The 144,179-nt window shown below is 42.6% G+C and overlaps 1 long non-coding RNA gene across 1 annotated transcript; it reads right to left on the bottom strand.

Annotated features, from left to right (window-relative positions):
• Positions 1-27,770: 27,770 nt before the first annotated feature.
• Positions 27,771-90,251, bottom strand: LOC137448649 (uncharacterized). The gene is made up of 3 exons (XR_010989173.1): positions 90,208-90,251; positions 35,660-35,744; positions 27,771-27,903 (listed from the first exon to the last, which is right to left on the bottom strand). It is a non-coding gene; the product is annotated as an uncharacterized lncRNA (long non-coding RNA).
• Between the last annotated feature and the right edge of the window lie 53,928 nt (positions 90,252-144,179).

The following is a 144,179-nucleotide window of genomic DNA, read 5'->3' as shown; positions in this document are numbered from 1 at the left end:
TTTTGCCATGCAGTGAAAAACAGACTCTATATCAAACTACATTCATTATAGTTAAGACCACAAAATCTTTATTGGTTTTCCCAACATTCCCTCCTTGTTATATGAATTCATATGGACTGCACATTTCTAACAATTGGCAAGAAGGCATGAAATAAAACTTATTATATTTTCTTACCTTCTTCTCAGTGCACCCTTAAAAACTGCCTGCTCTGGTTGCTTCACCTTCTCCCACCTTGATGCGTTTGAGCTGATAGCACAGGAAATTGAAACCAGATAAATGAAGGGGAACAACTTCATCATAATCTAGATTTGGTTGTTGAATGAATCTGGCTGCTGCATGTGTGCAGGAACTTCAGCTCCAGAAGGATTCTGGTAATGAAACAGTAATTAAGGAGAATTTCCCCTTGTAGCAATGTAGGTCATTTTTCCTCTAAATTCAGAGCAGACACATGTTCACTGATTGCTTGTATTTGCAGCTAAGACCAAGGTGCACCTTCAGGCATCTGCTTAGGCAACTCTTGCAGGCTCATGCATCAGTTTGCTCACACAAGTGATACTCCCCATATGCTTTGCTGGGACCTTTTTCTACTCCTAGCCAAATTTTCCAGCTTATAAAAGAAGATAACAGAGCCTTTGACTGTCTTTGCTTATGCCAGCAATGTCAAATCCTTCTATTTTCTTGTAAAAGGTCTGTGGGAGGGAGGCATTACTATCAAGTAGCTTGGTATAATTCTCAATAATGCTGTGTTGAGAAAAAGCTAATAGAGAACCCAGCTGTGACCTCTGTGGGAGCAAAGCCAAGCACTGCTCATCACTGCTACCTTTGTACCCTTCTCCGGGGGTACTCCTTATCTCCTTGTGCTGGCTGGCACTTGGGCTCTCCTTTGAGGCTTAAATGGTACCATTCAGCTGTGTTTTCTCTCTGTTCTAGTATGCTCAGCTCTGCTTGCTTTTGCACATCCAAGAGACTTTCTTCTGTGCTGCACCAAGTTCTACTCAGCAAGTTCATATATATCTCTAAGAGAACAGTTGTTGGCACTTCCTGCTCAGTTGAGCTAATTTTGGGGTTAAACAGGTTCTAACAAGCTCTAAGCCTATTGCTATTGCTGTGATTAATACACAGCACTGAGCTGCAATGGTCTGCTTGGAGTTTGAGCTCAACTCCGAGTCCAGCCCTGCCTGGCTTTGGGATGCTGCTGTCCTGCGCAGAGTCTAAGCATAAGGAGAGAAATGATTCAAGTTGCCAGTGTCTATTGCTCTCCCCCATTAAAATTGTTGGTGGCTTTTGTTCTTTCAGTTACTATTTTGCATTTGTGGGGTTTTGAGGTGATGGGGAGAGGAGGACTACTGAGCTAATCTCTCACTTAGGCAGTAATTGAATTGCCAGTCTTAGTTTTTTCTTACTGAACTCTAAATCTTTCAATGAAACTGAACAATTCTGGAGGCAATTTTGTTTAATTGAATGTCTTCTCTGTCACCAAAAAATACTCCAACCATTAATAGAAAAACACCAAACCTAAATTCTTGCAGCTAGAAATTAGTCATGTGGGAATATCAGTTTGTTCTAGTAGGATTCAGCAATGGATTCATCATAGCATCCTTTGGTTTTGTTTGCATTAACATAAAGGAAAGGGATAAATATCTCAGGTAAGATGTTTTGCCTGAGGTTTTCTCTGGGATAGTGGACTTTCTTACATGAGTGTCATATTTGTTAGGACCAAGAATCAATCTTAGTTTGGTTTTCAACAGAGGCATGCATAGAAGAGGAAAAACTAACCTAGGTGTTTATGGTACTTGCCTCGGGTAGTTTGCCAGCTTTCACATTTGCTCTATCACACTGGGAACTGACCCCTTCCTACTGATGTGGCTGCAGCCTATGACAATGGGAACGAAGCTCAAAAATGTCACTTGCACCTTTGATTTACAAGGGGGGCATTTTCCTACCAGGTCACCCACCACACAGGATGTGCCTCTTGCTTTCACTCCTGAAATGATCATCTAATTGCACTGATGGGGACCTCTCATCATTATGCCAGAGCGCATCTGGGTTTTCACAGCTGGTTGGCATTTAGAACAAAGAACTTGGAAATCAGAGTTCAATGATAGTGTTGGAACTGGATGATCTTTAAAGTCCCTTCCAACCTAAACCATTCTAAGCATTCACTCTTATGATATGTACAGGTAATATAGCTACTTTGTGCCTGAGACCTAACAACTACATTCAAGAATTTTGGAAAGTAATTTTGTCTTCATTGGGTTTATTTTGTTTTGAATAAGAGCTGTTCCTGTGGCCACTTCACCTGGAAATAGCAGATGAAGAAACTTCATCAACTATCCTTTGTAGCATTTAGCAGTGTCAGTGTTACTAGACAGATGTCCCAGCGAGTGAAATGCAAGCAAAGGAGTTAAAAATGAGTGATCAAAATTGTCTAAACTCTCACAGCTATTTGTTTCTAGTGGTGGAGAGGTTTTGGAAGTGACAGGTGTCAGTGTTAAGTACCAAATTCTTTGTTTCCCCTCTGGTCTTATTATAAACAGGGATATTTGTTTTTAAAAATGGGAATTTATCGTCACTTCTGTTTTTGGGGTCTTGCCTCTGTAAGGCACACAGATTCTGAGATTGGACAGGACGTTTAAGCCATAATATATGAAGCTCCATTAAGAGTATTTTGCATAAATTGAGATTTTTGCCATTGGCTTGACTGGTGCCAAGATTACACCCTTGCTGCTCCTTGAAGTCCTATTTATGTGGAAAGCACCCTGACAAATTCTGCCATACATTGCTCTCCAAGGGGACTCCTGCTGCTTCATCCTTTTGACAAGGCTGTAAATAATCAAAGGGCCTTACTCATCAAGTGTTCCTCTAGTCCCAGCTCAGAGCAGTCAGGAATGGGCAACAGCAAAACATTAATCAAACTCCTGTGACTCTCAAAAGAAATGTTGAGTAGAGACTGCAGAAATATCTCCATGGGAAACTGTCAACATTTCTATTTAACATATTGTATCAACATTTGGCACCTGGGAGTCAACTTGGTGAAGTGTTTGGAAAAAAACAGGAAAATGCAATTGTTTTGGATGTTGGGAAGATACATCTATGTGGATACATGCATATGACATATATACATATCTTTCTGTCTAAAATATGCATAGCCAGCTACGTGTGTGTGTGTTTATGTGGTATTTCTATATGCCAACAGCAAAGTTTTCAGCCAGCACCAGTTTGGGGCCAGTCACTTTGGGGGGCAGATGTCTTTCTTTGTTTAATAAAAGTCTCTTTGAAAAATGCCCTCACCTAGCTAGAAGCTGGATATCCAACAGCTGTTCTGGATTGGCTATGGGATGGTTGTTTCAGATGAGAGCATCAGTAAGTCCTCTGAATTACATTTACCTGAGCTACTTTAATTCACCAGTGCGCCACCCCCCAACTTCAGCAGCTGCTGAGTCCCATGCAAGTGTTTAGGCATAGAGCTTGGCACCATGGCCATCCATGGTCAATTCTGTTGAAGTCCATTGACTTCAATGAACCTGGATTTCACCCCCAGTCCCTGGAAGCTTTTTAAAACTGTGCAAATGCACTGTATATCTCGTAATCAAAACCTCCCCTACTGAGTTTATTTACTTTTACACTGTGTATAATATTAAAACACAAACTCTTTATATTCCTGCTTCTGTCCTGAGCCCAGTGGAAAGATCTCCCTTCTCCTGTTTTCACTGAAATTCATCAAGGTTGGTGGAAGTACCCTGCTGAAAGTTACTCATGTAGATTTTTTCCTACAGTAAGCTCAAAGAGATAAGACATCTCACAACTGGATTTTATAACCTTATGGAATAACAAAGTCTGGCTGAAAAACTGCCGACTTTTTTTCTAGGGGAGGCTGAGTTGCTAGGAGATCTGTAGCACTCCCCTCTGAGAGCCAAACCCTTGCAAATCAAAGCAGGGAAAAGTGTCATAAATCGCTGCAATCAAGAGACACTGCTATCTAGCTGCGTGCTGATGGCCCAGCCATCACCTGTGGAGCCAACAGATCAACAGCAAAGGTGACATAATCGCTACCATGAAGGCAACCTACAATGAATCCAGGTGCCCTGTGTGACCTTGGACAAGGTGCCTACATTCTTTGCCTTTGCTTCCACATCTAGAAGATGAAGCTAGTAACACTGGTTTGCTCATTGTGCTTATTTAAATGATGAACACCTCCAGGCAGAGGCAATCTCTTATGGCATGCCTACACAATGTCTAATAGAAGGCCCTTGTCTCAGCTCTACCTCTGGTACTACATAAAGGCAAACAGCAGAGCTTGGCAGAGTGCAGATTTCAAACGAGAAATCTAGTACCAAATAGTTCCCATTCTCTCCTGCTTTTGGCACTCGGCCCTATTTAAAATGACTTTGGTTTGGTTTTAAAGAAGATACAAGACCAAATACTGAGGGCCCTCTATCTCCAATTCCCATTACAGTTTACATTACACTCACTGGCAGTTTGTCTCAGAAGTGTCCCAGGATTTCCACTTTAAATTTTTAAGTGGCCATGTGGCAGAAAGGAAGAAAGCATGAACTCTATCTGCTCCTGGAGCTGCAGCTGCAATCAGAAGCTTTATGATGAAGTTCAGCTGGAGAGCAAAGAGAGGAGGGAAAAAACCAACACAAAACAAAACAAGGGAATGCCATCAAAGTCTTTCAAAGACACAAATTCATTTTACCTTTGTCAATGACTGTGGTTTTCAAGGATCAAGATCAAAGTGATGACCGTGGGCAGAGCTATGACAAATGCCGAGATGAGTCTGTTAAACCCTAGCATTAGTGCTACAGTTAGACTGGTGTCTAGACTAGCAGTGGGTACTCATGCCAGGTTTGGTAAACACGGCAGCACAGTGCTTGCATCAGAGCTGTAGCAAGGAGAGTGAGGCATCCAAATTGCAGAGGGGAGGGAACAATCGTAATTCAGCAGAGTGGAACGGGAAAAAGGAAGTTTAGGGAAAAATAAAACAACTAATTAAAAAACCCACACCCCAAAAGAAAACCTAAAAACAAACAAACAAAACCACGAAAAACCCCAAACAAACAAAACAAAACAAACACACAAACAACCAGGAAAAAAACCCAAACCAGCAAGTAAACCCAACCAAAAACCCCACTGCCATATTATTGCAGTACAGGGAAGGCAGCTGAGAAGATGCATCCCTCTCTTCTGGTTTTTGCATTGTGATTAATGTGAGCAAGAAAGCCTAGATAACTGGCAGAAAGTAATGCCAAATTCTTATCAATATAGATGAGATGGCTTCATATTCCTCCAGCCCTTTCATGTGGAAATCAGACTGCATTTGTTGAGGCCAAGCCCACGTTTGAAATAGCTCAGCTGGGATGTGCATGTGGTTAAGGTTCAGGTGTCTGCACAGAGAATCACTACAGCTGGATGGAAAAGGGGGAGACCTTTCCTGAGGGCAGAGAGAGGCTTCAGCTTCCTCACTTTTCCTCTTCCTCATGAGTAGGACGGAAAGCCCTTGCTCTGCAGGATAAATGCGTGCTGCAGTCTGAGCTGATGGACTATGCAAGGAGGCAAGGTGGTTTTTGGCTGGTGAGGGGCTCTGGCCTGCAGGGTCACCACACTCCTCTAGCCACCTCCTGAATGGACCCTTAGAAATAACACCCTGTCATGTCCCAAAGGAGGGGGGTGGATAAATGAGGAGAGTACACATACACTTAGAGCAGTTCATGTTAGCACACTTGAAGCCAGCCCTGCTCTCACGCTGCTGCCCTGGGGTACATGCTTGCTCCAGGGCTGCAGGCTTGGACAGAAGAGAAAGGAGCCATGGCATCACTCTGTGCATATGGCATCCTGTGCCTAGCTGAGTCTGGGCACTCCTGGCATGAGAATGTCGCACAGAATGGTCACAAAGATAGCAAACTCTAGAAAAATTTTGTGCTGCTGGACAGCCACCATCGCCAGAGTCTCTAGGAAAAAAACCTAGCTGGTTTCAGATACAGGCAGGGGCTTGCATTGCCCATTGCCAGGAATACAGCATAGTACTTGCTAGAAGCAATTAGCCAAGATTCAGACTGGTCATACGCTATTCTCAGCTCTGCTACTGACTCACCTGCATGGCCTCGGGCAAGCTTGCATATTTGAGCCTTAGTTTACCCAGTGGTAATAGCAGAGATAGTAACAGTCTCACAGAGTGGTGCGAGAATTAAATTAAGTATTTGGAAAACTGTTTGTGCCTTGACGTCTCTGTGCCTTTATTTACCCATCAGTAATATCAGAGATAATAACTGTCTCATGGAGAGGCGCAAGGAATAATTAATTGTTTGAAAAGCAGTTTGAGATCTTTGGATGAAAGGTGCTGTGTGAGTAAAGCATATCATTAGAAACATCTTCTGGGCCTGTGTGAAGTTAAAATAAATCTGGAGTTTCTTAGTCATTCAAATAATTAAACCATAAATACTGTTTATTTTAAACATCCCTTTAAAAGCTAATCTGATCTAGGCAGTGGTACCAGCCAAAGAATGAAAAATACTTCAGATTCAGGAGACCTATCAATTTGAAGAGCTTGATTCATAATTGCTTTTTGATGTCTATCAGTGGAAAGTGAGAGCAATTGTATTTACAAACGCCTGCAAAAGCATGGGGCAGCTGGGAGGACACCCACAGTTCCTCTGCAGGGTTTCAGCCTGCATATTCACATGGACGCACCAGCTGTACACTGCACCGCACAGGGTTTCTCACACTAGCCAAGCAGATGATCCTATTTGACTTGTTAACCAACAGGGAGGTGTAGACTAGCCCATCCTGAAGGCATGTCAAAGCCAGCTTTGCCCCCTCCAAAACATGGGTGCAATGAAACAGAATTACTAGAGCAAGTTCTCCGAGGAATGATGATGAAGGGATGATTTGACCAAAGCCATCAGCCATTGATCCATTCAACCCTTTGCATCTTAGGCAGCGTGTGCTGCTTTGCTCTCTTAAAACTCAGCAGCAACTGTGTATCATGAGCATGCCCTGCCTGCTTTGCCAGGTCCAGAGAGATAGAAGCTCCACAGCAGTACTGACACTGGATAGGAACAGTAGGAGAATCGATGGAGTCTACATTTAAAATCATCTGTTATTCAGAGGTCTATATGCCAAAGGTGGAAAGCCCTCTCAGTGACTTTCCTGGGGACTTACTCTATATTGGAGCACAAAATAAAAGCTGGTGGCCTGTGTTTTTGTCTCCTTTCTCTGTTTGTTTGTGCATGCTTTTGTTTTAGCAAGCACACAAGTGTAAAAAAGAAGTTTGCAGAATCAAGGTCCTGGTTTTTAATTGAGCAGGACCTCTTTAAACTCCACCTGCTGCTGGGAACATGTTAACATAACTATTTGCTGTGCTGAACACCTAAACCAACACTCCATCTGAGCCTTCCACTGGCTCAAAGGGCCTCGTCTCAGCCTTTTCGTGGCCTCCCACTCCTCTCTGTGCATAGCTTTTGCAGCAACCTGTGTGGGAACATGAGGAGGAAGAAAGGATGTAATTGCCCTCCTGAGCTCCAGTGCTTTCATTAGTTAAATGTCCATGCTAGTCCAGCTTCTACTGAATTTTCATCAGACAAAAAGAGGCCTTTAGGGCCATTTGAAAGTAACCATCAGATAAAAGCAATTGTCATCCTCTTTATGCAGCTGGCAAGGAAGCAGACACAGGTAGACTGGTCACACAGGAAGGAGAGGAGGGACCTGGTGACTCAGAGCGTTTGACTCCCAGCTGTCAGCTTTAGACGCCATTCCAGCCAAGTATAAAAGCACGTGGTTATCTCTGAACTCATGAATAATCCCATTGACTTAAGCCATAAACTTCGGCATCAGGGCCTTAACCACCTGACTATGCTCGCCAAGAGTGGATAAACAGGACTGTAGGTCTGGATAGGCTCCAGATATTCTTCTTAACAGAGGAATAGCAACAAATGGTAGTTTCCCTGGTGCAGGTTTCTGTCTGAGAGAACCACCAATGTGAAAGAAAAGGTGGCTTGGTCCTCAAAATGAGGAGTCCCTTGGGAATGATGAAAACCCTGTGCCCAGCCCCAGAAGCCTTCTGCTGGACATGAGTGGACTCAGGGACCTCCCTCAAATCACTCTGCTGGATGCATGTGAGGGGCTACTTATCTAATTTCAGTGGTGTTGACCTTGATGGTGATTCCCCAGAGCACTAGGCTCAGATGTTGTGATCCCAGTCTCTACACTTTGCTGGAGGGTAACCAGGTGCCCCTGGGAGGAGAAAGGGGCATTTGCATATATGATGATACCAACTGCCCTCTCCTGACTGGGATTTATTGACTTCTTTATCCGTTTGCATATGTAGAATCGGGAAATGACCTGGTTGTGAAGGAGTCTCACCCACAAGCAGAGATGTCCCTCAAAACTCTGTGCTCCAGATCAGAATACAATTTACTGCCCCACAGCTACTTTTGACCTTACATTTCTAGCAAAGGGATAAGAGAGCAAGAGAAAAAAAGAAGGAAGCTATGTTCCTGTTGTTGATGGGAGAATGAATGATGCAACCTAAATTATACATGGGGTTACCTACCAGATGGTCAGAGCAGCATCTCTCCCTTCTATTATGCAAAGTAACAGTTTCACAAACAAAGTAGAAGGGACTAGAGATACCAGAGCATTTGGGAAACACATCCTGTAGCTGACTGAAAAGCATGGTTTACTTCTAGCTGGTAACATGGGATTTTAGCTGGATGCCTGTCATCTGGTGGCACCACTGCCTCTGTAAGGGAGCAAAAAGACTGTGAACCCATCCAGAAGCAGAGCAGTAATTTATTAACAGCAGGGTTTAGCTTTTGCAAACTGAGACAGAAGGTGGTGGTTGACATAAGCCTGGACAAACCCCCTTTTGCTTCTCATTTAAGAGAAGCTTTCAGTTTGGCCCTTTGTAGCTCTCAGATGGAGTAAAGGTAGAGGTGTGTGAGCCAAACTAACTGATCACTCTTGCCTAATATGTCCAAATATTCTTACCAGTCTACATCCATTTTCTGCCTCATGTCATTACGCCATGTTGACATGAAAACTGAAGGTGTGAGTGGAAAGCTACTTCTGCTGGCTTTAATTTATGACAGTCCAGATATTGACACAATGTTCCCTTGCAAGTGTGGGGCTCAGGGTGTGCTGAAGCAATGCTGGGCCAGGTTTCTGGGACTAAGGCTTCCATGAAGCCTCCACTACTGGCTGTCTGGAAGTCTCTCTATCTGGAGTCTGCTTGCAGCTCACATTACCCATCCTGAGGGTGAGGATAAGAATACTTTCTCTGCTTTGTGAGTGTACAGTAATTTTGCACAATAGTCCTGGTCCATGAGCAGAGCTCCTCAGCACAGCATTGACACCTATTAAGATCATGTACATTAACATTTCTCCTGTAAGCCTTGCTACACTGGGCCCCTTCATGGCCACTGTGCAAACCCACTGACAGTTGGGTTTCCTGGACTTAATTCCACTGATGATGGCATTGATCCATGCATAAAATAACCAGGCCACTCATGGCTTTGGTTTGTGCATTATGCGATCATCTGCAGCCTGTAGAAAGGATCTCATACCCCCGTGTAATCACTTATCAGAAATATGAAAGATACAACTTCCACTGGAGTAGTGGAAGATATAAAAATATGTCAGACTTCCCTTATGGCTTTTTGATAGCTGAAATGTAACTGATAAGATCACAGGTGGCTCTTGTCACTCAGATGGGGTGGGCTATCAGCTCTTGGGCTGCTTTCTGAAGCAGTTCACTCTGTGATAAGTTCTTTAAGAGTAAGTGGCCAATACTGGGTCAAATTCAGCCATCTTTCACTTGGCTGCACATTCTCCTAGCACAGATGCTGAACCTTAGAATCCACATTTCATTTTCCCCTCTTTCATTTTTCTCTAGGAACAGAAGGAGAGACAAAACCAGGAGAGGGCAGAAGGGATGGAGGGCCCTGGAACACTGCTCAGGGACTTAGCAGTCTGACTCCTGCTCCAAGCCTTTCCTGCAGTCTACTGCCTGACACAATTATGTCATAGCTTCCCCGCCATTCAAATGTAGGTAAATACAACATTCATTCTATAGCATTTACAAACCAACAGGTAGAAAGTGCTATGTTGGAGCTAGGCAATAATGATTCTTGTAACAGGTTACAGCAAATTTGAATTCAATCCATAACACTTCTCAAGGCACATTCCAAAATTCAAGGCATGGGAAAGCCAAGAGTTTCAAAACAAAGCATGGAAAAACCCCAATAAATATTGGATCAAACCCTCTCTTTCAGGCTACACCCAAAGAGCAAGTGAGTCTATAATGGACAAATCCTGCTCTGGCAGCAGGCTGATCAGCCAGGGCACTGTTTGCCGCATCGCAGCGTGCTTGACACCACGCAGAATAACTGCGGGAAAAGGCTGAGGAGGATAAGACAGTTCCTAGCACTGTACCTTTGCCCCTGACAGTAATGCCAGCCAATTGCTAGCATCTTGCTCTCTGGCCAAAGCAGATGGAGACAGCTATCTGAAGCTGGGACCTGGGAAAATGGGGATAACATCAGGGAAAAACAAAAACATCTTACATACCTACTACTCCCATCTCATCTCACTCTGAGGAGATGCCTACCTGTATGGCCTGAGTCAGTGCCTGGTATTGTGGTCCTGGGGCACTCTGCAGAGCTACTGCATGTTTGCAGACTTGGGGCTGTCGGCACATCTTGTCCTATCTTCTTCATGCTAGGACTTCACAGCCAATGCTGCCAACCAGCAGCACAGCTATTTCCACCCTGTTTTGGTCTACCTGCATATGTAAGCAAATATGCACCCTCCCCTGTGGGTCAGCAGGTCAGGATGGAGCAACAGCAACTACTGGGGAATATTTGCTAGCTCCTTTGAAAAATCTCCCTGGATTTTTATTGGATCTTAGGTTACCACAAAATACCTGCATGGATCTGGGCTTTGATTCTCTGCTCCACAGTTCTATCCCAGACTGGCTAGGGTAGAACCATTCCTTCAGAGACTACAACTGACAGCTCTCAGAGAGAGGGAGAAATGGGACAATGGTTGTGTTTTGAGGGTAGGGAGAGGGAAAGGCTCTTTGGGACCACTGTCTGCACCAGGGTGTTTCTGGGCTGGTGAGGGTGATCAGGAATCATCTTATATCCTCCTTCCCAAGATTGCTAACTCCATCTGGGGAGACCGCCACTCTTGGTTCTCCCATTGCTTTCTTCCACAACTTTCTTTCACATTCCTAGTTCTTCCCAACCAGCTGTGCCATCTCAGCTCTACCCCAACCTCCACACCACTCCCCAGGCAAGTCTTGGCCCTTTAGCTGTGGTGTGGCAAAACTCAGATTTGCCTATGTGGCTGAGAAATGTTGTCTCTTCATAAAAATACCAGCCCACATGCAGGGAATGAGCGGCAGCTAGACCACATTGAGGCCTTTTCTTTCCTTCAAGATACTCATGGAAAGTCCTATGCGGATGAGTGACACTGTGAGAGACAGGGCTGGCTCCCCAGGAGGAGGAAAATCAAATAGATCAAATAGTCACTCTGATTTCCATCAGCTGTGAGGCTGGCCAGGTGACAGTTAGGTAGGCCTGCCATTTTCCACAGATGGCTTACCTGCTTGTAGCTGTAATGAACATGGATGCTTGATGCCTGCAGTGCCAGAACAGATATGTTCTCATCCTTGCCTGCTTCGCTGGTGTGATGGCCTCATCTCTGCAAAGTAAGCACATGAAGAGAAGCTGAAGTTGCCAACTAGGAATCTGGTTTGTATTCATGCTGAGAGCTGGCCAAAGGAGAAAACATCCATCTCAAATTTTTTATTTTGTTTGAATTTTTTAAATATATTTTTTAGATGTCAACATTTGGCTTCACCTCTGATTATGTTCAAACACAATCTGTCAACTCCCATCAAGAAAAACAAGAGGGAGAATAGCCTAGTCTTTAAAAGTCAGTGCTGCCATGGCTAGGAAATTAATGAAGAACATGTTAAAAACAAGTTTAATCTGCACCCATGGCTTGAACACTCATCTACACCCCGTAACCAAATGTTGTGGGGCTCCTCTTCCTCTTCTTGTGCATAGGAATTCTGGACAGATGATCAGAAACTGAAATGCACTTACAAGTAATAATAATCTTCCTGCCATAATTAAAGCTTAATTGTAGAACTTCCACATTGGGATGTGTGTGTTTTCTGCTTGGGGAAATTCATGGCAGGGTGTAAAGATTTTACCCATCTAAGCTTTGGATGGTTTCATTATTAGCAGGCTATAAACTAATTTAGTGGATGATGCAAAAATGACTGCCAATAAAATATTTACACAGAGTCTTCATTCTGTGTGAAACATCTCTTTTATACATGTATATACTATAAATAATAGGAATGATGGTCATATTTTATACTATAGGGATGTAAACACTGGTCCCAACAGCAGTGGCAAATGAACCACTCACATTTTTTCTGATTGCATAATTTGCCTAGAGGATGGATACATAATTACACTATAATTAAGTGTAATAAAGAGAGAAAATGATTTGAGAAGGAAAAATTATCACAGCCTCAACCACATCATCCAGAAGCTCTCTTCTAATTAAGTTATTTTATTAAACAAAATGTTTTCAAGGTGGGTTCCCTTTGAAAATGTATATTATAGCCCATGTAAAGCAATTTACTCTATAAGTAAAACATGGCTTGTGTATGGACAGATCGTATCTGATGGGACTCATGAAATACACAGCCACTGGTGCTGGGTCACTCACACCCCTGATCCAAGAAGGAGATCCTGAATGCTGCTGCAGGAAATTGCAGTAGCAAATAGAGCAACCTGCACTGCACTGAAGCTTTTTATGTGTTACTTGGGGGTTGGTTGGTTTGTTTGTTTTCTAGTTTAAAAGGATAAATTCTCCCTTTAAATTACCTGGCAGCTAATTCTGATGTTGTCATTCTCTAATGATAGAGGCAAAGGGGAAAAAAAGAAGTAGCTCAAGCTAGCCAAAATAGCTCATGCTATGTGGGGTTGAGAGAGTCTTAAAATATTATTCCATCTCAAATGCTTTTACCCTCACTAATTCTGCTCAGTGCTGGGTAGGATGTGGACATGGAGTTATCATTGATGTTACTGTGGCTGGAGAAATCCAAAGCACTGGTTCACAAACTATAGGATTCAGGAAGACCGCGTAACATGGCAAAGGCCATCGGACATGCTGCAGTTCGCCCCTCTTAGAAGGACAGTTTAATTTTTAAATGCCTGCTGCCAGTTACTGAGGCACCACAAGAGCTATTAGAGAAGCCTTGAAAAGCATGATTCTGAAGTTAGCTATAGCTCCTGCTTCCCTTCCCCATAAAAAGCCAAAAACAGTCAACCTCATGTTTCAGCCATAAGATTTCTGTGTATGTCTGCCTCCTTTCCACACTTCTCTTCCTCTTGTATCTTTAGGTCTGTCTATTGCGTGCACAGCTTATTGGGTAACAGAGGCAGCAGCGTAGTGGTCAAGAGGAGTTTTCTCTTGTTTAGACTTTTATGTTCTTAAATATTTGCAGACCTTTGAACCACAAAATGTTGTAAGTTTTTGATGAGCTTATTGATGTGTGTGGTTACTGCTTGCAGGGTGCCCCAGGCAGGACACTACATAATCATGGATCCATATACAGCTGATGATTACTTCAGTTTCTCTCCTAATCCCATGCATTTTCAGTCATATAGTGACCTGATTTCAACTGGGAGCTTCCATGAAAAATCACATGGCGATCACAGACACTGTAAACTCAAGCCAAAGAGTCATTTTCAAATGCTTGGCAAATGCTAGACCACAGAAACTCAGCGTGTCGTTAGGATTCCACTTGGTCCCATCATCATGGGTGAGAAAGAGGAAGGAGGATTATCCCTAGACCTCAAAGTGTTTTACAAAGGGAGGCAAATGCTTCTGTTCCCATTTATTGGATGGGGCAACAGCGAGTTGAGACTTGCCAAAGTCACCCAATTAATCAGCCAGAAAACTGCCATTGAAACCCATATTCTGGTCTAAACAGGTTCTCAGATTTCCCTCATCGCTGCAATATCTGAGTACCCTCCAGTATACATGAGGAGAATTTGGGCATGTCTACACTGGTTGATGCAAACAGCTCTCTGTCAATCCAGCCCCCTTCTCAGCCAGCTGGACAAAAGCCACCTCCAGGTGGAAGCTGTGTAGCCATGTTAACACTGTCCTAGGCCCAGATGTATGAACCTCATCACAAGTTGAGGTGAAAGCTTAACCCATCACCACTCTAACTCAGTTCTGTGGCTTCCAGGGCATAGTTTGCTGATGTGGCATGAACAAAGAAGGTGCAAGACTGTCTCTGAGAAAAATAAACCTACCTTTACTCTAAACCCAGTTTCATCATCTGTAGTGCCCCTCAGAATGTTTCCTCATGTTTCAGTTCTTACAGAGACAGGGCACAAGCATGTTTGTTATCTGGTTACAGCCTCATGGCTCCTTTGAGGAAAGGTCTGGAAGATGACAATCTGGATAGGGATATTTGAATACACTGTCATAAAGAAAATTTCCCAAATATATTTCATAAATCAGGGAAAATGAAAGAGAAGACATCTATTTCAACTTAATTTCTACTTGTCATGAGCAAGAGCGCTGAAATTTGGTAACTTAACGACCTGAAGGAAGAGCAGCTATTATTACAGGGCATTGTACTGGCAAAGCTCCTATACATCACAACAATAGTTCTCTCCAGACTTCTCTTCCCATCCAAGGGATGAGGAAACATCAGTGCATTTAGCCCGAACTTCTTGGCAGGCAGCATCACTTCCTCATGAGAGGCAGGGAGCTGACAGAGTGATGGGAAGGCTGTCCTTTGTAGCAGCTACAAAAGCCCTGTGTGACCCAGTAAGTATGACACAGAGGTGAAGAAAAGAATCCTGCTCCAAGGAAGCTAAAAATCACAAGATGCCCTCAGAGCTTGTCCTGAACTACTCACACTCCTGGGTTTAGAAATCCTTTGAGCATTGCTAAGTTCATATGAACCACTCCTAGCTTTGGAAGTCCCCATGCTTTGAGTGGTTAAAGGCTGGAAAAGTACAGTGTGGTTGTGTCCAGCTCTACTCACACTGCTTTCCTCCCCAGGTGCCTACTCCCACCGTCTGACAGCAGCAGGCCATTGGGCAAGATGGGCTTTGATCCAGAGCAACAGCTGCTCTGGTGCTCTTGCTTGTTTCTGGATCCCAAACCTTGCTGGCAGAGATCCAGCAGCTTCACCACATTATCACCCTTTGCCTGGGGAAAACAGGGCAGTGCATAGGCAGCAGCATTTCTTTGTAGCTTTTCACTTCCTGGACTTTTGGCAAAGCTCTGACCAGTGAACGTAAGCCTCATGCTTATGCAGGAAGGACACAGGCACTGCTTGGAAAAAAATGGACCTGGTTAACTTGGCTATGATCATCCAGGAAGTTTGTGGCAGAGCTGCAAATAAAATCCAGACATTTTTCTTTTGGGCCTGTGTCTTCATAACAACACTGTTCTTCCTCTGGGCATCTGGGCTTGTTGTAGTATCGGGATGTGCTGCTCAGCATGACTTCTTAAAGGAAAAGAGTGAGGGGAAAGCCACACTTTAATTCTTTGGAGAAAATGACACCACCTACATAGGAAAACCCCATGGCTTTTTGCAATTATTGCCATGCGTGTGCATCGTTCCCTCCCTCTGTGATCTTTACCACTTCCTCACCATATGTAAAAGGCCTGATCCTGATGAAAATAGTCAGGGTTCCAGAAATGCCACTCGGATGATGTTGATTTACCTCCACAAAGGATGTGGCCCGATGCTTTTGGCCAGATTCCTCTGCAATCAACTAGTCACATCCCTCTCTCCTCCCCCCAGAAAGCTGGGGTAAGTATGTGACAATAACGTTGCTCTACTTTACCTGGCCCACCCAGGCAACAGCTATTTCTGGACAGAGATGGAAACCCCAAGCTTGTCCCTTTAATCTAACATCTTCTGCGTGTTGCTAAGGCTAATGTTTAATTTGGAAAAAGCAACCTGGAAATAGCATTAAAGGAAGCAGAGGATTTGAGCAGCACTATATATTTAAGATAGTCCTTCTGGAAGACACTGTATTTAAAAAGTGACCCTTTAACCATGAGGTTTCTGAAAACTCTAGAGCCATCCCAAGCTTCCTGTGAGATAAGGCTTGTAATTTGGAACTGAGTAATGGAGTATAAACACAATTGGCTTTGTATTAAGAGGCAATGTGTAATCATCTGGCTGTATCACATTGCCCCCACTCCAGAGAAGTTTGGGGCTATTTGTGCTGGAATTAAGATTAAAAGCAACATGATGAGGTAGCTCATCCTCTGTACCTGACACAGGAGTGATGTCTCAGGTTGAAAATCTCCCTGGGGCTTTGGAATGAAAAAAAATGAGCATTGATGGACCTCTGTCTCCTACACTTGCGCAACTGTTGATTTAAGATGTAAGCCTAAAGCTTGGAAGTGTTTAGAAGGGCAGCTGCTGAGCTGTGTAGGGCAGAGGTGGACATCACAACCTCTTCTTGACCAAAGTGACACAAACTCAGGACTATTTTAACAAGGAAATCTCATTCCTTCATATTCTCTCATTCCTTCATATTCACTTGACATATTTCTACTAAAGGGATAGCAAAAACAGAGGGAGAAGCACTGGAGTTCCTGTCGTGTTTCTAATGCCAGGCATAAATATCTGTGTAGGAGCCTTTCAGACCTCTTTGCACTCCCAGAGCAAGGACCAGACCCAGATCTGGCCTGGGTTTTTTAATTTTCTTCCAATCTGTTGGCGAGAAATCTGACAGGCAGGCAGATGTGCCTGCCTTGATCTTTGGTGTGGATCTCCTGTTGCACTCTCCTCTGTTTTTCCAAGCCTCAATAGGGGAAAGTGAAATGCTGTCCAGAAACACTAATCACAGCATCTCAGATCTGTAAATTCTCAAGAGTTTGCCTCCTGGAGCACTGGAAGGCTTTGACCCATTTTCAAAAGTGGGTATAAAGCATATATACATAAGGAGAGCACACATACTTGGAGCATCTGCAAAAACATATGGTAGTTTCACATCCCACTAACCAGCTTCCTGGATTGAATATATATAAGTGCAGGCTTTGTGAGAACTAGCAGTTTTTGAATGCTGGGTTTCTGACTCTCATCCCTTAACCGCAGTCCTTCCTTGACTTTGTGAAAGATACCATTTCCCTCTTAATTTGGCAAGCTATTGCACAGAGTCTTTCTGGATAATTATTCTTGTATTGCCTTTTTTTGTGTGTGTGTGTGAATCATCTGTCAGGCTTCCCTGGCAATCTCTTACCCATCTTTCCATTGCACACAGAGGTGTTGTGTTATCTCTGCTTAATTCTGAATGGCAAAGAGCAACTGTTTCCAGAATCAGTAACGACACTTCAGCTGTCCTGGGGTTTTGCTGAGATGCTGATCTACAGTGCTCATTGCAAATTTTTCTATCTAAGTCTTTTGTTTAATGAAAGGCTCTTTTGACAAAGTACTAATTTTCCTTAAATAAACCTTTTTGAAGTAGAACATCGAACGCTTTTGGCTGTTGGTTCTGACACAGATATGTTTTTTCCTGTGTTATCAACATTTTCCTTGCAAACATACCCACCTATCTGTATGGTTTCCACTTCAGCAACCAAACATGATTCCAACACGCTTCCTGCTGCTGCCTCCAAAGCAAGAAACCCTGAAGCCTGGGTTTAAGCAAATGCATGTATATATGGAGAGACCCTCCTGCATCTTTGTGTGCCCATGTCTACATCACTCACGTTGTACATTAGTTTAAACTCTTGGAAACTCTCAGAGATGGGGATCCCAAAGCCTCTGTTTGCCACCAGTTCCAGCATCTGCCTCTTTTTATGGGCAGAGCTTTACTACTCTTACCTCCTCCATGTCACTCAAAAAAACCAACAAAAGCCAACATTTCTATTCCCCACAGAAAAAGACCCAATGACCACTGTACCCTTTTATCACAACCCTTTCAGGTACTGTCTTTACATGTGAAGTTTCTCATAGCTGTCCTCAGTCTTTTCTAGACTAAACAATATATATTCGTTACAGAATGTGTTTTCTGAAACCTCTTATCAGTCCTGTTGCTCTCCTGCAGACTTCCTCCTGTGTTTACAGTCTTGCAGTACAGCGTGCAGGCTTGGGCCTGTCTAGCACCAGAATGACCTCCGCACAGAGTGTTCTGAATGCCTCTTCCAACAGCAAGTCACAGCATCTCATGGTACACTTGGATTTGAGCTTCTCCTCTCTCAGCTCCCATACCACATTGCCAGTGCTTGGTTCCTTATGTATATTTTAATTATGCACTCTCTTTTCCATATAAGATTATTTCTAAAGATCCTCTTCCCCTGTAGAGCTGAGGGTCTCAGCTTATTTTGTTGTTTTAATCTATTGTAAGAGCCTTGTCTGCTCTACCATACAAACTGTTAACAGATTTAAATGAACTCTGAGCAGCAGGCTTCTGTTGATGGTCCTCTCACTCTGACAGTAAATCACACATGCCTAATCTTCAGGAATATTCTTCCAATCAGTGGTTGAAAAATAGCAATTATTTCTGTCAGATAGGTGTAATTGCTGATACTGACAGCTGTCCAAAGAAGTTGAAGCCAAGAGTGATACCAGTGAATAATAAGAAAATACCTACCTCTGTAGTGAGAAACAGGTTTGAGTACCAAGCCCTGAAACTACTCTCTCTCTCTCTCTCTCTCTTTCCCTTTTTTTTAGGACAGTAGTGAAGCTGGATTATTCATAGCTCTGAAAGCAGGATGGGCACATCAGTATGCCCCTACAGCCAAGATGATGAGCTAATCAACTTCATATTGTTAGAAGAGTCCCCACCTACGCTTTCACACAAAGGACTGATTAGCTCACAAGTATGCAAAACTCTGGGAGGATGCCATCTTTCATCGCTACCAGAAGATGTTTAATATACCTTCAGTTGCCAACAACTAAGTGTTTGTGTGTGTGTGTACACACACGCGCAGCCTCTTGCTCCGCTCGCGGGAGCTGCACGCTGCGCTGCACCATCCGCCCTGCCAGGGCAGAGCCCAGCGCCGGGCACGGCCGCGCTGCGTGCGAACAGCTGCTCCATGAGGCCCTGCCCTCCTGGGTGATAGCAGCACAGCAGCTACCAGCGCAGCCCAAAGGGAGTAGATTTTAATGTGCTTGTTCTGCTTCCAATGGCAGCAGCTGTGACAGAAACAGTTACAGAAGGTATCTGCATGGAGAGCGAGGGGGTGAGTCTACAGTGAATGGTGTACTTCCACCACTCTTCAATGCCTGGTACAAGAAAGCCAAAAGCACTCCACCATCGATGTCACTGATGTAAATAGTGAGTCTGACTGAGTGCACTAAAGCATGCACTTCCCATGTGCCAAAGGTGCTCCATAGAGGATGATCAAATAAAAAGCAGATCTGTCAGTGCTCTTACTGCTTAGACTGGTTGGTATGATTCCAGCTCCAAACCAGGAGTGACCATGTGAACTAGGAGCTTAGCACCTCCTCTCATCACCACCCCATAAGATGCGCATGGGCACAGCACTTTCCTCAGTAAATGTTGGGTTTACATTGCTTTCAATATCACCTCTATGAAAAGTGCTGCATGGCCAAAAAGGAAACAAGCAGGGTGGGAGGAACTGGGAAGAAAAGTCCTTTGAAAGAACTCTCTCTTCCTCTGGTAGTGAAGCTGTGCCATTCAGAGGAATACACGTACCTCATGAGGCTGCACATTGTTTGCGAACCCCCCAAAATATATTTGTCTCCTTTCAATGCCCATCAGCAGTTCTCAGAGTGCATCACCCTAGAATGATCTCTTATTGTCACAGACTTATATCAGAAGGAAACTCTCACTGCTATGAGGCAAGTCAGTAATACATTTGCTGTCTTCCTGTAATGTACCTTATCTCATGTACATAGGTAGTAATGTCTTCTTGCTAGCTTTTTCTGCTCTTCTTGCTTTTTCCATCCTTCATGCTCATAATTTGCAGCATGTCAGGAATGCTCACTGCTAGTTTAACAGAAATCCAGAAAAGAATGTGAACAAAAAAGTCTTGCTTTTGACAGATATATAACAATAAATGTTTATCAATATGTTTTCTGACGATAGTGTGTACATGGTTAAAGGCACAGGAGTGTATCACAAAAACACGCTTGTAGACAGAAAGTTTCCTTTTATCTTGCTTATACAGGGAGACATCAGCTATTGTAGTACAGAGGATTTTTCCTTCTGTGCCACCTGTATTCTATGGTGTGGAGATGCTGAAGGTGTGCTGCCTGCACCTCTACTTCCTGGGAATGTGTATGATTAGGGCTGGCTCATGCTCAGCAAATCAAGCCCCTAGGAACTGAGTGTAAATTGATTCTCTACAGATCATGGTAACAAATTGTTCCAGAATAACTTTGGTCTGTTGCTGACAAAAAGTAACTGTCTAAATCCCAAATGATTACATCCCTGGAGAGCTTTGCTGGCTTCAGAGAAGCAGTTACAGTTATATCAGCTGGGCTCCAAGCCCTTCACCCAGTAGGAACACCAAGCATCAGCACAACCATAACTCTTCCTTCACAACAACCATGACCCCTTCATCCCTGGTTGCTCCCCTTGCTTCCTCCGCACAGTGCTTGTACTTACTGCAGAGTGGTTTTACTTTAGAGAAGTCTTTGCACCAAATGACTTTGTCCTAATCAACTGCACTACTTCAGTTGTCACCCGCACAAACATTCCCTTCAGATCAACATACTGGCTGGGCCAGAAATCACACAATTGATGTTTTGGTTTCCACTGCTTTATCTAAATCCAGTTACTGCTCAAAATGAGACTAAGTCAACAGACTTAATTGAATGAGAAGGCTGTGAGACAGCCTAGAGATTTGTGGCTGTGTATGTCCGTGCATGAGTTAATCACTAAGCAAACACTTCTCCACAAACAGAACTGGGCTGAGCAGGATCATTTCTTCTGTGGCCTGGAAGCTCCTGACATGCTGGGGTTGCATGAGACATTGTTAGGGCTGGCAGGAGGATTTAAATAGCATTGCAAACAATGTACCACCATGGAGAAAAGCTGGGGGTGGACAATGGAGCAGGCCATGAACAAACACTTCTGCTTGCTGCCTAGATTAGGAGATACCAGAGACCTTCTACTAGTGGCCAAAAATAATTGCTCCCCTGTAATTATTGCTATCCAGATACACGAAATAGCCCTGCTGGCAACCAATAGATGGGTGCAGCGAATTGCATGATATCCTCATTTCTGAGGAGGCAGCTGCCAAACTCTGGCTGTCCCCAGCTCTTACAGACATCAGAAGTTTTTCCTGGCTGTACACCATGGAATTCCTCCTGGTTCTGCAGCTCACAAGAGAAAGGTATGAATGAAATATGTGTGAATGGCCACACTGGGTCAGATCACTGCTCCACCTCATCTGTCTTCTTGTCTTCAATGAGGGCCATGAGCTTAGGAAAGACCATTAAAACCTGTGTAGGCTCATAGCCAGAACCTAGTCCTCCCTGTGACAACTTGAGGAACTTACAAGCACAAAGCTTCTCCAGAGCTGCAGGAGTAAAAGGAAAGATTTGTGCCTCTCCTCTTTCAAGGACCTGCTTGATTCAGAGCTACCTTCTGTAGCTCTATTTAGGTAGGCTGCAGCGGAAATGCTCAGGTTCATGCCAATGGTTTGTCTTGGTCTTTGCAAGAAGGGAGGCTGAAACTGCAAACATCCTAAAATAGCCATTAAGTATCTTCTAATACAAGATGACTCACACACTTTCCTGGCTCGTAGGACCCCACCAGAGGATGGAGAATCTGAATCAGATTCTTCAGTAGGCAGCAACAGCCCTATGTACATCTAATGGCAGCTTTGCCATGAGCAGTACAAAGACATAGACTCAACATTTTAACTTGGGGTTTGAACAAGATTTTGGCTGGAAAAACTCATCCCATGCTCCAGAGAGATACCATACCCTGCACAGGTCACCCACTTGTCACTACATGCTAGCTTGGAGTCAGGACAACTGAGTGTAAAAATGCAACTGTGGTGATATCCCCTAAATAACTGAAACTACACTCCGTGAAATTCTCCCTCCTGAAAGGAGACCACAGATGCTGCTGTTATGTTTGCAACCCATGTGACAGTTCCTCCCCTTTGGCATGCCATACTTGCAGACAGGACAAGTTCTTGAGCACAGCCAGGAAAGATGGGAGAGATGTTTAGCTTTGTGAACAGGTGCTGTGCGGCCAGTGTGCTATGCAATGTCTAAAGGGACTGCTGTTGAATGCCCAGGCTTCAGGATGTGACATATTTTGCTCCTTTAACAAGTGCTGAATATGTAAAGGCTCCTTTCCCAGCTTCTGTCTTGGAAGCTGGGGAAGAGCTGTGTGTCTGATTATCTTCAGGTGCTATCCACTTTATTGATATCTGAGTGGGATGCACAAATACTGGCAGCAAACACCAGGAGTAGAGACTGAATGAAGCTCGCTCCCTTTTGGGAAAAGCTGAAATTAAACCACCATATGAATGGGTCATTGAAAACAGTCAGGAATATGTTCCCTATAGTCATTCTGAAAGTTCAAGGGGGGGGGGGGGGGAAGGCCAAACAAAAGCACCATCTCTGTTCACTAAACTTCTAATATCTAAAAGTGCTTTAAAAACACACACACTTTTTTTTTCCCATGCAGTCATGGAAAAACACACTCAGCTTTTGACTCAATGGTTTTGGTTTTCCAGTGAGTCCCTTCCAGGTTCCACATGCCATCTCACAGTCACATCTGCTGGGTGAGCTTTGAGCTAACAAACTTTAGAAGAGCTCTCTGATTTTGCCACATCCAGTTTTCAAGTATTAGCTTGCTGGAAGTGCAGTGGAGAGGGAGGAGGGAGGGAAGTGGTGTGAGCTTTGCCAACACACCTGCGCAAGCTCTGGGCTCTCCTGGACACTCTGCACTAATGATGTATAACCTGGAGAGCCTGGCAACACACACACTGAAGACTATAACAGGCAGACTGTGCATGCCTCTGATTTCTAATTTCTTAAAACAAGTAATAAACTGTCCCCCTCCTCCAACCCTGTGCTGTAGGTAAATGCTTAGGATGGAAACTGAGATGTGTTCAGCTGGGCAAAGCTTCTACCAAGGTAAGGAACAAATGACAATTTAATTACAGTATTTTAGGTCTATGTAATTCCTCTTCTAAAGCAAAAGGGACAAAAAAAGCTAAAAGAAAGACAGAGTCCATTTCAGCCCAAATGTTCTGCTGATTTTTCATTTGACTATTAGAGATGCAGCAGGAACCTATTTCTAATCCACTTTCAAACTTGCTTGAATTAAAATCCCAGATCACTGCTGTGTTTTCAAGTTGAAGTGTGCATAGTAGCCAAGGTTTATATTACAATTTCTGGAGTTACGAAATTATGAGCTCCAGTAGAGGAAAGTGGGTTGTATGCCCAAGTCCTGGGGGCGGGGGGAAGAAAGAGCAGCATCACTGTTATTTGGAATGAGAGCTCACTTGTAGAATAAATAGCCTTGAAGTTAATACATGGCTATATTCATTCTACATGGGATTACATCCACTGGAACTGGTTGGTATGGAAGAGCAAAGGCTACCATGGTGAAGAGGTGGGAATAGGAAGTGCTATTTGATTATAAAGCTTGAATGTTTTTGAACTATTGTCTGAAACTTAAAAGCTCCCCCCATTAGTTTGGGGCTTATATTAGTAAGAAATTAACTTTTTGACTGAAATAGCACAGCAAGACTGCCCTTACTTTGAAATACTTGTGCTTTCTCTACTGCTACCTGAATCCCTGTCTAAAAGCTGACATTTCTCCTCTGGTACTCTGTTAATCATAGAATAGTCAAGGTTGGAATGGACCTCCAAAGGTCATCTAGACCAATCCCCTCTGCAGTAAGGAAGGGAATCCTCAACTAGATGTCTAAATTCAATAGCACACAGTCTTGTTAGACTTTGCCACCTGGAAAACACTGTAAATCACATGGAGTTGTGATTCCCCATGTTCTCTGGGGCTTTCCTATCTGCCATGTCAATTCCCAGCCACTCCCAGGTGAAGCCAGACAACCAGCCAGTATTTATGGAAAATGAGTGGAGGAATCATTTCCAAGAGTGGGACACAATTATGATATAATTGCAGCAGCTTAGGTTGACATCCAAGTGGACAGATACAAGCCAAAAATTGGAGTAATGTCTCCACCCATCTGCCACCCAAATGTAAATAAGCCAGCATGGTTAAAAAGAGGCGAGAAGGCAGGACTCGGGCATTTTCCTTCAGCTGTGTTACGGCATGGTTGCCAAGTTGCCACACAACCTTCCTGCCAGGCAATTTATCCAGCTGTAAACTGACCATTACCTTGCAAAAAAGTTCAGCAGCTTCTTTCAATAGCAGCTTCTTTTCACCTTAGGCTAGAAGTGCATTATCGTCAGTAAGAGACTGTGTTTTGGAGATTGGGTGTTGTAGGGTCACAACATAAATCTGTTAAGTACCTAAAATCCAGCTCTGCCTGAGCTATGACTGACACTGCTGTAGTGTGTACACATTACTGCCAGCCTGCACAATACAATAGCTGCAGAGGAAGGTTAAGCTGTGTATTAGGAAAAATTTATTCACCAAGAAGTTTGTGAGGCACTGAAACAGGCTGCCCAGGGAAGTGGTGGAGCCACTGATGGATATGATTTAGTGGTCACTCAGTAGTTCTAGGCTGACAGAGTTGATGATCTGAGGTCTCTTCCAACCAAAACAATTCAATGATTCTATGAATACAGCTAGAGGTGGGTGAGACTGATAGCTTTTTCCAAAGGACTGGGGAGTGGGTCCTCTGCTGCTGGGTGATCAAAAATCCACAGATGGACTGTGAGGAGCTTGCTATGATGACAAGGGAAACCAGGTTAAGCCTTTAGTTGAAATAAATTGGTATGATGGTCCTAATGCTGAGCAAAACCTGCTTTTAGAACAGTGTCTCACAGGAGAAAGACAAAGTGTTTTTCTTTCAACGATACCAGAGTCAAACCCAATCCACTGTGAGGATTTCCCTCATTAACAGAGAGAGAACAGTGCTATCCATGTTTGAGAAAGGGTGGTCCTGAGAAGAGCCTTGAAAATACCCTTATAACTTCCTTCCTTGCCTCTCCTCAAACTAGCCTAAATTCAACTATTCTCCAAATTACAATTCCAGTAGACACATGACCTTGAATGGAACAGCATCTGCTGTTTGTTGATCCATCTTTGTGTACAATGGTCAATCCATTCCTCCTGATACCATCGCCAGGAGAAAATAGTTGCTGCTCAGCTTGAAGTTCTCACTCCAAAACAGAAGACCACTCAGGAGCTTAGCCTGAGTATGGCCTATGTCTGTATCTCTGGATATCATAAACCACTCAAGCAGGCTGGCCAAAAGGAGGAAGCTCTTGTGGAGGCTGGAAGATTTGTCCTGCAAACACTGTCACCTGTGCTGTGAGGATGAATAAAGGCCCATGTGAGCTCCTGGTCTCCTAAGCTGTATGAAATCCCATTTCCTTTCTACTTGTGCTAAATGTGAACATGGGAACAAAGACGCACACCTAAGTAAACACAAAAGCACAGACAGCTGAAGGGGAGTGATGCCCTAGCGCAGGTTGTGCACCAGCTAGCACAGAGAGACATTTTCTATTTGCAGTCCTCCACATTAGACCTTGCCACATGGTGTGGAGGAGGATGTGAGTGAGAGACACTTTTAGACAACATTGGTTTTAGAAATGTCTCACCATTGCAGCAACACCTGCTTTACATTACTTTGTTTTTTTGCTGGTCCACAACAAAATTCCTCCCTGGTCAACAGTTCTCAGCAAACCTTGTTTCTCCCTTCTCTGTGGATGGCTCAAATCACCAGTTTCTAAACCCTGAGCCACCATGAGATCACACCTGAATTTCACTGCGTAGGAGGGGGAATACACAAGGCAGAGGGGTACTTCTGCCCACAATCATGCCAAAATGTTGGCTAGAGGACCAAAACCACATGAGACTGCTTACCATCAGGTGGGGGAAGTGGGGCAGGAAGGTCACCCAGGCCAAATGGACACATCTGTAAGACCCATCTGTTTTCACCATGAAAACCTCACAGCCCACACCTGTGCAGCATGCACCACTCCAGTCACCACAAGTTATTACTCTTGGTCTCCCCTGCTTCCTGTGGAGATGTAATGGGTCTGAGACAGCATCCAATGAAACCAAAGAGAATCTTTCCATTAACTCAATGGGCTCTGGATCTGGCCCAACATCTGTTTGACCCTCTCTGTACACAGCACAGCCAATTTATTCTTTATCCATTCCCGGGTCTCTCTCTCCAGTAGCATCCATATTTTTCCTACTTATGGTTGTCATTAGCCACATTAAGCACCACCTTCAGAAAGAGACCATCCACTCCCCTTCAACATCCAATCCTCTGATGTGGCACAGTTATGAGTGCTGCCCCAACCCCTTATCATTTCAGCAACATAACTCTCTCTCTCCTTTCTCCTTGTTCAGGTTTTGAGGCCATTCCTTCAAGCTTCCAAGTCCGCCCTGCTCTTCTCCTCACACCAAGGATAGAGTTGGTCATACTTTCCCCTATATTGTGACCTTGGTCAAAAATCTACGCAAAAACATTTAAGACACGTGAAGAGTATTGGTTGATGACAGCCGGAGCAATGACTCCCCTAGCAATCCAGAGTACAAGGGGCAATAGCCAACAGGCAGCTCCACAGTCTTATGCTGTGGTGCAGAGCTAGAGTAAGAGACCCAGTAATAATTCTCCAAACTTGCTGTATAAAATCATAGAACCATAGAATATATCAAGGGACCCATAAGGATCATTGAGTCCAGCTCCTTGCTCCTCACAGAACTACCTAAAACTAAACCATATGAATAAGAGCATCGTCCAGATGCTCCTTAAACACTGACCTGGTGCTGTGACCACTTCTATGGGGTTCGTTCCCCATCATCTTCATATCTCAGGAATGAATATATACCTCCTGGCAGATGACAGCACTTCAATTCCCAACAGCTCTCACAAAATTAATGACTTGGACTCTGATGGGACTAGGCATAGGTGGTCTTTGGGTTCCACAGTGGCAGTAATAGCAATGATCTATGAGACACCATCCATTTATTGAGTGATACATAATACTAATTTCTTTATGACTTTGTTGAGCCCTTAGGGGCTTTTTTTCCACCTGCTACACAGAGATTGCCGTGCTGTGAAAATCATGTCATTGCTAAACAGAGCAATAACCTTTGCTGAGAAGCCAGGAGGCTTCTTAGAGCAGAAAAACAAGTCTCCAGTGTTAAATCTATAGATTCTCTCAGACATAGAGCTGTAGCCTGACTTTGGGCACTGGCATTGTGTAAGCAAGAATCTCATGCAAAAATACCCCCTTGACATACCTTGAAATCACATGGGTTTGAAAATGCAGGCGTGATGCCTGAGGCCAGTACTGCGGACTGGCAGGCTGCTGGCACTGTGCATAGGCACATCATCATGTCAGGTAGTTACTCATCCCTGCATATTTCCCTGATAAAATCTAGATTGCCTAAAGCTGGTATTTTCACTCCAGTTTCCTTATCAAGGTATTTACTACCTCCTGTCTGTGCCTTATAGTCTGAGGCTGTTAAACGCTCCCTTACTCTCAAGCGTGTAGGAACTGCTATACAGGACGGGATTTCTAACCCCACTGGAGCACACAGTGGGTGGCTGCTGGCCTGGGCTTGATAGTATCTCACCCTGTTTGTACCTGGGATGTTCCTCTTTTGATCCTCACACTGTCTTTCTGCAGCTGGCGGGCTCCTTCCTGTGTTTTGGGTTTGTTTGTTGTGTTGTTTTCTGGTAGTCTTTGTGTTTTAGAAGCTGTTGTCTCCTGTGTAGCTGTCGTACAGCTGCATGAAAAGAAGGATAGTTTGGGATGAAGTTATCTCAGGGATGACAGAAATGAATATAGCACCTCAGTATATGCATGTAGCATCTTTCCTTCTCTCAAATAAAACCCAGCTATCTCTCTAAATACTAACATTAAGATAGGCTTGTGATTACAAACACAAGTTGCCCTTGGAAACTTTGAGTAACCATTTCTAAGAGCACCCCAAACATATTTCCCACCCACTGCTGATATCAATCATGTATTTCAGCCAATGGTTCTCACACCCTCCTCTTCCCACAAGAGAGAACATCACTCTGAGCCCTGCACAGGTTGCCTCCTTGGTGGCTCTGCTCTTTCCCTCCAAGCCCAACAACAGGGGAATGAAACATAGTATCTTAAAAATTATTAGAGGAAACCTAAGCAACAGATCTGTTTCAGTTTGTTTTCACAAACATGGTAAATATTTAATCAGTTTAAGAACACTATTTGTGGAGACTGATCAGTTGGGTCCACATCGCATTGTGGGAGGGTGTAGTTTATTTTAGGATTGTCCTCAGCCATTCCTGTGAGCATTACACTATAGGAATGTAGCTTGGTGTTAATCAGTCAGGAAGCATTTTTGGCCAAATTCAAAGAGAATTAAATTAAATACAATTTGATTCCAGACATGTCACCAAATTATTTTAGTTAAAAAACAAAACAACAATGTAGAGATTGTCAGACTTCATATAAAAGGCTTTTCCTCTAACGTTTCTACTCCATTGTTTTTTAAACTGCTTTTTAGGATGTAGGAAAATAAAGTCAGAGCCTACCACACAGGGTAGATTTCTAAATAATTTGAAATTTCTGTCTTGACATAGGCTGGCTGAAGACAGACTGATCTCCCCAGCTGCCTCTCCTGAAGCAAGTGCCCAGCTGTTCCCAGCCTGGGTAAACCTGTTTAAATCCCATCACTACACCTCCCCATACACACAGTGCTCTTAGGATGCTGGGCTACACTCAATGGGAGCCAGGAGAATACTCTGAGTGTTTAACTCCTCTGTGCTCCACCTGCTGAAAGAAGTTAGACTTGGATCTAAGGTTGTTATGCTTGACAATGTCCATCCTTGCAAGAGCACTCTGAACCCCACCAGCTCAGCAAAGGAGCTCTGTCCACTGGCAGTGGTGAAGGAGAACCAGGCAGGGTTCATGGGACTTTTTTTTCCCTGTTGCTTTGTTTTTTGGATGAGCCAGTACTGAAATCAGAGAGATGACTGCTTATCTGAGGCAGTGATAATTAGGTGGCAATTTCAATGAAGACATGATGACATGGGCTTCAACTGGACCTGGCTGCCTGAGATTGTATCTGACATCCAAGCTATAACCTGCTTTACATCCTCCTCCCGCTAATAGCTAGGCTAAAAGTTGCTTGAGATACGCTTGCTCTTGCTGTGATTTCTCCTTGGACTGTTAGGAGCTGTAATTTTTTGGAGGTGTTGTGCACCTGCTGCAACCTCTTCCTCCATGCCTCACTGCTGGGTGCCCAGAACATGGTGTGGGGCAGTCCTGGGAAGCCTCAGGCAAGAAGCACAAGAAGGCAGCTATGTTGCAAAGTGTTGATCAGCAGTTCTGTCCTATCCTGTGACCTCCAAAAACAGTGGACACAAGAAAATGTACAGAAACATGTAGTGTGAGAGAGCAACTCAAAATTACTCCTGTAGTGAAGAAACCACATAATATATTCAAGATGTCAGAGGTTAGCTGTCGTGCATGTGAATCATGCTGCAAATGCCTCACCTTTAACTTCACAGTCATAATTAGATTACAAAGTTTTTATTATGGTTTTAAATTCTGTCTTTATAGGTTACTACCCAGCTGTGCACTTAAATCTAGTTTTATCACAGTTTCTGAGCTCATCACATTTAATTTTGCCCCTACAATGCTGGATTAACTTTAAGGGTCACTGAAGTCAGAAGTCACTCACCCTTGCCCTACTAATGGATTCACACTATGGCCCTGAAGAGCGATGTGTACAGTAAACTGTATTTATTGGCACGTGGGAGGGGAAGGGGCTTTGGGGTTGTCTATTTACTCCACTGCTGTGCTTTGCTGTCAGAATATTTGCACAGATTACTGCATCAATGAGATGTTGTTTACTTCTGTCTAACAGCCTGTTGCAATGAAATGTGCTCAGAAGCACTGGTCTGAGATCTAAAAAGGAGAATGTTTCAGGCCTACCTGTGAGAAGCAGATGGCTGATTAATGAGGTATATGGGCCTGTATCATTTCAGGAACTGATCAACTGTCTCCATCCAGAAATCATGCCCTGTTGTCCCACTCATTCCTGCCAGAAAGCCCAGAGCTGGTACTTTCTGGATCCTGCCTCTGATATTTGAGGCAGTTCAGAAAAATGAGAAAGCAAGTTTTTCATTTTTTTTCTAAATAAAGGTGCCTGCGTTGTTGTTCCCTTCCATCCAGCAGGCACACGTGGAACCTTACATCTAAACAACATCCATCCTTCGGTTTTACCTCCATCTCTTTTTCTTACTTGACTAGAAAAGATTAGAGGGGTTGGTGCTAGACACCACTCAAAAAACACTGAAAAATTCATCCTGTATAAGAGCAAATAAAAGAGAAACAATATTCTTTCTATTAAAAAAAAAAAAGGAGACTGGAGTACTGAATGTCCAAGTGATTTATGTGAAGTCACGGGGGGAGTCTGCAAGGGATCTGGGAAATAAAACTAGCTCCAGTGGAAAGGTCATTGCCTTTTTTTTTCTTTTTTATGGAGAATACTTTGAACAGAATTAGAACAGACCTGAGCCAAAGATGGACAGCAGGGTCTTTAATGAAAACTGGAAGGCAAAATTCACCACTTAGTAATTCCATGACAATTTTTGACCTTTGCCATTCAATGACTGGACGGAACACGTTTGGAACCCAGCTTAATAATGTTCAGCAATAAACAAACTTCTCCCAAGGAATGTGTGGTGATTAGGGCAAAGAATTTCACACAGTCACAAAATATCTATCTCAGAGTCCTGGGCTTATAAAATACTCTATTTCCTCCATTAATTGTGTCCACGTGGAGCTGTAACTAAGTAGCTGAAACAAATAAAACCGAAGTAATATTGTTTCCTTTTAAAATATTTCACTTAATTTGTGGAAGAGGTTTGGGCTCATTAAAAATAGACCATCTCCCATGAGGGCTTTTTCCTTTTCTTCTCCAAGCCTCCTAACGAATCCTTAGTAACATGTATCGCAGCCCACTCCTCCTCAGCACAGCCCTGGCTGGAGCCACTCTCTTGTTTGACTCAGCAGCTCCTGTTGTGTTCAGCAGTGAGGACAGGCAGTGCTCGTTTGGCTAAGCCTGTGTCTTCTGGCATGTCATTGCTCTGATGAACAGTTGAGGTTGCTGACTAAAATTTCCTCCTTCCACCTCCACCTTCTTAGGAAACTTCACTTCTTCCTCCCACATAAAGATTTGGCTATCATCATCTATGTTTCTTTGTGGAAATGACAAGATGATCACTGTGACCAAAAGTGCAAGCAATGCTTAGACCTCAGCTAGAGCCTACATAGCTACCGTGCAGGCATGTAGCTGCTTCTGGCGGATCTTAGTCTGTTTCCTCTTCCAAAGTAATCTATGAATCAGTTACCAGTGACATACAAACCCACTGTGTCATCAACAGACCATGACAATTCCTTTCCCCAAGCTAATACCAGTCACAGACCAGGAGACAAAGAACACAAGACAGGGGTAAGGAGTAAGAGGGAGCAAGGACACTCATTAGGTTGTAAGAAAAACCTCCAGAAGAGATCATATTATTCCACAGCTTCCTTTCCTGTATAACTATTTGTTGACCTTTATCAAACTATCTTTTCCTCTTAACTCCACTCCTCCGAAAGAAAGGTGTCTGCAGCCATGACTCTCTAAACATAAAGGAGAGAAGATCTAGTAGTTTCATGCAATCCCTTGCAAACTCTACCACTGCTGGTGTGCTCTGACCAGGAAAGTGCTTGTGCTGCAGTGTGACTGTGACAATGCCAAGATCCAAGGGTGGAGGCCCAATATGCCGGTGACCCAACATGCAGGTGTTCATGGAAGTTACAGAGAACTCAGAACAGAAGTTGAGACCATGACCTCTGTGCTGGTATGTTTCACAAAGAGGTAATGTCCTGCTGGCACTCAAGAGCCTTCCTCTCTCCCCCACTACTGATGTGGGCCAAATATTAATCAGGTATCTCAAGTAGATGTCACAATATGTATTATGCTTCAGCTCTATTTTATGAAGATCCTTCCATAAATTTGGATCCCATGATCCCTCTCTGAGTTTTTTCTCTCTTCCAAGCTCAGCTATGCTGTAGAAGAATTCATGGCAATGCTACTAGGCAACAACCAAACTATTCATGAGGGCACCCCAGACAAAAGCTATAGAGGAGTTCTAGAGAGATATAGATATCTATATAGATATAGAGAGGCTTTCCAAGTGCTGGGTCACTCCAGTTCCTCTCACTATCTTTATTCTCCTTCTAGGGGGGAAGTCACATCTGGAAAATTACTGGTGTCCTATTGTTCCCTATGGACACCACTGGGAACTGGGATATGGTCTTGTAAACTGTCATTAGATCTGCAAAGTAAAGCCTCATTAGGACCTCTCCCAAGGTCTTTAAAACACATTTCTCTAACTGCTATGATTATATTCAAATTCTTTCATTTTTGTAATAACATCCACATTTTCTTCTTTTTTTCTGATCATAATCTTGTTAGGCACAATAGAAAAAACCATTTCATAACTCTTTTCTCCTCATGTTCTCCAACTTTGGACATGAAAACTCTCCTGCCACCCAAAAAAATCATAAATAAGAAGAGTAAACAACTCTGTTCTGAATGAGCTGAAGCATGGGGCCTTCAAGAGCCTACTTCCCTTCCCCCCCTTAGAGACAACAGCCAAGATCAAGGCTGCTCTGATGCTGTACAGATGTAGGGTGAAGGCAGTCTTTGCCCTCAACAGACTGAAATATATATGACCAATTCAGACACAAAACAGAGTGAAAGACATTGGTGAGACACGGTCAGTGTGAGGACCAGAACCTAGCTCAGTTAATCTTGTGTTGCTGCCATTCCTCCACTGCCACTCTGAATAATTTGAATTATTCTTTCTGCAGCCTCTGCTGATCATCAACATGGGTGTACCAAACACCTCTTCTTAATGCAAGGCACAAAGCCCAGAACCACCACCATCCAGCCTCAGGAAACACACATTCCCAGCAACTGCCTGTGATGGCAGTGAGGTTTTGCCCCAAAACTTGTCCCCACCATAGGAGCCATGGGAGAACTTGAGTGGGATGAAGATTTCTGCTCTGAGTATATTTATTCCTAGTATAATGTTCTGCTCCAGGCACCTCCAGTCCCAGGTGCCTTCAAAAGAGCTAATTCAGGATCACCCCAGCCTGTAAGAGCCAAAGGGGAAAGCTGGACCTGCTGACTCTGCAAGGACCAGTTTAGGTGCTGGGAAAAAGGACCTAACCACAGCAGGATAACCTGGCACATCTAAGTCATACTAGTGTCCTCTGAGGGATAACTGGCAAAATCTACATACTGTTCATGTCAGATCTGTAAAGAAACATGATGTTATTAAACATTTAAAACATTATGATTGTAACAGAACATCTCACTTGGATGTAGAAACTCAGGGGAGACCTTATTGCTGTCTACAGCTACCTGAAGGAAGGTTGTAGCCAGGTGGGGATTGGTCTCTTCTCCCAGGCAACCAGCACCAGAACAAGAGGACACAGTCTCAAGCTGCACCAGGGGAGGTTTAGGCTGGATATTAGGAAGAAGTTCTTCATAGAAAGAGTGACTGGCCATTGGAATGTGCTGCCCAGGGAGGTGGTGGAGTCACCATTACTGGAGCTGTTTAGGAAGAGACTGGATGGGGTACTTGGTGCCATGATTTAGTTGATTAGATGGTGTTGGATGATAGGTTGGACTTGATGATCTCAAAGGTCTCTTCCAACCTGCTTAATTCTATTCTATTATTTTCTAACTAAAGAGATAAAAATACCCAGCAGCAGTTCACTCCACAACGCACATGCAGGTCACATAAGTCTATACAGGCATTTTCTGGATCATGTTTATCTATGTGTCATAAATGGAGACACAGACATAAGAACACTTGGTTTTAGGGACTGAATCACTTGGCTTTGATAAGATTTTATCTAAATAAAAACTGAACTGATTGACATCTCACATTTCTTGGGTTTAATGAGCTCATAACTGCACGTTAATTGGTTTAATTACCAGAACATAATATTACAGGTATGTAATATAGACCTGTAATATAGTTTATACAACATCTTATATATGCTGCTTATATACAACAGCTTATATATACTAAAGTGCATCATTTAATAGAACCCAGTTTTTCATAGGACTTATTACTAGGATTATCAGTAATGAATATTCAGGAACATGAATAGAAATTTCCTTTAAGTAATGTCTTCAGGACTCAACCTTCCATGAGCTTCTAGGAACAACATACACTGGAAGAAAATGTGCCACTTGTGAAATATGAAATTATTTAGTAGGCTGGGGTGGGATTTGGCTTCAGTAAACTCAGGGTCTAAGTTCCTCCAGGATGTTTAGGTACCTAACTCCCGTTTCAAATTTCCATGTTTGCTCCAGCAATACATTTTTTCCTCTAGCTTGTTCCAAGGCTGGCTCAGCACTTGCAGCATTTTCTCAGTCTATTAATCATTTGCCTTTTGGAAATTACTATTAATTGTTGCCCTTGTTTTCCTAATAGCATTGTTTAGATCTCTCTGGTGACACAATTAGCATCTGGAAGAAACACTGTAGTGTGCAACTGCATGTTTAATTACCTTTCCATTGTGAGCAGAGATGCCATGTGCCAAGGCAGTTATTACACCTGACAAGAACAACATATTTACAGTGGGTGTTTACACAGGATAATTCCTTATAAAAATACTTGGACAGAAAGTGCTCCACCTGCCTTCATGTTCCCTATTGCAATTGCTCATTAATATTATCTATGATTCTAATAAAATTGTGCAGAAAACAATCCTATCAATTAAAGCATCTTCTGGCATAACCACTGCTCCATGCCTACCTATGCCCAGTTACCCTGCTGCTGACTCTTATCCCAGGAAGGGTGTTCATCAACCACTGTCTTGCTGATTTGATTCCCATTGCTTCACTTGGTTTTACACCAAGCTCTCCATTCAGCTAAGCAGACTGTGCCATTCGTTTGCCTCTGCTCAGAAACACTTACACTCCACTAGTACTGCTGATTCAGGGTTTAAAGCTATACTCAGGTTTGTGGTAAAGTTCTCACTAATTTAATTGGTTAATAGGGCTGACCATAAGCATAGTTTGAAGCCAAGTGCCATCCGATTCACTTTCCCAGTCACACTGGTTAAAATGCAGTTGTGAGTATAATCTGCTTTTGACATTATTCTGCACTACACTGCACACATTTGCAGCTGTTCTAAATTTTCTGTGTATTTGTCAAGCTAAGCAATGGTGTTTACATTGCTTGAATAAATAAAACTTGATTCTTCAAACTGAAACAGAGTGGAACCACTTTGCAGATCTGGTCTCTGGGAATTGTGATGGGGACTGGAAAGAACAGCAGTGAAAACCCAGCCATCAATCTCAGAACAGTCAAGTTCAAAGGGTGACTTTGCTTTGTGCAAGATGCTTTGGGCTTATATCTAGGTATGTAAGGATACAAACAGAAGTCTAATGGTATTGCCAAAAGAACATTACTCACCCCTGGGGAGGCTGTCTCCTCTGCCAAAGAGCTTCTGCATGGCTCAGCTCAAGTTGCAAAACCTCTGTGTTCTTCTGTTTCTCATCTGTTTACAAGAGAGATAATTACAGAGGTGCTAAGAGGATAAATGTAGTAGAGGTGCTCAAAAAAGGGCTTGTAAGATAGATGAGGCATGACTAGTTACTTGTCTCAAGGCATGCCTGAGCTCTGCAGCAACACAGACAGGGCTTCAGGCCAAATGAAAAATCAGCTGTGATGTCTCAGTGGCCAGGGGACTTAATGAGGGCTCTGAGGATACAGACTTATCCTCTCCAGGTTTGCTTCAGATTGCCTGTTGAGAGATGTTGGACTTTGAAAGTTCCTTGGGACTTTTCAATGATCAAAAAATCATCAGACTATCCCCAGAGGACCACTTGAAAAATCAGATTTCTGGTGTCACGCTGAGCAACTACAAACACCACCGAATCACAGGGAGGGTAAAACAAAATCACTCGCTCTCCTCTTTCCCAACTCCTTCAAGGAAGACTAGCTTAAAATATGGAGGAGAATTCCTGCTGGAAGGTGCTGCTCACTCATCCTATCTTGCTGGGCTGTCTTCAGTGGTAAAACTCTGCCACATGTTGCTTAGTGGTACTACAGCATTTATGTTAAATCAGCCCAGAACAGTGGGGGAACCCATCCTGTCAATCCAACAAGTTGTGGCTACACAGAAGGAAACAGGATCTTAAGAGAAAGGATGTCTATGTGATGAGACATGGCCTTTTTCCCTTGGTGCCAGCTAGGTGGTGTGTGTTACAGGTTAACTTGTGGGCAAAGGCAATGAAAACTTGTGGAGGGGTAGCAAGAAACCCACGTGCACATGCCTTCTGGCAGACAAGGCATTCAGACTGCTCCTTTTAGAACTAACTATTAACAACAAACAAACAAAAAGGGGAAACAAATAGAGGTTAAATTTGAATGCATCTTTCAGTGTAAAAAATGGACCATTGGGCTGAAAAAAAATAAAAGGAAGAAATCTGGAAAAAGGTCAAGACTTTTTTACCCTTGTGAAATCATGAGATTCTTCTACAGAGAGAAAATATTTCTTTTCAGAGAAATGCAGTGGTGCCACTGTGAAACAAAGTAAGTGGTCAGCACACTATGTCTATGCATCTCCAGCATTATCCAGGAGTTCAGAAAACATCCTTAAACCTGTTCCCAAAGGACCTGGGATCCCCTGGCCACAAGGAGCACCTTCTACCCTCAGAGGTATCTAGTAATAATAATACTAATAAACCAGGTTGGAAGAGACCTCCAAGATCATCATGTCCAACCAATCAGTCTCTCTGTGGCAATCCCATTCCTTCTCCTCCTGTGTTTGGAGACGAGATGGAAGGTGGCTGTGACTGACCACAGTGCCTGTACCTCCCAGGCAAATACTCTATGGAAATATTTATTCTTGTCAGGTTTCCCATGGGAGCTGAAGAGATGCAGCACCTCACTGGATCAGCACATGTTATTTTCACTAGTAATAACGATAATAATGATAACAATAGCAACAATAACAATAGGCAGGGGGAGAAATAATACTGTAACTTCCTTCCACCCCTGAGGTCTCTGTGTGTTCAGAGAACAATGATTCCACAGGGCACTTGAGTCTGTTTTCTCTGAAGCAGTGGGTAAATAGAAATATTTGGCAAAATTTCTAACTAAACATCTATCTATATGGTTATATAGGCTAAAGAGGAGAAACACCATTTTCTCTAATGCTGTTCTGCTGAAGAGAATCACTTAAAAGCAGATTCCTTTTGGACTGCACTTCACTTTGAAAGGAAAACATCCAGAAAAAGAAAACTGCTAAGAGCACTGTGATTTCAAAATTGAGACTGTGAAGTATTTTTCACCTTCAAGTTTTCATGTAGACCTCTATGCAAAACTGTGAAAAGGAGGGAGAGAGACCACAGGCTCAGGCTCACTTTTTGGGAGAAAAGGTGGAAAAGATTGTTGTTTTTTTTCACAGTATCACAGTATAACTTAGGTTGGAAAGGACCTCGAGGATCATCGAGTCCAACCCATCAACACAGACCCCATGACTAGACCATGGCACCAAGAGCCACGTCCAATCCCCTCTTGAACGCCTCCAGAGACGATGACTCCACCACCTCCCTGGGCAACCCGTTCCAATGACGAATGACTCGCTTGGTGAAGAACTTCCTCCTCACCTCGAGTCTAAACCTCCCCTGGTGCAGCTTGAGACTGTCCCCCCTTGTTCTGGTGCTGGTTGCCTGGGAGAAGAGACCAACCCCTTCCCAGCCACAACCACCCCTCAGGTAGTTGTAGAGGGCAATGAGGTCACCCCTTAGCCTCCTCCTCTCCAGGCTACACAGTCCCAGCTCTCTCAGCCTCTCCTCGTAGGGCTTGTGTTCAAGGCCTCTCCCCAGCCTTGTTGCCCTTCTCTGGACATGTTCAAGTGTTTCAATGTCCTTCTTAAACTGAGGGGCCCAGAACTGGACACAGTACTCAAGGTGCAGCCTAACCAATGCAGAGTACAAGGGCACAATGACTTCCCTGCTCCTGCTGGCCACACTATTCCTAATGCAGGCCAGGATGCCTGGACCTGTTCCTGAATGTCTAAGACAAATTTTGGAATTGCTTCTTGTCAGGGCATTCCATATGGAGTATTGCTTTACATGTCTGTCTCCATTACCACCATCACTGTAGGAGTGACACATCTCCTAGTATAGTAATGCTTGAAGAGCCCATGACCCACAGTTGTAGAAACTGAGGCAAGGAACAAGCAGGTGATCTTTATAATTTAGCAGAAAGCATCACTGACAGCACTAGGTGAAGAGTTGTATATTCTGAGTCTAATCTGCAGCTCTGTGAAAAACAATTCCCCTTTTTTATTCTGAGTCAGCCTGTGTAATGACAAGGAGTCTTTGGTTGCTGGCATTCAAGGAGATGGCTGTTGGCTCAAACTCTTGCGCTCCCATTAAGGAGGCAGCAAGAGGGGACCAGAGCACTAATTCCAGTGGGAACACATGTCCCACGTTGGCCCATCTGCAAAATAATTCTTCTCTGTGTCATCTGGGCCAAAGGCTGATTCTGGGATTTGCTACATGGCTAAGTTCCCTCCCTATGGCAGCCAGAGCAAGTGTGGTGACAGTTATGGGAAAGGAAATTGAAATGTTTTGGGGAGTTATGGCATGGAGAGTGACATCTGTGGCAACGGGCTCATTAAGTGAAGGAGTTGGTGTAATACATATTGCAACAAGGTCATATTTTCAGAAAACTAGGACTTGCCAGAAAAATTAATTACATCAGCCAGGCCTGTGATTTGGTTTGATTGCTTCTAAATTAATCTTTAATCTAAGGTCTTTTCAAGGTCATCACAACTGGCTTGCATGAACCCTGGTCCCTAAATACTCATCTGGTGCAATGTGGAATGAATCCATTTAACTCAAGGGAGCTTTGCCAGTTCACATTAGCCTGTGGTTATTTTTAAGGGTAGGTCATTTAAAAACACATAAGTACTTATTTCCAGATATGCTTTTTTGAATAAAGAAAAAAAAATTGAAGCCTACCAGGATACCAGAACATTCAATCTTTCAGTTTTCAGGCCATGGGACAAGTATCTTCTACCTCAAGTCATGCTGTAATGCAGGAGACCCAAGGATACAAATTGCATTGAGGTTTACATGGAGTTTTCCCCAGTCCCATCTTTTGCCAAGATATGTGCTAGGCTGGTCACTGTGCTTAACACTGGTGGCAGTCAAACACACCACCAGGAGAGAAACTGGTGAGGAGTGCAGGAGGCATTGCTCACCTGCAGCCTCCAGAGCCTCCCACATTCCAGTCCTTCTTTAGCATCACTGAGGTCTCACCAGCTTCATCCAGGCTCACTCCACTGATTGAGAAGGTGCACTCTCTTGAAATAAACAGGGCCATTTCACATTACACCAAACAAGGATTTGGCTGTGGGATTCAGTCAAACCCAGGTGTGACAGCCCTGAGAAAGAACTTGGATCAAAGATGTAGAAGCAAAAAGATCTAGAAGCAAAAAGCCCTCGAACAAACCCTGAGCCTTAATCTCAGCATTTAATACTAGACAGCCTCAGCTTCCAGAACCCCAAATAGCTTCTCTCCAGATTGAATTTTGCAGCTTTAAGGAGGAAGACCAATCATGATTTGCCTTACTGCTGGGCTGGGCAGAATAGTACCCTCATGCATGAGGGATTACAGATTTTGTGAATTACTTTTGATTCCTCATCTTTAGTGGTAATTCCTCTTCACACATTGTAATGTCCAGCCATAATGAAATGCTTCACTCTTAGTCCCACAGCCCTGTATCCATGACAATATTCCCCACCCATGGGAAAATTCATAAGGTGATGGGTGAATACATTGGCCCAGGAAGAGAGAGAATATTCATAAATTTAAGGAGGAAAAGTTGTGACTACCTGAATTGAACACAGTTCATTAGGTCAGAGGAAGCAGCAGCAGCTGACTGAAAGAAAAGAACACTCACTAGCAATGGTTTGTAGAGAAACAAGGAATGACTCAAAGACCAGCAAGCTCTTCCACTGCCTTTTAGGCTGTCTCCAAGCAAGACTGAGACCTCTGGGTATTTTCTGAATATACAGAGAACGAATGATACCACTTAAAAGTAGTACCGAGTAGGAGAGATACCTATTTTGCTCTATAATGTTTGTTTGGCATTTTTTAACATCCTTTGTGCCTGAATAATTGTCTCCCTCAGCAAAAATGGTGCACATAATGTATGGCAGAAGCAAAAAATACCTGTATTAAAAGCTATAATTACTGCTGTTTAACAATTAGTAGTTCCATTTGAAGGTGTTTTGACTAAGATTTATGGCATGTTTTCTAATTTTTAATTTCTAATTATGGGGAAGAAACTTAGCCTTGAGTATTTCTCCTCTAAAAAAATTTAAAATAATATACACTCTTGGTTTATAGAGAGGGATACCAAACTAGGAAAAAACAGAGAAGAAGAAAAGGATACATTTTTAAATGTGTGTAAGCAAGGTTTAAAGGAATGATTAAATTTATCATAATCAATAAAATGTGTGAGTCAGGTTTATGGAAGTGGCTATTTCCCATTGCATGATTTCCCCGGGGAACTTTAGTTTTTAATTCAAAACCAAAACAAAACAAAAAAAACCCCACTCCAACCCCCTGAGCACTTACTGTAAAAATGCCAGCATATGTGTGAGGTTAAAAAAAGCATGAGCCTACACCCAGGAATCAAAGGGGGGCTTACCGCTGCTTTGACACTTATTGTAAAAACGGAACATTTTCTAGAGCCATAATCAAACCTTAACTGCCATGGGGGACTCATTCAGCAGTTCACAGTAATTCTAATAAGATGTAGAGCCTTTCACCTTTAGGTCACTAGTTCAAACTCACTTTGGCTTGGTTAGTAAGCAGAAGGTAAATCCTGAGTCCAGTGGAATGACAGAGCATCCACAGTAGATGCTGGAGCAGCTGTTGGGCAGAAGTGGAAAAGGGTTTTCCCATCCACCCCATGTCATCTACACTTCCCCTGGGATTGACATGGCCAGCTCCTCTGGGGACTCAGCTCATCTCCCTTAGCCTCAGATCCTCCCTTTTGGAAAAGGGATGGGAAACCTTTCTTCTTGCTGCCTTTCCTCCATTTCAACTGGAACCTCCCAGAGATGCCCCACAGCACCTACCACTAGAGACTCTGGTCTTGCCCTGTTTTTTTTCAGTGCTTCTGTAACACCCCTCCCAAGAAAACCTGAATAGCAAAATCATCTCTGTCCCACTTCCATGTATACAGTTCCTCTTAAATTATTGGTTCATTTACTTGAGCACTGCTTGGAAAACAGACTGATTGAACATGTAATTGAAACTAACAGGCCCCCACCCTGCTGCCCTAGGCTGCATAACAAACAGCTCTGCCAGTAATGGCAGTGTTTGAAAACTGAAGCCCAGTCCTTGCCTCTGCACTTTTCCTGACTTCAGGTAGAGCTTCTTGCACTGCTCTGAGCAGCTTGTACATGAAATCACAACTCCAGCTGAGGTCCCCAGCACTGCTGACAGACCCAAAGCATCTTAAGTTCTGTGGCAAGAACCTCACTATCCACTGCTACACCAATGCCCAGATGGCCCCTGGCTCTACTGCATCTTCCTTGTGGAAGTCATGAACGTTTTTGTTTCAATGTGTGAGAGCTTCAAAAGACATCTACATGATCCAGACAGCCCGAAGACAGATTACCACCATCATGGACTGTCTCCTCCCTCCCTCAAACATGAGTCCCCTTTCCCACATGTGTTGGGATGACTGGGAAGCTGCCTTATGAGACCTAGTTACAGTATGCAGCCTTGTTGTTTTGGCTGCCATGATACACATGCTGCTGTGTATGTGTGTGAGCAAATAGTCTGAGACCTTAATTGTGTTTCATATCAATACAGCTGAGATGTTGAGGAACAATTAATCCATTGTCTTCTAAATATCTTGGTTAATGTTTCCTCCTTGGATTAATCTGTACCAGTGTATTCCTTCTCTGCTCACCACAAGCTAGCAGTACCAATTTCCTTATGTGGCAGCTTCAGTGACAGCAGTTTACTTGGAAGCTCCTGGGTTTGATATATAGGTGGTAGCCACAAATTAATGGACTACTTTCCAGATGTAGTGTCTTCACATATTCAAAGAATAAGCCAAGATCACTAAGCTGGCCATTTTTTCTCTTACCTCTGAATGTCTCAGAGATAATGTAAACAATTTCTTGGGGTGATGACCAGAACTCCTAAGATGTTTCAAAGGAAAGTGGTACCATGAGGATAGATGGTTGATTTGTCATGTGAAGCCAAGACCTTATACAACCAAGAAAGAAGAGCAGAATAAAGAATTAAAAAGTAGTATTTGGACTAATCATTAGCAGATTGCCTTCCCAGCCTGCTCAGGTCAGGGGCACGTATGCTGGCCTTGGTCCCTGAGCTCAGGTGAGCTGTGCTTGGCACAGGTTCCAAATAGAGGCTCCCCAAAAGATCTCCAAAGGCTCATCTGGAGTATTTCAAAGCAATGAAAAGAGTTTGCTAAGGGTGGTTACAGTGGACAAGGATCACTACAACACCTCAACCTCCTTGCCTAGATGCCATCTAGAACTTTCTCTTGATCAGAGAAGTTATCTAGCTCAGAAAAGACCAAGACTGGCCCTGTGTGTGCCTTTCTTCCAAGTCAGACCTTCAGTGGTGGCATTACTCCTGTGATCTCAGTTTGCATTATATTCACATTACTGCTGAGGACTGAGACAAGAATGGCATTTGAGCGCTGCAGAAACAAGGGGGCAGAATAGATTTGGAGTTGGTGTAATTTTTACTGTTACCATCTTTGCTCAAAGTTGACGACAGGTCACACTGAAAGCTTTGGTGAAGTGGAACAGTTACAGTGAGTGGTGTGGCAGTGATTTATACCACTTCAGAGCCCTTGCCAAGTAGTGTAACTTATTTCTTGGCCAACTTACATCACTTTTTCTTCCCTTATTGCATTTTCTTTGGCATTTTCTTCTTCGCATGTACTCATTTTCTTCCACAGAAATTCAACATGACCTAGACAGTTGAGCTACCAGGATATGGATTTTCTATCCAGTAGTTGATGGGAGGAACCTTCTTACACATGTTTATCTACTTAAAAACACCGTCAAACATGAGCTATGTGGCCTTACATTGGAGGAGGGCAAGAGAGAGCTCAAGTAACCCTGTCTGAATTTGAAATCAGTTCAAGCCCAGAACACGTTCTGTGAAGGTTTCCCCTTTATTCTCTCCAATGATGCTATTAACTAGAGGATTAATAGTTATTATAATTGTCATAATCTTCATTGAACACAAAAACTCAAGCTCATAATCTAATGATAGGCAACTAAACATCATTTTAGAAGGATTTTAAAGCAACAACAGTAATAAACAGCCCCAAGATCTAGTCTGCAGGCAGAACAAACATCTGCTAAAAAAGTATGATGATTCCCCCACCCACCACCCTGAAATTTAGGGATTTGTGGAACATAGGCCTTGCCTGAAGTTGCTTGGCAGAAATCCTCATGTTAAGTTCTCATTTAATGAAATCATGTGGTAGTAAATCAAACACAGAAACGGGAGTAAGTCAGTCTACCACATCCTTTGAAAAAAGTATGGTTTGGCTTTGTCATCTCAAGTTGCCTGGGTAATGGATTATCTGTATTTGCCAATTAAAAAGTGATTATCTAGCAGTCACCCACCTTTTGCATAATTTCCTAATTTTCAGTCCCAAAGCTCAGCTAAGAGCCAACATAAAATGGTCAGGTCACTCCCATAAAGAGCTCCTCAAAATAGCACTAAGCTGCCACATCGTCTCAAAGTATGTACAAATTGCCCCAGATGCAAAAATCTGAGCCCTCTCACAATGTGTTCATCTCTGAATGTTACAGGAAATGCCGCCAATGAATGTCATAGCACGAGGGAAAATGGAAGAACACTGACATCACTGACAAGCTGACAATCCCTTCCAACCCAATGCAATACATGAGAGAGTTGTGGTTCTTCAGCCTAGAGAAAACAAGGCTCTGGGGAGTACCTGAAAGCGGGGAGGGACTGTTTACAAGTGCATGCAGCACTAGTTCAGAGGGCAATGGTTTTTAAACTACAGAAGGGTAGATTTAGATTGGACATTAGGAAGAAGTTCTGTACTATGAGGGTGGTGGAATTCCGGAACAGGTTGCTTAGGAGGTGATGGAGGCCCCATCCCTGGAGGCACTTAAGGTCAAGCTTGACTGGGTTCTGAGCAACCTGATCTAGTTGGGGATGACTCTCCTTACTGCAGGAAGCTTGGACTAGATGACCTTTAGTGGTCTCTTCCAACCCAGTGCGTTCTATGATCACTATACAAAGAGTAAGAGGCTATCTTGATCCAGTAACTAGTGAAGTTAATAGAAGTCTTTATACAGATCCACCCTACATGGTTTTCTTTATGCCTGTGGTGCACTCACCTGGTTTAGAGCCAGGGAGAAGTACTGGGCAGAATTTGGTTTCTGATAACTTCATTATAACTTGGTCACAACTATAAGAACTAAAGGGCTTTCTCATAGGAAGAGCTTGTGAACCTTTTTCTTTGGAAACTTCCTACAGAAAATATGCTGAATCAAGCATTTACAGACAATAGGGCAACTTGATAAGAACAAGATATCAGCATCTGCAACAAGATGCAGTGCTTAACAAGAACCAAATGCAACTTTTCCACTCAAAGGCAAAGCCTGTGCAAAAAAAGCTTCCCCCCTTACCACGATCTGAGTGCTCATGAATGACACTGACATTACACAAACTCCTGTGGACTTTGGTAAAACCAATGCATGAACACATCCACAGTGAGTTTTCCCTTGAGCTGACCAGCTTCCCAAGCATCACTGATGAAGAGAGGCAGTGGTGGCTGCTGTGCCCTACCCAGGGGGAGGAGAGCAGTGTGCTGCTAGTGTTGTATTTGCTTTCTCTATGGCCCAATTTCCAGAGGTAAAGAATGATATGAACAACAGACAAGTGATGTTAATGTTTTTTTTTGAGGGGGAACCCTTTACCTGTTAATGGCATAGCTGAATTAAAAAAAGAATTATGAATTTTGACATTAGGAAATATTTGCATTCTCATACTAAGGAATGTGTCTGTCTGGGTTTCAAACCATCTTTGTTTCAAAATTCCTTCTTTTTTTTTTCCACTACAAAAGGCAAATTTCAAAATATCTCATTTGTTGCTGAACAAGTGATACTTTTTAATTGTAATTATTTTCATTTACTAGAAATCAAAAAGGGGGGATGTAGTGGGGAGGGGGTGTAGTCCCCCTAGGACAGCTTCACAAGCTCCATTTATCCCTTTTCAGAGCAGAGAAGGGATGAACTTGGACTAAACCTTCCAAGGAAGCCTTCCTTTATTCCTCCTGCTCTCACAGCAGGAATTGGTTCATCCATCAGATGGGCTGCAAGGAAAAGCTGTGTAACTTTACCCATGTAGAGTTTTGGAGCACTGCACACAAAGAGCATTACATTTTATAGCTCCTATAGAAGACTAGGGGATACCAATTTTACAGGTGCATTCTAAAAACTGCAGTTCCCAATATCAGAATGCCATTAAAAATAATGCAGTCCTTATGCCCAGGCAGTTAATTTAATATTAAATCAATAAAACATTTACTAGGGCTGGTGAGGGGCCTGGTTGCTGACAGCAGACTCAGCTCACAGCAACAAATGTCTCCTCATCCTTTGCAGACAGCTGCTGGCTTACTGTAGAAGATGTCTATGTTCCTGACAAATAGCCTCCCTAAGCCCTAATGAGTGCAGAAATTCAAAACACTCATGGGATATTTATTAGCAAGAAAACACAGCAGCCTTTTGGGAGATTTGGACTGACAACAGCAATTATCTGTGGGCTAAGTTCAGCCTGGTTTGTGCAGGGAATGCAGAATTACTCTTTTGGTTACACAGAGATTCTAGCTCTTTAAAATTGGTTTAATCTTTGGGATATAGAGACTGTTGTGACAGCTCTTCCCTATGATGAGTCTTCACCGGTGGAGTCATTTTAGTCTCCACTAGGTATCCAACAAAACACTGAGATGGTGGAGGTCACTGGGATGGGATCCATCACCATCCTACCTGCTGCTTAGCATGAACAAACCACCTGGCACATCAACCTTCCTCTTCCCCAGTCTCTTCCAAATTACTGAAGCAGAAAATACAGGATTTTGCCAGCACATCTGAGAGGCTGTGTGCTAAGGGGTAAGATGAGGAAACTATGTTGTTATTTGGACTTTGGTTTTTTTCTCATTTTGTAAAAGAATAGAGATCAACTCTTTATGAAGAATCTGAGAAGCGATGTAGAACTTTTACAGCAACTGCAAACAAACTCCTCACACAGATCAGATTTAAAAGAAGAAAAAAAAAAAAAAGAGACAGAAAATGGAAAAACCAAAAAGGACCAAAAAGAAAAACTGACCAAGCTCGCACAGAGTAGCAATTTAGCACTTCTCTACAAAGCATTGACATTTCTGAGTGAGATAGATAACTTCTATCCAAATGGTATTGTGTGGGTAGTCCAATTATCTGAAAAAACTCTGCACAAGTTGCTTCCCGGAGCTGTTCTCAGCAGTTCAGCTCTGCCCTGAGCTGACAGAACTCCAGAGACCCATGACTGAGGACCTTCACTCAAACAAGCGTATTTGGTATGCTGACTTCCGTGAGAATAGCAGCATACAGTGATTTAGCCATATTCCTTCCCAAAACACTTGCAGCAGGCTTGCGTCCTCCAGGAGCAAGGACACAGGTAGCTGGTGAAGAGATAGCTGGTGGAAGAGTCTGGTCCAGGCAGGCACATCCTTGACAAGGTGCTTCTTGCGCTTTCCCTAAACCCTAACTACCTGGGACAAGTCCAGGCCTGGTCCAGCTCTGACTTGTTCTGACACTGCTGACGTTATTTGTGCAATGAGCCTCTATGCTGCACTTACAGGAACACTTTAGCTGTAACCCACAAAGCCAAGCCCAGTCAGAATTAATATTGAATTCAATCCCTAGTAGCTTCCCTTAGACATCAGCATTCCAGCACATGTAATATGATGAAAACAAATTTCATGCCATGAAAGAAGAAATATGGGTGAGGTCTGGGAGCATAGTTAGGATGTGGTTTCCATAAGCACTCAGTGCTGGCTTAACTCTGCTCCTATTACAGTCAAGTGTAAGAGCTCCATTGACTTCAATGGGAGCGGAATTAGGCCAGCACTGAGTGGTTTTGAAAATCCCGCCCTTGGCTTTTATATAATACAGAAAATAAGAATCACACACAAACCTTCAGAGGGTAACTGACCCATTAAGATGCATATAATTTTTTATTTGAGCCACCATTTTTAATTTGCAGGTTTGTGGCACTGATAGATACAGCCTGACAATAGCTGGGGAATGCTGAGTGAGACACCAGTGAAGTCAGAGCCAACTAAAAGCAATGTGCCAACAATGTTCTCAGTTAAAAAACAACAAAACCAAAATCGTTTCAAAACCCAAATGTGTTTGTAGAGATTGCACTTTTTAGGGTAAAGAACAACTTTCCATTAGAAAGATTAAGTCTCCTGGCCCTATCTAACAGGCCACCTTTACGTTCTTTTGTTCATCCTGGCCTAGAAAATAGACAAGCCTCTTCATTTCCCCTCTGCCTTTGGAATAAACTCCACAAAAGCTGTACAGCAAAACGTGGACTAAAGATTTTTATAACCATTAGCCTTTGACAAAGAGGTGTCAATGCCCTAGCTGGCCATCATGGTTCTGTTAGTAGCAGAGGTACAAGATGGGGACATGGTGTGGTCCAGAGCTGAAGGGGCAGGATTCACTGCCTCAGTCTGGAATGTGTTATTCACCTGCCCATGTTCCAGAAGAAGAGGAAGAGTAGGAACAAAACACTGTTTAAAGAGTGATAAACCCCAATCTGTTCCCTGAAGGGGAGCTTTGGAGCGCATTGCCATTTCCTGAGAAGGTCTCAATAGGAAGGAGAAGGTGGCTTCCAAAGGGTCTGCACCCCTGTGGTCAAGCCTGGGAGTCACACAAGCCTTTGCTTATCACTGAGTGTGTGGGGACATAGCATGCCTTTGGCATAGCAGTGAGTCAGGAATGACTCATGAAGGACAGACTTGGTCTCAGACACTCAGGAAGCTCAAAGAGATGAAGAGAACAACCAGGACATGACAGAACTTTAGTTGTGCAAGAGGAGAGGCAGCTGGATTTATTCTCTAGTACAAACGGAGCAAACCATAGGGGCAATACAGTATTGCAGGGTTTTGCCATCATCAGTGGGGACAAAGGGATACAGCCACTGACCTGTTGCTTTCTAACCCCAAGTGCTCCAGCTGACTGTGGGACTTCTCCACTTGTCTGGAATGGAAATGCAGTCAGCTTAACCCTGATGCTGTCGGCAGAGCATTTATCAAGCCATTGTATCAGGTACGGATATAAATAACACATGTCATTTGGAGCAATACAATTAGCTCTTTCATCGCTCCCAAATCACTGTTCATCTCTCTCTGCCCTGCCCTGGGCCTAGACATATTGATCAGAAGCATTTTGCTGATGCCCTGGCATCTGTCCGGCTCACTGCTGTACACTGCTGTTGTCAAAGCATCAGGCCCCTTCCATGCAAAGCCGTGCAAAGACCCTTCACACTATGTTCTTGCCATAATGGGGCTCCACAGGTCAAGCCCAACCACTCATGGTCAGACTCAGATAACAGCTCTGCAGAGGTCAGGTCTAGTCTCTGCTCCCATCATTGCACAGGCATTTAGTGCAAAAATCATTATCATGCAGAAGCCATTAACAGTGCTGGGTGCAGGGACTAGAGCTCTGGGTGAGACATTATCATTCTACCTAGGTTTGGGCTCCCCATTCAACTCTGAAAGCATGGTGGCCATTTCTCAGCCCTCTACTGAAACTACCCATGATGAGGAGACTAAGGAGCCTAGCCAAGGTCCCCAGCATCCACAACCCAAGCAAGCTCTTCATCTGCCACGAGATGTGATCCCTGGAGACTTCAGGCTATGGGGCAAAGGATGCTTTTATCAAATATCTATGCCCCAGCAGATACAGGAGACTCTTTGCCAGGTTCTTTCACTCTTTCACTCCCTGTGTTATTTGCACAGATGTTTTGTCCAAGGCTTGTCATCAACTTGGGGAGGGGGAAGTTGGGAAAAAAAAATAGAAATTTAAAAAATGAGTGAACAAGTTGAAGAAATTGCAAACAGTAAATCTGGGGCTTGCTAGGCCGAGCCCAATAAGTTGCTGAGGTTGTACTTTTCAGATTCAGTTTTAGGCTCTTGTAAATTTTCAGTTATTTTTAACCCACCTTTCTGAGTGTGCCTAGGAATGAGAAAGTAATCGTTTCATCAGCTCAGGCTGTATAAATCTCCTCGGGGTTTATTATTTGCTGTTTCGTTTTACTGGCACAAGAGCTCCTATGAAAGTACAATAACCTACTCGCTGATTTACAGCCTGGAAGCAGGCACTCGCTGAAAAACCGAGCGCACAGCACCTGAGGAAAAGTTCACTGAGTTAATTGAAAAGCTTCAGGAAACTGGAATTCCTTGCAGTGACACTGTCACATGCGTCAGTCACCAGATGTAACTCCAATTTTCTGCTTTCATAATAAGAATTCAATTGATATCCCCAGATATAAAAATCTGCAGCCAGAATAGCAGCACATTTATCATGAGCAGGTTTAAACCTTAAAAGAGAGCTGCATGCATACCTCAGCAGGGATTTAGTAAGTGTTGTGGGTGCTTTTCCCCCCTTTATAGGGGCGTGCTTTTGTGCATACACCTATACACATGGACACACAGACATATATATCCCTGAAGGAAGTCCAAGATTAGAAAAAGGATGTTGTCCCTGGAGAATTACTCCCATACCCTGAGTTAAACATTGCTGTCCTCATTCCTGTTTTGTCTGTTTTCTTCTTCCACTAACCCCCCATCTCCATCTTTCTCTCACACACAGACTTTTCCTGCAATCCCAGCTCATGCCATTGCTTGTCAGGCAAAAGGGGATATTCTGTAAGTGGGTGGTTGCCACTGATTGGAAACACAAACACACTGCAAGCAGCATACTCCTTTATGTGAACACCTATCTACATACACCACAGAGACAACAAAGCCCATTTATTGCCTTTTGGACATCTACATGTTGCAATCCTGCCACGATAGTGTGGTCAAAATAGCATGGCAGGAAAATACTGGGCATTATTAGCATACTTGTTTTCCTGAAGCAACTTTAAATTTCATCTGTTTCTGCATTCAACAATCTTCCTATGGCACCCATACACATGCACATAAATTGGACATATGGGTGTGTGATTATGATCAAAATAGGTATTAGAACAACATTGTCACCTAAAAGGGGGCAAACCTGGAAACTTGTGATCCCTTCTGCAAAGGCAGGTAACTGGTAATGCTCTTTGTCTGAAGCCAGTTCTGCAGTCCTTGTTTTCTACACTCCTGCTGGTGACCCCAGCAGGAATAATTTCCTTATGTCACCCAGCAAACAGCAAGGTACAGATCTTGATTTCCATGTATTATTTTCTAACTGAGAGCTGTCAGGATTTGTCCTGGACCACAGGGAATCCTTGCATCTGAACTCTTAATTGAAACCCCCTGCCATAAGCACCAGTCTCAGGGTCCACTGCAGGCTTGTGCCATGGCTTCATAGGAGACCACTTGCCCAGAATTTGGGAGTAGCACAGTGCAATCCTAGCACCCTCTGCACACCTCCCCTAATGTGCTCTGACTCTGTGCAAAGCTAAGGTGTTTAAAAAACAAAAAAACAAGTAAAAATCATAGCTTCATTATGTCAGCTGACTTGTGTCCTTGTTTGTCTTGTCTCTCTTAGTGGAACACATTGAGCTCAGGAGTAAAACAGCTCAAGTGTAAGAAACCAAATTACTTCTTATATTTATTAGACTTTTGATATGGGATAATTTCTCCCAGTAAACCCGCTCTGAAGCCAGTTGAGTGTACCACACTGGCATAAAAAGTGGGAATTAGCCCCCTATCCAGCCCTGCCTGAGGAATCATAGAATAACCCAGGTTGGAAGGCACCTCAAAAGATCATCTGGTCCAGCCTTTCCACCAAGAACAGGAACAACAATACAGACTGCACACCTCACCTCTGGTCATGAGGGTTTGGTGAGAAACATCAGCCTGCTGCTGGTTATAGGGAGACTTCTCACATCATCTGCCACAAGTGAGCTGGGAATGTCTCTACCTACAGCTGCTGAAGAGCTAGATCTAAGTTTTCAATGTACCTTCAGAGGTATGTTTGTACTTTATGCAAACTGTCCCTCTCACCTGAGAACCTCTATTTTTTTCTGTTTGAACCATTTGTCCAAGTCTCAATGTTAACTTTTTATCACAGAATTGTTAGGGTTGGAAGGGACCTCAGGGATCATCTAGTTCCAACCCCCCTGCCATGGGCAGGAACACCTCACACTACATCAGGTTGCTCAGAGCCACATCCAGCCTGGCCTTAAAAACATCCAGGGATGAGGCTTCTACCACCTTCCTGGGCAATCTGTTCCTGTGTCTCACCACCCTCATGGTGAAGAACTTCTTCCTAACATCTAATCTGGATGCAAATAGGTGTAATTTTGGAGGATATCTTGCAGGAATGACTGATCTCTGGGAGCAGACTAACAAAGTAATCCTGTGGAGCGGTGAGCACCCCTAACACTGCACTCCACAAGAAAAGCCGGTCCACTGAGTCAGTGCAAAGTACTCTCATATTAACCTGCCTCTGAAGTTTAGGTAAACTTCCTGATCACTTAGACTTTCAATTTATTTTTAGGGAACTATTTCCAGTAAGTGGTTCGAGATGGATTCCAGATTAACTGGAGGCTTGGGAATAAAAAGATGGTCACAGGAAAGCTGGGTTCAATTCTTGCCTCTGCCACAGACTTCCTGTATAAATCTGTACACACTGCACTGGTGGGGGGTGGGCTGAGGGATATTCACCCATCTAACTCAAAACATCTAATTTCAATGTCTATAATAAGACCTCAGTCTTCCATTATAGCCAGTGGAGTGAGCTGGGGTGATTCAGAGCACTTCCAGGAGTGGTACACTCATTGACCATATAGGGAGCACAGCCTCCTAATTTAAGAGCATATATCAGACTTCTAAAAATCACCTCTGCCCTTCTAACATCCTCAGGGCTCAGTTTCTCACCCATGAAATATGTTCTGGATTAGCAATCTGAAGAGAGTGGTACCCAAACTGACTTTGAGCACCAGTCAAACTGGCTCAGGAGAGATACAGGAGACACATCAGGCAAGACCACCTTTCTGATTTAAAATTTGTCATTGGGGTTTTACCTACTTTCTGATTAAAAAACACCAACCAACAACCAACCAACCTGAGTCAAACAGCCAAAACCAGAAAATGTTTCAAGCACATGTTAATAAGTTTACTTCCCTTCCCTTTCCCCCTTTTTTCTGTCCTGATAGTTCTCCCTGAAATCTTTAGAGTGCAGGCAACGCCAAAAGTACTTCTGCTGACACTTGTCCAAATACTGTCACAAAATTTCTGAGCTTCATGAACCGTCCCCCAAAACCAAACATCTTTCCCATTGGTGTTTTTGAAATGCCAAACAGAGTCTGTGTATGCTACTGAAGCCAATTAAAATCCTTTAAACTGAAAATTCTTCACCAGATATACTCTGCAAGGACAAATGTTTTTGGTTGAGTTTTTATTATGACTGACTGAAAATATTGCTCTCTATGTAATTATTAGGGAAGATTGTGCAATGCCCAAGAATAGAGAATGAGAACATGGACAAGCATCTAGAATTGTAAAATGTAAGGCCTCACATATATCAGATTCAGCTCTGAACAATAAACATGTTGTGCATTCCTGGGGCTTTTTGTGTGTGTCTGTGTGGCGGTTTGGTGGGGTTTTTTTTTGGGGGGGGGGATTGTAAACTTTCCCTTCCCAACGTCCCATTTGGGATTAGCAGTATATGGGTATCTGAAGACTGTGCTACTGAGCAGCTACTCAGAGTCCTGCAGTGATAAATTAAACCAGAGGAAATGGATCATTTCTGCTATCAGGGTCACTGTTGTCAACTTCTACCAGGGCAATTGACTTGTCAAGTTGTCTCTGAAAACCCAAGCTCACATTTCATTGCCTTTCACGTTTTTTTCAGAATGTATACAAGGGTCTCTGAGCTTGTCTTTCACCCAGTGCTTAGGGAAATTCCAGACACCAATCCTCCTCATAAATTGCATAGGAATAGGCGAGGCCAGTTCCAGCATGAGACTTTCTTACTGGAGCAACTGTGTGGGAATATTAAATAAAAGAAAAGCTACAATAGGGGTGTGCACATGAACAGATGGGGATTTGCTCGTGTGTCATTGTCAGACACAAGCAAGATCTTAAATGGTGAAAGGTCATTTGGAAAAGCCACAGGACTCCTCTAAGCATGAAGAACTGGAGAGAAACAAAGCTCTGGCACTGAGGATCACTGCATTCTTTTGATAACAAATCCACCTGCTAGAGAACTAAAACAATCACATGCAGCCCAAACCCACTAATAACATTTCTTACTTCCCCCTCCCCACAATTTATGTAACATACACCTATAAATATATAAGGTAAGTAGAAACCAAACCAAGATCAGGACTGCATAATAGTATTCACGCAGCAGAAGAGAGAACCTCCATTTTAATCAGCTTCAAGGCTAGAAGAAATAGGTACTGCCAGAGAGGAGATGTGAAACCATTTCAGGCACATCGCTGCAATGCTTGGGTCACTCTGCTACCCAAATTAGAGTTTCAGTTTTCCAAAATTGCTTTGGAATGTTGCAGAAACTCAAGCAATCACTTAAGGGAAATGTCACTATTACTAAAAATGTTCCTGCTCCAAACCCAAAATTGGTCTATGGTCAACTACAAGATTTCTTTTGTTGTTAAAGATTTCTTTTGGTGGTCATGTTGCTGCTGCAGCAATTAAATGTAGAAGTTTCTATTACGATGTTAACATCCTTGGTTTCATGACTGATTAAATAAGTAGTTCAATTCCAGCCCTCCCAGCCCCAACTGTTCTGCATCCATTTTTCCATGGCAGACCTCAGTTTCAACGAAAGTCATTTCTAGAGGAAAAAGCACTCTGTTGGAACATAATGACCAACTTTATAATTATGGTTGAAAATCCAAACCCACCCAGATGTACCGTAAGCCCTTGTTATCTCTGGGATGGCTGAGTTTTTGTGGTGTCCTCCTATACAGCCATGGCACTTTGAGAAGGTGAAGCAAGAACATGTGTAGGGAGTTTCTTTGCATGGTTCCACAAGAATGCCCTTTCCCTCCACCCCCAACAAGATGCTTTTCCTCACAATTCCATGCTCTTTACCACCTCACCCCCGGTTTACCCTCTTGTCATTTCCTTTTGCCCTCTTCCCGCCATATCACATTTCCAGTTCAAAATCTGCAGATCCACAACTGTTTAAAAAGCAGCTCAAACTTCCAACTTATAAACATCGCTTCCTCTGTCTCCTGAATTTATTTTAATAGCTGATATTTGAGCCCAGGGGATTGTTTTAACTAACACTGTATAGTCAGAAGGAATCACTTTCCTCCAGGCTACCTCTAGGTCAATAGTATAAGGCAAGACCCCCTCACATTTCATTACGCAGGGATCAGATCCCCTTTCCCAATCCATCACTCTGAAGCCTGTTCCTCCTATTCCTCTCAGATTTGCCTGTATGATTCATGTGGTGCCAAATCAACAGTATATTTGCTTTTTTCTCAGTTCATTGTTTTTATTTGCTTACATGTTCCCTGTCGTAGTTCAACTCATAAATCAAGGCAAGTTTATTTTTCACAAACCCGTTGAAAGTTTGAGCCAGTTTCCACTGTTATGAAAGACACCCAATACTACACGGCCTTTAACAGGTGGAAAATGTCTTAAGAGGCTGTTTGGATGGGAATGATTTTCTAGCTTAAAGACAAAGTAGTATTTATTTATGATCTAATCTAATTCCAAAAAAAGGTAACAGTTCCCTGCACCAAATTATCTCCTTATGATACTATCCCACTAACATATGGTTTTATTATTTAAATTAAAAAAAGTAATGTTGAAACCATTTCTAGCTATTAGAGTTGTGTAACTGATTGCAGTGAAACGATGTTCCTGGGATACTTTAACAGACCATTTTCCCCTTACAAAGACCAGTGTCTGTCCTAGCTAAATTTGGCATTATAAAAGCAAGCAAACAAAACCCAAACACACTCCCTCTTCCATCTCCTTTCTTAACCTTTACTTTTTTAGCTCAGACTAAAAATCTGTTAATTTACCAGGTTTATCTGTGGAACAAACCCACCCCTTTACTGATAACCTAGATTGAAGAAAAAGAAATTGCAGGGAAGAATCCCCAGGTCTTGAGTTTTGTGTGCATTCCCAAGATCAAAACTTGTCTCAGCCACCCAAGACTGGCTGTTGTTCATCTATGCCACCTGGCCAGGCAGAATAGTACAAGAGAGGAACCTGCCTATATCCCACTTCTCTCTCACTCCCCAAAATATCTATTGGAGGGCAAACTGCTGCTGTGATACAGCACTGATATAGGCTGGGCAGCAACGGGCTTGAGAGCAGCCTTGAAGAAAAGGACTTGGGGGTGCTGGTGGATGAGAAGCTTAACATGAGCCACCAGTGTGCACTTGCAACCCAGAATGCCAATCACCTCCTGGGCTGCATCAAGAGAAGCCAGCAGGTCAAGGGAGGTGATTCTCCCCCTCTAGTCCACTCTGGTGAGAACACACCTGGAGTACTGCATCCAGTTCTGGAGCCCCTATTACAAGAAGGATAGGGACATGCTGAAATGTGTCCACAGAAGGGCCACGAGGATGATCAGAGGGCTGGAGCACCTCTCCTATGAAGATAGATTGAGACAGTTGGGGCTATTCAGTCTGGAGAAGAGAAGGCTCTGAGGAGACCTCATTGTGGCCTTCCAGTATCTTAAGGGAGCCTACAAGAAAGCTCGTGAGGGACTTTTTAGGGCATCGGGTAATGATAGGACTAGGGGGAAATGGAAAAAAAATAGAGATGGGTAGATTCAGGTTGGATGTTAGGAAGAAATTCTTCACTGTGAGCATGGTGAGACACTAACAGGTTGCCCAGAGAGGTGGTAGAAGCCTCATCTCTACAGGTTAAGGCCAGGCTGGATGTGGCTCTGAGGAACCTGATCTAGTGTGGGGTGTCACTGCCTATGGCAGGGGGGTTGGAACTAGATGATCCTTGAGGTCCCTTCCAACCCTAACAATTCTGTGACTGGTCTTCCCCCATCCCGATGACTAGACAGGGTGGTTTTCCACTCCCTCCATCTTCACACTGCAATGGATGTGATCTCTAAGACCATCTGGTGCTTCTTCCTCTCCCTGGCTGACTTCAGCTTTCTACTGTCAGCCAAGTAGACTGCTTCAAGCCTTTTTATTCCTCTAATGTTTCTTCCCTGACTGACTGACATTAGGCATGGGGGGAAAAAAGTCTTCTGGGTTAGGACACTAAGGATGTTCACTGGCAGTTTGGATGACAACCATGTACTGCAAGTCAACAGCTTCAGTGTCTACAGAGCAGGAAAGAAACAGAGCAAAGCAGGTTGTTGTCCTGGCATCTCCCACTTGCAGCTGCAGCTCCTTTCCCTTCAGAGAAGTGATCTACACTTCTTCCTTACCTTGCACCAGAAACAGGCCCTTGAAGCACTGTGCATGCTATGACAGCAGGCTTAAGACAGCAAAGACCTATCCCACTAGGATGAGACAGAGACTTTCTGCTGCCAGAGCAGACTCAAAGCAGAAAGTCCAGAAGTCAGAAGCCTGAGCTGTTGCTGACTTCAAGCCAATGTCGTATTGTTGGATTTAAACAACTAATGTTGCAAGACAACTTTGAACATGCTGAGAATCATTTTTCACCAACCCTAAAATGTTTAATGCATTGAAAATAGTACCTAGTGTGAGTTCTGATGACAACCTTGGCAAATTTGTGTGCTGTGAAAGTTAAAAGAAATGATTTAGAATAACTGAAAATTTCATTTCTGTAATGTTTCATTAGGATTTGGACATATAACCAGTTCCCAACACTTCTATTACAATGAGAAGGATTCTATAGGGCATACTGTTTTAGATGGGTAAGTCATAACATTTGTTTTAAAAAAAAATACCAGAAGTATTTGGTGTGATAGTTTTGAGCTTTGCTACTTTGTTTTTTCTTCAGATTAAAAACTTGACCAAAACTGAGCCTTTCTTATATTTCAGATTTGACATGTCGGCATTTTCCAAACACAACACATTTACCTTAGAAAAAAGGTCAAACTTGGACAGTCACTATGAACTTGTGCTTGTACTGCTTGCTCCCTTCCAGCTCTGAGATCATTAAGGTTGGATCCAATAATAAGTTCCTTCAGGCCAAGAATCCCTTTGTCTCACATGCAAGCTGCCATCTTGTAGAAAACCCACTTGCAAGTCTTCTGCTTAGTGGGGTTATCAACCTAGCCCTGTCATTTAAGGCTTTACAAAAGTCCCTGATTTAATCTGCTGCAAAGCCATTAGAAACAATTCCTTCTTCCTAACCACTGATAAAGTTTTGATGAAGATCAGCTCTAATTTCAGTTGAGTATTCACAAAGTGATGTAAATTCATGCCATTCAATAAAAATGACAAGAAACAAAATGGGAAATTACAAGAGCAGGTTAAAAGCCATCATCCATTTCCTTCTCAAAAACACAACACCCATTCTTTGGTATATTTCTGTAGGATTGGTTCCTAAGTTGGTCATTGTACTTATCCTGGTCAATAGGATTGATGAGAGGTAGTGAGGGTCCACACCCAATTAGACAAGGGTATTTAGCAATGAGAGCAGATAGCCAGGCACCCAGGAGTCACTGCCATAGACCAGTAAATTTGCATTGACACAAGCCCAAGGAGATGTTTTCTGGACAGCACACAGCGGTCAAATACACTAAGTCAAGCCTTGTGCTTCAATGTCCAATAGAATTCTGTAGGCCAGAAATACAGATTGTCCAGATAGATGTCTCTTAACATTTAAAAAAGTGTATTATTTACTTCTACTTTCTGTTTGCCAGAGAAAGAAGCTAACTCTCCTGACAAGCCTTAATTGGACAAGTTAGAATAGCTGGAAAAAAACAACCCAACACATGTTCAAGCACAAAAGCCTTTTTCTGTGTTGGGTCCCCCCCAGTCTGTTCCAGCTGTACAAGTTGACCTAACAAACAGTATTACCTCTACCTGTGAGTCTTGTTCACCTTACGCCCATAGAAAGCCCAGGCTACTCCAGCACCACTTAGACATTCCTGGCACAGAAAGATTTTAAGCTTGGTTTTTACCTCTGGAAGCAACAATGTATTGGAGACAATTTTTCAAAGAGGGTACTTGCTTTCTATGACATAAATCCAATTAGGAGCAGAGCTGGAAAGATTCAGATTTTTGTATACTCATCTAAAAGAGTGGATTCTTTTCTACAGCTTAAGAGAAACACCACAGGTTGCTACTGGTGGATGAGCGCTTGGGTTGGAGAATTCCTGCTTGCTGTCATGAAGGAGAGAGGTTTGTTGCAATGCATGCAGACCCATTATTAATTAATTTCCTCCAGCTTCTGAGCAATTTTTGCATTGTTCCTGAAGTTTTTTAAACTGATTTACAGTTTGTAGGGAGAAAAAGATACAAGGGTTTTGAATATGAGCCCTGCCTTTCATTACATTTCTGTGCATTAATTGCTCATTGTCTGTAACTGGAAACAAAGTGCATTCGTACTTGGGTCATGCGCAGACAGCCGCTCTGATGTGATTCCATGTACAATAAACCAGTAGCATGTTACTGTGGATTTGCTTGTTTTAATGAAGTTAACGTACATGGGCTTTCAAATACATAGAAATCTCTCTAATGGACCCTTTGGAATGAAGAGATTATTTAAATTCCTGCTTTGAGAACATTTTTCCTCTTCGGAGGTGTGTAGATTAAGGAAACTACCTGAGCTCACATAAGCATCCCCAAGATCTCACCCTTCTAGTCTGAAGTAAAAGTCTCAGGTAATATTTTGCCTTTTCTATTTCAAGGCAGCCCCCAGAATTCCCATAGAAAGAAAGAAAAATAAAGATAAATAGGTGTCTCTAAAATACAGAATTTTCCACTTCAGGTTTATCTCTAGTTCTGAGTCTGTGTAAATGCAAAAAGGTGCAGTGCAACCACATGGTTTTATTGGCTTGACAGCAATTTCCCAGGTTATAACTTGCCTTTAGGAAATGTGGCTAAGAAAGTCAGGAACAGTTCATTAACTTCCCTATTGCTCTAAGCAAGCAGAAAAGCAATGGTTCCCACAAACAGCAGGAAAGAGGAACTTTTTACATAGGTTCAGTTTGAAGGAGACTCCTATTTGGCTAAAAATCTTGCTTTTGATTTTACAGTGAGAACTATTCATGAAGCTTACAGCTAAACAAAACTTTTCCAGTACTTTCCAAGGGAGTCAAATGCAAACAAGTCATTGTGAGTCAACCCTTCTAGAGAGGAGTAGGTGAAGAAAAGCTTTCACAAAGAGCATTGGTGAAGGGAAATTGAATCCTTGGAAGGATCCTGGACATGTTTGGAAACCTTTTCACACAGGGTGAGGCATTCAAGAGCCTGCAAACCATCTTTGTTGAGTTCAGGGAAACATTCCAGCTCAGGTTGGATGGGACTCTCGGCAACTTTTTCTAGTTGGAGACGTCCCTGCTTACTGCAGGAGGATTGGACTAGATGAGCTTTAAAGGCACCTTCCAGCTCGGGAGATTCTATGATTTTGCCTGAAGCTGCATAGGAAAAGCACAGCTCATTTCTTCTGCTAGCTGATCCATGAGACTGCAAATGCAGGTAAGAAAGCTTGAGTGGGGAAGCTGCATCCCAACCCGCACAGCTATTCAGAAAATAAACATCTGCCTGCAGCACAGCTCCCTCAAGCAGAAAGGCAGAGCTTCCATCCCTGTTATCCCCTCAGTGATAGGAGCTGAAATGTCACTGTTGTCAAGCAGACTGGAAGAAGGAAGAGGTGCTCTGGTGGGTGCTGGTCCTGGAGTACAGCAGGTGATAGGGAAAATGGAAGATCCCAAAATCCTGACTCTGGGCCATGCATGACAGCTGCACCACAGCAATAAGGCAAGAGAACATGAAGTAATTAACGCTTCTAGGGACGGTTGTGTTTGAAATCTCAAGGCAGCCTTTTAAATGAAGAAATAAACTCCTTCATATGCAACTGCCTGTAGACCTCAGCCTGAAAGTGTCCTGGGGGAAACTGATTATTAAAACAGAGACCACATAGTAAAAGCTGAAACAAACGAGACACTATCTTTGTTTCTAATGCTAAATTCATTGAAAGGATTTCTGTCACTTGCAGGAACATTACTTTTGCTAAGTAGTGTACAGAAAACCAGCAACAGGCAGCCCCTCTTGTGAGCCATTCAGTCATTGGAAGGACTATAGGAATACATGCATGAGATGTCCACTTAAGATCCCCCTTTCTTTAAAAAACAAATAAAGTTTTGTGCCCTATACTCTGTTGTGGTTGTTACTTCAGATGCAGAGAGAGGTTTTGCCTTTTCTTTTTGGTTGGTTGTCTTTTTGCTTGTTTGTTTGCTGGCTTGTTTGCTGAGTAATAAACAAAAACAGGCATGCTGTGAGAAAAGTGATTGCCTCAATAGAAAAATGCCCATTTATGTCATCCCACAGTTATTTCAAGCACTGTAGTTGAGGTTGATCCCTCTGAGGCATGTACAAATTGCAAATACACACAAATAATAACGCTCATACTTTTGGAAAATGTGAAGCCCTTTGTTTTGAAAGGGTTGTTCCTATTATTTGTGGCTTGCAACTGTCATCATTATTCAAGCCTTGTCTTCTTTCATGATTGTTCTGCAGCTACTGGGTGCTTGAGAACTTCCCCAAAATTAATATACTTCAAAGAACCAGACATTTTGTATATAGCTTAATTACAGCCTATATAATTAAGTTTTAAAATGATAAAAACTCTTCTGTGCCATAAGTGTACTCAGACTCTGGCTCACAGACAAGCTACTACATATCATCCAACAGAGTGAAGGGCCAAGACATTCCATTTCATTAATTGTTTCCTCCAAATCTGAAATGCAATTACATATTTTCCATAGACCTTTGACATTTTCACACTGTGGCTTGGAATCTGATCATACCCTGAAGTAAACTGCCTGGCTGGTCACAGACTTAGAAGGAGAAAGAAAAAAATTGCTAGTAAGGTATACTTGGCCTTTTTCAAACTGCAGAGAAGAGGAGCAAGCTGGACTGGTCTGGGTCAGGTTTCATTACCAGAGCCTTGAAAGGAATGAGGAGGAAACAATGAGCTGAACTCTTATCTCAAGTAATCACTCTTGGAACAGTCAGAAAAGGCAATGGAAGAGAGGAGTGTCTGAAGCAGCCATGGATGGTTCACATATAAACCAAAAGGATTTTTCATTATAAAGGGATTTTTCAGTATGAGACTTTTCATGATTTTGGACTCCTACTTTTTTTTTTTTTTTTTATAAGCACAAAACCCAGCCTGGGTGAACAGGTAGATCTGACCATATAGATGAAATGATGCAGCACTTGGTTGCTCCAAGAAACGTCCCATGAGGTGGGTGCTGCTAGAAACTGGCATCAGGGGACTGAAGCTGTCATTCTCATTCAGGGTGGGCATGTCCTTGGTATGTAAGAAGTCACTGTGATTTTAGTAATGAATAACTCTTTAGTAATGAGTGAACCATGAACAAACTCATTGCTTGAGAATTCACTGACTTGCATCAGTGGGCCCAGCCAACCATTAGCACCATTCAGATGAACATGATGCACACAGGTATACACACAGGCAGTACACTGTTAGCAAACAGCTAGCAGTTTTACTTCCAACAGCACATTAGACTGTGGTGCAATCAGCCTGAAACTCCTGCAAATGCTCAGTTCCCATTAAAATACAATTTTTAACCTAACACCATGTGAGGTTTTTTTTTAATCTCAAAATGCTTTTTGTGCATTGCTTTGGATGCCTCAGTTCCTAGACAAAACATAATTCTTCCAAATGTTGCTCTGTTTCCCCTTAGTTTTGTGAACGGGAGAACAGCACCTTATTAGAAACAAAATCGATGAGCCTCTGTGAATCATTACTTGGAAGCTGGAGAGGAAAAAAGAAATTTGGCAAGCCTTTAGTCAGTAATCTGTGCTTCTAAAACCTACTATTCGAAAGGGCCAAGTCATTACATTGTGAAAGGTAGTTACTTAGCACGTGCTGTAACTTTTCATAGGGATTTCTAGGCCAAATTTAAGGAGTGCTAATGATTTTGAATGCCAGACTTGAAACTCTACAGCAGGATGAGGTTTTTAACAAGACTCAAAGAACTCCCTTCCCTCCCTTAGGTCATGCCTCCTTGAAAGATCTGGATTTCTGGTGCCTTAAAATTAAAGTACCCCACATCTTCAGTCATGGGAAGTCTTGGCTTGTGTATCCTTTTCAGTATATGGAGAGTAAACTCTCACTTGAAGCAGTGGGAAAACTCCTGGCATTCACCAAAATATGTTGGCATACTGGGAATGTCATTCATCATTAAGATAAAAAGAAACCACAACTGCAAGTGCCTTGTTCAGCAACATGAGTGTAGACAGGGCCAGGGCACACCAGTTCCTTTCAGACAGCCTAGTTCTGGTACTGGGATCAATCTTGACATGGAAGCTTGGAGCTAATTTATTCTGCTTCTCAATTACCTCATCTAACTCGGCTATCACTATGGTAAAGTCTGTTGAAAGGTTCTCTGTCAGTGGCTTACACTGAATGCTTTAGAAGATGGCATAACCTGAGGGGTGATGTATGGTAAGGGCCAGCACCTACTCGCTTATTTTTCTCATTCATTTATTGTTTTCATAAATAGTAAAAGCATTTGTGAAGGCAGGCTAGTGATAACATATAATTAATATTAGAACACAATTCTTGCAGCTTGCCAAATATCATAGGCAGGTGCTATAGTGGGGAGAGCAAGGAAGACTAACCTGATTCCTGCACTTCCAGTGCTCTGGCTCACAGGGAGCCTGCAAAGCTGGAGCCCTGCAGTGAAGTGGGCAAGCAAGAAATCCAGATTTTCTGAACCCCCAGGAACCCCAGCACACATCCAGCCAGTCGTTGGCTCCAAGCACCTGAATGATCTCCAGGTCCCTCATCCGCCATCTGGTTCTCCAGCAATGCAGCTCCACTGCAATTCGAACCCTTTTTTAACATTTCCCAAAGAAAGGGGAGATGAAAACAAAAGGATCATTTACTTCCTCTAATTGAGAAACAAGATAGGAAGACAGATAAGCCAAGGAATATTGGCACAACTCCATGGACTTCAACTGATCCTAGAAAGCAGGGAAACAAGTGCAGCATAAGGAATATGAGCATTTTACTCTTACTGCCCTGTGATAGTAATACCAGGCTGTTATCTGACATGATTCATCTTGGAATAAGAAAATCCCAAACACTTTACAAGTGAGGTCAGTAGAACAGAAATGAAGTTGCATCAATTTACTTAGAAAGAGCTACCTCAATGCTTTATTCCTTGTCATTCACAATGTGATTTTTTTCTTCACTAAGATAAAAATAATAGTGTTAGTTGTTGCCAAATATCCACTTTTGAAACCTGGGCCCAGTCATTTTTTGCTAAGCAAACTTGGCACAAGATGAGCGTTGCCTATGGATAGAGTTTATAATGTGGGAAGTCTGCCAGGATCCTATTGCAGCCTACTTTGAGGTCTGGTGCTCATCCTACAACAAAGATTAAATAGTCTTCTAACAAGGAAAAAAGAAAAAACAGCTGATACTATTTTTCTGTTCCCTCCCTAGGATTCTAGGGATTATGGTCTACAGGAGATAAATTTCAATAATGGCATGAGTAAAAATGTGACTTCACCCAAAGCTAGCAGTACTTCTCCAGGCTGTGATTATTTATGTGCAACACACATGCAAACACACATGCATACAGAGCCACCTTTTAATGGTACAGGAGCTCTCTCACTGCTTTGAGGGCATAAAGAAAAATATGTTGCCACGGGGACTTTTTGAAAGAGAGTCAGCAGTCCCAGCGTGAGCAGCAGCTGCTGCACAGTGACACAAAGGAAGGACAGTAATACACAACAGAGCTGACAGGTCACCCGATCAGGGCAGAACAGACCCCTGAAAAAAATCCCTTGAGGAACAGACCTGATGAACAACGCGTCAAAGGAGTTAGAGAAATTGCAGCAACTCCTCTGGGCTTTACACTCTGCTTTGGATCTCCTTGCTGATGAGGGAGACAAAAGTGGAAGGCACAGCACTGCTTTTCCTGGTCACTTCTTGCCTGCAGCATCAGCAAGAGAGGTCTTCAACGTATTCACTGCTTTCTCCTCTGACAAGGGGAAACTAAAAAGGGCCAAAACAAATCCTAAGACATTCCTCCACAGAGGAGAGTTACCACTCTGTTAGAGCCTCTCCACAATTCCCACCTTGGCAACTGTGGTAAAGCCTTTAGTATTTTCTGGATGTGACACTGGACACAAAGAGCAGGATGGGGATGTTCCTCTGGACCAGCTCTCCGCCTTCGCCTCTCTTGAAAGAATAACTGAGGGGGGAGGGTGTGGGTGGGAACCATGGAAAGACTGATGAAAATTCATTTTTTAAAGCCAAACAGATGAAAATCATTTTCACAGCCCCACAGCTGTTCTATGTTTGTTTGGGGTTTTTTGGGGGTGGGTTTTTTGGTGGTTGTTGTTTTGTTTGGTTTGGTTTTGGTTTGTTTTCTCTTTTGGACCATGCCTGAGCAAAACACGGTGCAGATAATAGCCTGAACTCTGGGCAGATAAGTGCTGCATAATCAAACCAGCAGCACAGCCCCAGCAGCAACCTGTCCTGGCAGCCAGCACACTACTGAGACATGAACTTCTCTCCCCTCTTGGGGCTCTTTTCTTTGATCTGATACAGGTTGTCTGGGGCAAGATGCCATTTTCAGTGTGTCACAGTTTGCCTGTCAACCCCACTTCATACTAGAGGCCTAGGTAAGTTGGAAAGAATGAGCAGCACTGCTTCAGGCCTTCCCCAGCTCTCTTCTGGCACTTTTCAACATGAAACACATTGGGGTGAACAACCCAAAGAGACAAGTCCTGAAAGCTGTGCTCTGAGGCAACACTGCCAAGCCTCAGACCACAGAAGGGACAGATGGACTTACAGTCACATTGATCCTCAGTTATTTTCCTATAAACCAGCCTTGCCAACATCCAGCCAGTGCTGCTGTACTTGGTGGAGCAAGACCTTACACTAGTTTTTAAAGGCTACAAAAATCTCTCTGTTTTGGGGCCAAAGAACACATGTTCAGGAACTTACTGTTGTACTCCATGTCCTGGTGCCTGGTAGAAGGGTGAACTGCCTTTTCTGCTTCAGGGAAAGCAGAAGGGCCCTGGCACACTGGCTCCCAACAGGCATCCTCTGGCCAAGGAAGGGCCCAGTACAAAGTAATGGTGCCTTTCTGTATCGGTCCCCACAGATTCTCCCCCTAAAGCCAGCCTATGGCCATCCTTGGTCCTCACCATGCTCTGAGACTGGCCTCAGAGAAACAATGGGGAATATAAAATGCTACAAGGCTTTCAAGAGTCCAGGCTGGCACCTTCGCTTGCCTAGAGAGGTTCTGAAGAGGTGCTGAAATGCTTGCTCTGCATGTTTTTCTCTGAGACTTATTAAATGGAAATATTCAAAACAGCTTTTATAAAACTTGTTGAGGCTCCAAGAGCAATGCCTTGAGCAGATGCAAGACACATGGAAAGCAAACACTGAAACTGACACCAAATGGGACGGATTATGTACTTTAACCTTTGAAGCACACTTAGGGCACCTGACATTAGCCACTTCCATTCCTCAGTGTGTTTAACCAAAAAAAGCACATCTGAATGCCCTGGGACAAGGAACAAGAGGCATCCCCTTTGGTGCAGCCCTGCTCAAAACAGGGGTATCATTTTGCATGCTGTTTATACACAGTGGCACAATCTAAAATCCATTTAGGAACTGGGCTCACTTGCTGTTACTAAAGAATCCACCCATGAATTTCATTTCTTATTGGTTCAGTTACAAAACCACATATGTGTGTTGTTTTTTTCAGAGCACCAATAAAAATCTATTTGATTAAAAAAATAAAAATAAAGGAGAGCATGAGAAAGAGAAACAAAGAAATGGAAAGCTGACTGGTATAATGAGCACTGAACCTCAGCAGCGCTAGATAAAAAGAGTTGAGAAGCAGCAAAGCCAACTGCTGAGCAAACACTTGACTGTGGCTGTAACAGGCAACCATCAAAATCTGTTTATGACAGAATTTCTGCTTCATGAAAACAAGTACACTCAACTCCCCCTACATTAAACCAGGTTTTGACACAGACACATCGCTGAGGACAAAGAATGGCAGCCCCAGGAATAAAGCTTAGAGCTCTTCCCCTGCCTTTCCACAGGCCCAGTTCTACTGGTACGAAGACAATATGGCCAGCTCCAGGTATTTATGGTGCTACACTGCCATATTGCCCCACAGATGTCAAACAGTCTGTTTGCTGTTTATTTACAGCCTTTTTTTTCCCTCTCTTATCTCATTTATAGCCACACACACATCTCAAGATCAACGTCAATTGGCATGTGTGACCAGCAATCCTATCTGACCTTTGTCCAGTCCTCCTTAGTTTATGCTCACCTGCAACTAAGCTGACAATTATGTGAGGTGAAAACTACCATTAAAAACTGTCAAGGCAGTAGCCCCCATTATACGAAGACCATACAGGCACCACAGAATGGTGCTGTCACAGAAAGTGGTGGCTGCAATACATTGGGTGCTATATGGGGAAAAATAATAAACCAGGTTGGAAGAGACATCCAAGATCATTAAGTCCAACCCATCATAAAACACCATCTAATCAATTAAACCATGGCACCAAGCACCCCATCAAGTCTCCTCCTGAACACCTCCAATGATGGTGACTCCACTAGCTCCCTGGGCAGCCCATTCCAATGGCCAATCACTCTCTATGAAGAATTTCTTCCTAACATCCAGCCTAAACCTCCCCTGGTGCAGCTTGAGACTGTGTCCTCTTGTTCTGGTGCTGGTTGCCTGGGAGAAGGGACCAGCCCCTGCCTGGGGCTCCCTTCAGGTAGTTGTAGACAGCAATAAGGTTCACCCTGAGCCTCTTCTCCAGGCTAAGCAACCCCAGCTCCCTCAGCATCTCCTCATAAGGCTTGTGTTCCAAACCCCTCTCCAGCTTTGTTTCCCTTCTCTGGACACATTCCAGCAACTCAACATCTTTCCTAAACTGAGGGGCCCAGGACTCAAGGTGTGGCCTAACCAGCGCAGTGTACAGGGGCAGAATGACCTCCCTACTCCTGCTGGCCACACTGTTCCTGGTAGAGGCCAGGATGCCATTGGCCTTCTTGGCCACCTGGGCACACCACTGGCTTATGTTCAGTCTATTTCCAACCAGTACCCCCACATCCCTCTCTGCCTGGTTGCTCTCCAGCCACTCTGACCCCAGCCTGTAGTACTGCATGGGGTTGTTGTGACCAGTGTGTAGAACCTGGCACTTGGACATGTTAAATCTCATGCCATTGGACTCTGCCCATCTGTCCAGCCTGTCAAGGTCCCTCTGCAGAGCTCTTCTATCCTCTAACAGACCAACACATGCCCCCAGCTTGGTGTCATCTGCAAATTTCATGATGATGCACTCAATGCCCTCATCCAGATCATCAATAAATATATTAAAGGGCATGGGGCCCAGCACTGATCCTTGGGGGACACCACTAGTGACTGGCTAGTTAGTCAAAATCTCTAAACTCTTGTGAAAATTCAAACTGTATGAGTTTTCTTTCCTCCTCCTTTTGGGTGGGAAAAGCATAGCTCACAGAATAAACAGTGCAGGAAACCTTTGAGGATTAAAACATGATCTGTCATATTTCAGCAGGGATTTAGACAAGCCTCACAGAAGGAATGCCTCCCGCCTAGCCTCCAAGTTATCACAGTGCTTTTCTTGCTTTCTGCTTTCACCATGAGCTTGCATTTGAAAAGAAGTCATTGGACACTGAGATGTATATAGAGAAAGCAGCAGAGACCTTTTTCTTTCCACCCTGTTGGCAGAACAGATCTTACACAGACACAAGAAAGCTATTATGCTACTTCTGTTCCCAGGACAAGAAAAGTCCTCTCCCATCCTCATTAACATTGTACAAAGTATTTCAAGCTTGCAAGTCCTATCGGATAGGCTTGACAGACATGACTGACTGTTGACTCAAAATATTGATGAGGATTGGAAAACAACAAGCTGAAGCTTTCTGAATGTGACCATTAGCATGAGTGCCAAAGAAAGCATCAGCATCTGTTACTCCATGAGCCACCATGTGATTTGCAGAAACACAAGCTGAAACCCTGTTTTCAAAAAGGCTTAGTCACCATGAATGATTTAGGTATCTCAACATTTGAGATGCTGGCATTGAAAGTTCAGTTTGCAATGGAAATAAGTCTTGGATTATAAATTTCAAAGTGGGAAATTCCTGCTATTGCAAGATACCAAAAGCTCCTGCAAAATACATTTCCTCCAGTATAACCCCTACACCTCCACTCAAGCCACACAGACAAAGTGAAATGAAATAGTGATAGCTTAAGTCTGATAACAACTGCTAAGGTGGGAAATACAGAGATCCCAAACTGGCAGCAACATCAGAGACCATGCTAATGAGAGAGTTATACCTTTAGAATGGAAGTAACTTGCTGTGTGTGTATTAAACAATTATACACAATCTTCTTGGCCCATAAAAAACCCACAAAAATCATCAGTCCTAAGACTGAGCCTGCACACAAAACTCTATGGGGAAATAAGGCTTTCACATAACACAGGAAAATTGATTCAATTCGCAAACAGTGCCAGTGAGAACAAGAGGCTTTAGTCCATACTTGTTAAATCAGATTTTCTTGCCTTTTGTTCAAGACATTCAGAAGAGAAGTACTGCATTAGACCCACCCTGGAGGACTGTTGCTATAATGTGTAATCCACAAATTCTATAAATGCAACTATTTTCAGAATGATTGTTGCCACAATTAAAACTCCAGCTGTGTGGAAGAGACCACTCCTGAGTCCACACAATCTTCCAGTTTCTTGGCATCATAATTCAGAGAAATTAACTGTTGCAAATCTTTGCTGTGAATGGGAAGAGTTGCTCTGTCAACATCCTAGGAAATGAATATAGCTTACACTCAGGTAAAAATTACAAGAAATCCCAATCACAACAAAAGTAACAGAAATGCAGGAGAAACTCAACTCCTCTACTAAAAAGGACTTATTAGTCTGTAGAATGGGTAGTTGGAAAACTACTGAACTGAAAAGGCAAACCCTTGGATTCTGAAGTCTAAAACAGCTCTGAAATTCCAAGTGGCAAGTAAAGTCTCTAATAACCACAAATCAAGCTGTAGGCCAAACTGTCATTTAAAAGCCTTAGATCAATGCCCGGCATAGCATACTTTGAATTTAATAACACAATAAAGTGCTGTTTAGTTAAGCACTGAAAGTGTACCACGAGCATTTAAAATATGCTTCAATCTGCCATTTGCTGTAATGTGTACTAATAGCTAGAGCTTGCTGGAAACAGTCCACTAGGAGAAATTTTAGAGTGAGGAAAGCTCAAAAAATTTTGCTGTGAAACTTGCAATTTTATTAGCTCTAAAACTCACCAAAAATAAACCAACAAAACTCCTGAAGGCAGAAGATTTTGTTTTGAATCAATTCAGTATGAGTGCAAAAAACTTCAGATAGCTAAGTTCATCCATCTTGCCCAATACAAATGTACATTTTTCTGATCACCAAAACCTCAGGTTTTTTTTTTTTGGCAAGCTGGGCTCTTTGCTTGAACTGCCTAAGGGACAGCACCAAAATCTTCCTACCTTAGACCAGCTGGAAGATGCCTGAAGGAATGTGTTTTGCCTCATGGTGGCCTCTTATTGTTACCCATATCTGAACAAGCCCCTACTGAAACAAGCAGAAAAAATAAACAGCAAAAACCCCAAAACCATAAAAGAAAACCTCTGACAGGAATGATAACGTGTGACAATCTGAGCACCTAAAGGTGCTGTGGGTCTGAAAGGAAGTTAGGATTGCACTGATGGTCTACCCATGGCTTCCAGTACTGAGGAAATGTACATCAAAGCATTGTCTTCAGCTATAACGGCAGCTGAGCAGAATAGTGAACTCATTCCTGCTTACCAATAAATTTTTATTTGGTTTTCCACTGTGAGATTAGATCATGAAGGAAAAGTTCACCAAATAATACTGTAAAAAGAGATGAGGTCACATGAAGTTTTTGTCAGTCATTAAAAAAACACAACAACAAAACCCCCACCTCTGTCAAACTGCTGGAAATTAATCAGCTTTGAATACTCAAATGCATAAAGGTTTCTGCAAAAACACTTTTGGATGAAAAAAATATATTATTGTGCCCTCCAGGGGAATGTACCTTGTCAATCCCTTGTCACTAAATCACTTGCTAGCAGTTCTGGTGTGAGGTAAATTGCTGTTTAACCCTGATGAGTTTAAAGACCTGGAAGCCTAATGAATTCTCCTATTCATACTGGAGGTTACATCTGCACTCAAGCTAACAGCCTGGTGCTGAAAAGATCTGATGTAATTTTATTATTTACTAAACAGGTGTCAGTAATCATATCCAATTATGTCAGGCTGCTTGATGGGAACTCACTTTAAGAGGACTATCCAAGCTGCCGCTCTGCGATCACAAAAAGGCTATGCCTAGGTAGTGACAGCCTCATAGTGCATTTGTCCCTGTGATGCCAACAGCTGGTTAATGCCACCGTGACTAAGTCTGAGGACATTTCATAATGTTACAGGTCAATTCTGTAAGCATCATTAATGCAGCTCATTTGCTGAGTTCTTGGGGTTTGCTCCATGGGAGGACCTTTTGCTCACATGACTGAGAAACTCAATAAGCCTGTAGCTGTGGGTGCTTCCCTTCCCACTGAAACACACCTGGGATTATGCAGAAGGAGATGGTGTAGTGGAGCTGCACCATTTGAATAGAGCAAATGGACACATCTTCTTCAACCCAGTTATTGAGGGGAAGAAGCCAAAGGGATGTTTTACTCTAAAGGGTAATTAAAGAGCTCCTGGTGTGATGGTGCTTCATTGGCATAAACTAGCTCAAGGCTCTCTGGATAATTTCTGAGTCTTTTCTGGAGGAACCCAGAAGCTGAATGTGGCTTCATGACCACTGCTCCTGGACATACTGATGCAGAGTGTGGGTCTAGGGTGCTGCTCATCTCCCCTGAGCCCTGCAACGGCCCCTCTGAATAGCCCCTGCTGTACTTGTATCAGATACAGATCTGCCCTTACATACCCTTTGGGATCTCACCATGGCCATGAAAAAGGTGGGCGTGGTTCTGATGCTCTCTAAATTACACCACTAATAGCACCTGCACAAAACCACACTGGCCCTGAGCTCCTCCTGCTGGAGCTCGTGCCCCAGGCAACAACCAGCTCAACAAGGCAGACTGTTCGGGGCAGTCAGGATTTTACTCCAGAAATGTTTTAAGTGCACTGAGAAATAGTATTTGGTGTTAAGGCCATGGTATTTTAATTGCTTTGTGTTCAGTTACTCATGCAGCATTTGGCTTCTGGAAGTTTGCAAATAATTTTGGTTACATAATATTGTTCCCTTGGCAAGAGAGAAATTTGGGAGGAACAAGACAGGCTTCTGGTGAGCAGTGATACTTATCCCACATGCAATATGAAGGTTCTCAGCCCAATGAGCTTATTACTCTCCTAAATGAAATAAACATAAGTAGGCTATTGAATATTTCTGGGTTTAGGCAGAGAAAGTCTGCTTGAACTCAATGAAACATTTTTCTAGAAATAAAATAAAAATATTCTACAACACAAAGACCTTGGCTGAAAGCTTTCCCATTTCAACCCTGCACTGAAAACATTAACACTCCAGGTTAGACTAAAAATGTTTAGTCTTTAACTATGAGGCAAAATTTTCCATGGAGAAAAGACATGTTTCCCAGATATGTTAATATGCAACAAGCTATATTCCTCACTGCTGAAAAGGTACTCATTTGACTGTATAATTCAGGGTACTAACTTAGCATTTGCATGCCTAGTGTTTGGAGTGATTGTTTTCATCAGACCAGTAAGACAGCATCAAATCTCTATATGGGTATTTGCACAGATATAAACTGCAGAAAACAGGATCATTTTAAGTCGCAAGTTAAAGGAAACAGCTAAGTCCAACTCAGGAAACCTCGCTATTAGTTATTAGATCTCCATGTAGACATTCTTACCTGGCCCTAGGAAATGTCAGTAGTTTGGTTTAATGCACTTTCCAAAACTCATTATGTTAAATCACACACTACTTCATGCCTGAAGAAAAGCTTGTAAGCCTAGGAGTTTGGAGTTTGTGTCTAGTTTTTCCAGCTACATCAGTTGCATCTAAGAAAATCCATTACCAAAGATGCTGAAAACAAGCATAGAACCAACAGATTTAACTGAGCTTTATAAAAGCTCAGGCTCTTTGCATGCAGCATTGGATGGTATCAGGAAATTTCAGTTTCCTTTTTTCCCCCCCTTAAATAGAGCACTTTCTACTTCATAAGAATTAATTTTCCAGGTCCAAGACTATGTGTTTTTCAGATTCCCCCTGCTTCAATTCTGTTACTAAGTATTCAGCTCTTCCTTTCTTAATGGCAATTTAATAAGAGCCAGCTGACAAGTGCTCAGTAAAGTGACCAAGCAGCACCTGAAAGAGAAGGGATGTAAGATTTGTATAAGAGGCCTGAGTACAAGCGTTGTTATTAAAAGGATAACCAATGAATTCATAATGATGGGACACTTGATTCAAAGTGTTTCCATAGCTGTTACACATCAGGAAAAATAGAGAAGTTACCTCATTTTCCCCAATCCTAAATAACCTTATAAACTCAAAGAAATTAATTAGCCAATATTTCTTGAAAATTCATAACAAAGTTTCCATTTCTCCATCAGATAATTCCTTAGTGCATTCTGGTTTTCAACTTCCTTCAAGTCTGGATCATTTTGATGTGTGAACAGACATTTTGTGTTTCCATGGGCAGTTTCCACAGGTTCAAATATCTTATGTAATTGACATTTTTCTGCTTACAAAAGCTGTCAAACTTTTAAGTAGCAGTTGATTGATAAAACATGGGATTTGCCTGTAATTTAACTTCAGTGTTGGGGCTTATTGCTTAAGCTCTGAATCCTCCTCTCTTCAAAGTAACTTGCATTCAGGGGCTTTGGAGATTTTGTTTTGTTTTTTTTTTTTTTTTTTAAAGTATCTATGCTTTAGGTTTCTTTTATAATTCAGAACAAGCCCCACAGCAACTGCCTTTTCCTCTTCTTCCAGGTAGATTTCTTTTAATAATTTGTTTCCACTTTAAAATTACTACTCTCCAAGTACAGGAGTGTAGCTTGACTTCAAATTCAAGTCTTCCAAACAGTCAGCTTAATAAGCATTCAGCAACATTTATCCTTTCCAATATAGACTATGAAAGAGGAAGAGAAGAAAGCACTGAGGACAGCACGGACGTCCGCAGCATCTACTAAGGACAGAAGCTATATGGGCCATAAAGAAGGCAGGGTGAATGTTTTTTAATAGTAACAAGCCTCACAATGGTTACAACGGGACTATTTCTTCCAGTTATGAGAAACAGAAGTATGATCCTGCACTTCAGCAGAACACCATCACAGTTAACTTTGCATGGGGCAGAACCTGGATGCATGAGATGAGCTGGATAAAACTACAAAGGGACAGAGTTGCCAAGTGTGATGGGTTGCACCCATCCAGGGAGGGAGAGGGTTGCGAGGGCCCTGCTCTCCCTGGGGATTAAGGAAACCTGATCCCCTCCTTCCCACCCCCCAAGAGGGGTCCCCCCCAGTCTAAGTTAGTCTGTTCCACTCTGCCTTCCTGTCCAGCAAGACTATAAAGGGGAGGGTATGGTAACCATTTTCTCTCTTTTGCTCCTGCCTTGCCTGCGCAAAAAGATCAAGAGCTGTTGCTGGCTTCCTGCTTCTGCCGTGTGGTCAGGCCTGGTCTGCTCTCTGGCACATACACATTTCTCCAAAGGAGTGCAATCCACATACATCAGGGGAAATACAAGGCCATCTGAACTTGGTTTTCTATATTTTCCTATTCACCCTTGTGAACCCTTCCTGTTATTGTTATATCTATATATCTATTGTTTAAAGAAAAAAATTACTTCTCTACTTCCAAACTGACTCCAAATTATTTCTCAGTAGATTTACCTCCTCCCCTTTTTCCTTGCCCCCATCTTTTCCCCTTTTTTTTTCCCTATTGGGAAAAAGGGAGGGGGAGCAGGTGAGGAGTTCTCGGTCTTGCCACCATCTGAGCTCTTAAATTCCAGTTAAGGCTCAAACCACAACACCAAGACTGTGCTCTACTCACAGCCAGACAGATCTCCTGTGGAGATCACCTGCAACAGCCTTTTCCTCTCCCTTGCCTAACCCCCTCTGCTCAGAGTTGGCTTGAAGCCACTCTGTCATAGTCAATCTGTGCTTTATATTTACTCCATTGTAAACAGAATTAAATTCAATTGTTCTGAACAGGGATGGATTAAAGCAAGTGCTTTTTTTTTTTTTTGGCTTGTTTCATTTTGGGTTTTTCAGTTTGGTTTTTTTGCTTCTTTGTTTGCCTTTTTTGAGTCACAGCCCTGATACAGTAGTTTCACATGCCTTTGGCAGAAAAAGTGTTCTTGCTTTCTGAAGCAGTTGTTTTTTCAGTGACATGATTTCCTGCAGGGGCGTTTTAATTATTGTTGGTGTATCACCTAACTTAGTTATGTATTGCTTTGAAGTTGTTCTTTGTACCTGACAGTAAGAGGATAGAAAACAAACATGACTGTGTTTATGCTCTTCCCCTTACCCTACATTGGCTTGACAAAGCCCTTTGGATTGCACAAACACAGGGCTGATGGAAAAGTAGGTCCAAAAGAAGAGGCCAGTCAAAGCACATGTACCTGACACCTTTACACTGGTAGATGTTTTCTCTTAAGTGCCTTTAGGAACAATCAAGCAGAGATCATATGCATAAGCACCCAAATGGCAGGCTAGGCCCTGAAGACAGAAAATTGCTGAAAACTTAGGTGTGCACCCATGTCTTAAATGTCTGTCCCCTGCTGGAAAAAATAGTAAATTAATAAAAATAAGTCACTGTTCCTGAACTAATACATCAGCATCATACCGGGTTATGTGACCTCCTTCACATTACATGAAGCTATATCCCAGCCATTTGCAGAACAGAGGCAGGGAAAGCATCCTCCTTGTATAGCCAGGGTTGAAGGGCTCAACTCTAGCCAGATGGCAGCAGAGTATGCACAACATACAGTGGGCTGCTGAAGCCTGTCCTAGACTGTGTGCTGTTACTTCGATATTTCTAGTGGATTTAAGTATCAAGGGCCACAGGATGACACATCACTGCAATCAACTTTAGGCCTTTGCTTCAAACACAGTCCACCTCTTCCCCATCCAGGCAACAATTAGTTAAGATCCTCAGCTATTATTTAGATTTTTGTTTTTTAATTAATCACCAGATACACATTTTCTTTCTGTAAAAATCAAATAAAAAAAGACTCCTGAAAGACAGTGTGAGAGCAGGCAGAAAAAACATTCCAAATTAGCTGCTGCAAAGTCTGGGCACAACAAGGCTGCAAACTGGGGTATTCGTTTTAGAACCCTCCCTTATCTTCCATGAATCTGAATGATTTTAAAGTCAGATAGGAGATGCCTTGTAGGTTCATCCAGATCTTCTGCCTACCTACCAAAGGCACCAAGAGAGGGTACCATAAGGATGGCTTCTAGCAGAGTCAGTTATTATTAATGGTTTCTTCATTAACAGGGCAATTTCAGCCCCATTCTGACTCTCCCATCGAGAATGGAAGTTCTCATCTTTCAAAAGCAATCTGAGCAACCCATTTAAGAATTTTAACGTTTGTGGCCTGGGAAACTAAAGATGAAAGACTTCTAAGACCTTTTACTTGGGTTTCTCAGGTTTTATTTTAGGGCTTTTGATTTCCATGTGATTTTCACTGCCACAGTTGAGGTCCCAACCTGAGAGCTTTTAAATTGGATACTTAATGTCATATTTACATTTGGAACTCCAAGGAAGGTTCACAATCCTGCATCAGGGCTATGCACAGCCAGAAAGACTTCTTTCCCCCCTTCTTTCTCCATGAGGAGGAAATGCCTTTAAATGCATCTACACCATTAAAATGCATCTACACCATTAAGCACAATTTTAGAGCTTGTGGGAAACAAAAGTCAAAATACCCAGCAAAAAAATATCTCTACCCAGCTCTCCACTCCTGCTGCCCAAGCTTGCACATCCTCCTGTTTGCTGGTCTGTCTGCCTCCTTGTTTGCTAAGGTTTGTTTTCAGGTTCAAAGCCGTTCCACCGCCCCTCAGTGAATAAACCTCATAAAAGAGGAGGACAGGAATCAACTCCTGGTGCCGAAATCTTTCGGCTCACATGCTGCAGTCATACTGCCTGCCCACGCTCACAGCCATGACAAGAAAACCGTACTGAAACCCTATTGCTTCAGACCCACAACAATCTTTGAACCCAGACAGATGTCCAGAGATGAAAGGAGAAACGAAGTGGCTGAGTTCCTTCCCTGCCATGACAGAAGCATGCACACAAGTCAACTACTTCCTATGGCCAGTTCCACCCTCTGAAATTCTGAGAAAAAAGGGGAAAAAAGCTCAGCTAATGAGAATTGCAGCACTGTTCTTGCCACAGTAGTTAAGGTCGCATTCATTATAAATCTCCTTTTCAAGGTTTCTGTCACTCAGCCATAAAAATCATTCTGGTTTGAAATTTAGCATCCAAGCTTTCTGCCCAAGGACAATATTTTTGACAGAATTTGGAAACAATTGGTTTGGCAAAGAGCATCTGATGGTTTAAGGAGTGTAAAAAAGAATAGTGGTTAGTGGTGTCAGATGCTATTATTTTATGCTCTTAAAAATAACAAATTTACGTTGTGTGGTTGGTATTACTGCATAATTTCCTCTGAAATATTTAGACCATTCCTAATAAACTCCTGCAAATTGCTAACACCTCTCGAAATAGCAAAATATCATTCCTGGGCCAAATCATCAGCTGCTGTAAATTAGCTAGTGTCATTGCTGCCCATTTCCAACAGGTGAGGTGTTGGCCACAGGTGTTTAGCAAAACTCACTTTTGGTGCGTGCATGTGTCTAGCTGGCCCCATTAGTCCTTAGCTGGGCAGTGCCCAGGAATTTAGAAAGCAGATGGTTAGGTAATGTCTTCAGGATCTACCAGAAGTGATTCTGCTTGCATCAAAGCCTGTTGCTAAGCATTGCTTGACTTCATGCACTGAAACCAGCACCTCCACCTAGAATGCATAAAGTTTTCTTGGGAAGCAGTGTCACACCAGGAAGCTATGCTGGCCATGTCCAACCCCAAATTTAAATCAGGCTCCTTTAGCACAATGAATCATACATGTTTAGCTTCTCTTGTTTTGCCTATTGAGAAGCTAGCATTTGATTCATCATCAGCACACTTCATGGAGGACCATATATTTTGGAGACCACTACTTCCCAAGGCACAGCAACTGAAGGGTATTACAGCCAGAAGTTGGTTTCCAGGGGGCAGACATAAAGAGGAAGTCAGGCATTTGCTTTTGAATTCATGCAGCATTTGTTTGTTTGTTTTTAAATGAAATCATAAATGTTATGAGTGGAATTTAAATATTTTTGGAGAGGCCAATCACAATAAAAACCTGCCCACTTCTCCTTGTACTGACACAAATGATATTTTCTTACTGAAAATTGGTGCTTGGATGAATGAGTATTTTGGAAACACTTTTATAAGCTCTGAATAACTGAGAAGTTCCTCTCCTATTTGTACCAGCCTGCTGAGAGAAACACACACACATTGTATACACATTGTACCATGCTACTGCAATGGTTTATCAAAGCACTTCTGCCTACTGCAAGCCTTCTGAAACTCCTACTGGAAAGCATTCACCTCCGTATTTCCTTCCCTTTGTCATGCCCTGTATATGTGCACACAGACTAATTAACTGGCTTTCCTTACAGGCCCAACATTAAAAATCAAATAGGACAGAGCAACTGCCCACCCCTGACACATATGGGAAGATTCCTTGCAAAGCTTTCCAGTTTTCAAACACGCTCTTCTGCCTGCAACAAATGCTGCTGTCTGAACTCAGGCCTCTCCCTTTTCCACTTGCAATGGCTTCAGGGTGGTCTTTGTTGTTTGCATTTAGCAATTTAGTAACTGCATCTGGCCAAAAGCAGAGTGAAGATTGTGGATATTAACCAAAAGTCTAATAAGATTCGGCTTATTTTTCCTTCCTAGTTGGGGTAATTTAACCATTAGAGAAAAAATATAGCTAGTTCTGAATCCCTAAAATTCAGTGATTCCTTCTGTATATCCTCTCAACTACCTCAAGTTTAATGTCCACATTTAAAACAAGCACTACTTGAAGAGCAGTAGGAAAGATTCACCATTACCAGGTATGGGGCACTTAGAGCCTCATCTAAAATGCACACTGTTAGTGCACTTTAATCCTGAACTAAAATTCTCTGCCCCATCAGATCCCCTTCAACAATATCTAGCTAATATTTAGCAGGCAGAGTTTCAGTGATGGAATGCTGAAGTCAGCATAGTTGCATGTGTACAACATGAAAACCAACAGCTAGAGGCAGGCTGATCCTCTCATCATGGCCACCTATTAAGTGGCCATAATAGCCTCCTAGGTTTAAAATGCTACAAGTTCACAAATCAGCTTTCCATTTCAGGGTTTCTCATCTAGGTAGGAGAGAGACAAACAAGGAGGCTCCAAACAATTACAATGATTAAAAAAAAAAGAAAGAAGATTCCCCAAAGTCTTGAAAGTGATCATCTGAAAGCAGCACAGAAAGAAACCACTCCCAGAGAACAGGTTAAAATTTCAGAGATAAAAATAGCAGCTTTCTGCTTTGACACAGCAGCTATAGCTTGTTCCTGTCAGGGTGGTTTTAAAGTAGTATTTTGGGTCACAGCTACAGAAAGCCCCTCTCAGCTACTATATCAGCTCCCTGCTTGGCTTTTTCCTAAGCCCTGTGACAACAACGGCAGGCTCCTAAAAATATCCAGGAAAAAAAAAAAAGAAATAAAAGAAAAAGTCAATCCATTACTTTCAGAATAAGATTTGTAGATTCCTTATTTCTCTCTGTGATACCATCACATTTAATTGTGAGAGTCAGGCTAAGGTTTTCCTTGGCATCTGTATCTCTTGTGGTGTAGGGAATAGAAATTTTGGGCTTCCAACAGCTGTGGAGAAGGGCCTCAAATATTACATCTTTTATCAGTAGTGTTTCCAGAAAGAAAGGAAACATTCCATGAAAACATTTACTTGTCTTAATAATGTAAGCAGAAATTAATGTGGGGAACTCCCTTCTGGCAGCATTTTTGACAGTTACCTTCATTTTCATCATTCCTGACTGCATATATCTCCTTCAAAAAAAGAATACAGTTTCCACTTCAAAAGGAAAAAAAGACCACAGGAAAGGAGTGTGAGAAAGGCCCTGCAATGTAAAGTTTCATTGACTACAATACTGTCTTGGAAGTTTACCTGCTCTAAAGGCCAGGTAGAAAAGGCATCTTGGAGAGTATAAGGGAAATGTTTACAGTACATTCAGTAGGAGCACAGGTCCAGGTTTTGGCTCAAAGTATTCACATTGAGCTTTCAAATAAATGTGCATTTAGGCAAAGAGAAGGGATGGGTACAAAACTGTACAGCATATGTATATATTAATGACTTCTCCCTAGTCAAAACAACAGAAAGTAATTCAGGAAAAGAGCTACCAGGGAGTGATAAGCTGTCGCTGAGAAGGTGGGTCTCGGTTCCCATGTTATCACTAATGCTGCTGTTAATGGCAGAACAGTTTTCTCTGCTAGAGCTACATCTTTTCTGTGCCAGTGCTGTGTGAAAATTTAACTTGTGAAGATAAAACAAAGTATTAATTTTTGCTGGAATGATGCATTCAAAAACCCTTGCTTGGCCACTGAAGGATGAGATTGGCTTGCCAGTTGCAATTTTTAAGTAGGGCAGATTTATGTTCTGTTGGGCTCTATTTTCAAACCTTTCTATGTAGCCATGAGGAACAGAAATCTCAATATAGAAGTACCAGACAGAATTATATATCAGGGCACTGTACTGATTATTTCAGACACAGAGCTTGCCTTCTTCCCCAAAGCACTGCCAAGCTCCAGAACAGCCTTCTGACAGCTCCTCTAAAGTATGGAGAGGGGAAGGTGTTTCTGACCGCAGCCCAGCAGGACTGTGCTGTGCTACTTCAAAGCCACATAGATCCAAATGTGAAAGTGAGCAGCCCAGAGGAGAGTGAAAAAAGAGAGACAAGGGCAGGGGGGTCTTACCCTGCACACAGCTTCCAGGCAAACTGGGAGGCTATTCTGGACTGGTTTAATCCTCCCTCAAGGAAGGGGGATTGCAAAATATTAGATAGTTTAATGAAGACGACTGATGCAACACAAGACTATGTTGCCAAGGTTTGCCTTGAACATCGGATTTCAGCTCAGATCACACCTGACATGCCATGGCCTGAGGAATCCTGGTAGGAGGTAGCCACCTCTACAAGGCTGGGAAGTCCAGGTCCCTGCTCCACCTACAGGAGCTAAAGGAGTAGAGGCTTTTGCCCCAGCTTATCTGGCTCTTCCTATTTGTGTAGCCTTGCTTAGTTACCCATTGAGATCTCAAACCTCTGGTGGTTGGGAGCACCAGCACCACTTCACTCCCCCTGTAGAATAGCTGGAGTGGAAACCCATAGCCTTTTCCCAGGGGCTTTGGGTCACGAAGGGGCAACCAGCCCTAAGTAGTTTAGCGGATGTACAATCCTCTGCACAGAAGCCCTTTATGTGAAATCAATGAACCACTGGCTGTTTTAAATCTCAAACAAAATACAGGAGAGTTTGGATTGTGGTTTGAAAAGAAAACTGAAAGGAACGTGTTGGAAAGGGAGCATATCTCACCTAACAAGATCTCTGTGAGTGCTGGGGATTAACACACTGTTTGCAATTCCTGCTGAATACTAACAGCTTTGTTGCACGGCTCATGACAAGCCCAAGAAGCTTTGTAGTTTCACTGCATGATTTAAAACATTAAAACTCCTTATGCTCTTGAAAAAAGGCCAGTGTGAAATGACCTATCTGACTTGGCTTCAGAGTGCCTGATGCTAGCCCAGAGGGAAAACCATAAGGAAACTGATAGTTTTATGTTGTTCCTACCCTGCAGGGTGCTAGGCACCATCTCCAGGCAGCAATGTGGCTTTTTGCTACCTGAGGAACTTCTTCCAGCTCTTTTTATCATACTCCTATTTTACCTCACATATTTACAATTTCTAGCAAATCACAGCCTCTGCTCTTCTCCCCTTTCTGGAGGGCTGGGATCCAACTAAAAGCTGGTTCACAAGGAAATAAAATGAGGAAAGGAGTAAGCTGGCAGCACAATCCCTTGGCAGGTCACCCTGGAGAAAAGACTCCCCTCTAATTCACAGCATTGCAGAGTTCAGATTTCAAGGTGATCACTGTCCCAGTTCCCACCAAAGCACCTTGCAAAGGCACATCAGTGCTCTACCAGAGGCTTCTTCAGCTCAGCTGAGAATGAGATGGCTTGTTTTGACCCACAGCTGTGTAAAGCCTCACCAGATAGCTATGCTATCTACAACATAAACCACCATGAACTAAAAAGAGACTAACTGTTCCCAGAAGAGCTGAGATTTTACTCTAGGTATTTACACTGTTCTTTGCCATAGATAAGGAATTACGATAAGTGCTCTAGTGACTGTGTTAAAAACAAACCCAACCAGGTGGTTTACAAACCCAAGAGGTTTCTCTGGAAGGAGCTGGGAAAAAAATTTGGTATCTTAAAAACAGGGAGTAAGTCTTATGGGACTCTAGGCAACTCCCATAACTCTGGATGACCACAGCTCTCAGTGCTGCAAGAGCACAGGTGATTGGAAGCTAAATAGCAACATCAAAAATACCACAAAAACTCATTCTGTGGAAACAAGGACATTTTACAGAGAATTTCAAATTGATATCCTACTTCTGACAACCAGGACAGGTTCTGGGGAGAGCCACTGTGCTGAACTGAGGGTAACTGCCATGTTTTTTGGGGGACACCAGGTTTCCTCACTCATGTCTCCATGGCATCCTCACCACACACATGCTGTCCTGCAAGTGGCAATTCTAGTCCTATCAACCTTCTGGCTGTAAGACTCCCTCAGATACCAGGAACAGCAGAGAGTTGGGACAATGTTTTAGTCTTGCAAAGAGGTCATTATCATGGAGGTGTTTAGGACAGCTTGACAACATGAATCAGTTTTTGTAAAAGGTGCAGAAAATTTCTTGCCCAGGACATCTGGAGAGCAAAAAAAAAGGGAACAGATTCCAAAACTCAACTAGCTGCAGCCAGGCCTGGAGGCAGCCCTGGAGCTGACCTCTCCCCGTCCCTCCTGGATGATGTCCATACCTATTGCAGGTAGCCATCTACTCCATTGAAAGGTGTGGAGCACATTCTACTCTCTCCTGCTCCCTCCCCACAGCAATATAGTAATTTAGCTCTCGAGTACTTGTCTGATCTTTGGGAGGTGCTAATTTTAATACTACATTCCTCCTCTTTGTTGGCCTGTACTCTTCTGTTTTCATGGTGGAGATAGCATCAGCTCCACAGATCCCTCATGGCACATACAGAGATAGCATGTGCTTTCTCACCTTTTTGTGTTTTGTGATGACACTTTGAGATGTTGCCTGGCACAGAAAAGTTTTGCTTTTGGTTCGAGCACCTGTGAGTAGCTATTATGTGAATCATATGATGTGATTTTGACTTAGCTGAACTGACCTACAGCCACCCCAAAGTTATGTCCTGATTCTAGGAAGCTTTTGACATCACAGCTTTAAACCACCCATCCTGATATCAGAAGATTCACTTGAGTTTTGAAGGAGGCCTGGAATTTCATGCCCAGCCTCCCTGATTGAAGTGCTTTGCAGTGAGCAGTAGCAATGCAAATACTCCTGGTTTTACTGCTTATGCAAAAAACTCCTCAGTTTTTCACAGTGCTGTGCATCAAGCAGCATGACTCATATTTCTGACTCCACCCAACCCCTCCTTTTTTTCCCCTTTTATTTTTTTTTTTTTCCAATGACATTAGCATTTCTGTGGGAGACATGTTACTGCAGAAGGGTTTAAGAGACCCTCCTCACTCTGAGCCTTGTTTGCAAGTGTCAGCCCCAACTTGGAGTTCAACCCTCAGTCAGAAGAGCAGTAAAGCTGGCAGGCTTAAGTACTACAGGAATGCTAACATCGCAGATCTGAGAGAGTTAATTTGGTCAGAATGCACTCTAGTAATGTTTATGTTTAAGATAAAGTGCCTACAATGTTGCAGCTTGCCCTTCTGACCCCATTTCCTCATTCGCGTGCAGCTCAGAGAAAGTGATACTCAATTCCAAATCTTTGCTTTTATTAGCTCCCAGAGAGGGATAGGATTTCATCCCAGCCTTATCTCTGTTATAAACATCCTGTTACCATTCATATCTGGGGGATATCTTTGGGAAAATGATTAAATACGTTCCACCAGACACAAGCAGCGTCCCCCAATTGGTTTTGCGCAGCACGCGGTGATTGTGTGCGTGTGCATGTTGTCAAACAGCAGGAGCCTAATTGGTGCAAAAGGGGTGGAAATTTTACATGCAAGCGTGAAAACACATGGGGCCTCTTCCATGGAATAATCCTATCTGTGCATTTAAAGAAGTGGACTTAAGTGCCATATCTAGTCCCAGCCTTGCTCATATAGCTCTAAATTGTCATTCTTCTACCTTTTTGCTAACTATTGCAAATCGCCCCTGGTTATTGAGGCCACAAGCAAGCACAACATAAGCAGTGGTGCTTCTGCAGCTCCACACCGATTTAAAGATCTAAAAATGCTTGGCCACATCCTTGCAGTAAGTAGCATTAACAATATTCACTTCATATCACTAAACACACTTAAGCAAATAGTTTTATAAAGTGCTGTATGGTCTAGAAGACTAAGTCCTGAAGGACACCTTCCTCATGTCCCATGAGTTACCATAAAGTATTACTGTGCTGCATCAGCTTTTCAGTCAAGGTGCATATTTGCAAACTCCAGATGCAGTCCACAAAAAAGGCTGAGAAAGCAAGTCTATCTACATGGTCCAACAATATATGTATGTGGTACTTCTAAAAGCTTCTCTACCTATAGTCTGTTCATCTCAAAGGATTCACAAGTGAAGAAACCCCTTACCAATCCTCACCCAAAAGCACTTTCTCTGAATGTCCCTGTACATCATCAGTATACAGAATGAAAACAAAATACCTGGTAATGTATTAGACCCAGCATGTGGAAAACTGGACATACTCAGGAGTGTAAGGTTGTGGTTTCTTAGTCTTAAAGAGGTTGTCTTTTTGTTATTCAGTGGTAACTGACAGCACATGGAGACTCAAAGAATGAGAGCAACAGGTTTGCATGGAACATGCTTATGTCCAGAGGCTCGGTCTGCTGTGGCTATATCAAGTGCAGACACACCAACTTCTTGTGACATCTTGCCATCTTCTTGTCTAGCTTTTTGGCACTGAACCAGGACACTCACCCTTTGGTTTCTTTATAATAGTGATCTGGGCCAAGACTGAAACTCCCATATGTCAAACACTGAATGTTTGAATTCAGTCATTCAGGAAGATATTTGCATTATCAGAGAGGGCAGGTAGACTTATTCAAATGACAACAGGATTACTGGAGGTCATCCTCACCTTAGCAAAAAGCCTAAGCCCAGATTTCTTCACAGGAAACAGCCTTCCTTTAAATAGCATGCTGCTTGCAAACAAGAATGCACAAGAGTTTCTACTGATAGAGTGCAATGTGTGTGTTTTAAACCTTTTCCCAGTTTAATATTTGGTCTCTGATCTACCTCTTCCATATATTTTCTCAGTAAGTATGTTTTGGTGTTCAACCCAAGGAACTGTCAGCCTGGGCTGGAAATGCTGAGGCCTGACATTTCTAGATTAAATGTCAACCAGATGTTTGTGCACTTCCTTTATAAGCCTTTCAAGAAGCTTCCCAATTTTGTATTGTGTTTCACTATTAAGGGAAACCCAAGTTCATACCTTACTAGTTTGAGCTGAGAGATTGAAGGCCTCAAGGGAGAAAGGAAATGACAGGTACTGGAGTGATAGGAATTACGATTCCAAACCGCAATCCACAATAGCCACCGTCCATCCTTTTTTTTTGTTTAATTTTTCCCCCCCCTAATGTGTTTGAAGTCTGACTGAAATAAATTAGCTTCACCTCCAGAAACTATTTTTATACAATACTAACATTTTCCCTTAGCCACTGAAGCAAGGGAAGTGCGGAATGGGATGTTGCCCTTCCCTTAATCCTCCTCTCAATTGTGGTGCCAGAGGTGGCACTGCTTCTGACAATGGAGAGCAGGATACAGAGGAAAAACTGAAAAGAGATTTATTCATGGAAAGAGAAGAGAGAATGGAGAATAACATTGCAGCTGTAATCATCTTTAAAGCCCCCACCTGGGATGCAGGAGGACACTCTGGGTTTCCTCTGCTCTCGAAATTCTGTGTGGAACCTTGCAAAAGAGAAGCTTCAGCTCCCACTCTGTACAGCCAGATGTGAAGTATAATTTTTTTGGTGTGTTTGTTGTGCCTTGTATGGTCTTCACAGCAAAGAACTCACTCTTAGTATGCCTCTCACATGAACTGCAACAGGGCCTCAGGCAGAACTCTAGGTGCCAATGTAGTCAATAAATAAGAACATAAATAATACAGTTACAACATGTGGCTAAGAACTGGCTCTCATCCCAGAAATTGAGTGAACTCTTCTGGTTTTATTGGTTTACTTTAATTCTAGTTTCTTGGTCAAAGTAACATTTTTTTTTCAACTGAATTTGCAATATTAGGAATGAAGTCAACAGGAAGACCCAGACAATGACCCCACAAATGGGACATTTTGAACACCTCCAAGAGGCGAGGAAAAAAAAGTCAGCTCATGGAGCAGGCAGGATCAACAGCCTCTCCCAAGCCAGAGCCTTCACTTACAGCTGCATCTAAATACCAGAATTCAATTTTTAGATGAAGCCTATCTACAGGGTAAGGGGGGGGGAAGACACAGACATGTGGGGGCAGAAAGGGGCTGTAACACATGCACACACCTGCAAGAGGTAAAATTTAACCCAAAGACCACAATCTTACTCTCTGCACCTCGCAAGCTTCAAAAGAAGTTGTTAGAAATAAGACCCCCAAGAAATTCCCACTAGGATGAGTGTTCTGCAAGAAGTAAAGAAAGACCCCCATGGCCTCCAAATCAGTCTGTGCTGATTAGCCAAGAGCTGGTTCCAACCCATGAAAATCCAGGCAAGATTTCCTGCTGAACTTCATTACTGACAATGAGTTGCAATTCCACTAGACTCAGTAAATGGCTTCCAGACCACAGTGTGGTGTGACCATGGTCAAAGTTTGACCTTGTGTGCTTGGGTGGCAGGAGGCTGGGAAACACAGCAGGTGAAAACCTGGCTTTGCTGAAGTCAGTGGCAAAACTCTCACTGACTTTAGGTAGGTCTGGGATTTCACCCACTACATTTTTAGATGTCAGGGCATCAGTCTAGTTTCAGATCCTGTTCAAGCCTCCCAGGTCTGTTTGAAGCTACTTGATCAAAGATCAGTGATCCCCCTCCAGAGAAGAGATACATTGTCTGGCAGACTAGAAACAGCACAGGAAGCCCAGGGGAGGTTAGCAGGTTGGAGGACTCTCCATAAACACATCACCCAAAACAGAGCAGAAAGAGAGAAATCTGATAGTTTAGAGCACCTCCTGCCTTATTAAGGGCTGGATTACTCTGCATGGTGAGGAGCTGGAGGGACACTGCTGAAGGCTTTTTAAAGCAAAAATACTTAATCACTGCAAGAGCTTGGTGACTCACTGTCTTATGAAAAGATACTTTTGACAACACAATGGCATCTGAAAGGAATAGATAAAAGAAATGCTCAAAACAAAGAGATATTGAAGGGAATAACAAAAGGAGATGAAGCCACCACAATTAATCTATCCACACTGTGACAGGACAATCCCACCACACAGTCTTTGCTTGACTCCAAAGACCGGGAAAGTGCTAGTCAGTTTATGATCCTGTGACAAAAATCATGGGCTCTATCCATCTCCTGCTGAAGGGAATTAGAGTGATTTTGGTGCAGCAACCAGGGTATTTGATTTTAATGTATTGTTTTGTCATGGATTTAAAACTAAAATACTTTCTATGAAGTATGACATGTCGTGTTCCCTGATGAGAACCTGTTGGGAAACATCTATCCAGGACCAGTTTCAGGGGGGTATTGTTCTTTGGCTAGTGACTCTACTGCAGAGCAGCACAGATGGAAAATACACAGCATTTGTGTGCACATGGTGCAGGAGAAAAGTAAACCAGGAGTGTAATTTCTCTGAGGTTTGCAAACTGTAATTTTCTCCCAGCCAAGCCAGTTTAGACAGTGACCATATCACATACAGAATAAATAGCTATGCATTATGATGTTGGAGTACTTGAAGTGAAAAGGTTAACATCTAGTGCAGCTCGAACACGAACAGTATTGCCAGAGATCAGGCATAGTCCGCCATCTAAATTGCAAATCATAAATCTCATTGTTCACATTACAGGAATGGAAAATATGAAACATCCCTGCTAAGCCTTCCTCATTCCTAAATACTACAAATTAACACCTATCAGCTTCTAAGACAAGACAACAGAAAAACTGTAATGAGCCATGACCTGGTCTCTCATTGAGAGCTCCAGACTTTGCTTCAAAAACAATACATCCTTTATAGTTAGCAAAAATGGTATCTGTTTAAATATCACCAACTGCACAAACACAGCTGAGCCTTTGCTACTTGATGCATACTTCAGCAGAGATACACTGCCTGGTATTGTTTACAGATAATTAAGTCTCACCTGGAAAATCTGTCTTTGCTCAAATGATTTTCTCCACACCTTACTTCTTTTGCAGTGTTGAGGTCTGAAGTCAAAAATGCTCTGTGTGTTTATAATCAACAACTCCCAAGACCAGCTTAATACATAATCACTGGAGCCCAACACACATGAACACAGGCAAGAACATGCAGATTCAGAGTTCAACTTGCAAGGCAGGAGATACTTGAATACTAATATATATGATCAGAAAACAGATTTCAGTGTGCTAAAATCACTTCACTCTTCAGGAACAATCTTGTCACCATCAAAACTAAAATTAGTATTTGAAAAAAGAAAGGAAGGTTGTTAAATTGTACTGCTAACATCTTTGCACTCAGACCCAGGGAAACTTCCCTTCAGCCCAGTCTAAGATACCTAGAGGTGTATTCTTCTCAGTGCTGTGTGAGTAGAAATCTCTGTGTTGGTTGACCATTTTCCTCAGCTTCTTGCATCAAAACAACTAAACCCCCAGAAATAACCAAGAGAACTCTCATGACCATGTGCACCAACCCTGTCACAATGCAAGGATAAAATAACTCAGTGGTAACAGCTCAGGAAATGCAAGTGCAGCTGAATGCAGTTTCCCCTGGAGCTTTTGGCCTAGGTGTATCATGGCACAAGCTTTGTGCTCCTGCCAGTCATCCTGGGGGCAGAGATGGTAGGTATAGCTATGAACCAACAAATGCACACAACAGCAAAATATCTGTTTTATAATAATATAAATAACATATATGTTTATGTACCAGTCTAAAGGCCAAGTTTTCCATGACACTGTTGCTTTTCACTTGTGAAAAACATTCTCCTTTTGTTTCAGATTATCCATTTTCATTTAGCCTGGGGTGAATTTATCAAGAAGGAGGGAGGGGGAAAAAGGAAGAGAAAGCAAGGAAACACTTGAGAAATAGCTGAGCTGGTTTTAAATGATTTTTTTTTTCAATTCAAGAGCAAACCAACCCCCCACATGAATACTCCTACAAATTACACTTTTATAACCTTTAAAAATCAAGTTAAAAGGACAGCAGTAATTCCCAGCAGGTATCAGGGGGACCTGCTGTTATTTGTGTCTAGCATGTAGACACTAAATCCCCTAGCCTTGTCTGAGTGACCCAGTGCTCAGCATGATGCTGCAGAGCAAACACAGAGTAACAAATAACCTTAAGACCTCACCATCTAAAGCAGACAAGCAGGGAATGAAGCATCACTGTTGCCATCTTATCAATGGAGAAATAACAGAGTAGAGAACAACATGTCCCAGGTCAAAGAAGGAGCTGCTGGTGAAAACAAGAGCAAATTCCAGCTGCTCTGAATCCAATTACATTATCTTCATTACAGAAGACAAGGTTTTGCTGGGTAGGGAAAGAGGAGCTCAGACCTATGTTCACATAAAATCCATTTCTCTGCGTGATTTGTGCATGAACAGTGGAACACGTTCCTCAGATAGGCAGCATGGCTCAGGATTGCTATATTTGAAGCAGATTATGCACATATTCTAATACACCTGCAGTGTGCAATTCTGTTACATCCCAGGAACACTTTGTTTATCTGCAGGAGCCTCACACAATGGTACTTTAAAGTCTACAGTCACCCATGCTCCAATGCAGACTCCACACAGACCAGAACTCCCTTGTGCTCCTTTCACCGGCTGCACTTAAGCTCTTAGCAGAGACATCAATAGAAGCAGACAAAAATCTCTTTCACATTATTAATTTGTCACCAAAGAACCACCTATTCTAAGAAATGCTGCAAGACTGTATACGCCAAAGTTGTGTCTCCCCCACCGAACTTCAGAAAGGGCCCCAATATCGTACTCTTTACAGTTGTTGTACCTTGTGGCATCCCCACTGCAGCACAGTACCTCAGAAATCAGGGTCTGCTCCACACTTCGGTGTTGGTGGCAGGACAGGCCTTCAATCCACTTGTAGAAATGAAAACAAGAACTGCCCACTGCTGCAGGTGATCTTAATACTGAGCACAATCTCCCAGCATTCCCCCGGCTATAGGCAGGTAGATTGTCTTAAGTGGTGTCACCTGCAGAATTTAGCTACACATGACTTTCTGGTGATTTCTCAACTACTCTGAGATCAGCTGCTGAATAGCTAAATAAACACCAACTATCCCAGTTAGTTGCACTTGCTCTGCTGGGTTAAACCCCAGACATTTCTCCTGGTTGCCACAGCTTTTCTTTAAGCACTGTTTTGTGTGGAGGTGCGTCCTGTCCCTCTGGGATGTGAGTAGGTGCATGAGTGGCTTTTTGCATTGTGAAATGCTGATATTTCTAAGAGAGCAGCAGGTGATCTAGGGCACCTCACGAGACCTACCACTCACTGCATGCTTCTGTAAGGGAGCATTGGTTTGAGCTTCAGAGGGCTCCTTGGATGTCTCAGAGAAACTCCCTTTGAAATGCCTTTTCCACGCAAATACAATGAATACTCTTTAAAGCCAGCTCCTGTTAAAGTACTGGAATATTACAGTAATAGAATTGTCTGGAAGTGCTTATTTTCAAATAAAAACCACCATTGTGCACTATATTTGGACAGAGTTCATATTTTAACCACTGAACAAGTGTAAACTTCAGAACAATCTGCTTTAAAAACACTGGTTATTTTTTCCTTCATATTTTTAGAAACAAACCTTCTTTTCTTCCCAAATTAGTTACACATCAGTGCAGATGACACAGAAAAATCTGTCTGTTAAAACATAGATGATATAGCTCTAAAATTCAGGAGCTCCTACTTAGCTCCAGAAATCTTGTAACAGGCCATCTTTCACCCACTGACTCATCAGAATATAAAAGAGCCTCAGATCTTCTAAGGCTGCCTATCTGTACAGTAGATCACTATATATTAGTATTTCTGGATAGACTTTGTCCACCCTCTTCTTGTTTGGGGCAGAGAGTAAGGTAAATGAGATGGCTTATGCAGATGCTGACATGCTCTGAACTGGAGTTAAAGTGTTTGGACAGTAAAATACCCTTTATTTATAGCATGGTACTTCTTTCACAGTTCAGGCATAGTTCAGTCTCAGTCATATAAATAATATTCTGACTATTGTAATAGAAAAATAAAGTGTATAAACCTACTTATTATGCCAACCAGATAAGCCCTTTAAGGTCTGGGTAATTTATTGACTACACCAGAACATTTATGGGCTAATCAGCCAGAGCTACAATGATAATGAATTTTATGGGCATTGAAGAAATCATGCAGATGAGCAGCTTGGCAAAACATATAATGTCATGCAGCTTTGAAGACCACTCATCCAGCACTTGTGAAATATAGCTCTCTGAGAGCTGGGGCTTTACTGGCAGTCAAAACAGCACAATAAACAACTCCTGCTCTGCAGTGAGATGGGTTCAGGGAAGCTCCTGCAGCCCAAACTCAGCCCCTCCTCTTGCCTGGCAAATATAAGACATGAAAACATTGTTTGTTTAGATGACAAATACTTGCCACTGAAGTGAAAAGGTACCAGCCCAGTGAAGTAAACTCAAGGCTGCTTGGCCCACAGACAAGCAGGTTCCTAATTCTCACATATTTCAGGAATAGATTAGATCCTTCATAAGATTAAAAAATTATCCATCAAGCCTGTTTTTGGAGGGGGTTGGGGGGGAGATTGAAGTTAGTCACAAGAGGTAACTGCTTTGTTCTCTCAGGGTTGATGGTTTCATGGTAAGCCATGAAGGTAAGGTAAGCCTTGAAGGCAAAATCTGCTTCTGGAGGGTATACAAGTGGCTGCTGTTGGGCAGTGGGAGGAGCATGACAGCAAATCTGTCCCCAGAAAGAAAAGAGGTCCAGGAAAACTGGTTCATTTTCAGGGACAGTCTTCTCCAAACTCAAGAATCATCCATCCCAACAATCAAAAGCAAGCAAAGGCAGCAGAACCCTGTGTGGATGAACACAGAGCTCCTGACAAAACTGAGACATAAAAAGGAAGTGTACAAGAGGTGCAAAAAGGGAGAGCTGACCTGGGAGAATACAACCGGACACTGGAGCAGGTTGCCCACAGAGGCTGTGCAGTCTCCATCCTTGCAGATATTCAAATCCTAGCTGGACATGACTCTGGAAAAATTGCTCTCAGTGTCCCTGCTCAGTGCAGTAGTGCAGACATGATGATCTCCAGAGGCCCTTACAGCCTCAGCATGTTTGTGACACTGGTCAACAGAAAGTGCTGTGCACAGAGATGTGTGTGAACTGCCACACTCCCGGCCTGCTGAAGGTGCCTGAATCAGAACAGTCACCCCCATTCACTTCAGACCCAGATCCCTCTGAGGAGGGTCAGTGTTTATGGCTTGTTTTTTTCCAAGTGCAGACAAACGTGGGTGGGAATGCCCTGCCTTTTGCACAGCTGTCCTGTGGTCAGAGCTCCCAGCTCTGTGCATGGAGCTCTTCCAGGTCTATTTATGCATTTTACAATAGACAGTCTTGGGATAAAACAAACTAAAACAAAATATTCTTGGGAGTTGGGATGAGAAGCCCTGGGTGCTGCATCACAAATCCCTTTCCCTTCATCCCCTGGCACCATGAAGCTGTGCTCAATGCCACACTGCTGCTTTGTCAGGGGGGTAGAGGGTGCAAGAGGAGAAAGAAACTCCCACCTTCTCTTTCCCTTCTCTTTCCCAAGGTATTCTTCTTCTTCATTCATAAGGAGCTCTCTGAATCCCCCATCTGAGCTGAGCAGAGGCCCTCAGCTTTCTCAGCTGGGCCTTTCTCAGCCAGGCCTAAGCATACATATAATGGCACAAGCAGGAACAACCGGATATGTAAAAAACTCATAAAAGACTCTGCAATGTATTTTCTTTTCCTGTTTCCCTGCTTTGCCTTACAGCACATCTCAGAGTGAAAGCAAACAGCTCAGAGATCTCTAATCCTCTTGCTACTGTTTCTACCTTGTTATCTCAGGGCAGGAGGTCTGGCTTTACAGACGCACATCACATGTCGCACTTCAGTGCATTGATGTAGCAATAGCCTCTTCTGACTTCTGGGTGTCAACTGATGTTGGAAGTGGTTCCTGTATTTAAAAAGAAAAAAAAAAAAAAGAGTGCTAAAACGTATGATAGTAAGTAGAAATTAATTTAAAGCCACTAATCCCCATCTGGAATCTTGCACTTCTAAGTCAACTAGATGCTCTGAGGTTTACAGGTATTTAAGTGCAGCAGCCCTGCGCTGTCCAGATCTTCAGGGGGTGTTGTTAAGGGTGTTTGACCAACTACAATTGTAAATTGAAGGCAAATACAGTTTTAAAATGCTTCTCAAACAATGCTTTCATTTACCTCAGCAGGAGTTAGCACCCTAATCATCACAGAGCTTTGAGTGTTTCCTCCAAATGAATCAGGAGACTTAAATCCTGAAATGAACTGGCACAAGAAACCTGAGACTCTGTCCCTTGAAGGGTCCTAGGTTCCCGCTGAAAATCTCCCTCTGCACATCCAGGAAAATTACCTTCATGCTTAGCAGCATAATCAGGTAATACACAAATAAGTGTCATTTTTTCTCCCATAATGTTACTGCAAGACCATGTCTAAAAGAGCAAAGAGTAAACCTCATCTTAAGCTAAAATCTGTACTTTCTGGGCAAGAAACTTTGGGCCTGTTAATTCAGGTAGGTGTCTAATGATAGAGCTGATTAAAGACAAGAATATCATCTGGGAGGGACCTCACCCAATGCAGACCTTTACACATGGGTTTACCTTCCAACCTGCCTTCATGGACAACAAAAGAAGGCCTTTTAGGGGCTGAATTATTTGACCAGTTTTTGGGGTGAGCTGAACTGATGCTCAGTGCTTGTCAGCAGTAGCACTAGGCTGACCAGTTTCCATGTGGCTTAGAGAATCAGCCTCTGAAGGGGGATAAATTTAAGTGAGACAGACCTGACACTTTGGATAGCCCACCAGTCTCTACTATTGATTTTTGCACAAGTAACACCCATTAATAGATGACCTTTTGTCTTTGTATGTGTTTGCTTGGTGTTGGATTTATTGGGCCACCAAATAACATCAGAGTATGGGAAGAGATGGCTGAAATTTCTCATGGGAGTACTTGTACATCAGATGCAGCGAACTGCAAACACTGCAAAGTGTGTATGTGTGTGTTTGTATTAGAACAGAATTCAGGAAAAAGTAGAAATCCTATGAAATATATAAACTGTCAAAAAAAACATTATTGGAGATTTGGAGATTTTCCACTTTCTTTCAGTTTTTGAAACACTGAACATTAATGTTTTGACATTATTACACCTCCCCCACTCTGGGCCCTGCTCCCCACTGCCCTCCCCTGCCTTCCCCCCCCTTTTTTTTTTCCTCACTGGAAAATGCAGGGACATTTGAAGTATTTTCACATGTTTTGATTGTTCTTTTACATATCCTTACTGGTTTCCATTAAAAAAACCATTGTAAAACAGGAAAATCCTAAGTGAAATATAAGAGGGTGGAAACATAGCTAAACCGTGGCAATACCACAGTTCTGTAAGGAAGCTGAAATGTTTTGGATTATAGAAACATATATATATATATGTATATGTATATATATATGTGTCTGTGTGTGTGTATATATACTTTTAAAAAAAGAAAATTAAAATTTTCCCAGTCATGAGGTCTGTGGTGACAGCTTGGACCCAATGGTCTTTGAGGTCTCTTCCAACCCTAGTGATACCGAACCTATATGTTCTCTCAGTCTAACTGGACATGCAAACTCCTGCAGTATTTATCTCTTCCTAGATTATTAGGTATGCCATCTGCAAAGGTATAGAGACATGTGCTACAAATGGAATAGCATTAATGGCAGTAATTTCCCCATGGCTAAAAGGGAGTCATGTAGGGCCCTTTATTCCCTTAAATTCTCTTCATCCTTTTCCTCAAATAGCTGAAGTGTGAATGTCGCCTGATGTTTCTGTTTCTTTGGGGAGCAGTTGTAGCACCCATGACCCTTGGCTGTGTCTCTCAGAAGATGTAGTCATTTTCAGTTAAGGGTAGCTGGCAGCAGAATACACTTTGTTCTGCATAGTGTTAAAAATGGGCTACTTTGTTTTGCCAACCTTCCTGAACTTCCTTTCAGTTCAATGAGGGAGTGCAACATTTGTATAAGAAAGAAATATTGTCTTCCATGGTAAATGTATTCCATGTGTGTTATAATTTATATTATGACAGATCTTTCTTAACTTACAATATTGTTATTCACCAAGTGGAAAGAACCTTTATCAGCTTTTTTTCTTTCTTTCTTTTCTGATTTCTTTTTTTTTTTTGTTTTAGGTGACCATAATTTTTATTTGCGGAAATACGTGATAAATTTGAATAATAAATTTATATTAAAGCTCCCATTTGTATTTGATTTCCTTCATAAATCTGGGTGAGATGTCAGCTGAGCGGTTCATACATAAAACACTAGAACAAACATTGCCTGTTTAATTGAAAAATCTGTCTTCATCAAGAACCTGGAGCTGAGCTTAAGAATGAAAGATGGAGGCTTTATTTAATGCAGTTCTGCCCTGACTGTCATGAATGCTGTCTTTTTCTTACCCCTTCACCACTTCAACAGAAATAGCAAAGCTCTATTCCCCAACTGACTTTAAAGGCAGAAATACAAAGAGATGCAGAGGAAGAAATGGTCACTGGTATCTGTAGAGTGGTTTAACATGCTTATATTCTGGAGCGTTAATCCTCCTACACTTAAAGGATGGCTGGCCCGGGTTCAAAATTTACAGCTAATGTAATAATCTTCCAGGGTCACCCCATGGGGTCATTCCTGCTATCATCAGAGGATGTAACTACAACAGTGAGGAGAGATAAAGGAGAAAGCAGAAAGGGAAATGAAATAAGGAGGCTGTGAGGCTTTCACAGACAAGGCAAAAAAAAAAAAAAGCAAAAAGTAAAGAAGAGGAGGGAAAAGAGTGTATTTGTGTTTTCAGAACCACTGGGATTTCCCTTGCTGAGTTAAATCTCAGAGAGTGAGTGTGAAAACCTGCCAAACCAGTGTTCTCTGATCCAGCTAGGCTTTCACAAGAGCAATTGCAAAGTTGGTCACGATTTGAAAGGTAGGTGGGGGAATAAGTGGCCCCCGGAGCATGCATGGCCAAAAGCTGGTGGGATTCCCTGCACTGCCTTTGCCAGGCACTGGAGGTGAGCCAAACAGGGCAGCACCCCAGCCCAGAGACCTCTGCTCACAGAACGAGGGGCTTGACCTCACAGAACTTCATAGATGTGCAGCAGGGGGAGGAGGACCCTCTTAGTTTGTTATACCAGAAAAAACAAATGCTTCCATGCTTTTAAAGGTCTCTTCCAACCCAAAGCATGACTCTATGAAAGTGCTTAGCCTGATAATCAATAATTCAAGGACATCTCTGAAGCTATTTCAAAGTTCACATGAAAGTCTGTGTATAGGGCTATTCTTTTCTGCACTCAGGAAGCACAGAGGTGAATGAATGAGAAACAACACTGCTTTTTATAGAGCAGTTGACAAAGGAGATAAAACCCTACTTTTCTAAAGCTAGATCCTCCCCAAGGCCTAACAAACAGCTCAAGGAGGGTGGAGGCTGTAGTGCTACGGACAGGGAGGAGCTGTATCCAGATGTGGACTTTGCAGGCAGCAGACAGATTTGTGCAACAGTTTGAGCTGGATCAGGTCAGAGATACAGCCCTGGCATTCCTGCAGATGTGAGCAGCTGCTGGGGTGCTAATCCACAGCTCTGGAAAACTGAGTTCAGTTTTTATCCCATCAGACATTTTTCCTGTCACCTTGTTCAAAGCACTCAGCTCTTCTGAACCTTGGATTCCTGCAAAATATATTTAATTTACTTTCAGCAATGATCCCAGTGCTAGCACTACAGAGTCAGGGATATCTGCACTGGCTTCAGTACTGCTTTGTGTCCAGCCTTAAGCAAAGGGACCATCTGAATAATATGGAGGAATCCAGACAGGAGAAAGACAAAACAATTGTCAAGGAAAACTATGAAGATGCAGCTTCCACTAAAAGCAAAACCTCAGTGTACACAGTGGTCACAGGAGTCTTCTGACAGACACTAAAGTTTGGCATGACATCAATATTAATAATTGTAATAGATTGCTTAGTCCTGTGGCAAACCTTTCTGAAGAAAACTCTGGAGCATTTCAGAAGAGTTCAATCTTTGCAAAAGAAGGAGGTGGAAGCAGAGTGTCTATTTTAACATGTCAAACCCTCCTTTGACTCAAATATCCCACACACTGTAAAAGTCCTAGTTGAGTGATGTGTTAGTACATTAGAAATACAAGAACGGGGAACTGATGACTTCAACACTAATGCTACAACCAATGTAAAGGAAACTAATGAATACAAAAGGGTAAAAAACCCCACCCAAGTATCAGGCTGTCAAAAGAGAATTGACTATAGTTTTACTGTGCACAAAAATGAAACTTGTATCAGCCTGAGCTCTCAAAGTACTGAAGATCCTGTCTTTCTCCATAGTAGCTGGGAATTCATGCAAGGTGTAAGACAATCTCATTTGTCTTCTGTTGTAAGCTTGTGGCCCTAATGATTTTTCATGTAGGCGTTACTACTCCAGTGGAATCACAGCCCAGCAGTGCCTTTCACCTTTCAGGGAGAAGCTAGGGAGGGAAGGGATGACTTGTGATAGAAATATTTTTTCTTTAGCCAAAAAGATAAGGAATAAAAAAAATTAACCACAACACAAATCCTCAGCAAGAACCTATGAAACCTGGAATGAATATTCTTCAACTCCTAAGCAAATTTGAAAATTAAAATGTCTCATTTTCAGGCTTGATGAAAACCAGAAACACTCCAAGGAAAGAAGAAACTTTTTGTTATTTGCTTGCTTTGGCAGAAATGGAATAGTTTCTGATAATAATTTTGATGAACATTGTTTTTACCAGTTTTGCGCTCACCATCCCCTTGTTAAAAACTAGGGAAGCCTCTTATTATAAGACATGTGAGGAAATAAACTAGAAGCAAATCCCCTTCCCTGTTTGCATGAGACACTAAGGGACAGCGGAGAGGTAAAGGAGGTGGCTTCCAATCAAATTTGGACAAAAGACTGTCATGTCACTGGGGATGAAATTCAGCTGGCTGCAGGGATTTCATCAGCAGCCTGGAGTCCCATTGTAGAGGCAGTGGCTACTAACTGGCTGTTGGGAGTAAGGAACCCTGTCTGGGCATGAGGACCACACAACTTGTGTGCTTGGCCCCTTGAGCTTTTGTTCACTGACTAGGTCGTGACTGAAAATATCCTGCAATGGTAGAACCCAAGAGTATAAGCCTTCAATCAAGTCTTAAGAATACCATCATAGACTAGGACCTGATGCTACAAATGGCCACCAATCATCCTGCCTCTCCAACAAGACACGATGCTCATACTCTCCAAAATGTGAGTGGATTGTTGTGCAACACAGCGCTACTGCACTTCTTACTGAGCACATGAACAGGTCAGTTTGTTCTCAGGTATTACCATTTCCAACACATATATACATGTAACAAGAAAGTAAGAGGTTAATGCTGGCTCTGGAGGTTACTGACTCCGAAAGATACAGTGGCTGATGAGAGCAGTGTTAGCAGCTCACCATTTCAATGTGATACTGTAATTTATGTAGTGACCTGTCTGTTAACCCTGCCCCACTCTCACTGCACCAGCAGCAATTCAGGTTGAGGTGAATAACCTCCGCCATTGTCCTGGCCTGCCATGAGGTTTCTCATCTCAATGCCACACTTGAATGACACTCTGTCATTATGCTATATTTAGGTAATGAAAGGTGTAATTAGCTTTGTTCTGCTGCAAGCTGATCCGACTCTGTATGCATTCTAAAAGGTAATAAAATAGGTGCACAGTTATAAAAACCTGAATAAGTATATTATTCGGTGTATTTTCATGAGCCAAAACCCGATGAAAGAACAGAGGGAAGGGAGCCCCAGCTGCCGCAGTGCCCAAACAGACCTGCCGTGAGAAGCCACGCAAAAAGCGCAGCCAAGGTATGCTGAGGCATCAGCAGAGCCATACCTAATCAGTCCCCTGCGGCTGCAGCTTTTATATAATTGATGGCATTTTGTGATGATTGCTTTCCTATTACAGTGCTGTATCTTATCTCCCCATTGTGAGGGCAGCAGCTTTATGTTATTGTCAGCAGCCCTCCAGAGCCAGCATTATCCCGGGCCCACAGCCTTTGTGGGGCTGTCGGCTTGTCATTAATTGTTCTGCCTGGTCTTTGTCTGGGACTTTGGCCATCTGCTTTATCGCACCCCATCAGCCTTTGGTAGGAATGAATGGAACTGATAATATAAAAGTCCTGGCAGGAGAGACATTGGGCAAGAAGCTCTGGATGCCAAATTAGTCAGTCCTTGGGGCATCACACATTTTCTGAGCATGAGTAATTCCAGTTGGGGAAAGGAGTTTTGCTCCGTTTTCAGAAGGAATGCTGGTATGTTTGTTATGGGTGCTGTCCTTACCAGCACATCCTCAGGGATTTACACCAGGTGAGCAGCTTTGGACTGTGTCCTAGCTTTTTAGGGAATATCCTCAAAGCATCATATATCTCCAAGACCATGGAAAATTATAAAATGGCTCATGCACACTCCTGCACCCCAGCCATGATCCTGGCCATGAGCTACTCCTTAATTCCCCCCTGATCCCATCTGCAGCAAGACCAAGGCTCCACAGTGAAATATGCCATGAAAAAAATCCCCTGTCTTCTATACCAGAGGCTGATCTGGTATCTGTCAGTGGTTGGGAGCAAACATGAGGCTTGAGCAAGGATGCAATGCCCAGAAAACTCAGTCATCTGAGCCACCAGATCCTGGCAGGGCAGCTGACACTGCCAACTTGCCCACATATCTATGGTCCCATGAGCTCCTGGGCTCTCCTACTTTAGACACAATATCTCCAAGAAGGGGAGAGGAAGCAACCCACCCACAGTTCAACATGCTCCACATCTTGTGGCTCATCTGAAGAACTCCAGGACTTTCACATGCTTCACATGTTTGGAAGGGGCACCTCCATGACCACAATGTTTGTAGAATATGTAGGTTCAACCTCTTGTACCCACCTCACACATTGCTCAATGTATGTGGTTTCTCTTGGGTGTCTCACAGAGCACTCACCACATATGATGGGGGCCTGGGAGTGTCTGGCCCAGCATACACAGAAAACTCACCTCAGAGGAGCAAACGTCAGCATATTGTACAACATTTTCATGTAGTGGCCATGATCAAAAGGTTCATGGAGTCATGGGAAAGACACATCCCTCCCATGGACTCCAGTGGGCTTTAAAGCAGGGCCTGTGATCAGCAGTATATGAAGTTTCCTCACAAAAGTCTCCCACAATAAAGATGTTTCCACCTGATGCAGATGCTTGTAAAACATTTCTCAAGCAATTATAAACAGGTAATGCTTAAATTGCGTGGGAATATATCTACAGAAAGTGAAACAGTTCTGTTTTCTTTTCACTAATGACCAGGATTATGGGTGTTTGCTCCCTGGTGGGAAGAGGTTTCTCAAACATATTTCCTAAGCGAGGCAGGAGCTGATGGTGAATATTAGCAAAGTAACAAAGGTGAATATTCCAGTGACTGCTGTCTGGTGTGGCTGTGACCACCAAATGACTTGTGCAAACCTATCCTTTCATCCTGTTTTACCATCACTTGCTCCTCTTTCTCTCTGGTGGGTCTCTAACCCCTATTCTGTTTGCCATGTGTGAAGAGATATATATATTCAATTGCTTGAATGTAGTTCTCTCCTAAGAAAGAACTAACTCTCAGGGTAGCCTACCTGAACATGCTGCCCTATGGTAACAAAGGAAAGAAAGACATGAAAAAGAGCCTTTGAAAATGCACAGTATTTTTTAGGGTATTTTTTATTTCTGTGTGGCATTTAATCAACTGTTCCAATTATCTTATTTCCCCAGAGTATACTTCCTTTATCAAAACAAATCAAGTTTTCCTATCCTCAGGCCCAGATGTCATATTCCAGGATATAGGAAAGTCCGCAATGTAACCAGGAGCATGAACAGAGGCAGGGGGACACAAACTCAAAACCACCCCTGCCATTAGAGATTTCACCCAAGAATTATAGGACAGAGAGCTCTGTGTTTCTTGGGCAGGCAGAATACATTTTATAATGATTTGGTCAGATTTTAAAGCTCCTGAATTAGTTAATCTGAGGTTTAGGTGTCTATCCAGCAAAATCGACATGCCAGCTACAAGCAGCTGTAGAGATGACCTTTTTCCCGTTCTCCCCAAAAGAGCTAGACAAACCCACAGTGAGATACTCCACATCTGCAAGCCCAAACCTGCTGTGGGCCCAGCTGGACACAGCCTCCTCGCAACCTGCAGCAAACACCTCCTCGGAGCCAGAGCATGACATTGCAGCTGCCCACACTTTCACTCAGGAATGCCTCTGGTCTCAGGAGATGATGGATATTTTCTCCTGATACTCCCCATGGAAAAACAAACACACACACCTTCTGACAGCCCTGTAACCTGGCTACTATTGGGGGTGGGAAGCTGCAACCTGTGAGTAGAAAACTACCCTGCAGTTTAGGCAGGCATGGAGTACCCTGGGTGCCTGGTCTCATGAGCTGCTCTGCCACAAACTTCCTCCTCAACCCCGGGGAAGTTGCTTTACTACCACAATGTAGACATTAATGGGAGTGAGATACATGAACATTTTTCAATATGCTCTTTGTGAAGTATGTGTGATGGCTGGGCCCTGCCTCACAGGAGAGTTGTGAGAAAAATACGATATAGGGGGCAAGACAGCCACAGTCTGCTGGGATGGGGGCCACACATGTTCCTGAAACAGATTTCCTTGGGGTCAACTTTCTCTTAAGGTGGTATTTCAAAAGTTAAACACAAAGGGGTAATGAATTACTTCTTGGGATAAACCAGGTCCTTAGCTGTTCATAGTTTAGATATGTCTTGCAAAGTTTTTATCAGGGCCAGCTCCTGTCCTTATTAAAAATGCCAGTGATGTCCTGCTTGACTGGGTTTCTTTGCTCTTAAATGATATTGCTTGTGAATACAATGAAAATGTGACATTTCAAAACAAATACATTCTTTCCAGGGAAATCTGGCTCAGGTGCCTGATAAATTCCACCATTCACTCAGTTTCTGGAATTTGAAGAATCTCTCCCCATCTTTCAGCTAGTATTTTCTTAAAAGTAACTATCAGGAGTTATCAAACATGGGGAATTCCCAAAGGGCCTAACATCCCAGCTGGATCAAAGTGTGGTGGTGATAAGATCAGTGACTGCATAAATCCCTATTCTGTGGAAGGTAGGTGGGCGGAAGAATAAATACAGTGGAGGCTGTGCCAGAAGCTAATGCAATACAAACACTCAGCTACCCCAGATGCATTTTCCTCAGGCTTTGTCTGTCACACACGGTCTTCCCAGCTGTGGAGGGAGGAGTTCTTCATTCGGAGTTAACCTGGCACTGGGTCACACTAACGCCTCTGCTACACTGCCCAGACCTATGGATCCAGAAAAAGGCTTTGGCTGCCCCAACTCCTTGTCCCAAGCAAAGAGGGGACTTTCTGAGCCAGGAAAGAAGGACAAGAAGAGCCATCAGCATTACTGTGCATACTGGTGGGTGCAAGTCTGATGCTGGAGAAGAGAATGCATGTCTGCAGAAGATGCACCATATGTGGTTTTCCTCAGTTCTGCACAGTTTAAGGTCCTTTCAAGTTCCCACAAAGATGAAGTGCCTTTAAAGGTCTTTAAAGGGTACCAGGTCGCTTGTCAAAAGGTAGCTGAGACTTCACGTTTCATCTTAAGACAATTGTAGTGATGTCATGTTTCTGCAGCAGATGCTGGTATCTGCTACAGAAAGATACAGAAAGACTACCACTTTCCAATCTGGGGTGTTTGGGCAAACTCTGCAAACATAAATATATTCATATTCAAGCATTTATTTCAGCTACAAATAACGATACCTTTGCATGAGGGAGCTGGTGCTTACTGCCTGTGTAGTTTTCCGTAACTTAGACAAGAGAAAATCAAACGAACAAAATCTGTTTCCTCCCACAGCAGACTGGTTTTCCTCTGTCAAACCCACATCCCACCCCCCCAGGTGTAGTGCTACGATGCACACATGGGAAGGAATTACAGCATCTCATCTTCTCCATCAAAGTATTTAGCAGATGCGCAAAAGACACATTTTTATCAACTTGAGCTATTAGGAATCCAACTTAAAGGGGAAATCCTAACAGTGTAAGAAAAGGACATAGCTGAAATAGCACAAAATAAAAGAAAGCCCTGCTTTGATGACTGACATCACAATGTGTTTGGAAAGCAGACACAGCCTGTTCTTAACTATTCAATGCTGTTTATCTTTCAAACTTTCTAATTATTTTACTTTTAGCCTTTGGCTGGCAGTTGCCAGATAGGAATTAAACTAGGCTGTGTGAATTGTTTTCCATTTTACTTGCCTAAATCCCTGCTACAGTTGTGAAGTTGTTAGGTGTAGAAGGGAAGTGTTATGTGAAACATTTTTTTCTTAGTGGCTTCAGGAGGAAACGTGCTAATAACTGTGTTACTATTATTTGTTTCACCAGTTTGAATTCACCTAAACTGGGAGAGCTGAGTCAGGACCAGGGCAATGCTGTGCTGGAGGAAGATAACGCAGCTCACACAGCAATTGCTAACACCTCCATCTGCTGGAAATGGAGATATATGTTAGGGCTTTGCCTGCGAGGGCTTTGATGATTATTTCATAGCTTGTTATAATGCCAGTTCCCATTTTTCACATACTGATTCCTTTCATGTGCAGAGGATGCATTTTAAACACCACAGATCAGAAAAAGAGATTCTCAGGATTTTCGTGCTCTGATGGGTCACTCACGGTGTAGGCTCTGTTAACACTGCCCATCCAGTTTACTGTTTGGATGCTAATGCGATGAATTAATATCAATTCAAACGGGCTCAGTGCTTGTCAGGCAACACACACATCCACACATCCTCTCATCAACGTGACATGAAAAAAACAAAGTTCATAGTATCATTCAGGGTTGGAAGGGACCACAAGGATCATCTAGTTCCAACCCCCCTGCCATGGGCAGGGACACCCCACACTAGACCAGGATGCCCAGAGCCTCATCCAGCCTGCTCTTAAACACCTCCAGGGACAGGGCCTCGACCACCTCCCTGGACAACCCATTCCAGGGCTTCACCACTCTCATGGTGAAGAACCTCCTCCTCACATCTAGCCTGAATCTCCCCACCTCCAGCTTCATTCCATTCCCCCTAGTCCTATCACTACCTGAGATCCTGAGAAGTCCTTCCCCAGCCTTCCGGTAGGCCCCCTTCAGATACTGGAAGTTAACAATACTAATAATACTGAAAGTTTGGATGAAAATGCATTAAAAATTCTTCCTGATAGCAAAAGTGGTCTGTTATTTTTGGACATTCCTGTTTGTACAAGAAGGCACCCACAGTCAAAGATAAAAGTGTTTTTTTCCAAGATCTTATATCAGGCTGCAGAATTCTGCAGATGGTTTTTTGAGGAGGAATGTGTGTGGAAGTGACAGTGATAGACAGGTATCTATTGAAGATGACAGAAACAGGATATGGTGCCAGGAAGTGTTTCTAAGAGTCGACCAAAATAATTGACTGGGTGCTTTAAACAAAATTTACAAGTGCATACTAAAGTTAAGCACATGCTTAAATAGTAGGTGGAAGAAGGATGGACTTAGGCACATATTCAAGTTCTTTGATGAACAGTTTCTTATTACTGGGTTTAATTTCATACAGCTGAAAGTGCCAGAGCAAGTTGCTGGGCTGTTTGTAGCGTCTTCACTGACCAAGCTCAGCTGGTGGGTGGAAAAAGTTGTGGAATGGTGTTAAAGAGCATTCCAGAGCAAAATTAGCTCTTATGTATATTTCAAAACATGGGCCAACTGTTAATAACAAGATGAGACATCAAGGCATGCATCAAGGATAATGAGTTAATCACTAAATTATTCCTGTCTGTTTACATTGTCAGACAAAGCAGCAGTCAAAACATTCAAAATGTTGCCTCAGTGCTAGAAAATCCAGAGGGAAAATACCTTTTCAGCACTTAAAATAACAATTTCCATGCTACTGACTCATCAAAATTAGTTCTGCATTGTTAAACTTTAAAGGAATTCTGCAGTTAAAGGAGTCAATGAAATATCTCTGAGATGCACAGAATCTTCGGCATCAAGCGTGCAAGGAAAATGATTTACATTGGAAAACAAAAAGTTCTCTTACTTTTACTTTTGGTACTTCCTAATATTTCCTAAAAACCTGTACTATTGTTTCTGTGCTTGACTAACAGATATTTAACAGACTAACAAATAAAGAGGGATCTCCTTTATCACCACAATGATTTATACAGAAGATTAGACCTGCTTCCCCATCACTGCTGCAATACCACTCCAGAGAGGACAAAGTTTTTCCTTCCCCCACTAGAACCAGTGGGTTTTCATTCAATGAGAAATGGTCTGAAGTTTTGGGGGAGAGGTCATTGCTGCCTTTCTTAAGATTCACCTTCTCATTTCAAATAATGCAGGCAACAAGTCACAAACCTGCCTATAATCTGCATGAGGGTGAGAAGGATGAAGGAAAATAAAGGGGAAGTGTAGATGTCTGCCCTGTGGTGACTGAGCAAAATGGCTGGGAAAAAAATCTCTGCAGAAAACTGCTGCCCAAAATACTCATATCTGTCTTGCTCAGGTCAACTGACTGGTGAAAACAGCAGCATCAGGGCACCTGTGCCCCTCCCATGCAGGGAATGCTGTCAGCATGGCCTGAAGGACCCATTGGTGGCATTATTTCCTAGTTTCTTAATTAAATATGCAAAACTGAATGTTTTTTGGCATTCAGCTCTGTGTAGTTCAGCAGCTCTGCATCAGGATTCACAAAGATGTTTAGGGACACTGCAGATGTGTCCTGGACAGCCAGGATCCCTCCTAAGGTGACAGCTACAGAGTTATGGAAACTGGAAAGATGCTTATGACAAGGAAGATATAAATCTAGAGTAAATTTCTGAGTTTACTTACAGAATGTCTGTAAATAACTCTTACTGAGTTACTCTCACTGTAGGTGAGCATACTGTCTCCAGCATGAAGATGAAAAATGTTTGGATAAAACTCAACAAATTATTTTGATTGATGCCTCAGACATTTCCTCAGTAAGGCACTCTCCTAATGACTTCCTTAAGGTATTCTCACTGATTTGCTTCCTTGCTCTAATGATATATAGTGGACACTACTGTTTTGCTCTTTATCTGATACCTGTCACAGCAGCACTGCTGGTTGCAAGGGATGAAGTGATCCACAACCCTGTACATTGTCCTGCTGGTCTAGAGAGCTGGGTGACACATTGCCACTTCACAGGCTGCAAATGCAGACCCAAACACATTCACGTCTCTTGAGAAATCACTACAGTGTGTCAGAGATCCCCAGTTATTCAAATTCCTGTAGATGTGCTCATTTGTGACCATAGTTGTTCAGACCATCTGCAAAACATACCTTTGGACCTAAAATGCAGAGACTGATAGAGCTGAGTCCACTGTCTGTAACATGTAGTGCAGCCCTCATAGCCCCTTGGCAGCCCCATGGGTGGTCAACGGCAGAGTGGACATCACAAGCATGTCCCAGGCTTCCTGCACTCACACAGCTCTTGTACAAAGGCTTTTCTTTGTCTGGCAGATACTTCATTATCTCCCTGAAGGGCCATGTTTCTGCATGCAGGGTGGTGGTTCCCCTTCACCCTCGTGCAAGGCTGCAGAATGTGGATGAGATAACTGGTCCTGGGCAGCCCCAGGCAGCTGTGCAGGTATTAAGCCCTCAGCCTGCAGTTTTTCAAGCACCGAGAGCAGCTTTGTGATTATCAGCAATTACCTAACTGGGTTGGGTATTTCCACTCCTGCCCCACTCTTGTTTGGTCACAAGATGTTTAATTAGAGAGATGAAGAGACCTTCATTATATTCTCATTGCTGCCTTTCAAGGGTGAAGAATTGCAGAAATACAACAAGCCAAATTTCCTTGTAGTCAAGATTAATTTGAGAGATGTCCAGTGAAAGTCTATTTTTTCTTAACCTGTAACATACTTGCAGCTACTGGGACAGTAGAGGCTGTAAAATATCTAACAGATGTAACAAATGAAGTTTATTTCTACTGATCGAGAACTCATTCAATAATATTCTCCAAAAAAAATAGCAGCAGTACTACCTACTACAGCAAATTCCTTGATGATTATTCTTATTTCCTCATCAAGAACATTTTATACATTAACTGCTGTGCTCATATTCTGGGTGCTTCTGAGCAAGAGTTATGACAAAATGCTAATAGCATTTGTTCTTTTATTCAATAAAAGGAGGATTGTTGCCCTGAGATGGAGAGTAATCTTTACTTCTCCCTAAGTTGTGAGGGTCAATATATTCACAGTGGAGAATAAGTTGACCATTACTATGGACATCAAATATAATTTGGGAAAAAAGTAATAGAAAACAACTGAAATTGTATGAGAATGATCAGCAAAGCTTAGGAGTATTTAACAAGCACATTTTTTGCTTCACAGAAAGAGAAAGCAAATATTGAAAGCCGTCAGCTTCATAACCATTTTCTATTAAAGGTTAGTTCCAGCACTTTTAACACTGTCACAGAACAGGACTTTAAACAAGATGGAGAAGATAATTCTTGACCTTTGAATATCACGGACATTTATTCAAGTAAAGAGTGATTCACAATGACTGTATGAACCCAGAAAGGGGACTTGGTTTGCAGTAAGTTCCACAACAAGTTTTTCAGTAAACCCCACTGGTGAGTGACTTCCCACTGCACTACATCATGTGTCATGACATTTCACAGGGCACTAGGCATGGCATGCCATGGCACAGCACAGTGGAAGACCTTTGGGGTATGGACTACACTTTGTTTTGAAGTAATATTAATTACAGGGCTGCTGTGGCAGCACATCATTGGGGTCCAGAGAAACTCACGAAGGTAACTACACAGAGTCTTAACATTAATGTGTCAATATAAGAAGCTGAATGATGGCAGGACTCTAGAGTCCAAAGGCAGTTTCAGTTTGATTTTATATTCACATGTTAAAATCTATAACAAGGGAGTGGGCAAAAACCTATGCATCCACAAGCAGCACAGAGGAACCAGAGACAGAAGCCAGATGTGGTCAGGAGCACATAATCTCTATTTCTGGTCCACTTTCTTTTTCAGACCAATATATCCTTGTTTTCATTTCATATGCTTAAGACAAAGCATACCTTCAAGTGATCTTGTGCATAACCCTAATTTCACATCTTTTGATGGTGTTCTGAGAGCTTAAGCCTCATTTTCTTTCTTATCAATTAGGACAGAAAAAATGATACTGTGTTTTCTACTGACTGCTATTCTGGGGTTTTTTTGCAGCCTGATGGTTCTGGGAGCTGACTGGGTCTTGTGGAGAAGATCCATTTCTGAGACAGAAGTGAGATGATTTGTTCAGTGCCTTAAGGAACTATACGTTGTTTTATCTTTTGCACAGTTAAATGTAACTGATCACAACAGAAATGTTTTGCTTCAGTATACCTTTCATGAGATACTGTAAGATAGAGACAGATTCCTAGGCTGGTACAAACAAGCAGATGCTCCTTTTGAACATGCACAGGGAAACCAAATGCTCTCATAATCCTACAGGACCTCCAAGAGAGATTGAAGTGTTCATGCTCCCCTCCCCCCTCTATCCCTGAAGCAGCTAGCCCTTCTCAATGTTGACTTCTCTGGTTATGCAAGACACAGTCATGGGTGATCGAATTCCAGCCTTTTGCTGCACAAGGACTTGTTGCTTTTTTCACTCAATTGAGCTGATTTCATGTTCTGAGGGGCACAGGAACCAGTGGCATCTTCAATGGGAATGAAATCCCTATTCTTACAATTCTTTGCTATTGATGAGATACAATCTGACAAGGCTGAGCCTCAATTTCCGGCTCTGACGATCCACAACCCACCCTGTGGATGGTGCTCTTCTTGCCTTCCTCTGCACTCCGTTCTGTGCAAGCTGCCTTAGTGATACATGAAATATGTTACGACTGGAAACACCACACAAGCTGGCTCTCTCCCTGCAGAGGTTATTTACTTGCTTGAAATGACAGCTGGGCTAGTTTTCTCCCCCCCTTCTCTCTCTCTCCTTCCCCTCCTCCTTCCTGATACTCACCTAGCAAAGCAGATGAAATGCCAAGAAGAAATGTCACTCCAGCAAGTAAGTTCACGTTGGGGCATAAGTTGCACTTTGATAATGGTATTTGTTCTGTGGGTGGTCAAATTCCCTTCTACCTCCCGTTTGGTCCTAACCATTATCTCATGCAAAGATAAGGTTCATTAGTAGCTTCTCTAAGCCGTGGACACTGCAGAGCTCATGAAGAAGCATGTTCATTGGTGATAGCATTTATTAATGATTGCTGCTTTCACGTGTCTTTAAGATTTATTCTGCTGCCTTCTCTGTATGCAAAGCCTTTAAAATTAAAGTCTTTAAAAACCATACAAAACTGGGCAGGCTTTTGAGGCACATGTATGTGAGTAAACCATGCTCATGTATGCATGTACATATCTTGTTTATTATTACAGTTAAAATTAATGAAGCACTCACTACCCATGAGCCCAAGAGCAAACACAAGTTTTACTAAAAATAATGGTATCCTAACCTCTAAAATTAACTCATATTCATTTATGTCTTTTATATTTTCACAAGCTAGGTCTGAGATTCAAGCATGTCTCTCTTTTGCAGCCTAAAGCATAGCATTTTCCTGTGGTTCTGGTAGGAGAAACAGGTACTCCTATTTGTTGGTTGAAAGGAGGTTTCCTAATTCTAAAGCTGATGAAGAGAACATCAAGAAAACCTAAAGAGATTTGGTATAATTTATCTTAAAACTTATTCACACTTTAAAGCTTAACTCCTACAAATATTTAATTGCTTAATATTGGCACAACCTATTCCAGATGGAGGAATAAAGAGATTCTGGGATGCATCCTGCATCTTCTCTAAGAGGGCTGAGTAGCTTTTCATATCCTGTCAGTGTTAAATGCCTGTAACTTCCTGGGCAGTGACAGTATGAATTAAGAATATGAATAAGAAGAGATAATCTAGGGCCATAAAATAAAACTCTTCACCACCACATTATGTTGCCATCATGAGTGCAGTGAAAATTAAAACCAAATAAAGTCTACCTATAGGAAAATAATAAACACATGAGATACAAAGTGTAACATTATAAAGGTATAATAGCTACAAATGGTAAGTAATTAAAAAATAAACAAAAGCTTATGAATGCATAAACTCCTTGAATATTCAAGTCATAAAATATATATTTTATGTGCCTGTCACACACTTTTCTCCACCAAAATGGTTTCTCTTGGCTGCTGTTAGGGCATCTGCTGGCCAATTGCATCCCTGGCTGAGCCATGCAACCCAGTTCTCTGCAGGCGTGGCAAAGAAACGAACACAATCTCAAAGCCTGCAGTTGTTTTCCTCATCCATGCTGTACTAATAAGGTCATTAATGTTAATGAAATAAAGAATAATAATTGAAAAATATGAAAAATCCCTAAATATTCACTTGTATTGTCATGGGCTTTACCTCTAAGGTAGATACCTCGTCTGAAGTGAGACCAAATTTTGTTCTCAAATTCACCTCATTTACCCTGCTAGAGTAATAGGTTACAAGGACAGACACACGAACAGAATTTGTTTTCTGTGAGAGATTCCCTAAGAGCCAGACACTGGAAATTTTTATCTCAGCATTGATTTTTAGCCTTATTGGGAAGAAAATTTGCATTTGATGACTTTCCTGATTCCCTAAACTATGAGGCCACATAACACTGACATCCAAGCACCATATTCTCTTATCCTCTTACCCATTTGCACAAAGAATGATGCTTTTGTTTTGGAGAGCAGATTCCAGTTTAGACACCAGTTTGTTTTTTCAAAAGCAAGCAATCTGGTGGTAAACCTTCAATGTTATAGCAAAGCTTCTGGGAATTTATATATGAATTGTACATACATACATTCACATATGTAAACATGGGCACATTTATTACAGGCTTATCTAGCCAGGCAAGTGAAAAATGACAGCTGGCAAAACTTTTACCTTGCCCTTTGCCTTTTTGTATGTAAAAAAAATTTTTGCCTTGCTGTCATGGAAATTTTTATGAGTAGAGTGTGCATAGGAAAGACTGCTTGAACCATTGCCATCATTAGAAGAAACTTATCTTGTTCCCCAAAAGAGCAACAGTCCTCTCCTCGCCCTTCTTATTTTAACAATCAGCAGTAATATTGCCCTGTCTTATGGCTGCAATCCATCCTCTAAAAAGTGAATCTGAGATAATCAGCAATAAAACCAGCTTATCTCTGGACTCTGACAACTATCAGCTTCTCCACATGCTCATGTGGAACATAAGCTTTTTAGAAACATAGTTACAAGACAGACATGGTGTAAGTCCCTCCAAAACAACCAGTATCTTCCTTCCCTGAAATCTAAGTGGGATGGGTGTCTAAACATCACAGGATGTTCTGTGTCACTGAGCCACTGCAGAGACAAACACCCTGGCCAAAGTCCTAGGGTGTGAAGGAAATAAAGACCTGGCTGAGAGGCTGAGCAAGAGCCACAGCTGATTCATGCCCTGCATTGTATACATTATATATATATGTGTGTATTCCATATGGGATCACCAAAGGAGACAGGAGAACACAATCCCTCCAGAGCTGTCACTACAATCCAGACTGCAGATACTGACACATACTTGTGTCTCGTTAAAGTGCTCTAATGCAAATGCTATGGATTTGGCAGTGGCTGGGCTATGTGAAGCAAGCTCCCATGGAAAGAAAGATAAAATGAGAGAAGATAATGATGCTAAACATGAGTGAATGCAATTATAAGTCCATAGTGCTTATGTCTTTCACATACAAGCAGATACAGTTACCTCCTTTATTCCCAACAGTTAAAGGCAGCATTTGTGTCACAGCAACGCTAGAATAAAATGACTGAGTTATTTGAGATATTTTTCAAGCTACTCTGGGGATTTGTTTGCCACAGTGATCATTCAATTGACCAGAACGTGAGCAACATGGTTTGGCTGTGTCTGGCACAGCTGTACTCCTGAATCCTGCTGAATTCACTGCCCCATCCCCTAGGCAGATGACCCTATGGCTGTGGCACATCAGCTGCTCTGCAGCCTGTTGGGCTTGAGGGTGGGTGGCAGTGTTAGTTTTGCTGCATGCAGCTACAAAATCTATCTTTCTTTACATAGCTGTGTTCAGGCAAGGAACCTTCTACCATTACAGTACCTGTTGTACAGTGTTTCTGTTTTGATCTTGGCCATCACTGTTATTTTTGCCACATTCATTTGAAGTGGTGTTGCAAATGGGGGAGGGATAAAAGCATGAGAATTCCAACTGGGCAAAACATTGGACTTCCTCTAGTCCCATAAGCCATTCAGATCCCCTTCAGGAAATAATGCATGTACCATTTTACCATACAGAAGCTGAAGTGAACTCCTGTAGATTTAGATACTGTCAGTGTTTCACAGAGAAACTTTCAGTTGAACCTGGAAGGTAACAGATACCCTTTTATCCTTTGCAAGTATTTCATATGTGGAGATTTTTGAAAGGCTATGGTCACATCATCAAATGCAAGGACAGAAAATCTTTCTCCAATTTCACACTGTCACAAACATTCAGTACTGCCTATCCCACCACATTTTAAGTAGCCTGAGCATGCTATGGTCCACTTGGTGTGCATGGACTATAAGGTTCTCAAGAGCATCCCTTTGGAGAACTCCTTATAAGACAGTCTAGTCTTCCAGACATCAATAACCAAATACAGAGAGATCTACACAAGTCCCTAAAGTGTTGTGCACATGTCCCAGACAGTGGCCTTCTAGCTTGAAACCAGAAATGTCACCTCAGGGATTTGCCCTGCCACCTTTTAAAGCAACTAATTAAAGCATAGCAGTGTCCGGGGTTGAAAAGAAGAGGAAGAAGGATAAAGAAATTTTAGACACCTAATGGTGAAATGTGGTTGCACTGCCAGGAAGGAGCTCAAGGACTGTATTTTTGCATAGCATTTTTACAGGCTTTGGGGCCAGTTACGAGCTCACCAGTTCATGAACTCTCTCTTGGCCAGGGCCCAGAGCTGACACCAGCTGGGCACTTTTCAGCCTTTATAAAGTAAATTACACTCCAGGAGGCTGTCACTCTTTGCACAAATGAGGAAAACCTGAGATGAAGCCATACCACAAAATAATGTGCCTGCACAGAGATAGTCACTGAGGTAACCCTGCTGAGTTCAGCTCCTGGTTTTGGATGGCAGATGCCTGGCTGCTGCTCCTGTTGGTTGTTTTTTTGTTTGGTTGGGTTTTTTTGTTACCTTAATATCAAAAGGACAGCATGAAATCCAGGTCTTGCCCTCAGTTGTTCCCAGTAAGAGAATTAAGTCACATTTCCAAGCAGATGATAGGTAACAGTTCCATCTGGATCTGTGAGATCAGCTTTCATCAGCTCCTGTCTTGAAAGGAAGAGTGCTCTTACTATGACAGTAGATGTCAATACTTAGGAGATCAGGTCTCAGCCCTAAGACAAGAAGGTATGTGAACTTCAGCATGAATCTCAGCATCCCAGGACTCAGTACCTCCCTCTCAATTGAAAAGTAAAACATGCCTTTGCAATTTTACTTTAATACCCTGCGAATATGCTGTTACTCTAAGAGGGAGGTGAAAATTGTGCTCTTGATTGCTGCTTTATGAAATGGGATATTCATTTTCTCCTGAATGGCCAAAGCAAAAGTGAAAGCGAGTTCAGTGCAATAAATGTGGTGAAAAACTGAATTTGAGAAGCACTCTCTTATTGCTTTGTGGGCTGCTTGACCTTCAGCTGAAACCACTACATTTTTCATAGTCCAACCAATACTTTCAGAAAAAGAAAGCAACATAAGGTACCACAGTTAGATTGGCCAGTTATGAGACAATAGAAAAATGATGTCACTTTTGAGGACAGAGGAGAGTTTGTTCCCATCTCCTTTGGTAGCAACAGTAATGCATTGCACTTTCCAAGCATTTTATCTCTCCAGCATTAAGCAGACATGCTACCATGTAGCTCCATATAGGTCCCTTTTATTACTTTTAAGACTCTTTCATGTAGCCATATTGAAGAGTATTTCTTGTAGTACAAAAGAAAGATGATGTGTCTCTGATGGTTAACCCTCAGGATAAAGCAAGGAGACAGGGGCAAAGTGGGAATGGGCTGAGGAACTGGCAGGGATTTACAAAGTCATGCAGGGACTGGGCTGAAGAGTTGAGCTGGAAACCTTCTGCCTCCTGAGATCTCACTTCTGTTCCTTTGGACAACACTAATAAAACAGTTTTCCTCTGCTATCTGAGCAGAGAAAAGCTAACATTACACAGATCATTAGACATCAGAAGAGCCTTGGACTTAGCCTCAGCCAGAGAGAGAACAGCCCTATAAATTATTTTTGCCCAGAAATGGACTTCCAGGTAAAGCTCCTGTGTTTTCATACAGACACACCCTCTCCAGATAATGGGTCAGCACTGAGATAGCAAATTATGCTGATGGGAACCAGTGAAGAATACAGGGAAACTCAGAACAGCTTGGGACAAGCTGGTGAGTGGGATGACAAAATTCACTGATGACAAATGTAGCTAATACCTACTACAAAGTACGAGAGAAAATTACACATACTGACACTTTGTGTCCTCATCACCTGTCATTGCCTGTAGCCAGGGAGAAATAAGTTTAACAGCTGAAAGAAGAATCACCATACCTGGTACAGTGAGCCAAACAAGTAAATAAAGTACTGAGAATTAGAAGGATGTGACAGAAATCCAGACTGTACCTATTCTAGTAACAGGGTTTCTTTAATGTGAAAGGCTGCCTTCCATTGGGTCATTGGTCTATAGCAAATAACAGCTTTGTACAAAGCCAGCGGGTGTCAGATGTCTCTTTTTGTCTGTGTGAGTGAAAGGAGAAAGTCATTCATGTAAAGAGGTAGCTGGAAACAATAGGAGTTACTGTCCCTGCCAAGGTCTGAACTGGAGACAAATCTTTGGGCAGAGGTGGTTACCCTGACCGTCACTGAATGGGTGTGAGGACTGCTTGGCAAGATCTAGGATAGGGTGTGTGGCAGAGAAAAGAGTAAATCCCACACATGATGGTCTGCAGAACAGCAGAGTTCCCTGTGGCTCAGAGATGACTAGCAGAACAGACCCAAATGTTGAGAGCAGCAGGACTGTTTACTCCTGCTGTGTTGGGGGATCAGGTAGTCAGGAACATTCTTTGCAAAGAAACAGGTTGTGCCAAGGTGCATACCTGGCTTGTGTCATTTATCCTTCCTCCTAAAGTAAAAAGTCCTTCAAGGCCTTAAATATTGATTTACCTCTCAGACCAAAGAGGAAAGTGTTCATTGTATTTGCTAACATACCCTTATCTTTGAGGGGCAACAAGAAGAGGTTTCAGAAGAGGGTGTGGGGTTCAGAAAGGAGAAATGAAATGACGAGCAGAGGTGAGGTTTCTGTAGAGAGTCTGAAAAGCATAGGGGTGGTCTATTTGTAAGTATGGGGAATAACTGGAGATGTGACAGAAACGTTCCTTTAAAGAGTGGGAGGTAGTGGGGAGCACTTCATATGTATATTGCATCCCTTACAAGAAGGGCAAAACCCCATTCAATGAAACTCAAAAGAAGAAAGGAAGGAAAAAAGCGCCCAAAAACACTAAAGCAAAGGCAATGTCTTCTTATATAACGAACCCTGGAAATAGGTTGCTAGAGAAAATCACTGTGACCCCAGTCCAAGAGACCATCAGGACAGATTCAATAGCTATACAAAGAAAGGACATGCAGAAGACCAGCTTGTTTCAAAGCAGATAGAAGTCCTGTGTTTCCAGGTATAAATAAAAGACAGGGTGGCAGAAACAATTCATAATGATTTTTAAGGTTTTTTTTCATCCTATCCTGACACTCCCCGCCCTCCCCCCACCCCCCATTCCCCCCATTCCCAGCAGATCAATAGGATAGAGAGAATACTGCATGAAATAAAGTATTGTCAAGAGCAGGCTTTTGAATATGCCAACTCACATGCATTATAACAGCAGAGTGTCTCTAAGCACAGAGAACATAAGGTGTAGGGATGACATTTCAGAGATATCTCAGCAGGTGCAGCTAGTCCACCTACACTTATACACTTTGTCTATTTGTGGCAGCATTACAATTTGGGGATGATCCTGAAGATTTCCTAACTTTCCATGGTTCTTTTGGGAGTCCTCAATACAAACATGATGTCTCTTTGAGACTGATACTTCCTAGCATGTGTGAAAGTGGCAAAACCAGATTCAAAGCACAAAGAGAAAAAAAGTACTTTTAACTGCCCACTACACCTCTTACAGATCTGGATGGGTTTGATTTATTCTCACACACACCAAGCCTCTGGAAATGGGAGAGTTGCTAACTGCACCTGAAAAATAGCAAATTCTATAAAGGAAGAAACTAAGCAGATCTGGCTTTTGTGTGAACAGGAAACCTACTGAGTCAACATTTTATAGAACTTGCTATTGCAAAGATAAAAAGAAACACACCACATCTGTATGCACATCCACGTATATGAGTGGAGCCCCACAGATTATGGAGGTCTGTGTTGGCACCAGCTGTTCTATCCAGGAAGCCTTTTTGGTGCCCTCTCCCAGTCCAGACAGCACAAGAAAGCAGAGAGATCTTGACACCAGTGCTGCATTGAGCTGTGTCCTGGAGCATTAACCCTTGACATTGTGTAAGAGCTTTCCAGCAACAGATCACTATAGCAAAAGAACAGCCTTTCCTTTCCTTCTGAACCAAGAAACAGACCCTACTGCAAGGGACCGTGATGAGAAGGGAGAGTTGCCTTCAGGTGATGCTCCACTTTGGGGCACAACACTGTCATGCTCACAGCAACCCTTTCATCCAGCCATCTCTGACAGCGCCAGTCACTCCCTACATCCCCTAAACACATGTAAGAATGAAGTCTTTGCCCTGGGAGAGTGGCCTCCTTTTGGGATAGAAGTGAGTTTGTTCCTGGTAGGAGTGGCTCCCCAGTGGGACCTGCTCTGAAGGTAGGGCTGATCCATGGAGCAAACTGCCAGCAAAGCTTTGTCCAGCAGAGACCTAATTTAGTCTCTTGTACGGTTGATGAATGAAGAATTTCCTCTTGGGACTAAATTACAGGCCTTCTCAGGGTTGCTCTTTTGCGATCTGTTATTTAGATGTAATTTTCCAACAGGGCTGGAACACATAGCCATGAGCTAGAATAGTATTTGCTGTGAACAGCTGCCACACACCGTCCTTAACATCCCACACCCTTTCCACCCTCTCTGGTATCCCCCCTCCTTCCCTTTCCACCCTCTCTCCTGACACACATGTAAGATCCACTAGGCACAACTTGCATCACATTTGTTAGATCCTCATTAGGGTCCTTCTTTAAACCACAAGAATGGCATTTGCCCACCTTCCCTGTGCCCCTTTTGTACAAAGAGTCATGTCTTTGAACATGTTTAAAAACAGATGAGAAGGCTTTTTTCAGACACTGATGATTACAGCCCTGTGTCAGTCTTCTCCCCTTTGGCTTGAAGATAGACTTGTGATCCTCCTTTGGCTTTTGGAGCTGTTGGAGGCTGTGTAAACACACAGCATGTTAGTAAAGCTCTGGTTGATCTAATGGCTACTCAGTGCAAAGTGATTACATTAAAACTCCTGTATCTCACAAAGGTGCAGTCTCACCTGTTTGAGGTTACTAATGATGAGGTCTGAAAATGACGGAAGGAACATTCTAGCTAGTCATTACCTAATGAAGAAATGTCTGGGTAGGACTATTTACAGGAGTTTTATAACAGTCCAATAATTGTTTTGGGCTTTAATCCCAGGATGCTATCTCTAATTAAGAGGCTGACTATTTTAATGTGGAGCAGTAACTCTGAATGCTAAGGGAACATGGTACAATGCAGTCCACAGGCCCATCTGGGAGTCACTCTGCTAGATGTGCATCATAAATCCACAGGGCATGGAAGTAATCCAAGAACGCAGGGCTCTGTTTTATCCGCTTGTGCACACTCACACCTTTCCTCTGCACAGACCTGGCTGTGTGCTCAGAAGTAGCAAGCTGGGCAGCCTGGATAAAAATCTTGTAGATGAGGAGCTGGGATTCATGTTGTATGAGTGGCAATGACCAAATAACCTGAAATAATTTTCTCATGTAACGACGGTGTGAAGCCTAAACAAATTGAGGACCTGCTGACAGCAAATTATACAGTTTTAGAATAGCATAAAGAAACTCAGTGGAGAAAATGCTGAGGGATAAATTTGAATCCTTTTGCACACAGAGGTAGACCAAGTATCTTATTTTGCAGCCTCACTGATGACACCTGGCACTTTGACATTATCCAAACATAAGCCACATGTGATCATCTACAGGATGAGTGTGCATGGGCCCACATGTCTAGCTCAGTGCACATCCTCGGGCCAGCAAGTTGAGGAGGGAGTCCTAAGCACAAGTGCAAGGAGATCATACCACAGGCAGGTGCTGAGCAGAAACCTTCTTGGGGACCTTGAAACTTCCTGGTATCTACTGATCTATTCTTTGGGTAAAATCATAGCAACCTAGCATAGTATGGCTGGATTGGCACAGAGCAGGGCTGGCACCTTCTGCTTGCCTGCAGGGAGCCTTCGTTTCTCAGCTTAAGATCCTGAAGTCCTGATTTGCTCCAGATGGAAACTGTAACATTCACATTTGACTGCACTGGTGGCAAGAACACACTCCAGGAGAAGAGAGAGGAGGGCAGACCCCAGGAGTACAGGTACTTTCTCAAAAGAGGCACTTCGTCCACCCAACCCACAGGCTACAGGCAAAATGAGAGTGCTGGTCTCTCAGAAGGGGGATTTCTGTCTGCACTTGGTTCCTCCACCTTCGTGACTCAAGCAGCGGTGGCCGCAGGTCCTCGAAACACTGTTCTCGGGGGACACTCATTTCTCCATCCTCAACTTCGCAGGGAGCTCTAGAAAGGTGCAGCGGCCGAATTTATGGACAGGCAATAGAAATAGTGCCATCTACTGACAAGTACGAAAATGTCCTCTCCTCGAATCAGTGAGGTTATTGTGACTGTGACATGTGAAATGCCATCACAACCCACACCTTCGGATTCTGGGATGGGAGGACGGGAGCATAAATGTTATAGCGTTTTTGCACCCACTCCTGAGCCTGGCCAGATCCCTGCAAGAGAGCATCAGGCTCCTGTGTGCAAACCTACTCCTTTCTCTACACACCATCAGACTGCTTTTTTTTTTTTTAAGGTTTGTCTGTGATTTGAAAATACCTTTGCAGTCTTTGTGTGTTGGCTTGTTGGAACATTTATCAACCCGAGGTACAGATTAGGGTCCTGGTTTCCAGAGCAACTGGGCAAACAGTAAACCAAGAAGGACAGATGTGCCTCCCAAAGACCATCAGACTCTGCAGGCTGCAGTTGGTTTGTCTGTAGCTGGTGAGCAGCAATTTCTATGTAAGCAATTTTTATGGATGTGCCTGTGATTTTGCTCCCTGTTCCTAGAGGAATTAAATGATGAATGACTTTGCCTTATCTGCTCTTTAGACTGCCATACATTTCTGTGTGTTCCAATGACAGCACCTTTGCTTGCAGAACATTTTTTGATGCAACATGTTGACAGAGCACTTAGTTTTGGACCAGCTAGCACAGGTACATGCCCCAAAGCAGTCAGCTAACCCAGCCCTCTCCTACCAGGGCTCTGGATGCTCAGTGAAGAGGCACTTTTGCAGTGGAGACTCTGTCCAAAAAAGACTTTTTCTGTTCAACAGCATGTGGGCAGTTATATTTTAATGGCACAAAACTAATTTGAAGGTTTTTTTCCAGTTTCCATACCTCCTCATGAGACAGCCCAGCTTTCTCCATAATCCCAAATTTGTTCTCTGCCTGTGAAGAACCAGGCAGGAAAGTTGTATTTCTACCTTTCAAGGTCCCATGGCTTCTGCTTTCTGATACACTCTGTCCTGCTAAAAAGGACATCAACAGCAGCTTCCAGGAAAGGCTCAGAGTACAGCCTGGCAGCTTTGTGCTGAACACTGGCACTCACAGAGTCCTGATCACACAGCTAAACATACACTGCTTTGGCTGGGAGCAAGACTTGCCATTGCACAGCCTCCTCCCTGTGAAATTTGTGTTTCCACAACTTGATCCCAGGTCCCTGGGAACATACCCATTCTCTGAGAGGTATGTCTCATTGCCTTCCTTGAATTTCACTCTCCAAGCAGCAGACGAAGAGCCTAATGTGGGGTGCCAATTTGTAAGTGTTGACTACTGTTAAACCCTTTGTACACAGGTGCCAAAACAGATGGTGAATGGCTGCTCACGCCCAGGCAGAGGAAGGAGCAGCTACAGACACTTACAGTCAGGTCTTTCGTGTAGTTTCTTTACCAGTACCTCCTGCTCATCTTGCTTTCCCTCAGCTCCCCTCTGGCATGAAGTGATGGTGGGGAGATGTGGAATAAGCATTTTGGAGGATCCTCAGCCAGTGCTGATGGGTCCTCATAACTTCTCTGCTTCATGCACATGGCACAGTTTCCGATAATATCTTCTGCTGGCCACATCTAGAAGTCTGTGTGCCTCAAGATCAGTGTAAAACAGAAACTCATCATAAAGTCAGTACTGAACCATCCACCAGATATAATCCCTAAGTCAGATGACTACAGACCACTTTGTCAACAATATGGGAAAATGTCCTTTGATTGTTTTAAATCCTCCTGGCAGAAGACACCCTGATCTCTTTCTGGAAAAAAAAGGACACATTTAAAAAGTTAGAGTGATTTTGACCAAAGTAAGATTCTCTGGATCTCCTTGTCTGAATACTGGCTGTGTGGCACCTCTCCCTGCTGCCACCTCTGGATGCCTTGGAGAGAAGCAAAAGTGCCCCTCTTGGCACAGAGGCACCGAAGGATGCTCTCAGAGCAACAGCAAGGAATTAATTGCTCAAGCCTTTGACCATTTGTTTTGAGAGAAGGGTGGGTGGGCTGTGTTTCTTCTCAACAATGTCCTCACGAATGTCCCCACAAATTTCAGAGTGGTTGGTTTCCTTCAAGACCCATAGGATGAGGTCCTCCAGAATTTTGTTGCTTTTGTTTGTGCTCACTCTTTTTTCTTTTTCCCTCAGAAACCAAAAGTCAGTAAAAAACTACCCCAAGCACAGGGTTATTTTTGCGGTCTCAGAGCTAACGCTTGCCTGCTAACAGCAATGGCAGTCCTGCTTGAAGCATTTTGGGAGCAACTTTGATTCTTTCCATTAATGGTCTCTTAAAGAGCTACACCCTGCAGCTGCCACATGTCTTTCAGGCAGAAGCCATGACATTTTACATTTAACACTGCATTTTTTAAAGGGGGGGGAGTGGGTGGGTGAGGGGAGGTGGGAGTGGGATGGGGTGTTCCTGCTCTTCCCTATCAGCCTCAGTTAATAATTCTCTGGTGATTTTATCTCACTTTTTCTCTGCTGCAAACCTCTGGGTGTTTGCTCTATTTCCTCAGCTAGCAGTGCTGCTATCAGTGCCAAATATTTCAAGCTGTCACGACACTAGTGATCCAAAATTCCTTGAAGCCACTGGCAGCCTAAAGGTGAAGCATTTAACTATATTGCATTGGGGTTAATGACTCTGATGGCCCCTGCATTAGCTTATTAGCGGTGGCCAGTTGCTGCTAGGGGCAGTGTGGGAACAGTCTTTCCATGGTCCATCCTGCAGCAGCTCCACCTTCCAGCTCCTGCCAGGGACAGAAGCTACCATGACTTGCTGCCCTGCTCCATATTCCTTAGGACTTTCCTGATCCATGTTACATTTTTTCATACTTCTCAGTTAGTGCCTAGTAGGAGAAGGGGTGGGGTTAGGTCTGTTTTTAGCATATTTTTCCTTTGGTTTTAGAGTTTATTTAAACTGACTCACATTTAATTGTCCTAAGGTAAACAGATGAATCACTCAGGGGGAATATACCTCCAAAGGTCAAGGTTCACAGCAAGGTTTTTTTCTTTCTTTCTTTTCCTTGGTCTTAAATAAGGAAATCTGGGTTGGTTGGAAAAGAAAACTATTTTATTTGGGAGTTTAGCAGACAGTGACTCAGAATTTTTAGTTTCCTGAAGTTTTTACTTTTATATAAGTAAGACTCTTGATAAACAGGTATTGGGCCCACACCTGCCATGGAAAGAGCAGCAGGAGTTCAGCACAGCATGTTAACAGAAGGTCTCTTATTCTGCCATTGAAATTAGCTGGTTGGCTACAGCGTCATTCTTGATAACTCCTAATTTGAATCTTTCAGACCAAGCATACCACAGGGTCCCCTTTTCTCCCACTTGGAAAGATCACAATCAGTCAGTGAGAAAACAAAAAATAGAAGAAGGAAAGAGTTGCAAGTTAAATTTTGCTTCTGGAAAGTTAACTGTTCTCCCTTGAAATCCCTTGACAACTTGCCACTCGAATTTTTCCCTCCAACTAAAACCCATTCTCAGTAACAGGTTGCTATTTCCAGCATTGCTGGTGTGTGTGGGATGTGTCTCCAGCTCCACATTGATAATGTCAGCTACAGAGCTCTTGGCCAGCGTGGTGTGAAGTTGTCAAAAAATATTTGTACATTTGTATTTCCCAGTACTTTTACTTTGATCTGGTTTTCAGGCTCAGCACTCAACAGAGTCTACCTCAGTTCATGCTAACAGCACCTGTATCCCTGGAAGAAACACCTTGCTCAGTGGAGTTTTGTTGGTTTTCCTTTCTCTCTTGCCAGCAACAGGGAGAAAAAGACATCTGCAGAACCACATGGCTGTAGAAATCTGGCTGCAGAAGGCATGATGAAGAAAAGAGGTATCTGTTGCAAAGGTTGCAGCTGGCCTTTAGTCTCTTCTGGTGCATCGTAGCTTTTTCTCCACCAAGTTAGTCAGTGCTAGGACCATCATTTTATCTGCTCAGACCTTTGCGAGTGGAAAGGATAAACTGAGGTTTTCTGAACCCTTGTCCTATCGCTCTCTAGGATCATGAATTCATCATTCACCATAGGACAAAGCCTGGGAGAAATCTGCCTCCCTTTTCTGCTTCACCAAAAGACAGGTCCCCAAAGTACCCCTCATTTCAGGAACTGAAGTGCATCATTCTTCTATCACAGCCATGCTCCTGGATACAGCAGGGTTTATCACAAGCTCCTGATTTCCAAGGCTCTGAGTGCTTTACACTTCCCTCCACTTCCTGTAAAACCTAGAGATAACGATATTTCTATTGAGATCCCTCTGGGATACTCAACTACCATGGTCACACTTTGATTAGATACATTTCTCCACGCAAAAATGTAGGGAAGCATTAATTTTCCCACTGCATTGTTCTTAATATTTGTGAGGCTTTTGAAAACTGGAAAGGGGGAAAGTCTGCATTTCTAAATCACTCCAAATGTTTGCTTAAATGGAACGAAGGCACTCATCAGAAGTTTGCATAACCAAAAATGCATTTCATTATTTTCTTTTGATTTTTTAATTATCAGCTCTTTTATCCAGCTTGCTAGGAATGTTTGGACGTGAACTGGTAGCTGAGCTGCTTTGAAAAAAATAGGCATAGATGACAGCAACAACTCAAAAGGCAATTCCTGCTACGTTTTGGTGACATTTGGTGAATGACAGATAAAAAAATTCATTGGAAGGACTCACTTCTGCTTTTTGTCATAGCTTGGGTTGTGATGTAAGTCAATGGACAATATTCCACAGATGGCACGTAGGGTTTACATGTGCATAAGCAAAAGTTTTCCCCAGCTTCAATTAATAGTGATATAATCAAGACTATCTAAATCAAGCAAAATTTGTTTGCCAGGTCTCTGAATACCCACAAATAGCTCCCACTGGACGTAGGATGTTGCACCTTTGGTGTGGTCCAGTATGACCATTCCCATGCTCCTTTGTCCCACTGTGTTCACCCTGTATGCCTGGACAGCAGAGCACTTTGATCACTTTCATCCCAGAACAAAAGATTTTTAAAATTCCATTTCTAAATGCAGAGCTTACAAATGCAGTTCAAGGGAGCTAAGTTTGAATAGAAGGTCCACAAATCCCCAGGAATCTTTTTATCCATTGTGTTTGACTTTCTCAAAAGTCAGGTTTAAGCAGCCCCAGGTGCCTGCAGATACTGAGAGAGGTGGAAAGTCACAGCTATAGCTGCTTGCTCCGTTCTACAGTGTTTAATCTCGAGTACATAAATCTCACTTTGACTGCACATGAAGCCCAGCTGCTGCTCCCCTGTGAAAAAAAATAAATAACAAGAACCATTTTGATATTTCAACCCCTAGCCCTTTTGGGTTGCTCAAAGGTATCCCTAAAGGCACTGTGTCTTGCACCTGAGAAGAATCCCATGATTTCAGACCCACTCAGCATTCCCCACATCATTTGTTTTGCACTTGTTTGGTGTCTTAAACCATCTTAACCAAAGCCATAGGAGGCCTCCATGATTTTTCCTTCCTCATGCAGAAAGCCTTGGTCTTTGCAGAGATGCCTTAGCCATCTTGTGGTGCTGTTTCCTTGTCTCTGGAGGAAGGGAAATCTTACAGCCATCTCTCTCAACATCTTGGAAACCAAAGGGATTACACAGCAACATGGGGTCTGTCCTTATTTACACTGTAGATACCAGAGCCTCCTTGTCTATCTTCTCATGCTCCCCCTCTTGTCATTCTTTTTCTTTCGAATTGTGATGTGTATTTGGGCTTGAACTGCTCTGTATGAGTCTTTAGTTCTGCCTCTATTAGTAGCTTCTGTGCATCCTTCCAGCCCCAAGCACAGAGACCTGGAAGAAAGGAGATCAAACAAACACAGCTGCTCCTGTGTCATTGCTCATCTGCTCTCCAAGCCCATGGTGGCCAGGGTGCAAGTGGAAGTGGATGGCTTTGAGGTTGAAGTATAAATATCCATAATTAGACATGAATTACATTTAATACCCATGACGGAGTCTGGTGGGAAACAGGTGGGGCAGAAAGCTGAAAGATGCACACTGGAAAAAAATTCTCCTTACTCAATTTGATCTCAAGCCCATGGAAGCACATGGAAAGAATCCCCTGGAGTTGTGATGGGCTTTGGACCAGAGTTCTGTGCAAAAGCAAGAGGAGTGTAGTAGGAAAAGCTGCATATACAGCATGGACTGGCAATTTTAGCAGCCTTCCCCTTGGCAGAGAGAGCTAAAGAAGTGGGGGAGGAGACTAAATCTGCAAAAAAGTAAAAGAAAAAGAGCAAATGAAAACAACAACTGGAGGGCAGGGAGAAAAGCTGAGGAAGGGTAATTCACATCTTAATTTCAAAGACACTCATACACTGTATGTTGACACACCTTGCAGCAAGTAACATAACAGCATTGGCTGCCAGAAATAAATGTTATGACTCTCACTTTCTAAATTCTTCTCATTTTTCTGAAGAGGTATTTCAGACATTTCTTACAATTTGACCTTTGAGCTGCTGGGAAGATTTACTGAGTGCCTCAGATACAGTAATTTTTGCAAAACTGATGTGTAGCATTAGTTATAGCAGAGTGTTCTTGTGATGTGGAAATAAGTCAAGGGGGAAAAAAAAAGAATGTAAATTGAATGGAACCTTTTATGTAAAGGCAAAGGGTTCATTTTTTTCCCAGAATTATGAAGTATTGAAAACCTTGTGTCATAACCCCCATGCTAAAACCCTTCTGATAAGCAGAGATATTTTCAAAGCTGCCCAGCCTTCAGTGCATTTGTCCTTGCACCTCTGAAAGTGTTGGTCTTGGAAACTCACCTGCACGTACAAATATGTGGCTGGAAAATGTAATATTACCACAGCAAGAAAACCCAACAAAATCTTGAATAAATGTTTCTGTGATACAGTTTCAGGCTTCCCAGTGTTGTCAATTCTATCTGGTTTTGGTGGGCTTCTTTTGTAGAAAGTCAGTCATCTGCTTTGTGCTACCCTGTCCCTAATCTCCTCCACTTCTCACCTAAATTTATTCACAATCCTTAGGGTGCATGTGGGATCCAGTCCTCAGCTGATGTAAATTTACTTAGTAGTTTTGATACCTACTGAAAGCTAACTGAATGTCCTTCATGGATACTGAGCAACAGCCACAAATACCCCATGCTCACAGGTTTGCCTTAGCAATGTTCAAGGCTGAATTTACAGTTTTTCTTTCCAAGATGACTCATACCTGCAAATTTATTTCTCATTTTTCATAACCAGAATGCCATGTGCTTCACTTGAGCAGTCAAAAGAATCCCTCCTGGAAGTTCATGTTGATAATTTAAATCCTTTTGATTTCTTTCATTCTGACACTTAACAGTTGCAAGAAACAGAAGCAACACCCCATGACCCAAACAACTCATAATATACCACTGACACCAGACAGTCAAAAGATACATGGAGTAAAACACATTCCTGCTCCCCCCTCCCAGCCCCCATCATTTAAAATAGTCCAATCATTTCAAAATAATGCCAAACAATGGACAAGTGAAAGTCTAGTCAGAAGCAGTGCTGAAACGAGAGGGCTAAATAACAAGATGAAATATTTCTAACCAACATGGTCTCTGCTGCATTGTGTTTTGCTCGTCCCTATGGAATAACATCAAAAGGAAAACATGGTAAAATCATACCATGCTCTCCTGCAACTGTTTCTTCCATTCACTATATACTTGTCTCCACTCACATATGAAAACCCTTTTTTGCTCTAGCAAGTGCTAAATACTGAGGACATGTAACTCCTGTTAAAAAGCCAGATTCAAACATAGGCAGTTTAATGCATTGCTTGACTGTGGTCAAGACACATCCATTTGAACACTGATATTTTTTTTGCCGAGTGGGTCAGTGCCAGAGATGCTAAAGTCTGTCCTGGTTTGGACTATGGTTTACAGTGAATCAACAACTGCTGAAATAAATACATAGCTACCCTGAACTGTCAGTGATGTTCTGCAGCATGTAGCTGGATACCACTTACACATATAACAGAATCATAGAAAACAGCCAGTTGGAAGAGACCCCAAAGGTCATCCAGTCCAACCTTTGACCTACCACTGAAGGGTCAACACTGAACCATGTCCCTAAGGTCCACACATTGCTTGAACACCTCCAGGATAGTGACTCCACCACTCCTTTGGGCAGACCATTCCAATGTTTGATAGCCTTCTCTGTGAAGAAGAAGTGTCATCTCATGTGACAAAAATATCTGGTTTCAGCATTGCCAAATGCTGAGAGCCACAGTCCCTCTGTACTTAGAGCTGGTCTCTCTCATATGGCTGTGGGTTGAATCCCACTGGAGAGGGAGTGTTTGGGCACTGCACTACTGAGATGATGTTACTCTTCAGGGAAACTTGCCTGGCCAATATCTTGAATATGAAAATAAGTGGTTGCTGAAAGACACCAGTGTTGCATTAACACCAAAGAGTCAAAAATTTTCATGACTAGCCAGGGAGTGGAGACACAGGATAATTACAATGAAACAAAACCAAACCAAACAACAAGATCTTTTTGAAGGTTAAAAGATTTGAGCTTCAAAAGTTTTAAAAGTTAGACAAAGGTTCACATGGGGTTTTATGTCACCTAAGCCAGTTTATCCACCTTCCCTTTTTAGACAGGCTTAGTTTTTAGTCCTCAATACCTGTGAAGTTATTTATGCTAGTTTGTTTGTTTGTTTCCAATTAACTTTTAATTAATTTTTGGGTCTGAGCAGGATATTTCTGTTTCAAAATGCTGGGTGTAACCATTTATGAAAACAAATCTGTCTCATTTATCTTCTTCTGATGTGTATTTCCATTACTTTTAGCCTCATGTGTGAAAGGAGACTTTCCGACATGTCCTGGTAACTGAGAATAGCCACCAGTGACCTGAATGCCCATTTATTAACCAATTAATTAATCAGAGCATGTAAAAACCACCAGTCCTGTACAACAACCACGGCTTTTAGTGTTAGAGGCAGCGGAACAATTGAGCCACATTTAAATTAAAAACATTTTAACATGATTAAAATGGAACAAGGCCACTCTTATCAATGTGTCTCCATAGTTTTGTTTCATCAGAAACCCTAAATCTCCATTGTTTCAGCCCAAATGGATGATGCAACCCAGCTTTCAAGTGCTTGGGTTTGCAAAAATGTTTAGTTTTCACTTTTCAATGAAACATTGTCATTTTCTACAGGAAATCACAGCAGCATCATTAACAGATATCTGATTTTCCAGCATGCCATACTGTGTATACAGCTATAGAGTCCACCAAACATGAGCAAGAAATACAAGAGAAAAGACCACACCACTAGCTGGCTGCTTATTGGAATATGTCCATTGCCTTCTGCTGGGAATGTGTTTCAGCAGTGCTCATAATTGCACTAAGAATGCCTTATTGCATTAAGGAAAAAATTTGTTAAGACAGGGCAAAAAAAAATAAAGAAGAATCAAACCACACTGGTTGGTTGGGGTTTTGTTTGTTTGTTTTTCCTAATTCCCATAAATTCAACCTCCCTGGTTCCAGGTTCTCCCTAGCTTTTATGCAGGCAAACTGTAGGAAGGGTAAGGGATCAAAGCCAGGAAAATGTTGCAGTTCTTTTTCTGAGTGATTTCAGGTGTTCTCCATCTCTAACTGCTAGAGTTGAGAGAAAAAGCATAGGAGGTGGTATAAAAGCTTGATCCAAACATGAAGTAGGTAGCAGAGCTGTGGGTGCACAGCAAACAGGAAGCCATATGGAGTTTTCTGCACCCTTACAAGGGTATTTAACAGCTCCTGTAACTCAGTCAGCCTTTACAGTAGGAAATTTAGTGACATGAGGTCTGCAGTAAAAGCTGGGAGTGAGACCCTCTGCCTATTAGGACACAGAGAGATAAATGCAGTCTTGTAAGCTCACAACAAACTGCTCCATTTGTCTCCTCCAACCCCCTCTACGAAGCCCTGCCTAAATGGCACAATTGAGACCCATTTATTTAGTAGATAAAATTAGACATGCATTGTACATGAGATTTACGCACGCATGGAAGTCATCAGAGATTAATTAATCCTCAGGTCAGCAAAGTACTTTACAAACGCAAGGCAGCACATGAGCACTGAGGATCGTTCTTTCTTTCTATTGACCCACTAGCCAGCTTCTTCATAGCAGCTAACAGCCAAGCCATTGCAAAGAATCTAATATAAAAGTATTGCAGATACACTTTCATCTATCCAGACAACTTTTCTATAATAAGCTGTTCAAAGCAAGTGCAGAGCTAAATTGCTAGCTCAGGTTGAGCATTTTCTTCATATGAAGGACAACTTGCCTTGCCTGCAAGGAGTTGTTTAGTCTCTAAAGGTGAGTGGTGGCCACTACAGCAGATTTGTCCAGCTCTGCAGTGATATAGATGAAAGAGCCCCCACTCCAACAAAACTTCAATGTTGCCTAAGTAGAAGGTACACTGGGTCACTAAAACCTCTCTGCCTTCTTTGACTGTTAGGATGATAAACATGTAACATTTCAAAAGCACTGACACAGTGCTGCTTTACTCTCAGGAAGGAAGAAGACTCCAGGTCCATGCCACAATGATGTAGATGATTTCATTTTTTGTAGTAAAGACATTCAAACCCAGGCCTAGTCCTCTGATGAGAAAAAACAGAAGGAAGGCTGCAAACAGTGCATACAAAATTCTCTATTCCCATTCAGAACTGTTGAAGTCCTTTCATATCCAAGACCAAAATAACCACCTTTCTGTCATACTTTCTGGTTTCTCACAGGTACAAGCCTCTGCTTTCCCTCTGTTCCTTTGCTGAAAGGGTTTGCAGGCATAGTGCTGTGCCACAGGCATGAAGTGACTGGCTTATTTGCTGGGATATGATGTTTAGTAATCCATCATGCCTTGGGCATACACTCCAATTCCCCTTCTTTTTCTTCTGGCAGACAAAAGAGGCAACAAATTGATGCAAGTGTAATTCATATGTACTCTACAGCCCCTCTGGAGTACCCAAGCAGATGTCTTCTGGGAAAGAGAATGATATCCACAGATATCATTCAAACCCCTCAAATACTTAAGCTTTAATAGAAGAATAGTCCAGGCTTGTGGTATTTAAGGGTTTCAATAGTTGTGGTAAAGAAAGAAGGTGTGTAATGTACCTGTTTGTTTGTGCTCTGGCTACTGGGGTGGTTCTGCTATTTTCCCAAGAGTTGAAAGGATGATACTATCATAAAGATGACTACAAATTTCATATGCGCTGGTGAATGAAAGATTCGCTTCCAAGCACTGGGTGCGTTCCCAAACCCTCCACACCCCCCAAATGCGGTCAGTAAACCTCATAAGTGCCGACTCCACTGTAAATGATCTGAATCCAGTCGGGCCACAAACGTCACAAGAATAAAGTTTCTCATGCTACGATGAACAATATTTCCCATGTAGACAAGGCCTTAATTAATCTTTAAAGTGTTCCAGTTTTAATTTTAGGTCACAGTTGGGGCTGGTTCTTACCATGGCTCTTGTCCAGCAACGCTCTTAAGCACATGCCTAATTCTAAGCATTTAAAGTAGCTTCATTGACTCCTATGGGATTGCTCACATGCTCAAAACTATGCAGATGTATAAACTTCTGCTGCATTGGGGCCTGCTTTCGAACTTGATGGTCCTCCTCTAGTCACAACAACAACGCAATGTAGGAGAAAATGCTCCCAAATCAACCTTCAAAGTTTTGTCTGAAAGCATACTGGAAGGGCCAGACAGCTGGCAGGCTTTGCATTAGTTTGTTCACCACCGTATAAATTACCACTGATTTGCTTAATGACTGTTTGGAATCAGGATGTCTCAGCCCTGCTAATACAATGCCCCATGGGCAATAATCCTCCTTTTAAAAGAGTCATAGGCAAAGTACATTTTCAGCAGAATAAACCACTTCACACAACTGTAGACGAACTATGTGCTGTGTAAGTACCCAGGCCCTGGTGAAGATTGCTAAAGCACATTAGTGTGTGCTCACTTTATGTTTTTGGGTTTAAGGAGTGTGGTTTATTTCTCAGTAAAAATAACATTTCTTAATGAGGACATATAGTCCAGAACATTGATTAACTGTGGCTTTTAACAGCTTAGTCAAAGGGGTATGAAATTAATTAGGCCTCATCAAAGTAAGAAGAATTAACATTAAGCTGTTTTATAACTCAGTTCTCCTGGCTGGAGGACAAAATGAAAGGAATATATTTTTAAGGGAATGATTAGAAAGGTGATTAAGTGATGTTGTCGTATTTGCTTTCCAAATATAAGTTTTGTTTCAAAAAACAGAAATAAGGAAAAGGCAATTTTAGAAATGCTGAGGGCCCCATGTTTATGTTGCCATAAGCCCTGACTCTCTGACTTGTTCTACGTTATAAAGCACCACAAAGCAACGTACCCAGTTAATGTGAAGTTCAAACAAATGGTATCCTATTTGTTTAGAGGGCTGCCATATGATGCTCAGCAAGCTAGCTAACTTCAAAAAATATTTTTTCTCACCTAGACAAACTATCCTTTCATATTGCTGTAGCATGCCTAATAAAATAGCCCATACCAAAGTTCCTCTTCTGTGAAACATGAAACCCGTGATGAGTGGCAACCCTCAGGGGTTGGTACTGTGACCAGTAATGTTTAATATCTTTGTTGGTAGATTGAAGCACCCTCAGCAAGTTTGCAGATGACACCAAGCTGTGCGGTCTGGTTGATGCACAGGATGAAAGGGATGCCATCCAGAGGGACTTGGACAGGCTTCAGAGGTTGGCCCAAGCCAACCACATGAAGTTCAACAAGGCCAAGTACAAGGTTCTACATCTGGGATGGGGCTGCCCCGAGCACTAATATAAGCTGGGTGAGGAGCAGCTAAAAAGCAGTCTTGAGGACAATGACTTGGTAATGTCACTTGCTGAAAAACTCAACATAAGCTGGTAATGTGTGCTTGTGGCCAAGAAGGAAACCATGTCCTGGGTTGCATCAAAGGAAGTGTGACCAGCAGGATGAGAGAAGTGATTTCCCCCCTCTCCTCTGCTATCATGAGACCCTACCTGGAGCACTGCATCCAGTTCTGGTGCCCTGAGCACAACAAAGACATCAAACTGTTGAAGGCCATGAAGATGATCAGAGAGCTGGACCACCCTCTTTGTGGGGATAGGCTATGAGCCTGGAGAAGTGAAGGCTCCAGGGAGACCTTATAGTGGCCTTCCAGTACCTGTAAAAGAAAGCTGGGAGGGGACTTTTTACAAGGTCTTGTTGTGTTAGGAAGAGAGGGAATGGCTTCAAGCTTGAAGAGGCCAGATTTAGACTGGATATTAGGAAAAAATTCTTTACAGTGAGGGTGGTGAGACACTGGAACAGGCTGCCCAGGAAGGTTGTGGATGCCTCCTCCCTGGAGGTCTTCAAGGCCAAGTTGGGCAAGGCCTTGAGCAATCAGGTCTAGTGGAAGGTGTCCCTGCCCATGACAGGTGAGTTTGAACTAGATGATGTTCCAGCTCAAGCCATTCTATGATCTGCATCTGGCAGGATCAGATAAAAAATGCAATCTAAATGAGGTCTATTTGGAAATTGTGTTGCTTCTTGAAATATATTTGGATTCTTTTTTGTCTTGTCACTGAAGATTTTAAAAGCAAATTAAATGAATGTTTGGGAGGTTGGAGACTTTTGAGTAGGAATCCTTTCCCATTCTGAAATGCTGCTCCTGAAGATCTGCTGAAAATGCTGAACTTTATCATTGAATGTGATACACCCTGACTCCCATTTTACAGAAGGATTCCCTTCTAGCTGCCCTCACTTTGAGACAAGACCCCAACACACAAGGAGGAGCTGGACCACTTCCTTCTCCTGGCCTCTCTGAATGACCCTCTGGAGGCATCTGCTGTCAAACAGTGAAGCCATGAGATGTTCCCTGGCACATTCCTGGGGCTGCACAGCATCATCAGAACTTGCCCTGATGATTCACAAATTGTCCAAGCTATGTACACAACGAAATCCAAGTGCGTGTATCCTGGGACTTAGAAACATAACATGTGATGTTTTTTCTGGTGGGAACAGACTTTGTTCTTCCTCATGTCCATCTCTTTAGCCTTGGGTCAACTTGGGAAAAAGCATTTTAAAAAGCAATGTCAGAAAGACTGCAGAAGATGAGATCTAAACAAAAAGAGCCTACTCAAACACAGCAGGCATCAGAGAACTGGTAGCAATAACTGAGAAGGAGAAAGCAAGCAGAGTAGGGATGCTCCATAATGCTGCAGTTAAAAAAAAGGGGAAAGAATCTGGAGTCTAATACTGCTCAGAGAAGAGGAAATACCTAAAGTGTTTCTGGGAAAACAGCTGCCGGAGCCAGTGTTTCCACTTTCAGGGGCCTCCAGGGCTGGTGGAACATGCTCACACAGTTCAGAGGAAAACCTGGAGCTTTTCAGGACTACTGTGGCTTGCTTTGTTGATGTAAAAGATAGGGCAAACTCTGCAACAGTAACTGAAAGCAGTTGTGTACTGGAGGACTGATCCTGTTTTCAAATGATTTATGGTCATTACTCAAGATATATGCCTAATTGATAAAGCGATGTCATCTCAGATGAAGGAAAGATTCTAGCCCTGCAGATCATCTTACCAGGACTAAAAATCCACCATGGCTATTTATTTAATCCTTCTCATCTCCAATGAAATATAAATATGGTGACTTCTAAGAACACATGCAATCCAGCTTGGAGGAACAATAAAGGTAAATAGTCTGATGGTTTATCGGGATTCACCAGATGGTTCTGATGTGGAATTAGCCTCTTCCAGCTTCACTGGCCCCAGGCAGAGGGAAGCTGTGATTGCAAAGCTTGATCGTGTTGTGCTCTCTTCCCAGGAATGCAAAGAAATACAAAAAGGCTTTGGTGAGTAAATAACTGCATGGAAGAGTTCATGTTGTGAAGTGGCAGATCTTGAAGCATGAGCACAAAAGCAGAGGTAATGGAAATACGTGGTGTAGCTCTGACACAAAAAGCTGTACCACTACACCAGTGCTCCAGCTAATTATTCCTATTATGGTAGGCATGGAGCCATGCTGTAGTGTGTTTGGAAAGAAGGTAGCAGTCCTGCACAGGCCCACAAGTTGCCAGGTATGCTATGCTGGTTTTAGGTGTAAGTAAAACAGAGGAACCTTGTTTAAGTGCTGCTGTGCAGCTTGTAGTTAATTGTATAATGGCAGGTTGTCTCCTTAGCTTAGCCTGGAGAAGAGGAGGCTCAGGGGAGACCTTATTGCTGTCTACAGCTACCTGAAGGGGGGTTGTAGCCAGGCGAGGGCTGGTCTCTTCTCCTGGTCGGCCAGCAACTTGCTGCCTAGCAAGTCTGATTTCCCACGTATTCCATATATCTTGGTTTGCTGACAATGAGGAATTGCACTATTCAGACACTAAGCAGGCACAGAGGATAAGCTGGGGGACACTATTTCTGGGAAGGGCCTAAGGGGAAGCTATAGAGGAAAGCTCTGCAGTGGCCTAAGGACAGAGAGGAGAAGCCCTACAAGAATAAGAGATGCAGAGAAGGACGCTCAACCCTTGACGAGGGATAGAGGGGTCATTTTAATCCAGAATACATAGGTCTGTGCTGAAGAACAAGAAACAAACTACACCAACAGAAGTCACAGTGCTGATCAGTGCTAGGCAAATGCACAGTCACAGCCAACAAGGTTTACTCATGTCCTGCTTATGTAACAGTGTACTCACACTGTATTTTCCCTGTGACTGAACACACTCATTGTCCTTAGAGAACTACAAGAGTGAAGATGTTGATGGAAGCCTACAGCTTCAGATACAGTTCATATCCTGACACAGGTAAGTCCATGTTCTAACACATCTGGGTGTGGTTTAGTGGCCTTCTGTAAACAGTAACACCTGGTTTTCTTAGGGTGATCATTTTCCCAGGTATTTCAGTTTTGGACTATCTTACTTTAAAGGTCCTGATTTTCACTGTGTATCTTTTATCTCTTCCTAATAGCTAAGACTTCTCAGCTTCTCAGTGTCCAAAACAACCAAGAGTGGCCCATTCTGTGGTCCCTTGAGAAAATCCTCAGGTTAAATTTCTCTTTTTCGTCTGTGCCTCTAGTCCTGGCTCTCTCCCAGGCATGGTTATCAGTACCTTATGCAAGGGATGTGGTTAAATGCCATCAGGACCCTACACAAGAAATGTCACTTCCCATATGAGGGCAGACTCCAAACACTGAGAGTGGAAATTTGATAAACCTCAAGTACTTGGACTATGAAAACCAGGACTGACACCTTTTACAACCAGTCCCTGCTTCCCAATGTCCATTGCCTTCCCTCTCTTCATTTATTTAAATTGAGGGCTTCAGAATGCATGAATAACTTAAAAAAAAAGGTACATGCACTTAAATAATATGCAAGAAAAAACACACTTTAACCCAGGCATAAGCCATCAGGTTCCTCATCCAGGCAGTTTATTGCAGGAGAAATAATATAATCTATTTGTTTTTCTGTAGCTGAGATTTGCAAACAACCTAGGAGTTCCTGAGTAAGTGAATCCATATTGTAAGTCTTTTATTTATCTTTCAAAACCTACCATGAATAAACCTCAGGAATAAAGTCATTATATGCACCTACAAATGCTCTGGGCAGCAGATTAACACAGAAGTTAAATGCTGCACTATCTGCTGCTATTATCTAGACTGGTACCTATCTCACATGGATCTAATATCTGTCCTATATTAATGCAATATCCACTCACCACTGTTCCTTTTTATGCATACACTTGTCACTTCACACAAACACTCAGGCAAAGGCTTTCATATTAATCTCTTCTATTATATTCGGTGAGAGTTCATAAAAAATGAATTAAAATACTTATTTTTCTACCCTTAGGAAGATTTCTTCTTCCTATCACTTTGCCATCAAGGTTATAATTAAAGACAGTGGCTGCTGTGGCCTGTATACATAATTGCAATGTATGATCAAGAATTGTAAGCACCAGGATAAATGCATTATCACAATGATTATCATGTTATCTGACTGACAGGAGGCTGGTTTATCTCTCTCTAAAGATGAAGGACATATCTGACAGACACCAGGACTTTGCTTTGATGTCAGATTTGTATACAAAAGAATCAAAGGTTGAACCCTTTCCAAAATGGTTCCAATGTGGCTTAATCCTGCCAGACAATTCCCTGCCTCACTGCCAGATCCTGCTTTGAAGTGGCATTGAACAATGCATGTTGCTGGTGCATATTCCTGAAAGCTGGAGTGCCTGCTGAAGACCCACATGCTGAGCAGAAGTCCTGTGCCCTCTGTTTCACACACCCACCTCCTCATTTGCAAGATCACAGGGTGAAGAGGGGATGTGGTGTGGCTGGCAGGCAGGGAGAGCTGGAAGAACATGGACTAAACTGCCAACCCAGCACATGCAGCCAGGGACTTCCTTCTTTTGTCAGTGCTTTCCATGGGACCATGGGAAGACAGCCATGTTTGGTTCATCATGTCCCTGCTGCCAGCACCTCAGCAACAGCATGTTCAGCATCTTTTCCACTGCTGTGACCTCTGCATCCCTGCTGAGAGCTTGCATACAGGCAGTCACAGTTCTTGGTTGCACAGGAAAACAAAATTCATATTCCTTGCCCCTTCCCACCCCTGTATGACCTGACTATGTATTGCCAAGCACTTCTGCATCACATTAGTGACAACAACCAAGCACTGTTAAATTCCAGAGTAATAAAGAAAAGCTGGGAACAGCAGAGACTAGGAGGGGGCACCAGTGGTGGGACAGGCAAGAGTGAAATAGGCTAAAAAGGAGGGAGGAGCACAGAAGTGTCAATGATAAAAAGAAAACAAGCAAACTTATCTCTTGCCACACATTTCCAGTGCCTTGCAACCCTGAAAACCACTGTTCTTGGCTCAGTAAGGACCTGCAGTCCCCCTCCCTTGCCAAGCACTTTTTGGCTCACTGCTGCTTATCTCCTCAGTGACCTACTGCCACTCCACTTCAGGCAGTCAAGTGGTTCAAGTCTGTGCAACGGCATAAAGGTTAATTTTGTCCCCTCTGTGAACATTCATTATGATGTAATCTCTAACTACATGATCCTTTTCTGTTTAAGCAGGCTTTCCCTGGGATGCCTGATTGCCATCTTCAGCCTGCTGTGCTGCAAACAACCTGGCAACCCTGAAAAGCAGCAAAAGCTTCAACGACTGCTGCATCAACAAAGACTTTTTAAAATGGTTTTTGAATAACTGCATAATTATCATAAGATAATGAAACTTCTGCAGCATAGGGATGGGGAGGCAGTTTTGTTGTCAGTAGTTTTGTCTTTCAGTTTGGTTTCTTTCATCCTTAGTACATTCTTTACACTCCCTTTGGCCACTTATCAGTCACAGCAGAGAAGGATGAAACCTTGGAGTTCAGAGAACTCTTAAATCTGGAGCACTTAACATTGCAAATCAAATATTTTTCCAGCATGTTGGCTGGACCTGATCCCTTGGCCATCATGCAAGATGACCTGTTCCATAATCTTGCCTGGCACTGAGGTCAGGCTGACAGGTCTGTAATTCCCTGCCTCATCCAACCGGCCCTTCTTGTGGATGGGCATCACGTTGGCCAGCTTCCAGTCATCTGGGACCTCTCCAGTGAGCCAGGACTGATGAAAAATGATGGAGAGTGGCTTGGCCAGCTCACCTGCCAGCTCTCTCAGTACCCTAGGATGGATCCCATCTGGTTCTGTGGACTTGTGGGGATCCAAGCAGCTAAGTTGTGACTATTATTATTATTATTTTTAAGTAGAGAGATATCATCTCCAAGATGGGTACTTGTTTAATGGCATTCTTCATGTCTCTCTAACAGTTGCTTATCTGCAGGGATTTGGGGTTTTTGGGCTATTATAGCTGATTTGTGATTACTTAATGAGTAAGATCCAGAGGTGTTTTGACTGTGTAACTCAAACCATCAGAAGCAAAGCAGCTAAGAAGCTTTTGGGATCACAGCCAGTGTTTATGATGCCACACCAGGAAAAGACCAGGCATGGAAATGGCGAGGTTGCAACAGAATCCCTTATGGATCTGCCTACTCCCTCTGTCTTTCTGCTTGAGAAAATAGCCACAAGAACTCCTTCTTTTGCAGGTGCAGCTATAGGAAGCCTGTATCACTGTATCCTTCTCAGCAGTACCAAAAACTTACCACCTCCCTGGACCCTAGGAAAGCAGATAGCTGCTGTTGCTTTTTTGCGAGTGACCAAATACCTCCAAGTCTCAAAGAAAACTTCTGCCAAGCTGCTGTATCTCAAAAATCCTCGTTTAGCCATAAACAGCATCCTGCTGTTGCCACAGAGATACCTACAAACACATTTTACCTCTATGTATAATAATGTAAGCAAAAACAATAATCAAATTAATCTCTGTGTCTTAAAATCTTTATGGGTATCTCATCGCTACCACATCAGCACAACAACAAACTGGTTGGGGAGCATCAACACAGTTGGAGAAGAGGCTTGGTTTCAGTTTTTCCCCATGGCACAGATAGGTTTAGCACTTTTTAACCAGCACTTAAGAGATGTTTTGTTAGAAAAATCTGGTTATATTTATAGAATAGAATAGAATAGAATAGAATAGAATAGAATAGAATAGAATAGAATAGAATAGAATAGAATAGAATAGAATAGAATAGAATAGAATTAACCAGATTGGGAAAGACCTTTGAGATCATTGAGTCCAACCTATCATCCAACAGTATGTAATCAACTAAACCATGGCACCAAGTGCCCCATCCAGTCTCTTCCTAAACACCCGCAGTGATGCTGACTCTACCACCACCCTGGGCAGCCCATTCCAATGGCCAATAACACCTTCTATGAAGAACTTCTTCCTAACATCCAGCCCAAACCTTCCCTGGTGCAGCTTGAGACTGAGTCTGCTTGTTCTGGTGCTGGCCAACCGGGAGAATAGACCAATCCCCACCTGGCTACAACCCCCCTTCAGGTAGTTGTAGACAGCAATAAAGTCTCCTCTGAGCCCCTAAAAGCTTTAATGAAGCTTTTGTGGGAAACCACAGCACTCAATTAATCTTTGAACTGGAACAATGCAAGGCCAAACTTTCTGTAAACATAAGATGGAACAGTTATCAGCCACAGCTTGTACAAGAATTTCTATACTATTCCACATTCTATAAGTGTTTTACTTCATTAAGAAACTCCCTGGCTTCAGCTCAACTCTTTGCAGAATAAAATTCTTAATATAGGTAAGGCTGTCAAAACCTTAGAAATCATACTGCTAGAGTTGCCCCACATTTTCCTACATATTTTTTTCTTTCTTGTAGACAAAATGGCTTTTTCATATGAGCACTTTTGCCCCATTGAAGGTATGACATAGAGCTGATGCAATTTATTTTTCAATTACTGAATAAAAAAGAAAAAAACCAAAGAATATTCTGGTCTTAAGAGAGAAAAAAAATTAAAATCCATTGAAAACATCTAACAGAAATTATAGGAGTTTTGGAGAGCATCTGCTCTATTTATACTTAGGAAGTGTGGAAATAGCCACTGAAGTAATTTCATCCATGGGTTAGACAATGTTACAAGCATTAGCCATTGCTAACAAGATGTAGTTACTTAAATAAACCAACAGAGTATCAGCTTCATACTGAGCTCTCCCAAAATGTTCAACCAGCATCAAAGACTACAGAAGTCTCTATTTTGATTAGGGTTAAGGTCTTCTCTTTCTTAATCAATAACTGAAATTCATTTTCTGTGTGATCTATAAGGTATCTCTGTGTGACTGAAGGTAACGCCTTCTCTGCCTTCAGCCTTTACCTGACTATAGCAGTGCATAAAAGGAGCTCAGAACACAAACATTTTGGTAACCAAGCAGTGTGATTGAAGGGTTTCTTTGTCAAAGGTATTCTAATTACTTGTTTAAATCCTTCAAATAAGAGAAGGGTTTATGAGTGACATCTAGAGGTTACTCTTCAAGATGACTGAGGCAACTGCCTCCCTCAGTAGGTATCTGCCCTGAATGCTATACTTGCTACCATTGGTGCTGCTTGTACACACTGTGAGAGTTCATTTGAACACAGAAACAGAGATTTTAACAAGCAGGTCAAGTCAAGCATGTTTTCTACAGAAATATTTTTTTTTAGAACCCAGTGTTGCAAAAGAAAAGTGAAAAAGCTTCAATGGAATCTTTCTGTTTGAGCTGAGCACTTGCAGATCACTCTTTCCTAATTTACTTTTGAGGGTCTGAGATCTCATTTCCCAAACTAAGAAGTATCTCTTCTCTTTCCCACACAATCATAGAATCATAGAATCAACCAGGTTGAAAAAGACCTGAGAGATCATCAAGTCCAACCTATTACCTAATACCTAACACTTCATGACTAACTAAATGATTGTTTCAAGTCTCACAACCAATCCTTTTTTGAAGACCTCCAGGAACGGTGACTTCACTGCCTCCCTGCGCAGCCCATTCCAATGGGCAATCACTCTTTCTGTGAAGAACTTTCTCCTCATCTTGCACCTAAACCTACCCTGGTGCAGCTTGAGACTGTGTCCTCCTGTTCTGGTGCTGGCCAACCAGGAGAAGAGACCAAACCCCACCTGGCTACAACCTCCCTTCAGGTAGTTGTAGACAACAATAAGGTCTCCTCTGAGCCTTCTCTTCTCTAAGCTAAACAACCCCAACTCCCTCAGCATCTCCTCATGGGGCTTGTACTCCAAACCCCTCCCCAGCTCTGTTGCCCTTCTCTGGACATGTTCCAGCAAGTCAACATCTTTCCTAAACTTAGGGGCCCAGAACTGGACACAGGACTCAAGATGTGGCCTAACCAGTGCTGAGTATGGAGGCAGAATGACTTCCCTGCTCCTGCTGGCCACACTGTTCCTGATACAGGCCAGGATGCCATTGGCCTTCTTAGCCACCTGGGCACACTGCTGTCTCATGTTCAGCCTACTATTGACCAGTACCCCCAGATCTCTTTCTGCCTGGCTGCTCTCCAGCCACTCTGACCCCAGCCTGTAGCACTGCATGGGGTTGTTGTGGCCAAAGTGGAGTACCCAATATCAGCAAAGCCACATAAACACAGAATGGGAAGGAGGCTTGAGACATCTGGGCTGCAACACACAAAATATAGTGAGGTCTTGTTAAAAAATATGGTGTAATATAAACAGAATTAAATCTAGTCACAAATTCCATCTCCTTTCATCTTGTTTTAGTGAAAATGCAGCCAAAACTACTGTGCCATCTCCCATTTGAATTGTCCAGGAACTCTCCACCTTCGTGGCCTTGGGACTGAAGTGATTCAGACAAAGTTTCAAGGCAGCTTCCATGATGCCTGCCTGTGGGGAACCTGACTTTCTGCTATAAGAGCAAATGTGCCAAATTGAGCTTTTCCAGGAGATATTTCTGGGTCACCCCTCAGCAACACTCAATACCAGGCTGTTCAAACGTGGAACAGATGCCTCTCCTGGTAAGGCCTTGTCCCCATCTGTCTGGAGATCCCTTCCCTTGGCTGCTTTATAGGCATATAAGTTGTGTCTTATAGCTTCTGTCTATACACAGCTTTTGGTAGCACTGGAAGGCTGGCATCTCTTGATTTCTCGTAATAATTTAGAATGAGAAGCAATGTTGATATAACAGAACTTCTTTCAGGACATAAGTTTTCTCTCACCTTTAGTGGTGAATAGCAGGTGTGAGCACACATCTAGCCAAGGCTAACTAGTTAATTGAATATTAAAAAATAATGGGGCCAATGATTTTACTTGAGCTATGGCTATTTTGGACATTTCTACCAATAAGGAGACAAGGGGGAAAGGATCAGACTAGAAGTAATTGCTACAAAAGCACAAACATCTTGCACAATACCCTAAGTGTAAGATGCTCTGCGCAGGAACAGAAAGGAGCCAAACAGATAATGAAGGCATGGCCTGAAGTCCTGTGGATATGCTGCTGAGCACTACAGTGTCAGCTGGGGTGTGCCTGATAGCTGGAATGCTCTGAAGAGCAGGTAGCTCTCCAGCAGTTAATCTTTTTTTTTCATCACCTGCATTTGGTTGGCATGTTTGGGCACATGCATCTCATTTCTGTGCCATCAGGGAGCTCAAACACAGTTCATCTATATCACATACCTGCAAAATGGTAGGTCTCTCCTTGTTTGCTCAGTTTGGAAGTATTCAAGGTACCTGAAGAAAGCCTTTAATCTGTCATTTAAAATCTTACTGTGCTTTAATTTGTAAGGAATAATGTTATTTTCATAGTGTGCCAAAAGCACTATTGGCAGCAGTGAGGCAATTATTTATGTGGGTTATCAGTTCACAGAGCTGATTAAGTAACCCGAAATGTGATGATAATGGCTTCCGGTAATGGCTCTATATCAAAAGGATAACATTATTTGCTGCTTTTTCTTGTAAGAAATGAGATATGTTTCTGTTCTGTTGAAATAAAAGCAAAACTATTACTTTTTGGGGAAGTCTCCCAATAGCTCTAATTTCACACAATGTCTGCTTCAACGTGCTCGTTTTGTTGTGTAATTACAAATGATGTATTGAATATTACAGATACGTCTGGATACCTGATGTTAAATCCCAACCTGCTCTTAGAGCACCAGAGTGATCTCTCCATGGTAGAGACTCAGTTTTTATTCTGCTTCAAGGTATAGAGAACCAGCTATATCCCTTTTTCTTAGCTTTACCCACATAGCATCACACCCCAACTCTTAGACATACTTTAGAAAACATTCAGAAATTACTTCCTGCTGTATTTTATCAAAGGAAAATAGATATAGATTTTCTTGTGCTGGGGCTTGCTCAACTGGAGTTGACAAATAAACTAGGTTTGTCACTAATGACATTTCTTGTGATGATTCTTAGTTTGTCCATCAGGAAGTTACTCTGACCTAGCTTAAACCCAGAGGGTGCTCAGTTATGAAATCCTTGTTCCCAGTGAGGGACACCCATCAGCAGAGGGGCTTTTTATCCCTTTAACTATAATAATTAATATATAAGTAATATTAATTAGATATAAATAATATATATAATGTGTATATACTTAATAATTATAATAATTCTATACATTAATATATTCAGAATTGCCAGTGATGTGCAGCTTTGGATCACTTGCTAATAGCTCAGTTGTTTCTGCTCCAAGACCATGTTAAGTATTTAGAGAAAAATATAAATCTGGATTACAAATTTTGAGCTACAGGTATAAAGAATGGTATTTATTTTAGAACTTCCAAGAACAGTTTGCAAAGATGCTTTAGATGTGAAACCTTGCTCAAAAATATCTCGTCAATGAAGTATCCTGTTTTGGACAGGGAATCTGCAATAGGAGGGCTGTTACACCAGCTGCAAGAGCTTTTCTCCTCTGAGTACTGAACTGGTGTTAGCTAGTTTGAATGAAGCTGGAGGCTCTTGTGAACGTTTCAGCTCATACATATCATATACCTGTGTAAGACTTACAGATCAAAATACAGTTAAATGAAAAACAGAGGTGACTAGGCAACTGCTCTAGAAGGTATTAGATTTTCAGTTATGCTAAAGAATAAGATCTTAAGAAGTCAAAGTACTGTAAAGCAGGTTATTTAAAACAAAAAATATCCTATGCAGAGTCAAAAAAAGTAATGTATTGTCAATATCTACAGGTTACAGGGCGTTTTGTTTTAACCCAAAGACCTATTCTGTGAATGTTGACCTAACAGTAAACTGTCCCCATTATTTTTTAAAGACATCGCCCCCCTATTAAGAGTTTTCCATACACCTACCCATCAGATCAGCAGTTTAGATACTAGTTCCTGCCTTTTAGTGCTTAACTTCAGGGATTGTCTGCTGAATTGGGACCCAATGTCTGATGATGCTTAAAGGAGAACACTCATCTGGGCCAGCATGTGAAACTAATACTGATAT

The sequence above is a fragment of the Melanerpes formicivorus genome, unplaced genomic scaffold (assembly GCF_026170545.1).
Source record: "Melanerpes formicivorus ecotype bairdi unplaced genomic scaffold, bMelFor1.0.p_v2 SCAF_25, whole genome shotgun sequence".
Taxonomy (NCBI): Eukaryota; Metazoa; Chordata; class Aves; order Piciformes; family Picidae; genus Melanerpes; species Melanerpes formicivorus.
The sequence above is the reverse complement of the archived record's forward strand: the minus strand, read 5'-3'. Positions and strand labels throughout refer to the sequence as shown.